Source organism: Anabrus simplex, chromosome 11, assembly GCF_040414725.1.
Source record: "Anabrus simplex isolate iqAnaSimp1 chromosome 11, ASM4041472v1, whole genome shotgun sequence".
Lineage (NCBI taxonomy): Eukaryota > Metazoa > Arthropoda > Insecta > Orthoptera > Tettigoniidae > Anabrus > Anabrus simplex.
Genome location: NC_090275.1, coordinates 122,384,975 through 122,529,153, shown reverse-complemented (window position 1 = coordinate 122,529,153; position 144,179 = coordinate 122,384,975). Strand labels below are relative to the sequence as shown.

Sequence of the window (144,179 nt, the reverse complement as noted above, 5' to 3'; positions counted from 1 at the left end):
TCAATTTTTAGTTCATTTCAGTATGTTTATTCATACATATTTTCTTTTAAAACTATACTTATATGACTTCTTGCAGTAACTTACCCTATAGATGTGAGCGATCCAGTGGAAATTTCGACGGTTCATTTTGATTCCACTAAGTGGGAGCGAGCCTCTATTCCTCCCTTGTTCTTTTTTTGTGAATAGGAAAAACCACACCCAAACACTACACAGGAACAGAGCTCGATAGCTGCAGTCGCTTAGTTGCGGCCAGTATCCAGTATTCGGGAGATAGTGGGTTCGAGCCCCACTGTCGGCAGCCTTGAAGATGGTTTTCCGTGGTTTCCCATTTTCACACCAGGCAAATTCTGGGGCTGTACCTAATTAAGGCCACGGCCGCTTCCTTCCCATTCCTAGCTCCTTCTTGTCCCACCGTCGCCATATGACCTGTCTGTGTCGGTGCGACGTAAAGCAAATAGCATAAAAAACAAAAAACTACATGGGTATTCATCATTCTTCTACACAGTAGTTTTCTGAAAATTTAACGTGAAATGTGTATAGAAACAACATAAAACAACACTGCACATAACACAGTAACATGTATGTTTACAGGGAATTTTTAGCGACATAAGATGGCGGCGGCGGAAGGTTTCCGGCTTCATTAGCACCAATGCAACGGGATACGTCACTGCCTGTCTATTTACTATATGTCTGTATTAAATTCGGAAATGTCCTATATTGTCATTACTGTGTTTGTCTATACACCAACGGGCTAGAAAGAAGACTAGAGTGACTAACGTGGCTGCTATAGCGCTCTGGGTGGTGCCAAGACGAAAGAGCGACGCCATAGTTTAAACGCCAAATATATAGCTTCCTACGCTTACAGTACGGTACTTTTAATAGATTATATCGAACAAATTAACTGCATAAATTATGCTGTCTACGTGTGTAGCAATTGCACAAATTTTAGAGAAAACACAAAGTATGTATCATACTTCAAATAAGTTCAAAAAAGTTCTTCTTTAGTTCAGTAGGCCTACACAGTTGGCGATTGGCAAAATTACGTTGCCTGTGCTTGTAACATAATCTATCATGTGTGCAGCAGGCCTACTTTAATTTTTGTAGGAACTAACCAAACAGTGAAAGACGATAAACGGTTTCCTGCCTAGCCGAGTCGCTCAGACGATAGAGCTGAAGCCATCTTAGCATATTTGGTAATTGAAGGTGCTCAAATACGTCACCCTTATGTCAGTACTACCGGACCGTAAAGGAACACCGGCGGGACAATACTCCGGCACCTCAGCTTCTCATAAAACGGTACAAAGTAGTTGGAAGGACGAAAAATCTATAACAATATTCATTATTAAATTGTATCACACTTAATGACAGGTTTCGTATCAGTTTTCTCTACAGATCATTTGCCAACGTTGCCGACTGCCGTGATTTAAGAATTTCTATTTATTTTGTGTTAAAGACCGAATTCACGGTCCCTCTTCTTATCTTGTTTAATTAGTTACTTGGTTTTGATTCGTTTATTCCCTATTACTTATAGTTTAATAAAGGAGGATAACTCTGTAAATAATCATTGAATAAATAAATAAATAAATAAAGATATCACCTAAAAGATTCCTTCGTGAAATGGAAGAATACCTTCGGGAAAACAAAATACCTGAAGACAAAATGTTGAGTGTTATTGAGAAACAGCTCCATTCATACCCCAATCTGTGGTATCAGGCGTTTAAATATACATTCCACGATTACGAAGAGTTTAAGATTACTTTTGTAAAAATGTTTTGGAACTCAGAATTACAGCTAAATCTGAGAGTAGTGTTATACTCCAAAAAGTACGCATTGACGGCGCAGACACGTTTCAGTGACTATTTCGTTTATCAATTTCACAGATCTCAGAACCTAGGCTCAGCGCCAAGTGAAGTGGAAGTCATCAAGACAATTCATACACAGTTACCACCAGATGTACAGAGGTTACTGCCGGCTGCCAGTGTAGAATTGGCAATTGAAATGGATAATATTTTGAGACAACTTGATATGACCTCGGCACACACTAGGAGGAGGATAATGAGGAGTCCGAATAGTGAAGAAACGATCTATATATTAATTCAGGGAGATAATGGTAGGAACACGCCCAGGAGAACATAGGGGAAGTCCTAGAAAAGCTGGAAGAAAGGAATTGATTGAGAGAGAAGAACGAAGATGCCAGTGCAGGAACAGAAATCGAATAGGCGAGAGATATAGCGGGAACAGCAGATTTGTGCTGTATTATAGACCTAAGAGTCAATTTAGAATGAACAGGAACAGAGTCAATTATAGGAGTAAACCCATATATGTAGGTAGACGGGAAGGAGGTTACAAAGGAAGAGAATACCGAAACAGAAAATACGTAAACGTCTTACGAGAAGCCACTCAAAATAAAGAAAATTGGAAGAATGCAATTAAAGATCGGAATGTCAATGGAGACATTGAAAGAGCCGAAAGTCTCGAGTTGCAATCTTACAAACGCAAAGAACGAGAAGAAAAAATGCTAAATCGAACAGCTCAATCTTTCCACATTAATCCTGAGACGAATAAAAAAGTCAGTTCTAGAATAAATAGGGAGTTAGAAAATGTTATAGGTAAAAAGAAAGACAAAATTTCAAGTTTGCTGACGCGCAAATTGAATTGTGGGAAATAGATCCGGAGACGTTAAGGGAAGATCTCACACCTAACATGAAAAAGCAGCAATTTAATCTACCCATCATTGTCGTGAGAATAAGCGGGATGAAAACGCATTGCTTAATTGATTCTGGGGGTAGCATACGCGTAATATCTCAAGCGTTTTCAATTAAATTAATCACAATAATTCCGATGTCGAAGATCAAAATTCGAGGAATAATTCCAGATAAATCAGTAGAACGTAAAATACAAACAAAATACAAAGATCGGAATGTCAATGGAGACATTGAAAGAGCCGAAAGTCTCGAGTTGCAATCTTACAAACGCAAAGAACGAGAAGAAAAAATGCTAAATCGAACAGCTCAATCTTTCCACATTAATCCTGAGACGAATAAAAAAGTCAGTTCTAGAATAAATAGGGAGTTAGAAAATGTTATAGGTAAAAAGAAAGACAAAATTTCAAGTTTGCTGACGCGCAAATTGAATTGTGGGAGATAGATCCGGAGACGTTAAGGGAAGATCTTACACCTAACATGAAAAAGCAGCAATTTAATCTACCCATCATTGTCGTGAGAATAAGCGGGATGAAAACGCATTGCTTAATTGATTCTGGGGGTAGCATACGCGTAATATCTCAAGCGTTTTCAATTAAATTAATCACAATAATTCCGATGTCGAAGATCAAAATTCGAGGAATAATTCCAGATAAATCAGTAGAACGTAAAATACAAACATATCTGAAGATCTGGGTAAGAAGAATCCATTTCGAACATCCTTTTATGATTATGAGCAGGATTAAAGTTCTTTATGATAGCTACTGGTATGAAAATCGACATGAGGAAACAGGAAATTAGGTTCCCTATTTATGAATATGACGGCAAAGAGATAAAAGAAGGAATTAAGTTGAACCAGAACATATGCAATAACGAGCATATGAGAATAGGACATCAGGTGCATAATAATATCAAGGAAAGCTTAATCAAAGTTAAAGGACAAAGTGATATTGGCATTATAGAGGAAGAGATAATGAATACCATTGGAAAGATTACGCTTGTCGAGAAAGAAGAAAAACGCTCAGATACATGGAGATGTGCCGGGGGAAGAAAATGAAATTGTTCGGAATCTTAAAACAATATTCGGAAATATTCCAAATTAAAGCGGTAAAATCCCAAATTTAATTTAACGACTTGACTCCATATAGGGGAAAATTTTATGAAATCCCAGAGTAACAATTCCAAGAAGTTAGAAAGTTAATACAGAAATGCTAAATGATGGCATAATAATCAAAACAACTGCACCATAACTTAATCCCATTGTAATTGTAAGAAAAAGCAAAGGAAGCTTAAGGATATGGCTAGATGCGAGACAACTGAATGGAAAATTAATCCCTGAGTATGATCAGTGACCGAAGATAAAGAATATTGTAAAGAAATTAGAGGACATGAAGTATTTTACGAGCATGTATTTTACATCTTCATTTCACCACATCACTCTAGAAGAAAAATAAAGGTTACTAACAGGTTTCATGTTCGACAAGCAAACGTACGCATACTGGAGATTGCCGTTCGGATTTAAAAATAGCTGTGCAGTATTAATAAGAGCACGCGATAGAAATTTAACATCAGAAATTAAAGATTTTGTAACCTCTTATGTGGATGACCTAGTGTTTGCAAAGGGATCATTCGACGACCATTGCGAAAAACTAGCGAAATTACTGAAAAGTTTAAAGAACATGGGTTGTAAAATAAACCTAACAAAGTCAAAATTTTGCCATTAACAAACATTATTTTCTAGACATATCATAGACGGATAGGGGATTCGACCGAATCCTGTAAAAATTAAGGCGATTCGTGACTTTCCTCGGCCAAATTAAATTAAAAAGGTGCGACAATTTTTAGGTTTGACACAGTTTTTCGCTGACCACTGTCAGGGGTATACCGATGTAGCAGCACCATTGCATGACTTATTCAAAATAAACAACAAATGGAAATAGAACGATGAAACCGAACCAGCGTTTCTGGCGATGAAAGACCCGACCGTAAATTGCATAAAACTAGGATATCCGGTTTATGAAAAAGAATTTATGATATGAACTGATGTTTCAAATATATGGATTGATGCATGTATGTGCCAAGAAGATAGGAAAACACAAATAAGAGTACATATTTAACATTCACCAGCAAAAATCTGAGGAGTAATGAATCTAATTATACCACGACGGAACAAGACCTTCTAGCTTGCTCTGCAGCAGTGGAGAAAAATTATGTGTAAGAACAGATCATAAGGCCCTAACATCGGACTAAAACCGGCCTTGACGAGCGAAAGAAGTACAAGATATCACGTTCTTTACTCAACAATTCCAAATAAAAGTAGAGCACGCAGTGGGAAAGATAATATCCTAGCGGATGCATTAAGTAGAAACCCCATGGAGGAGGAAGAAATGATCCGGCATATCGAATTAATACAACAGGACAAAGGATTATTAGAGCGATTAGGAAATAAAGCTTATTACAGAGAGCAGTCGAAAAATTAACCCATATTATAAGGGAGTTGGATGAGAGTAACCCTGATGACAGCAGAGAAATAGGTGTGACACGCACATACGTATTAACAGACGGAATGTTAACGAAATACTTAAATAAAGAAAGATGCGTATCGTAATACCTCAGGAACTGCAGAGAGAAATAGTCTGACGTACCCATAGGATTACTGGACAAAGGGGCGTCGATAAGGTAACGAAAACGATCCTCGAAAGACGTACTTGGTAAGGATTAAAAAGGATGGTCAAGGATATTATCAGAAGTTGTGACATTTGTCAAAGAACCAAATGTGATACCTTCTTAACTGAGCACCAGCCAATCGCTATATTGCCAACGAAGTCAAGGGATATATATGCTGTCGATATTTTCGGACAGGTACCCACAGCGAAAAAGGGTTTAAATTCATCGTCGTTGTTATGCATGTAGTTTTCAAGTACATTTCGTTGCAACCGATTCAGAGGGCCACCTCTAAACAGATATTGAGATAACAAAGGGAATATTGCCAAAAATAGGGAAGCCGGAGAACAAATATCTCAGCCCCGTGTCGGTAAATTTACTGTCACGTAAAACTCCTGCGGGACAAAATTCCGGCACCTGGGCGTCTCTGAAGTCGTAAAAGTAGTTAGTGAGACGTAAAATAAATAACATTAAACATTATTATTAGAAAAATCATTCATTTCTTTCCAGAATAGAAGCAATCTGCAAGTTCCTACGGTTCGCTGTCTTCAAATCCCTCCAAGTTCATCCGTATAAAGAATGTTATGCCATTTGCAACAGAATTACTAAATAACTGAAAAGCAAGTCTCACATGGGGTCTATACACCTATGTGCAGACTTAGCTTGTGGCAGTCTTTCTAACCTGCAAATTTATGGCAGTTATCCATTTCAAAAAACTTGTTGATAAAATTTAATGTCTATAACTTCATTGTTGTTACAAACTTGTTTTTTGTCGTGAAAATTATTTATTATGCTGGGGCTGTACCTTAATTACGGCCATGGACGCTTCCTTCCCACTCCTAGCCCTTTCCTGTCCATCGTCGCCGTAAGACCTATCTGAGTCGGTGCGACGTAAAGCAACTTGCAAAAAAGTTTTCACTTTTCTTATCGCAGAAATAGTTCTCAATCTGAAAAGGTCCAAAGTCTCGTACTAGAGTCAAAAGGATTTGAAATAGAGCAGACGACCTTCCCTTCTTTTCCATTATTCCTGAATATTGCCACACGTTTTTATTAAGACTGATTTCCGTCTGAGGTAAAACCTACAATGCTGGCGCCCATTTGCTCCAGTTGTAAGACCACCTGGATTAAAATTCGTGACAAAATATCACCAGGTGTGGAATTTCGGCTTGCATACACAGCAACCGGTTGAACCCAATTATGCAATAGAGGCACAAACATGAACACTAACGCATGATTTGAGAGATTTCCCGTGTTCTTAGGTGTGTTCTCCTAAATTTAAGAATTCTTCAAGTTTCAATGATTTGGTGTTATACTGTTCTCTCAGTTTTACTTCGTCATATATGAGAATTCAAGTGCGATTGTTTTCACTTTGAGTATTCGGGAGATAGTGGTTTCGAAACCCACTGTAGGCTGCCCTGAAGATGATTTTCTGTGGTTTCCCATTTTCACACCAGGCAAATGATGGGGCTGTACCTTAATTAAGGCCACGGACGCTTCCTTCCCACTCCTAGCCCTTTCCTGTCCATCGTCGCCGTAAGACCTATCTGAGTCGGTGCGACGTAAAGCAACTTGCAAAGAAAAGTTTTCACTTTTCTCATCGCAGAAATAGTTCTCAATAGCACTAATGGCGTGGGTGTTCATCTCGTAACTAATTTTTCAGGTGAGCCTCCGTAGGAAGGGGAAGCATGTCATGCCTTAAACAGGGTCTGCAGCCCTTAGGTGATTTAATTTTAAATAAGAGACTCTGCAAACTGAATTCATTATCATATCGCATCCCTTTCTTATTTCTTAGCTGACATTTTTAGCATGGTGTCTTTAATCACCTTTTGTTTTCTGCTTAATGTCGGCTTACTTACTGTGATGTACTTCGGAGAGAATACATGTAATGGTTTAAGCTCAGCCATGAAAGAGAACATGCCAAATGGAATCACAGCTCAGTTGTATGTAACATATTTTTTTTCAAGTTAAAACTCACATTCTTTATACCTAAACTGAAAGGACACGCACGTTTATCGCCTTATTAGTGTAATTTAATCTCTATGCCTGAAAATGCGTGGGAGAGCCCGCCTCATGGCCATGATCGTTAAGTCGTCTGACGCCGTGGTTAGCCAGTTCAAGTCCCGTTGGTCGAAAAACTTTCACCATCAGAATGTTGCCCGGCAGGGTGGTAGAGGTGGTGGTATACAATTTATAATCACTAGATTGCGTGACAAAAGCCTGGATTAAATTCCAAACCTCTCCGCAGTGCTCATACGGAGTGAGGGCGTATGACACTGTTGATGGTGATTCTTCCGTCGGATGGGGAGGTTCAGTCTTGAGCAGATCCCTCTGTGCTATTCGACAGGAGTAGGTTATGTGCCGGCCCCGTCTTCCAGCCTCTCCCTTCATAGTATCATGTACCATGTGATACGTTTCATCTCATTGACTCCTCTGATGAGGTTGACGTCAGGAAGGGCATCCGGTCATAAAAATCGCCACGGAAGATTCATATCATCTCCTACCCGATCCCGTAGACAAACGAGACAAGGACTGGACAAAGAAACAAACCTGAAAATACGTGTGAATCATGCTGTAGGAGAGTTGAATGGAAAAAGATTTGACCAAAGACAGGTCGAAAACAGGTTGGTTATTTTTAAGCATTCGTAAGTTGATATACCAATCTTTCTTTTCTAACAGTAAAATAAAGGACCTCATAGGTCTAATCAATCAATGTTATTGTTATTATTTCGATGTGCTTTTAATTATTTTAATTGCTTCCTGTCCTGGGGGAGTCTCTGCAAACACCTTGAGACTCTGGCAAAAAAATGGGGGTGATATGCGATTATAAGAACTCAGCAAGAGAGTTCTCTTACCCTCTGTCACCTCAATTCTCCAACTTCCTACCTACACGTGGTGCCCCTGTTAAGCCGAGCAACTCAGTGGAAGGTTGGGTAACCAACCCCAGCGGGAAACTGAGCCGGTGAGCAGACATGTTTTGGAGGTCAGTGGAAGGCAACTGGAAACCACCACTGAAATCGTCCCAAGAAGTTCATGGCAATGGACCTCTGTATAAAAAACTCCGGAGGTAAAACTTCCCCTCAATCGGATCTCCGGGAGGGGAATACATCGAGGTTTTCTAATAGAGATGAAGGAAGGATGAGTAAACGCAGTAGAAAAAGTAAACACATTTTGAGGATAGGTACGAACTTTATTACAGCAAGGAAAATTGGAAAATGCTAAACAAGAAATGGCTAAAAACAAACTTGACATACTAGGCATGAGTGAAGTGAGATGGGGAGGTAGTGGAGGATATACACTATATTACTCAGGTGCTGAGCCTAGTGGACAGCATGGAGTAGGAGTACTAATTAAGAAAGATATAAAGCCAAAAGTGTTGAAGGTAGAATATGTAAATGAGAGAATAATTATGCTATGATTGAAAGGCGATCAGAAAGATTTAGTAATAATTCAAGTTTATATGCCAACCAGTCAACACCCAGAAGAGGAGGTAGAGGAATGTTATGACCAAATAGAAGAGATTAGTGCAAGAGAAATTAAGAATGCATGTGTGGTGATAATGGGAGATTGGAATGCCGTTGTTGGAGAAGGACGTGAAGACAAAATAGTTGGGAAATATGGGCTTGGAGTTAGAAATGACAGAGGCCAGGTGTTAGTTGACTTCTGTAAAAGAAACAACATTGTTATTGGCAATACATTGCTTGAAAACAGTAAAAGGCGGAGGTATACTTGGACATCCAGTATTAATAATGAAAGGTACCAAATAGACTATATTATGATACAACAAAGATATAGGAATGGCATAAAAAATGCAAAATGTTAACCAGGAGCAGACATATGTTCTGATCGCAACCTAGTTGTTGCAGAATTGTGCATTAAATTAAAAAGAGTTAGGATAAGTAAAAGCAATGAAGTTATATGCCTTGAAAATTTGGAAGAAAACAAAAATGTTGTAGAGTTAGAAGAGGCTTGTTGAAAGATTACAAACTGAGAATGAGGCTAACTGTGTTAATGAAAAATGGGAGAGATTTAGAACAATCTTAAAGAGACAGCAAAAGAAGTTCTGGGAACAAATCGGAGGAGGAAAATAAGAAAGGAATGGGTAACTGAAGAAATGTTGGACAAAATGGAAGAAAGGAGAAAATGGAAAAATGTAAACACTCAAGAAGGAAGAAAGATGTTCAGAAAATTAAATAATGAATTAAGAAGGGAGACTGAACGAGCTAAAGAAAAGTAGATCAGACAAACCTGCAGTAAAATAGAACGGTTGGAAAGCGAAGGTAAATATGACATAATGTACAAAGAAGCTATGGAATTAACATTCAAGGATAAAAGGAATGGAAGTGGAATGATTGAGATTAAAACGTTGGATGGACAGTTAGTAAGTGAGCCTGAAAAAGTCAAGGAACGATGGAAAGTACATAGAATGGTTATATGATTGGAACAGCAGACCAGACGAGAGTAGTATAAATTTGGAGAAGGAAAATGAAATAAATGAAGGTCAGATTGGGTTCAGTATATTAGAAGAGGAAATTGAGGCAACTATTAGGGAAATGAAGAATGGTAAAGCAGTTGGTGTAGATGAAATACCAGTTGAACTACTCAAAGTACTGCAGGGGAAAGGAAAAGATATATTTGTAAAACTTTGTCAAGAAATATACTTAAAAGGGAAATGACCAAAAGATTTTCTGGAAAATATAATAATACCAATAGAAAAAAGGAAAAATGGTAAGAAATGTGAAGAACACAGGACACTAAGTTTAATTTCTCATGCAGCTAAAATACTGTTAAGAACAATAAACAGAAGGATTTACAGACGAATGGAGAAAATTATATTAGTGAAGAACAATATGCGTTTAGGCATGGAGTAGGCACAAGGGATGCCATTGGTCTACTGAAAATCATAGGTGAAAGGCACATAGGGAAGAATAGAAAAGTATACACAGTTTTCGTAGACTTAGAGAAGGCATTTGACAAAGTGAGGTGGGATAAACTCTTGGAGATACTTAAAAAACATGGGGTGGAATGGAGAGAGAGAAGATCGATCAAGGAATTATATTACAACCAATCAGCAAGAGTGAGAATACGAGGAGAATTAACAGAAGAAATCAGACTGGGAAAAGATGTTAGACAGGGTTGCTGCTTATCACCAACTTTGTTTAATATTTACCTGGAGGAAATTATTTGTGAATGCTTGGATGGTAAAAGAGGTGTCAACGTTGGAGGTACGAGAACTGAATGTATAAGATTTGCTGATAACATGGCAGTAATAGCTGTAAATGTGAAGGACCTCCGCAAATGCTGAGAGAATTAAACAAAAAGTGTGAAGAGTATGGAATGAGCATAAACAAAAAGAAAACCAAATTCATGATACTTGGAGGTAAAGGTGAAAAAGCAACAATCAAGATAGGGGGAGAAATGATTGAACTGGTGAATAAGTTTAAGTATCTTGGAAGTATTTGTGACTGAAGACCTTCACTCTATAACAGACATAAAAGCGCGAACTGCCTTAGCCAAGGAAAGCTTCAACAAGAAGAAAAAACTGCTTTGTGGCCCGCTAGAGAAAGATCTGAGGAAGAGACTTGCAAGGTGTTACGTATGCAGTATAGCTCTATATGGCGCTGAAACATGGATATTAAGGAAGGAAGAACAGAGAAGAATAGAGGCATTTGAGATGTGGATTTGGCGAAGAATTGAAGGAGTAAAGTGGGAAGATAAAATATCAAATGAGGAAGTTCTGAAAAGAGTGGGAGAAGTAAGGAGCATGATATCCGTAATCCAAAATAGGAAGAAAAACTGGATAGGGCATAATCTAAGACACAACACTTTACTACGAATAGCAATTGAAGGGATAATAAAAGGAAAACGAGGAAGGGGAAGTAGACGATACCATTTATTAGACAGCATTAGAAAAAGAAAGGAAGATTATGCAGAAGTGAAGAAAAGGGCACAAGATCAAGAGATATGGAGGTCACAGCCATGACAGGACCTGCCGGATGGCAGAACAACCTATGATGATGATGATGATGATGATGATGATGTCCAATTTTCCCGTTTCGGGTAGTGTAGTATAGCGACGTAAGATGGAGGCGGCACGCTTCCGGATTCAGAATCCTGCTGCTCATTGCCGGTTTAAATCTATATGTCTGTGGGATTTAACCTAGTTAAAATGGGAGGCAATTCGCAAGTTACGCTCGTAGTGGCGTCACCTAATAATCCGCGCTAAATTCAAATATCAATGGAAATTCATAAGCGGAAATAGATAAATAAATTACGTCTAGGAGGAAAGTGTTTTTAAGGTATTGACTTCAAAGTTACACAAGCAAATGTGGATAAATGAAAGGAGAATTATTTAACAGGTCATCATTTAAAGATTGAAATTAGATATATATCCGAGATATGACATGCACTGCTGTGAACGGGCTTGATATTTTATTTATGCATTACTTTTTTTGCTTTAGCATTCTCCCTGCACTTTTGCGGTTAGATTTTTCTATTTTCTCATTTAAAAAGAACGTTGTCTCATCACATGAAGACACATGCCAATAAACAGTTCTTCACAATCCTGTCTTTTTCTCTTGGAAGGACTACCCCCTTTTTTAGGAGATTCTGTGTTGGTACAGGTCCGGGCTTTAATCTGAGAAGAGGGATAAAAGAAAGAGAAGCATGAAAATGGTGTCCATAGTTATGTTTCGAGGAGTATTTACATACAATTAGAGTAAAAATATAACATGCCCTAGGCTGTATAGTCGGGGATTACTGAAGTTGCTGGCCTGGAAATGTTCTGAACAGATCCTATAATAATTACTCAAGCGTAACATCCCTTCTTTCTTGTACACCTTCACCAGATCAGTTCTCTGACATTTCAAAACCCACAGATGACACCTTCAACACATCGGCATTGCGGATTAACTGCTGCACTATACAATAAAATAAGCTTGTTATATTTTGAGCCAGTTAAAATATAGGTCGCGCAGGTTAGAAGTTTAGGAAGTACTACAAAAATCTTTGTCACTGGAAGAATATATATAAACACAATATCTACTTACATTTCCATGTCACGATGGAAACGAAAAAAAAGACCGCGAATCCTTCTGCGCATCATAATTATTGCAGCCAAACACAGCACATATCCTTGCACTCATTTTGAAAGGAGATATAAATGAATGACACACGCTACTTATTTTAACTTACTGCAAACGCATAAACAACACTAAAACTTCACAAACTAATACACGTGCTCTTATGACAGAATCAGTAATTTCAGGTCTCACCGCTAGACAGAACATCAATCGCTATCCTTCGATACCTCGCAGAATGTCCTGTATTATCTTTGCTATGCCAAAGTAAGTAATTATGACACGAATACTCTATAACATTGTAAGGAATTACTTCCGTCACCATAATGTCGGTAAAAACAAGGACTTTTCAAATGGATATTGGATGTGGGGTCTGATAAATTATGAGTGATATACTACAGCAGGCCTAGCCGTCAATTTCTGTCTTTATCCTACTTACTCGTGTAATTACCGCTGCATACAATGCCAGAATGCATATCCTTTATAAGTATGTTACAACTTCTGCGTCAATAACAGACCTCGGTTGAAATGAACGGCCTAGTCCCTTGCTGGCACGTATTTACGGTAAGGAGAAGGTCGTATGTTGGATATTCGAATACTCTGCACAAACAACATTCAGCTTCGTCTACCTGTACGCTTACGACACGCTGCTTGTCACACAATGCGGGGACAAATCTCTCCAGATCTCTCGACATTTCTCGCAAGAAACAGGTTCTTGCGTTAGTCTCGAGAAATCTCGGAACCCCTTATCAGACTGCCCACCACTACTATAAACAACTCACCAAACTGCCTGTAACACCCGTGGACTCGGCAGAAGCAGTTCCACTATGTATAAGAGGTTTTGAATACGTCTTCTTCAAGCATTCATCGAGCTGTGAAACGTTTTCAGAATCATCATTTCTCAATCAATCAATATTCTAAAGGCTAGCATGGACGCTCGCAAGGGAGGGCAAGGGGGGCGCTTGCTCCCCCCCACCGTGGAATTCTAATAAGGTTGATGTTCAATTGTTTAATATCATACCAGATTATACAGTCATCTAAACATCTGTTATAACCGGAAATTTCTGTAAACAATTTAATGTTCCTGACGTTATATTGGTTTTTATATTCAAGAAAAATATTCTAATAATATCATACAATAGGCTACTAATGGAAATATTGCTTCAGTTTCCAATGTGGTTATGCCTACCCTAGTTTTAGGTACCGTATGTTTCCATTACACTAATCATCATCCTGAGTGCCGACTCACTACTTTTGTCACCCCTCGTACGGTACCTTAGGAATTTGTGTTCGGCAGTGACCATAAGGGGAAAGCACGTTCTGGAGATATTTTTATACATTACCACACCTCTATCGAAGTTCAACCCCCTAAACCAAGGTCATGTTTGCTGACTGGTAAGACATTAGTATAGTAAGGTCGTGCTTACAAAGCGGATTATTTATTGTGCTCTCGCCTAATTTTACGCCGTTTCATCTTACCGCAATCTTTGTTCGTGTTGTGAAATTCTGTACATTGTTATTTTTAAGGTGTGCAATAATACGGTGGCTAATTTCTTGTGAATAAAGTGACTATTGCTATAGTTAACGGCAGCCTGCCATTGTTGTATGTTCTTAACTTGTAGTGTTAAATCATCTACAATCTAATTATAGTATAATAGTTCATTGATTCTGGGATGTTTGTGTTTTTATCAAAGCGGCTATTATAGTGAGAAGTGATTTAGTAATTTTTATCTATTTGACTTAACGGTTATAAGTTATTGCGAATACAATCAAACGATTTAGCGACTTTTATGCATTAGAAATGGATATAAGACAGTTTTTCAAAAAGGCTAAACTTAGTAACTTAAGTGAAGCGGCTGGAAGTTCTGAGGAAATAAGTGCGTCAAGTGACAGTATTGAACAGAACAAAGAGTGCAGTGTTCGCGAACTGGAATCTTTACAAGATATAGAACAATGCTGTGATAAAGCGGAACTTCAAAGGGGGTTATTAACGAAGTATTTCTGAAAGATGAAAGTGACAGAAAAGGCATTGGCATGTTCCTAATTCGTGAAAATATATGTGACACTCTTAAGTATGAATTATTGTTAAAACCATGGGTCTCACAAGTAACCTACGATTTTAAAGGTGATTTGCAAGCTGGAACTAGTCGCGCTTTCAGATACCAGTGGTTGAAGGATTATCCTACGTGGCTATGCTGTTCTCGTGAATTGAAGGGTGCTTTATGCCGAACTTGTGTTCAGTTTAAGCCGAGCGTTAAAAGAGGTCTTCAAGGTTCATTCATTACGAAACATTTCACAAAATATAAGGACTTCAATGCCAGCGCCAAAGACCATATAAAATCAAACTGGCATAGAGAATCATCAGAAAAGGCGAAATACTTTGTGGACATCTACGAAGGATGGCAACTCACGGTAGCTGATCAAATAAACAGTAGTCTCCAACATCAGACTGAACAAAATAGAAAGAAGCTGGAACCAATTTTTTCAACTATCATTTTTGTGGCACCCATGATATCTCACATCGAGGGAAAACGTCAGACAGCGGAATTTTCCATGATTTATTGGAATTCCGCCTGGAGGCGGGAGATGCTCAACTACAAGAACACCTCTAAAATTCTGAAAAAAATGCCAAGTACACTTCTCATCGAATTCAAAATGAAATGATAAGATTTTGTGAACAGGAATTACGAGAGATACTGGTTACGGAAGCAAATTCATGCAATGCTTTCTCTGTTATTGCTGACGAGACAGCTGACATATCTGGAACCGAGCAGCTGTCTATTGGAATTCGGTTCGTCAAGAATACATCTAGTTATGATTTGAAAGTATGTGAAGAATTCCTTGGGTTTCAGCCTTTGGAAGAAATGAATGCCAAGTCAATGGCAAATTCAATTTTGAATGTTCTAACAAGCTCTGGTCTGGATTTAACCAAACTATGTGGTCAAGGATACGACGGTTGTGCTACTATGGCAGGTCGTGAAGGTAGAGTTGCAAAATTAATACAAGATAGGTATCAAAAGGTTATTTTCTGTCACTGTCCTAGTCATAAACTTAACCTGGTAATAAACGACCTCAATGAACTCTCTGTTGTGAATAATGCAGCAGGTACCACCAAGGAAATAATTCACTTTTTTCGTGAAAGTCCACTCCGAAGGAAGCAGATCTGTAACTTGCCACTTTTCTGTGAAACAAGATGGTCCTCAAAGTACAAAAGCATTAGTCTCTTTTCAGAAAACTTTTCCAGTATCATGAAGGCTCTGGAAAATATTTCTAACTGCCTAAGTTTCAATTCCAAGACTCGACAACGTGCACTTAATCTTCACTGTTCAGCATCAAACTCGGCCTTTATTGTTGCAATTCACGTAATGGCAAAATACAGTGACATTTTAGAACCCGTAACAAACTCCCTTCAAGCGGAAGGATTAGATCTCTTCAAAGTTAGAGAACATATCTTGTTGCTACTGGACCTTTTTAAAAAGCAACGATCAGACGCAATTACCCACCTTCAAAGAATAATGGTAGATGTTGAGGACACAGCTTCTAATAGTGGATTTGAAATAACGATCCCTCGCTTCGCTGCCAAGCAGCGTCACAGGGCGACCCACAATGAAACTGTGGCTGAGGACTATTACAGAGTTTCAATCTATATTCCCTACATGGACTCACTGATACAGTCTCTAGAGTCGCATTTTGGAGAACAAAACAAAACCATACTGATGCTGTATTCTCTCCATCCTTGTGTTATGAAGACTATCTACAAATTAGACAGGTTAATGGTGGACGCAGAGTTGTGGTATGACGTGTGGGAAACCAAGGACTGTAAACCAGATATGAATTTCCTGGAACTTGTAAAATAAAGTAAGGATTTTTACCCAAGCGTAGGTGTTGCTTTAGAAATTTGTATATCCCTGCCCGCGACAACGTGTACAGCGGAGAGGAGTTTCAGCACGCTTCGCAGGGTGAAATCTTGGCTTAGATCAACAATGACAAACGATCGACTTAGTGGGCTTTGCATGCTGTCTTTGCACCGTGAAAGAATAGCCGAGGACAAACAGAAGTTTAATACAAACGTTCTTACACGATTTTCCAGAGAAGCTCCTAGAAGAATGCAACTTCTCTTACCCGACTCTGTTGTTTAAGGACATATTACTTAAAAAAGTAATTTAAACTATTAATCAGATTTAAGCGTGGTTTACGTCCATTTAAATAAAAATGATGGATAATATTTGTCATGTGATAGATATGTTTTGATTGAATGAATGTGTATGCTGAAAATCGTATTACGAAACTAACCCTTCATATTCCTAATGCTGCTAAATCAGTACAGATTTTTGATTCGTACTTTTTTCTTCTCATTTAAAGTAGACAGAACATTTGCGTAGCTAGTGCTTTTTATCACTGCCGTGAAACTAAGTGTGTGAGGAAATAAAATGAACATTACAAAGTTTGTCATTCCGTACAAGTGTTTCATTATTCTAACAAGAGCACTGCAAGATATTCATGATTGGCTGTGAAGAAGAGGAAAAACGTGATGATCCACTGTAACGGTGAGTACAAAACTAGATTTTTAAAAAACATTTGGGAATATTATTTTTAAGTAACTGACAAATTATCCCATTGTGTGTGCTATTCGAATAATTAGCCAGGTTGAGTTTTAGAGATATTTCTACAGTTGAATTTAACATAGTGACTTGGTGTTATCTCAAAATACATCCATTTGTTTATAAAATCCGCCAACTTAGTTAACATTACCATTTTAAGAATTGCTTGATTTCTAATTTTTGGAAATACAAACTGATCATTATATCATTTGTAACCATTTTAAGAACTCAACCTTTTGATAATGAATCACAGAAGAGGAAACACAAAATTTTGTGGTCAAAATCTCTGAACTAAAGACTAAATATCCATTCATTCCGGCCATAGAGCAGCCGACGGTTTCAGAGCAACGAACGAAAATGGGTGGGGGTGGCGCTGCTTGCGCATCATCGTCATCTAGGTAGGTAATGAAACGAAAGAATTTATCTTCTTTATAACAGAAAAGTTGATCTAGAAAAGTGTTAATGTACCCCCCTGGAAAAGATCCTGCGGGCGCCCATGGTCTAATGCCTTGTCGATGCAACCACTCTCTTCTTTCATTGGCTGTTCGTTTCAGTTCCATGTAATTGACACAACCTAACCTCTTCTTGATGTTGTCTAAATACTTCATCCTAGGTCTTCCTCTGCCTTTCTTTCCCAGCACTTTCCCTTCAAGCATGTTAGTGATGAAAGTATTATTGTCTGATGATATATCCAATAAATCTTAATTTCCTGTTTTCCTTTTCGTTTAAAAATCTTCTCTCTTCTTTAATTTCCCTTAAGACTTCCAGGTTGGTTTTTCTTTCCGTCCAGCTCGTTCTGGTCATTTTCTGCCATATCCACATTTCAGCAGCTTGAAGTCGATTCCTTTCTAATTTACCCAGTGTCCAACTCTCACTTCCATACAAATGATTTTGCAAAGGATTTTCTGACATCTGTATTCATGTGTGTGCTGGTAAAAATGTTTTTCTTGCTCATAAATGCATGTTTTGCCAATGCTATTCTTCTCTTACTTCCAGGAGCATATATTATCCTCTGTTATCATACTACCAAGATAACAGAATTGTTTGACCCGATCAATTCTGACGTCATCAATTTTGATATTGGTTTCAATTTCTTCCATATTTTCCCGTACTACCATTACTTTCGTTTTCCGTTTGTTTACTTTTAATTCCCATAGTTTAAGAGTGCCTGAGAGGACTTTCAGCATTCTATTCATTTCTTTTTCTGAGTCTGCAGTTAATACGATGTCATCTGCAAACCTAACACAATGTATCCTTTCACCATCGATTTTTATTCGCTTTGTCTTCTCCTTCATGATCTGAATTGCTTCCTCAATGAACATATTAAATAAATACGGTGTCTAGCTCCTTTTCTTCTACCTGATTGGTGATTATGTTTGTGCTTTGTTTCAGATACAGTTGATTAATCATTCTTCTATCCTTCCAGTCTAGTCCTATTTTCCTTATAGTCCTAAACAGTAGTTTCCAGTTCACATTGTCGAAAGCTTTTTCTAAGTCAATGAAGGTAAGATAAGTCGTTCTATTAATTTCCATCCTTCTCTCCAATAACATGCGTAAGGCCAGAATTGCTTCTCTTGTTCCTCTGCCTTCTCTAAATCCAAATTGGTCTTCTCCAACATACTTATCTACTTTTCCTTTTATTCTGTTCTTAACTATATTAAGGAGTATCTTGGAGGCATGTGTTAATATTGATAGTGTTCTGTAATTGGTACTGTCAACTGCCCTTCCTATTTTAGGTATGGTAATGGTTCTGCATTGTGTGAAGTCTTCTGGCACGATTCCTCTTTCGTAGCATTCATTTATTACTCTGAATAACTGGTCTTTCATGTTGATACCTACATTTTTCAGTAATTCTGCTGGGATGTCATCTACACCGGTTGCTTTTCCTTCTTTCAGACTCTGAAGGGCATGTTCAAATTCATGTCTCATGATTGGAGGACCTAGAATTTCTCTTCCACACTCATTGATGTCTTCAATTAGCTTATTGTCATTCTCGAAGTCCTTATCATCGTACAGTTCTTCTATGTATTCTTTCCATCGAGCATATACTTATCGTTGTCTATCAGTAACATTACTTCTTTGTTTTTGCTACTGCAGATTTGGTTCTATTTTTGTACTGAAGGGAACTGATTTTCTTATAAACTTGATCCTGTTTTCCCTTTTTATATCTTCTTCTATCTCTTCAGCAATGTTTTTTGTCCATTTCTCTTTTCCTTCTCTGCATTTGGTTGTGATCTGATTTTTAATCCTTTTGTAGTCATCTACAATGTTTTCCTTCCTGAGCTTATTCCTTTCTTGAATTAAGTTTAGTATTTCTTCTGTCATCGAAGGGTTTCTGGGCTCCAATTTACTTTTTCCGAAAAGGTCATTTGTTGCTTCAATTATCCTTATCTTGATGTTATTCCACTGCATTGGCTCATCACTTCCATTATCTACTTTATTGGTTCGTTCTTCAAAAGCCGCTTTTGTTCCTGTTTCTTTCAGTCCTTCTAGTCTCCACTTCTTTTTGATAGATCTTTTGGTTCTTTTAAATCTAATGTTGCACTTGGCTAACACAAGTGTATGGTCACTATCTATATCAGAACCTGGGTAGCTGTGGCATGATTTTACCTGATTCCTATATCTTTGCTTCATTAGTATATAATATAACTGAAATCGTCTTTTGTCTGGCGCCTCCCACGTGTACCTTCTTCTAAGAGGAACTTCAAATAATGTGTTTGGAATAACCACATCATTTTGACTGCAGAAATCTATCAAAGATTCACCTCTTTCATTTGTTTCCCCCAGAACAAAATTTTCTACTGTCTTATTGCCTGCATTGGATCCCACTGCCACAGAAAATATTCTTTGGGCCATCCTAGGTGCTCTTCTGCTTAACAAGTTCGCTTTTTGAGGCTACAAGTGTTGAGGGACCGACATCTTACAGTGGTTGTGGCTCGGAGTATTCTGACGTGCGTCCGCGACGTAGCTGAGAGGAGGGTCAGGAGGATGCTCCAGGAGGCTAATTTGGCCTCTGGAAAAACAGCCGGAGGAGCGGTACTTGCGCAGCAACACTTGAGAGACCGTCTTCATTTCATGAACTTAGGACTGAGCATTCTTATTCTTGAGTGACGAGTACAGATTCAACCAGAGTTCATCTGACAGGACAGACAGAGTGCGTAGACTTTCGCCGACATTACACCATTTGGAGAAGGTTCCATCGTGGTGTATTGTGACCTAACTTCGGATAACCGCACAGCATTACCTGAGAGTAGAGAGCGTGACGCAAGAATTTTTGAAGTTACTGGATTTGATTTTGCTGATCCTCTCTACATCAAGGCCGATTATGGAACCTCGAACAAGGCGTGGGTTTGCTTTTTCAATTGAAGAGTTTACCGTGTGGTATGATTGGAATTGGTGTCCTCGTTATCTATAGGCAGCTTTCTGCAAGAATTCAGACGTTTCTGCCACAAACAAGAAAGACCTGCCATTGTCTACAGTGACCAAGAGACGAGTTTTGTTGGTGTGATAACTCCTGATGCAAACTGGATTGGAATGCAGTCCCACAATACAGCACAGCGCGAAAGATATATTGGCGTGTTAATCCTCCATCGTCGCCATGGTGCGGAGGTTGGTGGGAACGACTAGTAGGAGTGCTCAAAACTCTTCTCCGTCGAGCGATCTGTCGATCGTCTGTCAGCTATTAATAGATGCAGACCTCTGTGACTGCGAAACCGTCATAAATTCTCGTCATTAACCTATTCAACCGACAGCCCATCATATCGGTTGCTCCAACTCCAAAAATAATTCTACACGACGTAGAAGAAGTAGGAGTACCTGAGTGTGACCTGTTTGGAGCCAGTGATCTTCGGGAAAAACTCCAGTATCAACATCGTCGGCTGTAGAGGAATCTTCGAGAAAGATTTCGTACTGAGTATTTAGGTCAGTTGAATTTATTTGCCACCAAGGATAAGCCAAATTATCTCACACTAGGGGAAGTGGTGTTGATTAATAATGCTGACAGTAAAAGAGTAGACTGGCTTTGGGATGAGGTGTTGAGCTGGTTAAGGATGTCAAGTAGTTCGTGCCGTAATTGCTTCAGGTGAGCTTCTAAGGCTAGTTCAAAGAACCTACCTCTCGGAACTTGAGTTTTAACCCCCTGAGGATACCCAGGAAATCCAAACCACCCAAGGGAAGACCTTGTTCCAGGTGAAGTAAATGTCACAGGCAATCACGAGGCAGGAACATGTGTCTCATCTACTACACCTGGAGATGGTCCTCAAGTTTCAGAACAGGTAGTGAAAGTGACTCTTCGAGGAAGCCCAAAAAGTTAAATTTGTGATGTGTGTTAATATATTCCATGCAGTAATTCAAGGAGTTTTCTTAATTTGTGCTCACATTCTTCTTCATGTTGATATGCAATCAGGATATCATTAAGATAGCAAAATACAAAGACCAAATTTCTCAAAATGGAGTCTATGTATCTTTGAAAAGACTGGGCAGCGTTTCAGAGACCAAATGGAATTCTGACAAATTCAAATAAACGAAACGGGATTATAATAACTGTCTTGGCTTCGTCATCTTCTGCAACTGGGATGTGATGGAAACCTCCGATTAGGTCGATCTTCGAGAAAATTGTTTTACCTGATAGTTTAGTGTTGAAGTCTTGGAGATGTCTGGACCTGTGATAGCACTTTAGTCCGCAAAGAGTCGCCATGAACCAATTTTCTTCTGTACCTGATGGGCTGTACTGGATCAAGGACTCTTCGAAGATCTACAGATATCCAAGTTGATCATTTTCTGGAACTCAACCTTCACTTGAGCGAGTTTATCGGGGGGAGGTGTTTAATATTCTAGCTTTAGCTGCGACTGGTGGGCCGATTATAGAGATGGTGTGGAGAAAATGTATGTCGGTTTCAGTAAATGCTGGATTGTCCCAAAGGAGGCCTAGGTACTCCTGGAACAGAACAGAGTGAGGATACTGGTAGTGCGTTGGTTGAGAAATTAGTTGTTTCGTCTATGAGATGTTTGTGTTTTATATCAACTAACAACCCATAGTTATTTAGAAAGTCAGCACAGAGGAGTTTGCTGAACATCAGCTATTGTGAATGGCCACAAAAAAGATCGCCTCAAACCAAAGTCGAGTGGAATCAAGCACTCGCCATACGTTTTGATTAGTGTCCCGTTAGCTGTATATAGTAGGCGTTTGCAAACAAGCTTTTTATCTTGTGTTGTGCGAGGAAGGATGGCCAAATCTGCTCCAGAATAAGTCAGAAATTGCCTGCCAAAGAAGCGGTCTGTAATGAATAAGCGGCCAGAATTTACATGGCCCTCATTACTATGTGCCACCTCTAGCGAGGGGCCTGAGTATTTCCCGGATCAGAAGACGTAAGGGTAAACTGCATGGGGAGTACACTTCTTCGCTTTTTGTCGGTACGAGAAATGGAACCAACCACTTGGTTGATAATGTTGACGGTGAGGTGAACGGGACTTTCAGCGAAAACGATTCTATGGTCGGTTCAGAATACTGTTTATTGATAATGTTAATTGTTCAATCTGTTCTATCGGTGGGTGAAGTTGACGGTTGTATCTGAATAATGGATATGCTAGGGCTCTAGTAATCTAATATCCGGTCTGCTATTTTTGCTAGGTTGTCCAATGTATCACTGGAAGAGGCTAGTACCGACCTTAAGTTTATTAGTAGATTTTGCATGAAAATAGTTCACAAAAATCGTCCTGAACTTGTTTTCCAGCAAGGGTACGAATTTCTTTGAATAACTGAGTAGGGTTCTTATCACCAATTTCGATTTCAGTTAAAAGTTTGGTTAACTTTCATCCTTCCGATTCCTCGAATTCAGTTGTAAACGAGACTTGAGGTCTGTAAAAGGTGTGCTGGATAATGGACCATTCAGAAAGTCTTAAGTTCCGCGACATCAGGCTGGAGCAAGCCTGTTATGTAATTCAATTTTGTCAGTTCTGCTGTTATGCCGGTTGTAGTGAATTGTGCTTCGATTTACATCAGCCATATTTTCACATTTTTCGCCAAATTCGTGGTATTTTTACCGAGACCGTGCGATATGTGCATTGCTGTTCTCGGAAATGCCAGCTGATAGTGTTCTCGGTGTTAGGCATGCCTACAAAAACGCGACAGTCTACGGTTACACCGCAGTACACTTGAATGTCGAGGTCAGCACTGTTAGGGTAGACTAAGTTGATTCGTGCTCTTAAGTTACTATTTAAGAATAAAATCTGAGGTAAAAGCTATTATTTATTAATAGCACAGAACATTAAATTCACTACCAGATATGAATAACGTTCGATAACAATACGCTTCACAAGTAAATTACACAATCTTGGAAAAGCAAAAAGAGAATGTGAAGATTGGTCACTAAGTGTTTGCAGTTGTTTTAAATTAAGTGGACCCGTCACAGTAGGAACAAGAAGAATGTATTGGCTACGGAATCTAAGAGAACGGCATAGACTCGGTCCTAAAATAGTTTTGGAGCACAACAATGGTACAATTAAGAATTACACTCATGATGGCAAGAAGTTCAAGTTAATCGGTCAAAGCGCGGGTGGCTCACCTGTCTGTGAAATCTGCCATTGTGCGCTTTCATGCTTTCAAATATCACGGTCAGTTTTTATATTTACTTTTGTTAGCATGTGCAGATTAATTATAATAGCAATATTCGAAATGTGTTTGGTTAATAATATAATCGTATGGCCTCAGCTACCGTGTGCAGACATTTCAATTTGACCCATCTGGCTGTCTGCTCTTCAATTTCGACGTTCCGTTTTACTCTAGGCCCAATAGATGGCATACCAAGTAAACCAAAACTCTCTTGGGCGTCTGTGGCTGAGAGTTACTGAATTTTGTCGGGTAAACATTAAATGTGTCACCAGAGATATTTTATATGCCGACATAGTACGACATGGATTGTTGAATGGACTTTTTCCGCCCTCAAAAATCAGACTACCTCTGCCGGGTTTGAACCTGCTGTCTTAGGATTCGGAGGTCAGCACTCTACCACTGATCCACAGAGTCACCTGTTTAGTCGATAATTAGGCTGGTTGAATGAAGGGCGAATCCCATACAAAGTTTGGGCCCAATAGAAGATATAATACCTTTCCAATGCAATGAATTATCACATTCTGTATAGCGTCAAAACAATACGGTATCCCCTATACAACCCTCGTTTGCAATCTTAAAATAGAAGGCCAACCCGGTGTAAGCAGAGGGAACATGGTTCAGAACTATCAGAAGACTGACAACAAGCTGGGAAAGGACTGGATCCTGTGGTTTATTGGAAGAAACAGCTAATATAGGGTCAAGGAAGCTGACTTGATATGACTATGACAATATATTTTCTGATGACCAGGGTCAAGTTACTGTCTCATCAAGGGACGAGTTTAACACTGTGAAAGAGTGATTGATTCTCCAGAGAGTAAACAGCTCATGGTGAATTGCTTTCGCCACGCACAGTATGACAGATGGATTAGTGGGCGTATATGTGATATTCTACAGCAAAACCTCCTCTGCTTTCCTAAATGTATAATATTTGTTCAGTTTTCGGAAGAAAATATTTCTTTTCCAAAGAAAAGAATTGAAAAGATAAGGTGTACATCTTTTCCAAAAAATGAAAAGGACATCTATGAGGGTGAGTCATTGAAGCCTGTGGCCTTGAGTTACTACCTAGCCACTAGCAGATCATGTAGCCTGGTTAGTGTTCCCTGGAATATTAATAGGTGTCCGTTGTAACATTGTGTGGTAAATCTTCCCTAAATTCTCACCAGCGCAGGAACCGCTGTTTAATGTTCATTTGTCACTGGGGACGTAAGTAAGATGTTGGCGACTGGTACCAACTGATGTGACGTAATTAGTTCCTGGTGCCAGCTGAACTAATTTCCTAGTTCCTAGCACCAACTTTGGGCGCGCTGTTTAATTCGTTCGTGGTTAGTTGCTACAGTCATAAATAAATTTTTCATTGCTGTGGTAATCAACAAGTTATTGTTAAACATGGATGATGTTCTGTGCGAAGGTTGCCATGTAAACATTACTGATTTTAATGATTTCTAGAGTAAGTGTGAAGAATTTTTGTCATTATTTATTTAGCTTATGGATAATTACAAAATATATCTAAAATAACAGTTTGGGTTATAACAATCTAAAAAGGAAAACAATCAAATGAGCACCTGAAATATTCAAAGTTTCATTTCTAATAATTGTCCAGCCACTCTATAGCCTAGCTAGAGGCTTGAACAAAGTATTCTAGCGAAGACATTCGGTAACAATATGCCGCACCAGAGTGACAGTCAGGTGAATTTCTCGAGCCCCAGTTATACAGCAGCGAGCCACATCTCCCATGGCTGATCCGCAACACACGTTTTTTAAAATTATTATTTTATTATTTATTGGTGACAAAAGGTCCCATGATCCTCTGGCTCGTGATACGGATAATACAATATATACTTTTCTTAGGGCGACACAATAATTACATTTCGTATACAATAGCTTTTTCTGTAAAGTAACAAGTACATTTTTGGATAACTAAGACATTGCTTTTTTACACGTTACGATCATAGTTTTTCAGAAGTATATTCAGACATTGTATGGCTGTAATATGTTAAATATGGATAATATATATATATTATTGTTTTAATTAAAGCAAGTTACATAGAGATTATATTAAGATATCTGTAAAAGAGTAATATTCCTTCAGTTTTTCTTAAAACATATAACCGATTTAGAGTTCTTTATAACAGGAGGCAACACATTATATTCTCTAAACATTGATGATTCCATGCCTTTCACTCCATACTTTACTGAGTGAGAGGGATATATCCTTAATGATCCTCTAGTTTCATATCCACGAATTTCACTAAAATGGAAGAAGTTAATAGTAGAATGGGTTAATTTCTTGTCTAGCTTATACATAAAGACTGCCGATGACAATGCAATTTGTTTATGGAATGGCAGAATATTTGAGTCTGAAAAACTTCATGTGGCGGTTTGAGGAAGGGGAATACATACATGATTCTGATGGCTCTTTTTGTAGGATTTCCAAATTATTAATGTAATCTTTCTTACGTCTTCCCCAAATAAATCGTATGTATGTTAGATGTGGGTGGTTCATTGCATAATATATACGCTTCATTGTTGATGAGAAAAATTACTATATCTTAATCTGTGCATTATTCCTATCAAAGGGGTAATTTTGCTGATTACATAATCAATATGGCTTTTCCAGGAAAGTGTTGAGTCTAATATTATACCAAGACACTTAGCTGAGTTGACTCGCTCTATTACTTGGTCCTTTAGGGTAACAGTGTTAGCCGCTGTGATCTTATGGGCTGTTTTATGAAAGAGTAAGTATTTTGTTTTAGTCACATTTATGATCATTTTTGAGATAAATCCCAGTCCGGTAACATGTTCAAGTCACAATTTATATCTTCCATAATTTGCGTTTCACATAGTCCTCTGTAAGTTATTAAGATATAATCGGCAAATACTTTACATTTTCCCTTTAGTGTTAAAGATTGAATGTCATTAATATAAATAACAATAGAATAGGACCTAGTACTGAGCCCTGTGGTACTCCCGTTTTTGTTTGCTGCTTAGAACTTTTAGTATCATTAATCATTACATAGTATGTTCGGACTGATAAATAATTTTGGAACTATTTGTGTGCTAAAACGCTAATTCCTGCTAATTTTAACTTGTTCAGAAGTATTTTGTGGTCAACCAAGTCAAATGCTTTTTTAAGATCTATGAGTAGCCCTGCTGCTAATTTATCTTCATTTAAGGTCTTTTGAACATCTATTACTTTATCAAATACAGCATTATCAGTTTCTCTATTTAAGAGAAATCCATACTGATTATTGGAAAAGTAATTAGTTTTACACATAATATTTACCAATCTAATTTTACTACCATTTCTATGAGTTTTCTAATTGGAGATAATATACTAATTGGCCTGTAATTGGATGGGTCTCTGTTATCTTCTGATTTAAAGATATACACAATTCTGGCACATTTGAGTAATTGGGGTATTTCTCCACTGAGAACTGAACGGTTAATAAATTCCATAATATGTGGCACTAAACTTTCAACACAGGTTTTTAACTTGACATTGGTTATTTTACCTTCTGTTAAATTATTTTTATTGTTTAAAGAAGTTATAATTTTGCGCACTTCACATTCATCAGTTGGAGACATGAAAATACTATTAGTTTGACTTTCAGCTGTTGTGCTGCCACGAACTTGCTCACCTTCAGGAAGATCTTTTCTTATATTTTCAGCTACGTTAACGTATAGTTCATTTAGATTATTGCATATGTCCTCCGTGTTTGTAATGCTGACATCATTTACCACCAGTCTCCAAGTTATGTATTGGAGTAGCGGCATGGACTTTGGATAGTAGTTTTATATGATGTAGGGTTGTGCTCCACACCCTCAGTACACTCTACTTTCATCCTCGTAGTGTTAGATTTTTTATTTACCATAAAATGTGATATTCGTCTGGTAAGCTACAAATGGCTTGGCCGTGTTAAATCTTTCTACTGCTGGAGCAACCAAACTGTAAGTCAACTTTCTTATTTATTTTGCTATTTTCATCGGCGGTGAACTGCTTCTTTGATTTCTTCAAAGAGACCTTTTAATCACCAAAATAAGTGAGGTGTGCCGTAAAATTGTGTGGACTATTGTTAAGTAAAATTTGAAGTTCCTTTTCAAACAAACAATCGGGTTAATAATGTATTAATTTGGTTTATTTATGCACCTAGTGTGTAATCTTTCACGATATGGAATTTAAATGTTACTAGGGGAAATTATAATAAAAGTAAGAAATGTAAATTTTATACTTATTATTACTACAAGGTAATGATGTTACTGCTGTTTTGAAATAATCTTTGGTTTAAAAGTGGGGTAATACATGGGAGTTCCAGCAAGGAATATTTGTGCGATACCGGTAGTTCTAAATTCTTTCTTATGCGTTTATTTTTGTTTTTTACGTGTATCTAGGGATGGGTTGTTGCTTATTTTCCCCCATTTCTCCTACCATTGTTGGTCCACTAACAGGATTGGTTCCTCCCTGGTTTAACAATTAATGATGTTTGCCTTGGTGATGATGATTGTTTTTTGAAAGAAGTGAGAATGATGATGATTGTTTTTGAAAGAAGTGAGAGTGATGATTGTTTTTTGAAAGAAGTGATGGTGATGATGATTTTATATAGGGAGACAGCCCTGTCGTATGATCGTTCTGTAATTTTATGAAACCGTGTTGAGTGATTGTTTCTTGTGGCCCCCATTTACGCTCATTCCCTTTCCTTTCGGGATTAGTTGTGGTGGTTTTCCTTTCCCTTTGAAAATTTAACTAGAAGCACTTGATATCCTGAGCTGGACCTCCCATTGTATGTTGTTTACCCTATAACTAATGTGAATCGGAAAGAGGGTATCCATCTCGCAAAGTATATCTAAGAAGTAATAAAAGTTGGTATTTTCAATTTCTTACAAAGTGTCATTTTCCTAAATCATGAATTATCTCCTCTGTTAAGAAAAAGGATTGTTTGTTGCGAAGGTAAACTGAAGGTATGATTGTAACTTTTTCTTTTAAATCATTTCCTGCCGACCGGCGATTTCTGATTTAATATTGTTTATTTAAGGTTTTCTGTTCAACTTGAAGGTACCATTTTATTTCCTTTAATTAATTTCTTACCGACCGGCGGTTTTTAAAGTATTATTCCCTTAATTTACCTTTGGTTTTCACTTGAATTTAATTGGAGTTATCCTGTGGTTTTAGTGAGGTCAGGTTACTTTATTTAATCTAAATTGGTTTTTTATTTTAAAGACCTCTTTATTCTTATTCTATGTCAAACTGATTTTATTTAGTTTCTGGTACATATATTTGTTTTGGTAAGACTAACTGCGAGGGTGTCCTGTAATTCGTTCTGTTAATATCTCTTTGAGTTTCATGAATTATATTTATTTTCTTAAAGGAAAGTTTTGTCTTGTTTTCTGCTCAACAATTATTTGCCACACTCTCAGTTGGTAGCTTGATCCACCGTTTTGTTTGTTTTCTACCAGCTGGAGGTAAGTTTACTTGTTTCTATGTACTTTATTTGTGTTCTGGGTTAGTGGTGTTTGTGACGATTCCTGTTTTTTTCTCTGACACTGGACCTTTTGTCCTGTGAGGTACAGTTCTTACTGCCGATCAGCTGGGTTGGCACGGGTTACCTAGCTGGTGGGGCAGTTAGTGGTAGCTTCTAGCGCGTGGTTCCTATGTTTACTAGGCTTGCGCTACTGTTAATAACCTTTAGGTGGTTGTATCCCCCTTTCATTGAAAACTGTTCAGTGTGTCAAATGGTTCATTGGTGGAAAAAAGGCAAAGGTCTTAAAAGTAACTATTATTTTAGTGAAAAGAAGCGCATTTATCGTGATTAATTTCTTGGAATTTTGTTGTATGTACCTCCACGATGGCTCGAGCGGACCTGTTTCCCCGCAAGCTCCGTAAGGCAGAGTTAATTTATGAGCTAGCGATACGTGGAGCTAGTCCTACTGGTTCCGTTGCTGAGTGTGCTAACCTTCTTTCTGAGCTTATTCAGGTGTCTATTAATCCTTCTCGTGTTCGCCCCAGCATTATTGGTGAGTCACTTCATTTTATAACTAACGCTTTGACCGAAATAGAGGAAGAGTTCTTGGAATTGTCACCTACTGAAGCACAAATTGACCGTTTAAAGGCTAGAGTATATCACTACTTGGGAAGGTTCCATGATTTGTTGTTGCTTAAACCTGAACCCGTATTTATCTCTCAGTGCACCAAATTGTTGACTATTGTCTCTAGCATTTCTGCTGAGCTTGACCTGATGATTGCCAGCAGAGATATGGATAACCTAAAAATTAGTCAAAAGAGAAATACATCTGACCCTATTCCTCAGCGTTCCTCAAATGATGTAGTTACCCCTGCTAATAACCCTGGCTTATGTTGTGCTACCTCTCCTGTCCAGGAACGTTTGTTGTCTAAAGTGAGCTTTACTCCCTCTTACAATCCTTTAAAATAACTTTTCCATGGCGTGAAAAATTTCTCTGTAGTTTCTATTGAGGAAAGTATTTGTTTTCTGAGGTTTCTAGTAGAAATGAAGGATTCCGGTACAGTGTATTCAATCGATGATTTGGGCATCCTTCGTGCTCTTTTCTCCCATTGTGAAGGTATTCTGAAAAGGGAAATTTCAGAGGGCATTTTCCTGAAACTTAAAGTTGATGAATTTCATGAATCGTTGTTGCAAAAATTTATTCCTTCTTTGGGGATACTGAGCCTTATACCTCAACACTGTTTTCGGACGCAGTTCCTTCATGAAAATTTGCTTCCGTATATCCTTGACCTCAGATTCTACTGTAAGATTTTCAAAATATCTGTTCCGGAAGAAGAAATGGTGGCAAGGATGTTAAAAGGGATCTCTCCCTCATACAGATCCTACCTTTCCCTGAGTAAATGCCCATCCACTTTTGACGAACTGGAAGTTGCATGTTCCTTTGCTGAAGATGTCAAGCATGGAGATGCCTCCAGACCTGTAAGTTTACCCCTCCTGCCAAACATAATTATCCTGTGCCCTCTCCAATCTATAAGGATGCGAATGCTAAGAAATGTTTTAACTGCGCTTCTAGGGACCACCTGAGGAATGGTGTACTGTAGTTAAGCGCAACTCTATGGGTTGTTGCTATACCTGTGGATCTGCTCAGCATCTTAAGAATAAATGCCCCTTCCCGCCTCCAAATTCTGGTCAACGATTAAATGTTCCCCAAATAAAGAGTAAAAATTCTAATCTTGGGAAGTCTCTGGGCTCTGATAAGGTTATCTGTCCCCAAGAGTGTAATAAGATGACTACTAGTGGTGTTACCCAGTGTACCTTTACTGAAGTTGAAGTAAATAATGAACCTCTATTAGCATTAATTGATTCGGGTAGTATTGTCAATGTGATTAATTTTGCATGGTATTCCAAGCTGAAGAGTGTTTGTAAACTGGATGAATTATTACCTGTTGGTGTGAAGTGTGTGGCTGCTAATGGGAACAAATTGGAAATTGTGGGGGCTGTAAAAGTAAAATTCTAAATCGGAAATTTTACCTGGAAAATCAGTGCCTTGTGGCACCTAACCTGTCTTGCAACATGATTTTAGGGACAGGATTCTTGTCGAAAACGGGACTAGTTTTGGATTTTCAAGCTAGAATGTTTTCCTTTAAATTTTCTCCTGATTCTAATTTTAACTTAAGGGATCTTCCCTCGTGTGCAACGAAGGTTTCCAGTGTAGATGAGTCAGTACCGGAAGAAATTAATGTAATTGATAAATTAGATCTCAGCCGTTTAAGTAAGGAGGAAGCTGGATGTATTCGTGTTCTATGTAATGATTTCCCTGATGTGTTTACTAGCAAGTTAGGAGTTTCTGATGTTCTCGAGTATCAGATTGAGTTATCTGATAACACTCCTATCAGATCCCCTCCTTACCGCCTCTCACCTACGTATCCTCGAGCTTAAAAAGATTATTGACCAAATGTTAGCTGACGGAGTCATCAGACCATCTACCTCTCCCTATGCATCCCCGGCCTTCCTGGTACCTAAACCCTCTGGAGGGTTCAGTGCAGTTATCGACTACAGGGCTTTGAACTGCAAGATCATCTTGCAATCATTTACCCGATTTGCACACTTGTTTTGGGTGGTTCTCGTGTGCCAAGTTTTTCACAGTGTTAGATCTCAAACAGTCATATTACCAAGACCTGTTGTCTAAGTCATCCATTCCATTGACTGCTTTCATTACTGATTGGAACCTTTATGAATTTCTGAGGCTTCCCTGTGGATCTCGTGTGGTTCGGCAGTTCTCATGAGACTGTTAGATTCAATTCTCTCTGATATTAAGTTCAGATTCGTCTTTAATTACCTTGATGACCTCGTTATATTCACAAATTCCTTTGAAGAACATGTCGAACACGTTAGAGAAGTCCTAGATCGCTTGAGGAAAGCCGGACTAACTGTCAAGTTTTCAAAGGTAGCGTTTGCTAAGCCGAGTATATCTTTCTTTGGACATGTGGTTTCCTTCGATGGTATCTCCATCGACCACTCTAGGACTCAGGCTATTAGGGACTTTCGACCCCCTAAAGATGTCAAAGGCATCGCAGGGTTCGTAGGCATGGTAAACTTTTCAGGAAGTTCGTTCCTAATTTTGCAGAGATAGCAGCTCCTCTAAATCATCTCAGACGTAAAGACGTGAAGTTCTTCTGGGGTCGTCCTCAGCAGGAAGCTTTTGAAGCTTTGAAATTCGCTCTGATGAATGCTCCTGTGTTGGCTATTCCAAATTTTAATAAAAGATTCATTTTGCAAACTGACGCTTCTGGCAAAGCGTTTGCTGGTGTTCTCCTACAAGTGTATGAGGATAGACGTAGGCCAGTCTCTTACGTGTCTAGGACTCTTACCAACCTAGAAAATAAATACTCAATTTATGGGTTGGAATGTCTGGCCGTGTTGTTTGCCCTGGAAAAGTTCAGACCATTCATCGAGCTTGTCAATTTTGATCTCGAGACCGAAAATCAAGCTCTCTCTCATGGGTATTGAATCGACCTAAAAAACTGGTCGAATCACTAGATGGGCTCTGAGGTTTCCATCTTTCATTTTCATTGTCAGGCATATCAGGGGTTCTGAAAACGTCATTGCCGACGGCCTAAGCAGAATGTTTGAGGATAATTATGGCACCGATGTAAAATCTGATGATGAAAAATTTGTAACAAATATTCTTGGAGTCAATGCCATTCTTTCGGATCATCCTCTACTATGTCTTGAAATTGGAGATCATCAGAAAACTGATCCAGATTTGAAGGAGATCATTGATAAAATTGACGGTGGATCTGTAATAAAGCCTTACTCTCTGGTTAAGGGTGTTGTTTGTTGTAGAGGTCGAAAGGGCCGTGATTTCAAAATTGTTGTTCCTAGGGTACTTATCCCGGTCATTTTCAAATATATCACTGCTCTCCTATTGGAGGACATTTGGGTATGTTCAAAACAAGGGAAAAGATTACAAAGTTACCCCGAGCTCAGAACATTTTAAGCAAGCCTCGGACCTATGGGAGTAACGGAGTCCCACTCCCATTTGACAGGCGAGGGACTCCTTGGAAACTTGGCGAACGAAATGGAATTCGATGGGGAGCTATCAATTTTAATGGGGCTTGTGGAAGAAAGAAGGTAGAACTGGCTGAGTCAGCAAAGAGGATCGATCTGGATGTGCTAGGATTAAATGATATTCGGGTAAGGGGAGATAACGAGGAAGAGATAGGAGATTATAAAGTGTACTTGACGGGTGTTACAAAGGGAAGGGCAGAGTCTGGGGTAGGGCCCTTTATCAGGAATACCATTGCATGCAACATAGTTTCTGTTAGGCACGTAAATGAGCGAATGTTGTGTGTAGATTTGTCAGTTGGAGGAATTAGGACTAAAATTGTGTCTGTGTATTCACCATGTGAGGGTGCAGATGAGGATGAACTTTACAAGTTTTATGAAGCATTGAGTGACATCGTTGTCAGGGTGAACAGCAAGGATAGAATAGTGCTAATGGGTGATTTCAATGCGAGAGTTGGGAATAGAACTGAAGGATACGAAAGGTTGATTGGTAAATGTGGGGAAGATATGGAAGCTAATGGGAATGGGAAAAATTTGCTGGACTTCTGTGCTAGTATGGGTTTAGCTGTTACGAATACATTCTTCAAGCATAAGGCTATTCACCGCTGCACGTGGGAGGCTAGGGGTACCAGGTCCATAATAGACTATATCTTAACAGACTTCGAATTCAGGAAATCTGTTAGGAATGTACGAGTATTCCGGGGATTTTTCGATGACACAGACCACTATCGGATCCGTAGTGAACTGAGTATCTCTAGGCCTAGGGTAGAGAAAGTTAAATCTGTCTGCAAACGAATAAGGGCAGAAAATCTCCAGGACGAGGAAATTAGACAGAAGTACATGGATATGATTAGTGAGAAGTTTCCAACAGTAGACAGTAAGCAGGTTCAGGATATAGAAAGTGAATGGGTGGCATACAGGGATGCTGTAGTAGAAACAGCAAGGGAATGCCTAGGAACAACTGTATGTAAAGATGGGAAAAGGCGAACAGCTTGGTGGAATGATGAAGTAGAGCAGCTTGTAAACGTAAAAAGAAGGCTTATCGGAAATGGCTCCAAACAAGGGCCGAGGCAGACAGGGATTTGTATATAGATGAAAGAAACAGAGCGAAACAAATAGTTGTTGAATCCAAAAAGAAGTCATGGGAAGATTTTGGTAACAACCTGGAAAAGCTAGGTCAAGCAGCAATGAAACCTTTCTGGACAGTAATAAAGAAACTTAGGAAGGGAGGGAAAAAGGAAATGAACATTGTTTTGAGTAATTCAGGTGAACTCATAATAGATCCCAGGGAATCACTGGAGAGGTGGAGGGAATATTTTGAACATCTTCTCAATGTAAAAGGAAATCATCCTGGTGGTGTTGTGAACAGCCTAGCTCATGGGGAGGAGGAAAATGATGTTGGTGAAATTATGCTTGAGGAAGTGGAAAGGATGGTATATAAACTCCATTGTCATAAGGCAGCAAGAATAGATGAAATTAGACCTGAAATGGTGAAGTATAGTGGGAAGGCAGGGATGAAATGGCTTCATGGAGTAGTAAAATTAGCATGGAGTGTTGGTAAGGTACCTTCAGATTGGGCAAAAGCAGTAATTGCACCTATCTATAAGCAAGTGAACAGGAAGGATTGCAACAACTATTGAGGTATCTCATTGACTGGTATAATAGGCAAAGTATTCACTGGCATCTTGGAAGGGAGGGTGCGATCAGTCGTTGAGAGGAAGTTGGATGAAAACCAGTGTGGCTTCAGATCACAGAGAGGCTGTCAGGATCAGATTTTCAGTATGCGGCAGGTAATTGAAAAATTCTACGAGAGGAATAGGCAGTTGTGTTTATGTTTCGTAGATCTAGAGAAAGCATATGGCAGGGTACCGTGGGAAAAGATGTTCGCCATACTGGGGGACTATGGAATTAAAGGTAGATTATTAAAAGCAATCAAAGGTATTTATGTTGAAAATTGGGCTTCAGTGAGAATTGATGGTAGAATGAGTTCTTGGTTCAGGGTACGTACAGGGGTTAGACAAGGCTGTAATCTTTCACCTCTGCTGTTCGTAGTTTACATGGGTCATCTGGGGAAAGGTATAAAATGGCAGGGAAGGATTCAGTTAGGTGGAAATGTAGTAAGCAGTTTGGCCTATGCTGACGACTTGGTCTTAATGGCAGACTGTGCCGAAAGCCTACAGTCTGATATCTTGGAACTTGAAAATAGGTGCAATGAGTATGGTATGAAAATTAGCCTCTCGAAGACTAAATTGATGTCAGTAGGTAGGAAATTCAACAGAAATGATCGTCAGATTGTAGATACAAAGCTAGAACAGGTCGATAATTTCAAGTATTTAGGTTGTGTGTTCTCCCAGGATGGTAATATAGTAAGTGAGATTGAATCAAGGTGTCGTAAAGCTAATGCAGTGAGCTCGCAGTTGCGATCAACAGTATTCTGTAAGAAGGAAGTGAGCTCCCAGACGAAACTATCTTTACATCCGTCTGTTTTCAGACCAACTTAACTTTACGTGAGCGAAAGCTGGGTGGACGCAGGATATCTTGTTCATAAGTTAGAAGTAACAGACATGAAAGTAGCAAGAATGATTGCTGGTACAAACAGGTGGGAACAATTGCAGGAGGGTACTCGGAATGAGGAGATAAAGGCTAATTTGGGAATGAACTGGATGGATGAATCTGTACGCATTAACCGGCTTCGGTGGTGGGGTCATGTGATGCGAATGGAGGAGGATAGGTTACCTAGGAGAATAATAGACTCTGCTATGGAGGGCAAAAGAAGTAGAGGTAGACCAGGACGACGATGGTTAGACTCGGTTTCTAACGATTTAAAGATAAGAGGTATAGAACTAAATGAGGCCACAACACTAGTTGCAAATCGAGGATTGTAGCGACGTTTAGTAAATTCACAGAGGCTTGCAGACTGAGCGCTGAAAGGCATAACAGTCTATAATGATAATGTATGTATGTATGTATGTATGTATGTATTCATTTGGAAAAAGATGAACAATGATATTAGAACCATGGTGAAATCTTGTCAATCCTGAGCTATTAGTAAACCGGGCTTGAACAACGGTGTGGGATTTTTATCTTCTTCACAAGCCTCTCGCCGTATGGAAAGGCTTCTCATCGATTTCCTGGGTCCGCTCCCCCGATCTGCCTTGGGAAACGCCCATATTTTCGTGTGCATTGATGCGTTTTCTCGGTTCAGCTGGATTATCCCTACGAGATCTACTAACACTCGAACATCTATCAATTGTTTGAACTCAGTCTTTGCATCCTTTGGTCCTCCCAAGTTTTTAGTCTCCGACAACGCCAGTGCTTTCACCAGCCATTCGTTCAGGAAATATTTGTTCCAGTTGAGCATCTCACATGTTACTACCACTCCATACTATCCAAACCCATCTTACGCAGAGAGAATGAACAAGAATCTTGAGTCAGCCTGATTGCGTATCATCACAACAATCAGTCCAAGTGGGACTCTTGCCTGCATTGGTTGGCCCATGTGTTCAATTCCGCTTTACATGAATCTCATGGTAAGACGCCCATGTCTCTCATGTTTGGTTACCCCCGTATTCACCCATGTCCAACCTACTTGGTATTGATCACCTTCCTGACCTGTCTAAGCCCAATGATCTTCAGAAAATTTGGGATGAAGCGAGGAGAAATTTGTCGGTATCGTACGAGAAGGCTAAGAAACGGTACAACAAAGGTAGAAAATCAACAAGGTTGAAGGTTGGAGACCAAGTCTTCATCAAATGTTACGCAAATAGTAAAACTATCAATAAATTTTTCCGCTAAACTGGCTCCTAGGTATCAAGGACCTTGTACCATTTTGCAGTTCTTGTCCCCTGTATCTGTGTTAGTTAGTGATCCCATCGCTAAGAGAATTAGGCGAGTTCATCTGTCTCAGATCAAAACTGGATAAGGTGCGGTTTCCCTTTAAAAATGTTTATTTAGGTGTTAGTGCAACCTTGGGTAGGATGTGGTGTACTGTCTGAAAATGTGCCTAAGAACTACCTTTTAGTGAGCTAACTATTGTTAATTCATGTGTAGTGTGTAATGTAATTATTCTTGTTAAAGAGGGTTTCGCTTAGGAAAACATGGTGTGATGGTTGTCCTACGTTTGAGGAAAACCATGTTTTTTTCTGATTTTAAATGTCTATATTAACTCCCTGGCTTATGCTGGTTTTCTGCGCGAGCTTTTCCTTTGATAACTGTGAATTAATTATCCTGTAAAGGTCTCTTGTTGATATTTCGTGCTGAAGCGGATTTGGCATGTGAAGTTTAATTACCATATGAAGGTCTTTTAGTTCTGTTGTATTGCGAATTACTTGTCAGTCTACTCCTATTTATTTAAATTCTGCTGGTTATAATTGCTCTGCGCGTGTTACTTCTCCGTTCCCTGCGAGAGTCTCTTTTTTGTTACCATCCTATGGTTGGTTTAGTTTGTCTACGACCCTGGACTGTTCTTCCTAAAAATTCTAAATCTGCATAATTTGAAGTTATCGAAGTTGATCATGACTTGAGAAAGCACTGTTAATTATGGCACCCTTTAAGGATGACGTGCATTATGATTACTGTATCTCTGTTTTCATCCCTGTTTTCCTGTCTGAGGCTGTTTGTTTCATTTCTACTGTATGATTGCCCACTCGTGCTGGTAGTGCTGGTAGTAGGACAATAGTGCTCTCATCGCAGGATATGCTTTGCCCTGTAATATCATTTTATTTATTGGTGTAGGTTTGAGAAACCCTTACTAACTGTTAGTGACACCTTCTCTTTGCCAAATCTTTGGCGGCAGTTATTAGTTGTGAAGGAGCGCTGTTGATCGGTGTTGGGAGTGGTAACCTGTTTGCTTTGTGCATGGACTTGTGTCTTTCCGGTTCTCCACTGTCTGACTGTTGGTAATAGGTGCTCCTCTATTGCTAATACTTCTAGTGTCCTATTCTCAACTATACCCATCTCTGTGGGAGTTCCTCTTGGGATTTGCTCGTCTCTACTTTGTCCTACCTAATAGCTTTCGGTATTCATTTTTGATAACTGTTGAAAGTATCTTTTTCATTATTGTGTTCTGTAGCCTCACGTTAAACTGTTAGTTCTGCGCTCCGTTGGAAACTTTATTCGCCAGGTTCCTTATTTCAAATTATTTGTTTTATTTCCTGTTCTATGCCGCCCTACTTGAGTTGTGTGTTGTTGCAGTGTGTAGTGTATCCTACCATATCTACCTGTTGTTGTAGTGTTGTGTTGTCAAAGAAAGGTCCTTAACCTGAGAATTCTACTTCTTTAGCCGCAATAGGTTTGGTGCTGGGCCTGTATCTGGTGATGTTATTTCGGTACCGATGAGTTGTTTTGAGTGTAAATTTTATGGTCGCATGATGACTTCTTAGCATGATGTTGAAGATTGTGCAATCTTATAAACCCTGAAGGGCTGACACGTGTTTCTGGAAGTTATTGTGGTTTTCGATGTTGTGTAGTATTTATTGGGCTGTGATGGCACATGATAGAAGGTTGTATGGCCTTGTGATTTCGCCTGTGTCCTGATAGATTTGGGAATTGTTTATTTTTTTGCACTCGCAACTCTTGTAGAATAGTACGAAGGTGGATTTAGCTAGTTGGTTTCCAGTTGTGTTCTGGTTCTGCCATCTCTTTGATTTCCTGCATAACCTGTTTTTCAGACGTCATCATGTATTCCATTATTGTACTGTAAAGTTCATTTCATATCAACCTGCCGCTCTAGGTGTTTCTTAGTGGATTTTGATGCTTGTTGATATGGTTGTTTTAAATCAAAATCAAATCAAAATCTCTTTATTTGCAAATGAGTTGTCTACCTCGGTGGCAAATGGTACACTAAAATACATTATTGTCAAGCACTAAATTTTAAATTAACAAGAGAAGACATTTTTTTTCTAGAACACAATAATATACAATTTATGCTAACATCTTTAACATCTTATGCTTAATAAATTTATATTGTTTACAAAATTCTACTTATAATATCTCCTATACTTACATAGTCAACTCATATACAGTATGTGGAATTACTTCAAATAATACTATGCAACTGGTATAAGATTAAAATAGACATTGCATTTATTTACTTTTTTACCCATTTTGGTACCTAAGTAGCCGTTCTGTGTTTCATCGAATAAGTATGGGATTATTTTGCTGAAACTCTGGATCGATGCTAGCGTCTTTCCGCTAAACGATCATGGGGTATGTGGGTAGCTTTCCTTCCTTCCTTCTTCTTGGTCTTATGGAAAATTTTCTATCGTCCTGCCTCATTTTCTGCCATTTATTCTTTTATTTACCTCGTCTCCTTGGGAAATGGAAATAGGTACCTATCTGCTGTAGAGCAACAGGGTGATAATGATGTATGTCATTTTTAGTCCGAATTGTGTCGAGGTCCTAACGGGCAACAGGTAGATTATGTTGTGCAGGACATGGTTCCTTATTCCCTGCTGGTCAACTGATCTGAGGCGTATTTCACGTTCCTTTTCATTTGGATTAGGTGTCCGGGTGGGAATTTACTTGTGCTTTGCTGAAATTGGTTGGTCTGTTGACTGTACTTGTGTCTACCCTCATGTGATTTATCTTTTAAAACCTTTCCTGTTCTGTTATTCCCATGGTACTGCTATGGTCTTGTGAAATTTAATTTTGTCCATCCCTGTTACTCGTTGCTTGATGCTGTTGATAGTTCAAATCAAATCAAAATCTCTTTATTTGCAAATGAGGTGTCTACCTCGGTGGCAAATGGTACACTAAAATACATTATTGTCAAGCACTAAATTTTAAATTAACAGGAGACGAAGAAAATTTTCCTAGAATACAATATAATAAATTTACGCTAATAATTTTTTCTATTAAACACACACATCATCCTTAATAAATTTATATTGTTTACAAAATTCTACTTATAATATCTTACAAACATAGTCAACTCATATACAGTACGGTATGTGAAATTTCTTCTAATAATACTATACAACTGGTATAAGATTAAAATTAACATTGAATTTATTTACATATTTATATTTTACCCATTTTGGAACCTAAGTAGCATAACGACCTGCTGCGTCTTAACCAGAGCCCCTTTTGCCACCACTTTTCAGAGTTCCTGAAGGGCCTTCACAGCTACCGTAGCGGTCCCAGGGCCCTCGAAGTCCCCACTGTACTTCACCCCTACAGGCTGTCCAAACAACTTAGACCAGGGGATGGAATTAATTTAATTACACACATTTATTATTTACAATATCCTGCACTGGTCGAATGCCCTCTAACATTTAATTTATTATCTCTGTTGTTTATTCTCTTCTTGAATATCTGTACAGATTTTGGAAAAGGATCAAGTTTGGCCGTGGATGACCAACTTGAACGCGTACCCTCCATCTATTTGAGCTCTAGAAGTCTCCGTCAGTTCTGTCAATTTGCATTTGCTGAGTAAAACTATTACCCTGTAGCCATGGATTTTATTATTGCTAATCTTGTCATTCTGGCGTGCCTACTCTGTTCGCCGATACTGTTTCATATTTTCATTCTACTTGGTCATGTAAATGATTATGTGTGTGGCATTGTAATCCAGGATAATTACTATTTTCCGAAAGATTTCGGTAGTGTATTTGATTAGCTGGGTTTTGTTGGCTCAACTATGGCTGGTTCTATGGCAGTTCTATAGTGGTTCTGTGGCAGTTCTGTGGAATTTTATCAAAATTTTGTCTATAACCTAAACTGTACCTTTCTTTGGTACGTTGCATTTAAACATTGCGAACATGTACCTTTCCTTCTGGACATCTAGTTGAACTTCCTTATGTGAGTAATTGGGGTTCGTTTAGCCTTCCTTTCCTAAGGTTAAGCTGTGTCTGTGCGTAGCGTAACTACTTTTGTAATATTTATTGTGTAATGGCGCTCCGTCGTTGGGTGCATTAATTCTCCTTAATTAATTGGTGTAAATATTCATTTACCTTATTTAATGTCTTTCTCTTGTGTTCTCTGAAACCTTGATTGTGCTCGATAGTGTGCATGTGAATTCTCTAATTCTTGTAAATTTGGAACTTAATATTTAAATGGGAAAATATTCTGTTTGGTAATGTTCTTTCCCTTATCTTTACTTTGTTTATTCTTTTGCTCTTGGGCACTTTTCTGAGTAAGTCCTTTGGGAGTTACGTTGTATCTTACTGTTCCTATTTTGTGTTTGTTCCGTCTTGTTCTGGTCCCTTTCATTTTTTCACTCTTGGTACCTTCTCAAGCCAAAGATATACTCTAGTGCCAACCTTATTCATGATGTGATCTGTACATTTTGGACTTTATCAGTTTATTTATGATCACTCACCAACATTGCATTTTCCTTTCCTCCCTTATCGCGCTTGGTTTTCATTTTATATTGTGGCCCATTTTACTGCAATAGAAACAATCGCGATGGTGCGTTTCTTTGTTAACAACCCGATTTAATAAAAAAAGTTTTAATGGTTGGAAAGGTATTGTAAGAAGTGTTAGGTGGTCTATCCTGAACTGTAGTGGACTTAAATAACTGATCTTTAATGGTCCTTTGAACATCTCTTATAATCAAGAGTGTGTTTGGTGATTGACGTCTGCAAGCGAAAAACATTTGTTCAATTTATTGGAAAAATTTCAAAAAATTTCAAACTCCACATGAACTCGGGGAATGGTAAAGGTACAGGTTCTACTATGAAACTGTATGTGAAAAGTAAATCTAAAGCGAACTTGGTGTAAAACACGTAGGAAAATTGAAACCAGAACTGTTTCGGAAAGGTGGATTTCAAAAGGAAAACTGTATTGGGGCACTGTGTGAGTGGACCTTGAACTGTGTTCTATGAACTTAATGGTATGATTGGTGGTGAGTTATGAACATTGCCTTCACTTCTGTATACTATGGATATCTGAAGATGGACTCGGTACCAGTGACTTTTATTGGTTGTGGACTGAAACACCTAAAAATTAGCTTAATTTCATACACCGGACTACGTCAAGGGGTGAAGAATGAAAATATGAAACCCTTAAAGGGGGGAGGCTGAAACCGAGATTTCGTATTAGTCTCCTCTCCATCTACGCCTGTTACTGCATAGAAATCAGTATTATTATTTTTCTACAGCTTAAACTGTGTTCTCACAATTTTTGATGTTTAATTCTGCGAGGGCATGAAAGGTCTGATTGTTACTGCTATCCTACGGCTACTGTGGGGACTATTTGTCACATTTCCTCTTGGCCTTGCTCCGGCCAATCTGTGCTTGGCGTCGGCCATTTTGGAATAGTCTCCTTCTCCTGTGAGCAAGGGAAGCGAAACCATGCATTCGGTGTCTTCCCAACATGGAACGAAGACGTTGGTGTATCAGTCTCCAAGTTATGTATTGGAGTACGGCATGGACTTTGGATAGTAGTTTTATATGATGTAGGGTTGTGCTCCACACCCTCAGTACACTCTACCTTCATCCTCGTAGTGTTAGATTTTTTATTTACCTGAAAATGTGATCTTCGTCTGGCAAGCTACACGTGGCTTGGCCGTGTTAAATCTTTCTACTGCTGGAGCAACCAAACTGTAAGTCAAACTTCTTATTTATTTTGCTATTTTCATCGGCGGTGAACTGTTTCTGTGATTTCTTCAAAGAGACCTTTTAATCACCAAAATAAGTGAGGTGTGCCGTAAAATTGTGTGGACCATTGTTAAGTAAAATTTGAAGTACCCTTTCAAACAAACAATCGGGTTAAAAATGTATTAATTTGGTTTATTTATGCACCTAGTGTGTAATCTTTCACGATATGGAATTTAAATGTTACTAGGGGAAATTATAATAAAAAGTAAGAAATGTAAATTTTATACTTATTATTACTACAAGGTAATGATGTTACTGCTGTTTTGAAATAATCTTTGGTTTAAAAGTGGGGTAATACATGTGAGTTCCAGCAAGGAATATTGTGCGATACCGGTAGTTCTAAATTCTTTCTTATGCGTTTATTTTTGTTTTTTACGTGTATCTAGGGATGGGTTGTGGCTTATTTTCCTCCATTTCTCCTACCATTGTTGGTCCACTAACGGGATTGGTTCCTCTCTGGTTAAACAATTAATGATGGTTGCCTTGGTGATATGATTGTTTTTGAAAGAAGTGAGAGTGATGATGATTGTTTTTGAAAGAAGTGAGAGTGATGATGATTGTTTTTTGAAAGAAGTGATGGTGATGATGATTTTATATAGGGAGACAGCCCTGTCGTATGATCGTTCTGTAATTTTATGAAACCGTGTTGAGTGTGATTGTTTCCTGTTGCCCCCATTTACGCTCATTCCCTTTCCTTTCGGGATTTGTTGTGGTGGTTTTCCTTTCCCTTTGAAAATTTAACTAGAAGCACTTGATATCCTGAGCTGGACCTCCCATTGTATGTTGTTTACCCTATAACTGATGTGAATCGGAAAGAGAGTATCCATCTCTCAAAGTATATCTGAGAAGTAATGAAAGTTGGTATTTTCAATTTCTTACAAAGTGTCATTTTCCTAAATCATGAATTATTTCCTCTGTTAAGAAAAAGGATTGTTTGTTGCGAAGGTAAACTGAAGGTATGATTGTAACTTTCTTTCTTTTAAATCGTTTCTTGGCGACCGGCGGTTTCTGATTTAATATCGTTTATTTAAGGTTTTCTGTTCAACTTGAAGGTTCCATTTTATTTCCTTTAATTAATTTCTTACCGACCGGCGGTTTTTTAAAGTATTATTCCCTTAATTTACCTTTGGTGTTCACTTGAATTTAATTGGAGTTATCCTGTGGTTTTAGTGATGTCAGGTTACTTTATTTAATCTAAATTGGTTTTTATTTTAAAGACCTCTTTGTTCTTATTCTATGTCAAACTGATTTTATTTAGTTTCTGGTACATATATTTGTTTTGGTAAGACTAACTGCGAGGATGTCCTGTAATTCGTTCTGTTAATATCTCTTTGAGTTTCATGAATTATATTTATTTTTTTAAAGGAAAGTTTTGTCTTGTTTTCTGCTCAACAATTATTTGGCACACTGTCAATTGGTAGCTTGATCCATCGTTTTGTTTCTTTTCTACCACCTGGAGGTAAGTATATTTGTTTCTATATTTTTTTGCGTTCTTGGTGAGTAGTGTTTGTGACGCTTCCTGTTTGTTTCTCTGACACTGGACCTTTTGTCCTGTGAGGTACAGTTCTTACTGCCGATCAGGTGGGATGGCACGGATTACCTATCTGGTGGGGCAATTTATTATAATAAGTGTTTATATCCATTTCCTCACAGTTAAATTTATTTTGTAGGATATGCTGATTTAATTTGTTGTAATTTACAAATTGCTTACCACTATCTTTGATTACTGGTACTACTGGAACTGATTTTTCACTAGAAATTTCACATACCATTAGGTAGTGGTCACTTAAGTTATTTGTTATATTGAATACATGACATTTTTACTACTATTTGTGACAAGTATGTGATCAATTAATGTCGAGGTTGTTTTCGTTACTCTAGTTGGGTATTTGTTATTACATGTTATATAGACGTAAGTTATTAAATTGTCCTACAAAGTTCTGTTTCTGGAGGTTGAAAGCAAGTCTATATTTGTATCTCCAAGTACACTGACTGACAGAGCAAATGCAACACCAAGAAGGAGTGGTCAGAACTTTATGCCAATTGCAGGGTAGACTGACGTCACTGAGGTATGCTCATGATGTGAAATGCGCCGCTGTGCTGCGCACGTAGCGAACGATAAATGGGACACGGCGTTGGCGAATGGCCCACTTCGTACCGTGATTTCTCAGCCGACAGTCATTGTAGAACGTGTTGTCGTGTGCCACAGGACACGTGTATAGCTAAGAATGCCAGGCCGCCGTCAACGGAGGCATTTCCAGCAGACAGACGACTTTACGAGGGGTATGGTGATCGGGCTGAGAAGGGCAGGTTGGTCGCTTCGTCAAATCGCAGCCGATACCCATAGGGATGTGTCCACGGTGCAGCGCCTGTGGCGAAGATGGTTGGCGCAGGGACATGTGGCACGTGCGAGGGGTCCAGGCGCAGCCCGAGTGACGTCAGCACGCGAGGATCGGCGCATCCGCCGCCAAGCGGTGGCAGCCCCGCACGCCACGTCAACCGCCATTCTTCAGCATGTGCAAGACACCCTGGCTGTTCCAATATCGACCAGAACAATTTCCCGTCGATTGGTTGAAGGAGGCCTGCACTCCCGGCGTCCGCTCAGAAGACTACCATTGACTCCACAGCATAGACGTGCACGCCTGGCATAATGCCGGGCTAGAGCGACTTGGATGAGGGAATGGCGGAACGTCGTGTTCTCCGATGAGTCACACTTCTGTTCTGTCAGTGATATTCAGCGCAGACGAGTGTGGCGTCGGCGTGGAGAAAGGTCAAATCCGGCAGTAACTGTGGAGCGCCCTACCGCTAGACAACGCGGCATCATGGTTTGGGGCGCTATTGCGTATGATTCCATGTCACCTCTAGTGCGTATTCAAGGCACGTTAAATGCCCACCGCTACGTGCAGCATGTGCTGCGGCCGATGGCACTCCCGTACCTTCAGGGGCTGCCTAGTGCTCTGTTTCAGCAGGATAATGCCCGCTCACACACTGCTCGCATCTCCCAATAGGCTCTACGAGGTGTACAGATGCTTCCGTGGCCAGCGTACTCTCCGGATCTCTCACCAATCGAACACGTGTGGGATCTCATTGGACGCCGTTTGCAAACTCTGCCCCAGCCTCGTACGGACGACCAACTGTGGCAAATGGTTGACAGAGAATGGAGAACCATCCCTCAGGACACCATCCGCACTCTTATTGACTCTGTACCTCGACGTGTTTCTGCGTGCATCGCCGCTCGCGGTGGTCCTACATCCTACTGAGTCGATGCCCTGCGCATTGTGTAACCTGCATATCGGTTTGAAATAAACATCAATTATTCGTCCGTGCCGTCTCTGTTTTTTCCCCAACTTTCATCCCTTTCGAACCACTCCTCCTTGGTGTTGCATTGTCACTGTCAGTCAGTGTATTATTGAAGTATGCCCTGAACTACTATTTAGGATATTTCCTAGAACAAACCTAAAAATTGGCGAGTTACTTTCCTGTGGGTTATAGGTGGTAATGATTTCATATCTTTGATTTCCTTTTGTAATCATGCGATTTATTTATTTCATTTATGTCATTGCTTTTCCATTTGTTTGAAACGTAAAGCGAAACACCCCCACCTATCTGCTCTCTTACCACATGATGAGAAGTGTAGTTTTTTATTTCAAAAGCGTGGGTTAGTTTTTTGGCTAACCAATTTTAGGAAATTGCAAGAATATCTACTTCTTTAATCTGATCTAAGATAATTTGGATATCATCAAATTTATTTTTATGCTTTGTGCATTTATGTGTAGGCCTTTCAATTCACATGATCTGCTTTCTAAAACTTTAAATATAATATTATTTTTTAGGGTTTCACATTTAAATTCGTCTACTTTAAGACATTTGTTTTCAGGATCCAGGTTTGGTTATGTAAGGACAACAATTTAAAATTAAGAGAAGAAAGCTTGGAATTAAGCGGGTACAACATAAGGAAAGGTACCTCGTTGTTTCCAGATCAGCTGAAGTTCATGCAGAACTTCAGGGTTTGCCACTAACCTCGAAGGACCGTTCTGGAACTTACGGATATACACTTTACAGTCCCTGACCCATGTGCCAAATATTTTCCCCTGTTGCCGTAACTCGCGGCATTTTTTGGCGAAGGTCTCATTCCTAGATGTTAAGTGCTCGTTGATATAGATGTTATTTACCAAACTATATCCAATTTCGTTCGTTTTTAGTGTCTTTTTTGTTGTCTGCTGCTGAAGATTTCTTCTTTCTTCCATCGATTAACAAACTTCACGATGATAGGTTGTGGTCCAGGTTTCGTGGATGGATGTCTGTGTGCAGCGTCAATATATTCGGGCTTTATATCGACTCCCAGCGCATTGCCAACTTCAGTTACTTTCTGGAACACTTTTTCATCCTTTTCAGCAGGAACTCCATACACTAGTAAATTGTATTTTCGTTGATACTGCTTCAATCCTTCTAGCTCGTTCACGGCTGCCGTTGTCGCAATTTCCGCATTTTTCTTATCTTTCCTCAAAGTGTCCAGTTCGTTCTTGAGGTCATCATATTTTTCGGAAAGGAAGTTTGCTAATTTCCGTAATTCTTTGTTTTCTTCCGTTAGTACTTTGAGGGACTCTTCAAGCTGTTTGGAAAAGTTCGCCATAACCTCATTTATGTTAGGTTGTGCAATGCAGTTTTCACGTTTACACGACCATTGGAATTGTTCTTCCTTGCGGAAATTTTGGAGAGTTTCTTTGTTCATTTTTACACATGTTACGTGGAACCAACGTTCGTATTTACCGTCACAGCCTAGAGCCTGTTGATTGTTGTTTTATTTTCTTGCCACACGGGGAGCACACGAACACCATGACGTTGTTTATCTTATTTATTTAGTTGTAGCTGTTTGAGTGCTAATTAGCTTTTGTTTTAATGGTTTCCTGAGTTATTATTGTTACTGATATGCAATATATTCCTGAAGAATTGTGGATGTTACTCACATAAATTTGATTTTTTTCGTCACTTCACTTAATATACCACACACTCACTGCCGTCATGTTTCAAATTACGAATCCTGATGAGTGACTCATTACAGACACGCGACCATTTTGTAACTACTTGATATCACTCATAATTGACACACTTTACCTGCTGGTGGATGTTGGGTATTATTCAGAGACTGCCACATTATTCCATTCCTATCTCCATTTCACTGAAGAGTTAAACCCTCTGTGATCAGTTCTTTCGCTTTGAGTATAGGCGGGGAGCGTGATTTCAGACGGCCAAATCTATGAAACATATCTTCATGTATGGGAAAACCGACGTTCGCTGATACTTTTGTGAACTCACGTATCGGATTATTAAATCTCCTTATCCTTGGAGGTTCGATATGGCTCAAGATGGGTAGCCAGAAAAGAGGAGTAGACTTTACTCTACCACTAATGATGCGCATTGTCTGATACAGAACTGTGTCGATCTGCGTAACATGTGGACTGTTCAGCCTTACAGAAGAACAGTACTCTGCTGTCGAGTAGACTAAACGTATTGCTGATTATTATCGAGGAGTGGGCGCAGTAGCTCCCCATGTTGAATCCGCAAGTTTCTGGATGATGTTATTCCTTGCCCTCACTTTAGCAGCACTCTTAGTCAAGTGTGTCCTAAATGACAATGTTCGGTCGAAAGTAACTCCAAAATACTTTGGGTTGGGGTTGTGTGATAGAGGCAAGCCATTGAGTGAGACGTTCAAGGTAAGATTGGCTTGTATGTTGTCGAGGGGGAAGATGCAGGTTTCTGTTTTGCTGATGCTCGGTATCACACACAACTTTTGGAAGTATGTTAAACATAGCCTGATAACTAGGGAAAGGAATTGTGAGAAATGTGGACATAGCGCCAAACTCAGTGTTCGTCGAGGGAACGAATTATCCTTTAGGTGCTCTTCAATAAGGTATGATAAATTTTGATATAAATCTTCCTTCTTCCTATGTACGGAAGGATATAGTTCGAGTTCGCATTTGTATATTATTTCATAATTTCATAATTTTTCAACATTCGTCTACCCTGGAACATTGGTTTTACTTTGGAAAAAATATGGCTAGCCATGGAACAATCGCATGTTTTCATTCCTCCCGCAAAAAGGATATTATTATTTTCATGATTTCCCTCGTATCAATTATGAGAATGACTTCAGCGCAATCTATAATTTACAGAGGTCAAATTAGATAGTAACAATCACGCTTCCTTTCCGCTGGACAAAATATTATGACAAGTCCTGGAATATTTAAATATTTAAATATTACTCGTCAAAATTCAGTTGGTGTAGCACTTTCACCTGACCAGTGACAAAACCATTCGACTGGATAGATTAGCTCCGGCTAATGACAAAACCATTGGTCTGGATAGGTTAGGTCCGGCTCGTTAAAAACAATAGGTCTGGATTGGTTAGGTCTAGCTAGTGAAAAGAATATTGGTCTGGATTGGTTAGGTCCGGCTAGTAACAAACAATTGGTCTGGGTAGGTTGGGTCAGGCTAGTATCAAAACAATTGGTCTGGATAGGTTAGGTCCGGCTAGTAACAAACCAATTGGTCTGGATAGGTTAAGTACGGCTAGTATCAAACAATTGGTCGGGATTGGTTAGGTCCGGCTAGTAACAAAACATTTGTTCTGAATAGGTTAGGTCCCGCTAGTAACAAACAATTGGTCTGGGTAGGTTAGGTCCCGCTAGTGACAAAACCACTAGTCTAGATTGGTTAGGTCCGGCCAGCGGCAAACCTATTGGACTGTGATCAAGCAAAGTGGGTCACACCTCACTGAGTCCAATTTTACAATTAACTCAAAATATTGGTCCGGATAATTAGGTCCTGCTAGTGACAAAAGCATTGGTCTGGATAGGTTAAGTTCGGCTAGTGACAAAACCATTGGTCTGGATAGGTTAGGTCCGGCTTGTGGAAAACCCATTTGTCTGGATAGCATAGGTCTAGCTACTGACAAAACCACTGGTCTGGATAGGTTAGGTCCGGCTAGTGACAAAACCATTGGTCTGGATAGGTTAGGTCCGGCTAGTAACAAAACAATTGGTCTGGGTAAGTTAGGTCCGGCTAGTAACAAAACAATTGGTCTGGATTGGTTAGGTCCGGCTAGTGGCAAACCCATTGACTGCGATCAAGCAAAGGGGGTCACACGTCACTGTGTCTGGTTTTACAATTAACTCAAAATACTGGTCTGGATGGGTTAGGTCCGGCTAGTGAAATAACGATTGGTCTGGATAGGTTAGGTCCGGCTAGTGACAAAATCATTGTTCTGGATAGGTTAGGTCCAAATAGTGACAAAACCATTGGTCTGGACAGGTTAGGTCTTGCTAGTGACAAACCCATTGGCCTGGATAGGTTAGGTCCGGCTAGTGACAAAACCACTGGTCTGGATGGGTTGGGTCCAAATAGTGACAAAAGCATTGGTATGGATAGGTTAGGTCCTGATACTGCCAAAACCATTGGTCTGGATAGGTTAGGTCCTGCTAGTGACAAAACTATTAGTCTGGATATGTTAGGTCTTGTTCGTGACAAAACCATTGGTCTAAATACGTTAGGTCCTGCTAGTAACAAAACTCCTGGTCTGGATATGTTAGGTCCGACTTGTAACTGTCCCAGTGGGGACACGTTTTTAAGCCTCCCTCCACCACCTTTTTGGCCTGGGTGACTCGCCATTGAAATTGTATCGCTTTGGAATTTTTTCCAACTCGCTTTTAATATTATTTCCCGTGCGACTTATGTCGCTAATTGTAGGTGCATCTTCTCAGTCCCCGGAGTTGTATTCCATCTTGATCTTCTGGTTCGGTGTTGGGTCAGGTGTGGGGCGAATCTCTTACGAGGCTCGCTGACTTTCCTGCCAGCCTGTGCTTCACGTTGCTTGCTGGCGGAGTCTTAGTCGATTGTCGCCGGCCATTAACGTTGGATCGCTTGACCAAGATGGAACGAAGGCATGGTTGGTATCTTCTCTGGGGCTGGAGTTTAGCCCAAACCACGGATGTGAGTTAAATTCCCATTGAAAAGGGTGTCTTCTTATCCTTACAACTTCTGACTTTCTGTAATCGTCCTCTTAATTTGAATTTTATTTGCATCTTTCTGATAACAAACGGCGTGAGTATTGTATTGGGGAGCTAACGCGATCCCAAAAGTTTCCTGGAAAATGTAAGTTCCTTACCATTTATTTTAGAAGTGACCTTCAACATCTGGACTGTTGACTTCGGAAATCATATCATTATGGATTTATGGTGCAAGCTATTTCTCTCAAGCTTCTACTTCAACGTTTCTCGGTATTTACTTTAGTCTGTTGTACTTATCACCACTCTCGGGTTTCATTTGTTATATAATGTTGTTTTCATACTGCGTGTCGTGAACTTTAGAAAATTATTTCTACATTGGTAAAGACAAATTATATTTATTAGTATAATCTTAATTTGTTTACAAGTTAAACGTATCCTATCTGTGGTTTCAAAGAATTAGGCCTGTGTAAGGTTTTAGGCCTATGTGTGTTTTCACCAAGAATTCCGAAGTTACATTTGAACTTTTCTCTTCCCCATGGTTAAATTTTCTTTTTTAATTCTTGGTTTGAGGGTTATGCCTTTTGGTAACGACCTTGGTTTGGTATTATGTAAATTGGTCGTTTGTGGCATTCCTAGTTTGTGTTCGTTGCCATGACAATATCATTGTACTGGTGATGATTATTCTGTGGTTGTTTCCCGTGCTTGTTTGGGATTGATTTGTGCCTTTGTGATTATGCTCCATGCTATCGTGGAATTTCGGTTATTTTGACTCAACCCTTCGTGTTATTTAATTAACATTTCTCCTTTCTCGGGGTTGGTAATTCTGTCCTTGCGACAGTTTTGTTTTCATTTTACGTTCACGTATGTATTTTGCGTCGGACTCCCTTGGGGAAACTCACAGGATTACACCGTAGTAATTTTAACAAAGTTGAAAATAGTTCCTTTTAAGTGACCTAAGTATACCTCTACGGTCATGTTTTCAGAAACGTAGTATTGGTTTATGTTATTTGTATCTTTTATGTGAGCGGCTCACAACTGGTTGATATTTGATCCTTCTGTTTGTTTTTTAAAGATCGTTAAATGATTTAAAGTCTATTTCTGTTACGAGGACGATGTGATAGACTTGCCATTTAATTTTATGAATTAAAATTTTCTTATTTTCTTAAAGCAAAGGTGTTCTTCCTTTCACTCATATTATGTGTTCTGAAATCCGGCACAGTGGTTTGTTTAAATATCCACGGTTTGTCGAGACACCTCTCCACTATTTAAGGTAAGTTATCGTTTATTTGTTGTTTGTGTGGAGTGAATTGTGTCTGTCTGTGCTTCCACTTGTTATTGATGAACTGGGGCAGTAGCGTAACTGATAGTTCGTATTTTTGGGCTGCCGTTATCGTAGTAGTTGTGGTGTTTGACTACGTAACGGGTCAGATAGTGGCAGGCAGATTTCGGTTAATTGATTTGTGTACCGTTTGCTCGTATCTACCAGAAGGTCTGTTGTATCCTTCCTTAATTTTTTTCCGCACTGTATTGTATCAGAGTGTTAACTGGGTGAAAGAAGAACATGGCATTAAAAAGTGTAGAATATATTGTATAAGAAAAGCATTCAACTTGTTTAAACGTGTTCACTTTTGTTTCATGTTAATGTCAACTCGGTGTTCCGTGCTTTTCTCCTCGTGCTGTTGGTGATGGCTTTTGGTTGTATATGTGAGGTTGGTAGTTCTCTACCAGCTGTGTGCTGCGTACCTGCCTCCCTGCTCTCTGGTGTTCTGTATCTTTTCCTTCTATTTCATCATAAATTGGCGAGTCTTGCATATTTTCTATTATTCGGAATTTTACAGTATTTTCGTGAAAAATTGAAATTATGGAAACTATTGATATTTGGGCACGAATCGATTGGCTTTGGACCATGAGCGTACCACTGTTTGCGGTGTGCTCTGTCTACTTCGTGTGGGTTATCTGGTTGGATATTTTTACTACCTATTTGTGTAAACGGCCTACTATTTCGGTGTGAATTAATTTTTATTTCTACGTGGTGAGCTTATTTCATAATTAACTTTTCATGTGAAGCTAATTTGGATTTTTGTTTAATATGTGATTATGTGTGATAGTTTGTGATCTGACAACACGCTATTTTGTTATCTGTCCTGTCCTTATGTTTGGGTTCTCAGACTTAATGTAATTATTATTGTCATTTTCTGGCACGTGTACTTAGGCGGCGTATGTACTGACATATCGTATGGGAACTTACTGTTTCTAATGTTGTTCTTCTGCGTTGTATCTGGCGTGTGAACTGTACCTATATTTAACCTAACCTTAGGCGTGACCATCGTGTGTTTGTTTGTATGTGTGAGCCGTTTGTACTGACATATACGGTGATGTATTTACTCCTGCCATCGTTACTACCTAAAGCCTTATATTTTGACTATTAATGGTTTAATGTGGTTAGCCTGTGCTCATTTTACCTGCACTGTATATGAATATTCAGGGCTGCTACTAACTTACGGCCTAATCGGTATTATTCTCATGCCCGTTCTGGTTCTTCTAAATTTATTAAAACCTAATTGTTGTGAATTATTTAAGCAAGTTCTGGATTGATTGTGGACAGCGATGTCTTAGTAACCTTTGGCTTGTAACTTTCCTGAATTGTTAATGCTTATTAATCCTCCTGCGGTAACTTATGGGTCGGTCACATTATTTATTAGTGTGATACCTTGTCATGGTGGTTGTACTTATATTAATTTGTGGGTGAATTATTCTGGTGATCTATGACCTATTGTTGGTGATGGCTCTTATTTCTGTTGTGAGATTGCTAAACTGTACTAGCTATGAGGCTGGTGTTTGCGAAACTGCAGGAATGGTCTCCCATTTTACACTGTCTTCATGGTTGGTGTGGGTTGGTGAGTTGTTGGGCAGAGGTTCCAGTTATTTCACCCATGCCATCCGTTTATTGTGGATTATTGGGTAGTCTTTGGTTATGGTTGAATACTGTCTGCCGGTATTGGTGCGGATGACCTGTTAGCCTTGTGCTTGGGCTTATGAGCCTTTACTGGTTCTCCGTGTCTATTATTGGTTCTTGGTTTTCTCCATTTATGATGTACCTTGTGCCTTATTATGGATTATATTTTTCACCCGGTTGTAGAGTATCCATCTGGAGTGTGACCTGCTTCAAGTTTCCTAATTATGAATTTTCAGTTGTGAATTTATTAACCTAACTTGCCTCTCCTGAAATATTTTTCCTGCTGTTGTGGATGTTGGTCGAGGAATTAGTTCTTCTTGGGTCTGCCCGTTCTCTGCATTGCTAGTTGTGCGCTGCCGTAGTCTTGATATACCTGGAAGCCTTCGTTTGAAAATTTCTGCTAATTTATTGTTATTTTTTGTATTCCATTTTGAGTTGTGGATTCCATCGGTCCCCCTACCTTATCTACTGTTATTGTGCTTGGGTGTTGTGCAAGAGTGGACCTTAACCGGAGGATCGGAAATCTTTTTAGCCTAGTAGGATTTGGTTATGGTTTTGTGTTGGGTGATGATATTGATACCATGAATTTATTGCAGTGGTTATATTTTGGGGTGGGTATGGTGGTTTCACAGCATGACGTTGAGCGTTGTAAGAGTCCTTTATCCCTATACGGTCTAGCGCATGTTTTTGAAGTTTATCTTGGTGGTATTGTTGTTATTGTATTCTGTAATTGATTTTATACGGCATGTCAGGTATGGGTTGTGCGTTGCCTTTAATTGTACCTTGTGTCTTTGTAGATTTGGGAATAAACTTTCGCATGGGCCCATTGCTCTGATGGAATCATTTTAACTTGTCTAATGTAACTTGTTGATTTTGTGTGTCCTGGTTTCTTCACCTTTTGTCTCCCTGCATTACCTATTGATCTGACGTTGCCTCGTGCTCAATTGTACACCTGGTAAAGCTCAGTTAATGTTTACCTGTCACTCTGTTTTCTTTTCTTCAGTGGATTTTAATTGTCTCTTGACAAGGTTGTTTTGTCATCTTACCGTTCTGTGGGATTACTAGTTAGGTATGGGACTAGCTAGTGATCCCTAGGCCGTACTGAAGTCGCCCAGCTGATGGATTATGGGATCTGTTAGTTGTGTTCCTGTATTCTTCATTATCTATGAGCATTTTCTAACGTACTGCCATCTTTTCTGCCATTTATATTTTATTTACCTGGTCTCCTGGGAGAATGGAGAAGTATCTGTTTTGCTGCGTAGCGACAGGGTGACGTGAATGTCATATTAATAAACCGGTTAATCGCCGAGGCCTTGACAGGCAACCGGTAGATTATGTTGAGTGAGTCAATGCTCTGAATTTCCTGATGGTCATCTGGTTTGAGGTGGATTCTGTCGCCTTTTCTTATTGAATCGGGTGTCCTGTGTGAAGACATACTGTTGCTAATTCTATGAAGTTGGAGGTTGCGTGACTTCGAATTGGTTCTCCCTCCTGAATTTCTTTAATCCATTTTCTATTCAACTTTTCCTACGGTGTTAATGAAGGAGTCATTATATATTTATTCTTCTCCATCCTAAGATTAGTCTTGGCTTGGTATTGTTGCTAGTTCGGTTGTCGATGACAAACCTATCCGGACCTCACCATCTCATTGAATTAGAGGTCTCCAACTGTAGCTGCCAACGTTGTCCTTGTCTTGAGTACCATTACCTCTAACCCTAGGATGTCTTCATTTTACTAAAACTTGTTATTGGGGAGTGTTATCGTTTAATTGAAGTAACTGCTTCTTGTCATTCTTCTTGCTCAATTAGGTGAGGTATTGTGATTTGGAGTGATGAACCAGTAGATGTTTTAAATTTAATGAACGACCTTCGTTGTGTATTTTGAAAACTTTTCAAATTAAGTATTGCTCACCGAGTTGTAGTTCTGAGCCTGTTATGTTCTAAGAATTTGAAATTAAGTCTGCTTTCTGAGTCTGTCAGTGTAACCGGTTCCTGGTCGGTTCTGACCAAGCTTTGAATGTACATGCGATGTAGGCCTTGCCTTTATGTCTTTACCAAAATAAGCTTTCTGCTGGGTGCTGTTATTTAACTCCGTGTTTGTGGTACATTGGAGTAGTGTTTGAAGCTAACTTGCGATGGACTTCAATTGTGTGGCGAATCTGAACTTAATTATTAGATTGTTGATTGAGCTTGGTGCCAAAAATTACCATTTTCTTTAAAACTTTGTAGTTATGCATTCATATTGATGGTTCCCTCTTCCTGTGTTGGTAGTAAACTTATGCGTTACTTATGCTTTTGCACATTGCTCTTATAATTGCATCTTCGGTAAACCTATGTTTTTATGTGGTGTGCTCCGGCCCTGGCTCAATCGATTGCTACTAAAAAAATTAAATTTAAAACTAATACTTGGATCTTTGTTATCCTTTAGGATGATGTTCACCAATTTAGTCTATCTTTTCTTGTTGCTACCGTCTTGCTCTTTTGCGTTCTTATCTTGCGGTTATGCCAATTTAATTTTGAAATGAAACAAGAGGCCGCATTTCTCTCTACATGGAAACCTGATAAAAATGTCTGAGATGAACTTTTGATTTTTAATGTTAAGCGTACGGCCAAGATTATTTAAAAAGGTAAAAAGCATTTGAGGAAACAACTACTGGAGATGCGTTGCGAATTATTTTCAAGGACTTTGATAATTAAGATATCCTTCAGGGAGTAGTAATGATTGTACGTTCTGCAGTAACAGAATTGCAAGGTTAATTTCGGATTTTGGTATACTCCTTGTTGTTGCACGTGCTGAAGAGAAAAGTGTGTCTCTGGTCGTAAATGAACTTTGGTAATTAATGAAGGATGAAAATTATCTGATAAATATTGATTTAGTTTAAATTATATTAAAATAAGTAACTGCTTATTGAAAATAAGTGAGGAGGTGTAACAATTGTATTGGATGGTTTTTGTCATGAACTGCTGTTGTGAAAGTGATGTTCACCGAACATTGATCTGCTCTTGAGAGTAATGACTGATATTAGTGACTGGAAATAAATTGAAACTGGGTGTTCTAGTGGTATATCATGATGGTTTTGGGTGCAGTGATCATTATCCCTTATGGACTTATTATTTTGAAATTGAGTTTGTTTCTGGATCACTGTACATGGAAGGAAAATATCTTGTGCTTTCCGGGGGGAGGCTGTCCCAGTGGTGACACGTTTTTAAGCCTCTCTCCACCACCTTTTTGCCCTGGGTGACTCGCCATTGAAATTGTATAGCTTTGGAATTTTATTCCAACTCGCTTTTAATTTTATTCCCGTGCGACTTATGTCGCTAATTGTAAGTGCATCTTCTCCGTCCCCGGAGCTATATTCATCGTTATCTTCTGGTCCGGTGTTGGGCCAGGCGTGGGGAATCTCTTCCGAGGCTCGCTGACTTTCTTGCCAGCCTGTGCTTCACGTTGCTTGCTGGCGGAGTCTTAGTCGATTGTCGCCGGCCATTAACGTTGGATCGCTTGACCAAGATGGAACGAAGGCATGGTGGGTATCTTCTCTGGGGCTGGAGTTTAGCCCAAACCACGGATGTGAGTTAAATTCCCATTGAAAAGGGTGTCTTCTTATCCTTACAACTTCTGACTTTCTGTAATCGTCCTCTTAATTTGAATTTTATTTGCATCTTTCTGATAACAAACGGCGTGAGTATTGTATTGGGGAGCTAACGCGATCCCAAAAGTTTCCTGGAAAATGTAAGTTCCTTACCATTTATTTTAGAAGTGACCTTCAACATCTGGACTGTTGACTTCGGAAATCATATCATTATGGATTTTGGTGCAAGCTATTTCTCTCAAGTTTCTACTTCAACGTTTCTCGGTATTTACTTTAGTCTGTTGTACTTATCACCACTCTCGGGTTTCATTTGTTATATAATGTTGTTTTCATACTGCGTGTCGTGAACTTTAGAAAATTATTTCTACATTGGTAAAGTCAAATTATATTTATTAGTATAATCTTAATTTGTTTACAAGTTAAACGTATCCTATCTGTGGTTTCAAAGAATTAGGCCTGTGTGGTTTTAGGCCTATGTGTGTTTTCACCAAGAATTCCGAAGTTACATTTGAACTTTTCTCTTTCCCATGGTTAAATTTTCTTTTTTTTATATTCTTGTTTTGAGGGTTGTGCCTTTTGGTAACGACCTTGGTTTGGTATTATGTAAATTGGTCGTTTGTGGCATTCCTAGTTTGTGTTCGTTGCCATGACAATATCATTGTACTGGTGATGATTATTCTGTGGTTGTTTCCCGTGCTTGCTTGGGATTGATTTGTGCCTTTGTAATTATGCTCCTTGCTATCGTGGAAATTCGGTTATTTTGACTCAACCCTTTATGTTATTTAATTAACATTTCTCCTTTCTCAGGGTTGGTAATTCTGTCCTTGCGACAGTTTTGTTTTCATTTTACGTTCACGTATGTATTTTGCGTCGGACTCCCTTGGGAAAACTCACAGGATTACACCGTAGTAATTTTAACAAAGTTGAAAATTGTTCCTTTTAAGTGACCTAAGTAAATGCTAGTCGGTTATACCTCTACGGTCATGTTATCAGAAACGTAGTATTGGTTTATGTTATTTGTATCTTTTAGTGAGCGGCTCACAACTAGTTGATATTTGATCTTTCTGTTTGTTTTTTTAAAGATCGTTAAATGATTTAAAGTCTATTTCTGTTACGAGGACGATGTCATAGATTTATCATTTCATTTCATGAATTAAAATTTTCTTATTTTCTTAAAGGGGCTGTCTGGCCAAGGCGGTAAAGGCGTGCTCGGTCCGCCTAGTAGGACGTGGGTTCGAATCCCCGTCAGGATGTCGTAAAAGTTAAGAAACGATATTTTCACTTCCGGAGGTGCATATGGCCCTGAGGTTAACTCAGCCTACACCAAAAATGAGTACCAGGTTAATTCCTGGGGGCAAAGGCGGCCGGGCGTAGGGATAACCACTTTGCCCCATCACGTGCCGCGGTTAACAATGGTGGAAGCCCTTGCCTTCCACTCCTTCAAGGGCCTTCATGGCTTGTATGGAGGTGGCTTTGTCTTTATTTTGTTAAAGTAAAGGTGTTATTTCCTTCACTCACATTACGTGTTCTGATATCCGGCACAGTGGTTTGTTTAAATATCCACGGTTTGTCGTGACACCTCTCCATTAATTAAGGTAAGTTCTTGTTTATTTGTTGTTTGTGTGGAGTGAATTTTGTCTGTTTGGGCTCCCACTTGTTATTGATGAACTGGGGCTGTAGCTAACTGCTAGCTCGTATTTTTGGGCTGCCATTATCGTAGTAGTTGTGGTGTTTGACTACGTAACTGCTCAGTAACAAAACCACTGGTCTGGATAGGTTAGGCCCGGCTAGTGACAAAACAATTGGTCTGGGTAGGTTAGGGCCGGCTAGTAACAAAAGCGTTGGTCTGGATACGTTGGGTCCGGCTGTGAAAAAAACCATTGGTCTGGATTGGTTAGGTCCGGCTAGTAACTAAACAGTTGGTCTGGGTAGGTTACGTCCGGCTAGTAAAAATCTATTGGTCTGGATTGGTTAGGTCCGGCTAGTGGAAAACCCACTGGTTGCGATCAAGAAAGGGGGCCACACGTCACTGTGTCCAGTTTCTCAAGTAACTCAAACTATTGGTCTGGATAGGTTACGTCCTGCTAGTGACAAAACCATTGGTCTGGATTGGTTAGGTCCGGTTAGGTTCGTATAGTGACAAAACTATTTGTCTGGATTCGTTATGTCCGGCTAGTGACAAAACCATTGGTCTGGATAGGTTGGGTCCGGCTATTGACAGAATCACTGGTCTGGATAGGTTAGGTGCAGCTAGTAACATAACAATTGGTCTGGGTGGGTTAGGTCCGACTAGTAAGAAAATAATTGGTCGGGATTTGTTAGGTCCGGCTGGTGACAAACCCATTGGACTGTGATCAAGCAAAGGGGGTCACACGTCACTGTGTCCAGTTTTTCAATTAACTCAAAAAATTGGTCTGGCTAGGTTAGGTCCTGGTAGTGACAAAAACGATTGGTCTGGATAGGTTAGGTTCGGCTAGTGACAAAACCATTGGTCAGGATACGTTAGGTCCGGCTTGTGAAAAAACCATTGGTCTGGTTGGCTTAGGTCCAGCTAGTGACAAAATCACTGGTCTGGATAGGTTAGGTCCGGCTAGTGACAAAAGGATTGGTCCGGATAGGTTAGGTCGGCTAGTGAAAAAGCCATTGGTCTGGATACGTTTGGTCCGGCTAGTAACAAAACAATTGGTCTGGATAGGTTAAGCCCGGCTAGTGACAAAACCACTGGTCTGGATTGGTTAGGTCCGGCTAGTGCCAAACCCATTGGACTGGACTGTGATCAAGCAAAGCGGGTCACGCCTCACTGTGTTCAGTTTTGTAATTAACTCAAAATACTGGCCTGGATAGTGTAGGTCCTGCTAGTGACAAAACCATTGATCTGGATAGGTTATGTCCGGCTAGTAACAAAACAATTGGTCTGCATAGGTTAGGTCCGGCTAGTAACAAAACATTTGGTCAGGATAGGTTAGGTCCGACTAGTGAAAAAAACCATTGGTCTGGGTAGGTTGGGTCCGGCTATTGACAAAATCACTGGTCTGGATAGATTAGGTGCAGCTAGTAACATAACAATTGGTCTGGGTGGGTTAGGTCCGGCTAGTAAGAAAATAATTGGTCGGGATTTGTTAGATCCGGCTGGTGACAAACCCATTGGACTGTGATCAAGCAAAGGGGCTCACACGTCACTGTGTCCAGTTTTTCAATTAACTCAAAAAATTGGTCTGGATAGGTTAGGTCCTGCTAATGACAAAAACATTGGTCTGGATAGGTTAGGTCCGGCAAGTGAAAAAACCATTGGTCTGCATAGGTTAGTTCCGGCTATTGACAAAATCACTGATCTGGATCGGTTAGGTCCAGCTAATTACACAACAATTGGCCTGGGTAGGTTAGGTCCGGCTAGTAACAAAACAATTGGTCTGGATTGGTTAGGTCCGGCTAATGGCAAACCCACTGGACTGTGATCAAGCAAAGGGGGTCACACGTCATTGTGTCCAGTTTTACAGTTAACTCAAAATATTGGTCTGGATAGGTTAGGTCCGGCTAGTGATTAAACCATTGGTCTGGATGGGTTATGTTCGGCTATTGACAAAACCACTGGACAGGATAGGTTAGGTCTGGCTGGTGACAGAACCATTGGACTGCAAACGGGCTTCGTTTCCTCTGGACCAAACGTAATGTTTTGCACTGTACCACTTACAAGGGTTATTACTCCTCCTGTAAAGAATTCTATTTGTATAATATCTGTTCCATGGGTTAGAGGAGTGCCATCAGCGCAATCTATGCTTTACAGTCACGAGTTTGGAAGTTGCTGTATGGCTAGGCCTGAAACATTCAACAATGTAATATGTTCTCCTTCTCATTGATATTATTAATCATGGCTGGCGGTGACACGAATGGACTCTGCCATTGGCAGAATATTTGCCCAATGAAGCGTCACTCCCATAATTCAAGACAGCTAGACCTTTATTTTTGATGGTGAATATAAAATTTGTTGAAGATAAAAAAAATTCTGACACTACCTGCGAACCGTGTGTTACAGGGATGTTCAAAATATCCTTCCACTCGGACACAGCCGACGGCTTATGCACATCGTATATAGTCTTAGGTGGAGGCATCCTTGTGTTACAGGGGTGCTCGGAACCTTCTGTACGGGGTGAGGTGCTTGTTCAAGGCTGTAGATCTCACAGCTTGTGATAATTAACGAGGTGTACGGTATCGTTCAGCAATTAACCACTAAAGCGGACGACAGAACCTACCACATTGACATCAATATTATCTCGTCAACAGCTCATTTTCACTTCTCCTTTTGCAATGCATCACAAACTTCTACAGCTCCACCTTTGTCAGAAATACTTCTACTTGAGGATAATGTACAAAAATGAGAGGTTTCAAAATTCACAGGCCGGTGAACTAGCTGATATTGCCTTCAAGCATCACAATAGCAGAGTAACATATACGAAACAAGAACTTAGGTCCATATACATATATTCAACATACACTAAATAATAGTATTCATCATCATATGGTCTCAGCTACTGCTGCTATCTAGTGACGAAAACAGACACAAAAAGTACTCTACAGTAGGAAAGCTCAAGATGACAGTCGCCCACTGCTCAACTCATCTACCCACCTGTGCAGCCATCTGGAATTTACAGAGTATGAAAGCCTCTCAAGATGACAGTCGCACACTGTTGAACTGACGTACCCCACTTGTGAAGCCATCTGGAACTTCCAGAGTACTAAAGCCTCTCAAGATGACAGTCGCACACTGCTGAACTCATCTACCCCATTTGTGCAGCCATCCGGAACATCCAGAGTAGGAAAGCTTCTCAAGGTGTCAGTCACTGCTGAACTGACATACCCCACTTGTGCAACCATCTGGAACTTCCTTAGTAGGAAAGCTTCTCAAGATGACAGTCGCACACTGTTGAACTGACGTACCCCACTTGTGAAGCCATCTGGAACTTCCAGAGTACTAAAGCCTCTCAAGATGACAGTCGCACACTGCTGAACTCATCTACTCCACTTGTGCAGCCATCTGGAACTTCCAGAGTAGGAAAGCTTCTCAAGATGACAGTCGCACACTGTTGAACTGACATACCCCCCTTGTGCAGCCATCTGGAACTTCCAGAGTATGAAAACTTCTCAAGATGACAGTCACACACACACACACACACACTGCTGAACTGACATACCCCACTTGTGCAGCCATCTGCAACTTCCAGAGTAGGAAATCTTCTCAAGGTGACAGTCGCACACTGCTGAACTCACCTAGCCCACTTGCACGAAATTAATTATTTCCACTGCCAATATTCTTTTAACAATTTGCTTTTAAGAATGGAACCTATGGTTCAGAACGTAGACACGTCGGGAGAAAGAAACAGGAAGTGACCCCCAGTGCGGGAAGCACGTCCATTTCTGATACACCGGGCTACAAGTCATCAGGAAATATGATGGGACTCGGAGCACTCATAGTTTCTTCGTCTGAGCCCTGGTGGTAAATCCTTTCTGTGAATTCTGAGGGCAAGAGGCCCAGCTCCTTCTCTAACTTCAGTGCTTGAAGCTTTCGGAAGTAAATCTCAGTCTTGAGCAATTCGACTTTTAGCGCGTCATATTCACTACACATCTGTTTTCTCCTCGTCGCACATTCACACACTACTTTCCTCTTCCTGGGACGTGAGGGGCAATTGTTCTTGGAAGGTGGCCTCTCCCTTTCAGCGAGCCGTGAAGGCAGCGGGGGCACCAACACCGGCGTTGGCGCTACGCTGCCGTATCGTTTCTGTAGGAAGGAATCGTCCACTCGTCCGGATTTGTCGGCACCATCTTGCTTAGCCTGCAAATAGTAAAACATACACTCAGTACCAAAAGAAAGCTACAACCTACATTATTAACCAGTTGCTGCAGATTACCCTGTTATATCTGTTCGGATCATCTCTAGTATTCGAAAGGAGATAATTTCTGCCAACGAATCTTCACCAAAAACTGGAGAACGTAAGTTCCATTGTGATGATTTTGACAGACGTGCGAGACAAGACATTATAAGGGACTTCTTACTGCCATTCAGAAAAACATATTAACTGAGCATCCGACTATTGTCAATTGGTGAGCCAAATACTTAAGGAGCCTCAGAAATGTCCGTAATCAGTGCCGAGAAACTCCAAGTACATGTTCGATTCGCCTCGTGCAGCCCATAGGCAATCTGCACATGGTGATAATGGAATCCGGTGCCGGCACATAGGTTACTCCTGTCAAACCTTATGTCCCCATCCGACGGACGAATCACCATCTACAGCGTCATATTCCCTCAGTCCATATGAGCACTGCAGAGAGGTTGGGAATATAATCTAGGCTTTTGGCACGCAATCTAGTGATTATAAATTGTATACCACCACCTCTCCTACCCTACCGGCCAACATTCTGATGGTAAAATTGTTTCCGACCAAGAGGACTCGAACCGGCTAACCAGGATGGACTTCAAGGCCTTAACGATCATGACCACCGGGCGGGCTATAGGCCAGGGGTGAATGAATACTGAGAAGAGAGGTGTAATAAACAGCACCCAAGGAAGTGAATCTCTCAGTGCTGTCAAACGAGGCAAAATATTTAATTTTCTGAATATATGAAAACAGATTTCTAAACTTATTCAAAAGTTCAAACATGTATCACATTGACGCGCTGTTAAGGCTCCCTGTGTGCGAGTCTGTTTGGGTAAAAATGAAGAGAACTGCAAGGCAGCATGTGGACTTGTCACTGACAGCAAATGACGCGAGATGCTGTCTCATATGTAACACATCACATCATGAAACTGGAAAATGACTTCTGGGAGAAGGATGTTCAAATGGAGAACACTGTTGTAAACTCAAGTCAAATGGACCAGTTACAAATTGAATTCTTCTTGCAGTATTTTATATGGTGTCTTGAGCGGATACAAAATGTTTATTTCAAAAGCACTTGAAATTAAGCAAATGATTTGCCAGTAGCACAAAACAACAACTTTTTAAATCGTAGTAATGGCAGTTCGGAAGTCATGATTAAACACACTCAGGACATTTCATTGGATGTTCTGATTAATTCCAAATTAGTTGTTTCTATAAAACAGTTTTATGATTATAGAAGCATTAAAGAGATATTTAAGCATGGATACATTGATGATTTGTATTGAAATCGTCACACGATACATTTGAATATTCAACCTCAACAAATGAAAAATTAAGAATGAAACAGTCTACATAAATGCTATGGTCGAGATCCGCGATTCCTATTGGGGTATAACAAACAAATAACATACCCATGGCAATCCTGAGATCTCAGTGAATTCAGGTATTGGAGGATAGTGCTTCTAAACAGAAATATATTCTTTATTTTTAAACCATGATAATTCAATTTAAAATAACAACAATTGACCCGGTTCCAGTTCTGAAGTTAGAAGAGAAACAGATGTGTGCGCTCTGTGAGTGATGACGTTGGTCATCCTAGCATCTGTCTAGCATACAGCTTTATTGCGTGTTTCTACAAACAGATTTTGTTCTACCTTCAAAAATTATACATTTTTATCAATGAACTACCTGCTCTTGAAGCACGATTTAATTTTTCCTTAGATTTTTTGTTGGCAAACATGCGGGCACGTAAGAAAGGGTTAAGAAACATCGTACGCACCTAGAACTTCGCCAGCCAGAGAAATCCGCCATGTATACATAATGAACATGAAATCATTTTTGAAGAAACATCACCTCTAACTTGTAGGAGAAACGTTTTACGTCACGGGTCGGCGGCGGCCTCCGCCTCACGGAAGGTGCTTAACCTCACATGACCTCACTTGAAAAGTAGGGTGGTTGGCTAAGAGTACGCTCTTAACCTCACATGGCCTTACGCTGTCTACGTATCTAGGCTTAACCTTACAGACCCCGGGTTCAACCCCAGGCCTAAGGGCGTTAACCATACAGACCCTCGTTCGAAGCCTAAGTGTACAAGCTTAACCTAAGAGACTCATAGTTCAACACACGGGGGCTAACCTCATAAGAGGGTAAGGTTAAACTAACACACTTCAAGTTCGGTACCCGAACTAACTGCATAAAGGGGCAGACTTAACGTTACGCTGACCACGCGTTAACCTAACCGGTTGCCCTTCCCTACACTCTTGCTAAGAGTGCAGGCTTACTCTTACGCTGACCAGGCTTTAATCAAACCGACTGCATTTCCCTACACCAGCTCGGACAGTTCGGACATTACCTTACACCCTGCCTAATTGTGCAGGCTTAACCTGCCGCTGACCAGGCGTTAACCTCACCGGCTGCCCTTCCCTAGCTTAGTGGCTACATGTTGTACTAATAGGTCTCGGGAGATGGTGTAAGACTTAATACATATGCTTTATTCATAGGGGCGTAACGTTGGAATCTGAACTCGGCAAAATGGTGCTACGGGACTAGGAAGATGGTGTAAGGTTGAATACATGTGCTTTATTCATAGGGACATGACTTTAGGAATCTTCTTCAAGGTGCTGAAGCTGAGCGGCTTCAGAGTTAAAGACACTAGCGTGTGAAAGGTGGTGGTGGTGATTTTTGTTTTAAGAGGAAGTACAACGAGGTAATCAGCTGATGTGCAACGCGCTGTTAGTTTTTAGTGTTAGGAACACTGAATTTTAGTTTTAACATTTCGAGCTAATAGAAGTGAACTTTAGATACTTATACTAGCTTACAATATTGTTTATATCACTTAGAGATTAATTTTTTTTATTCAGAAACAAAACGTTTAGCGTTGCACACGACGGGAAATGGAATACTGAGTTCTTCCCTTTGGACTGGTGAGTATCCTGCTAATAAACGACAGTTCATTGAAAGCGTGCGTTTAATCCTGTGGGAAACATTACACTCCTGACTTGCCAGCTACAGTAAACACAACATTTGAATAGAACTGCCTGTTTATTCTGTACGGAATTCTACATTGTCGTTTTCTACAATGCCGCCCATAGATGACAATATGTAGAAAGGCACTCGATGTATTTGTTTACTATATCGTGTTTCAATAATGCTGCCAAGGAAATCACAAAGAAGACGGGCGGTCTACACGATTTCACTGGCGTTGGCTAGTGTGACGAGGTCCAGCTGCTGCCCTCTAGGCTCCTGTGGCGGAGGGATGACGAAGTTTCGCCACAATTCTAAACAACTAATGTTTGAGCTGTGAGAAAATAAAAACCCTGCTCGACAGGGAATCGAACTCGGGGCTCTCTCGTTTGGAATGCTGACTATCACAGTAATTAAATAATTGTGCGTTACATTCAAAACACAGTCTTGCCTAAGCCACGGACGAAGGAGGTCGCATTGAGCTGTGGGTCCTGGGAGGGGGAGTGGAGTTCGAGAGTGTGGAGTGCTGGAAGGTCGCCGAGAAGTGGGCCGACAATGATTGGTATAGAGCAGTACAGAGTGACGATAGGAAGATGGCAGAGGAAAATGAAGAAAGAAGAAAAGAAGCCAGGTGGGTGTGAAATAGATATGGAGAGGAAAGGAGAACTATTGTTATCGGCAGCAGTGATAATAATTTTACTATGTACTGGGGGGGGGGGGGGGTCGAGTTGAACCCGGGCCCGTCATATAGTAGAAGTGAGGAAGGGGAAAATATGGACGCAATCAAAAGAGCTGTAAGAGAGGTGTTGACAGAAGTTTGCCCTTTCGGGCAAATAAAAGAGATGATTGAAGAACAAACCAGTAAGATTGAAAAAATGGAAGTATGGATAAGAGAAAAAACGGACGACATAGCTGCACAGGCGAGAAATAACACCGAGGAAGTGGTAGCATTAAGGGAAAAAGTAGGACGACTTGAAGAGGAGAATTGCAAGCTGAAAGCAGAAGTGGAAGCAAATACTTTATATAGAAGGAAGAAGAGCTTGTTTATTTATGGAGTGCCTGAGGAGCCGAGAGAAGGCAAAGTACTTACAACTTATAAAGTAGTGGACCTAATACAGGGAAAAATGAAAATAAACTTTAGTGAAGTAGATATTGACGATGTGCAGAGAGTGGGGAGAACTAGGGGCAACAGGCCTATAAAGGTACAATTGTTTTCAACGTTGATGGCGGATGTTGTGTTAACAAATGCGGGAAACGTCCAGAGGGAGAAAATATGGATAAAGAGAGACGTAGGAAGTGACGCGATCAGAAATGAGAGGCTACTCAGAAAACACAAGATACTGGCTGTAAAACAGGGGCTGAGGGCAACTATTAGAGGTCAAAACCTAGTGGTGTCAGACAGAAGCTGGAGGAGGATCTGGTCTGTGGATAGATTGATGGATTTAGAATCGAAGTTAAAACAAGATGAGGAAAAGGAGAGTAGTGAAATAAACTGTAGGCAAGTGAGGCGAAATACAAATAACAGTGTGCTGAGGATGGACTTAGGGATGAAGTCAAAGCATATCGGAAGTATTACTGAAAAGGGTCAAGAGAGACAGAGAGAAGTGCTAAGTGGAAGTAGGAATAACGGCAAGGAAAGAGCAGTGGACGGACAGTGCAGTGGAGAGGCTGAAGAACAAATGGGTGATGGGGGCAAGGAGAGTGAGCAGCAAGAAGTTGAGAGAGCCGAGTGTAGTGGTGTAGTAAGGCAAGATCAGGGTAAAGAAGTAAGGTCAGTGTTAACCCGTGAGATTTTCGAGCAGAATCAGAGTCGTAGCGGAGAGAGAAATAGAAACTTAACGGACATGTGGAGAGTTGCGAAAAGTAATGAGGGTATTGTAACAAGAAGCAAAAAACAATAATATAGCGAGTAAGTAAGTAATTAAGGGCATGATTGTAGAAGAGGTAAGAGATGGAGGTGGTGTTAGTTGAGTTGAAAGTTGAAATGTTGTGATGGAGAAGTGGTATATAAGTTATGATATGTTATAGGGTTGAAATGTGGTGTTGGAGAAGTGGTGGTATAAGATGGTGGATGATGTATGAGTGTGTGATATTTGTAGATGGAGATTTATTTGATGGTAGACGAATGTGTGCTAGGGCTGAAATGTGGTGTTGGAAGTAGAGGTGGTATATGTTGAAATGTGGTGTTGGAAAGGTATGGAGAAGGGGTGGTGTACTCATGAGTAAGTTGTATTTAATGTGATGGTATGTATTTGTAGAAGAAGTAGAGGTGGTATATGAGGTAGGGTTGGTGTGGTATTGCTGATGTTGAAATGTGGTGTTGGAAAGGTATGGAGAAGTGGTGGTGTACTCATGAGTAAGTTGCATTTAATGTGATGGTATATGAGTGGGTGGTATTTGTAGATGTTGAAATGTGGTGTTGGAAAAGTATGAAGATGTAGTAATGTAATTTGGCTATTTGTAAATTTTGGTTTGGTGGAAGATGGAGTTTTCGGTAGGTAATTGTGATGGGTAATAGGATGAGTATGAGTGTATGGTAAATTGAGTAAGTTATGATATGTTATAGGGTTGAAATGTGGTGTCGGAGAAGTGGTGGTATAAGATGGTGGATGGCAGAAGGTGAGTGTATTTGTAGAAGAAGTGGAGGTGGTATATGAGGTAGGGTTGGTGTGGTATTGATGAAATGTGGTGTTGGAGTATTGCTGGCCGAAATTTTTGGAGATGGAGAGGTAATTTTATTATGGAGAAGACGAAGAAATGTGATGGTGGAGAGGGGTTGGTATGTGCGTGATTGGTATTTGTTATTCATTGCCGAAATTTTTGGAGATGAGAGGTAATTTTATTATGGAGTGTTATGACGGAATGAAATGAAATGAAGCAATGTTAACGCGGATTGGTAAAAGTTGCGGTATGGTTGATATGGGGGAGAGGGGTGGCTTAGGTTGGACTACGTTTATTAATTTTATTAGTTATTGATGTTTTAAGTGTGAATTTAGAATTAGACAGGGGAGTAGCTGGACGTGGCATGAAGAGACGGAGGATGACTACCGTGGTGACCTAACTTTTGAGGTCACGTTTCCGGAGTATCTGACAGGCTTCATGGCACGGCCAAGGTGTACAGTAGCAGTATTTAGTACTTATTTATTTATTATTATTGTGAACATGTACTCGGGGCTGAACGCCTGTTATGTTCATTAATAAATACATACATACATTCAAAACACCCAACCTTCGAGCTACAATAAATTTAAAAAACCGCCGACCCGACTAGGAGTGAACCCGTGGCTCTTCTCCTTGGGCGGCAAGTACTAAGTAACTGTACATTAACAGCGTATGTGGTTTATTGAAACACCTGGCTTTAACACTACAAGAAAAGTTAAAACTAAGTCCGAAAATTCAAACATCTTACCCTGAGCAAGGAAATAATTGCCGACTCTGGGTTTCGAACCTGGAGCTCACTTCGACTCAAAACTAAAGAGCTTAAGTGCATAAGAAGAAAAATCCTGAACCCGACCTGTATCGATGAGGAGCCTTTTTTTCACTGTTAGCTCAAAGTACATTAACTGAATACGGAGAGGCAGTAAATGTACAAACTGCGGTCGTGACAGAACGTGCATCTCAGCAAAAAATGTACTGTACGAGCAAGTTGATTAGACTTGGAAGTATTTGCTGAGTAGAAGTGAGTTCCAGGCGCGAAACCCCGAGTCGGCGATTTTTTCCTTTGCTCAGGGTTAGATGTTTGAATTTTTGGGAGTTAGTTTAACTTTTCTTTCTTGCAGCGCTGAAGTCAGGTGTTTCAATTAACCACATAAGCTGTTGGTATACTGTTATTTTGTTATCATGCTTGTTTACTGCCCTAGTAGAGGAGCAACGGGTTCGATTCCTATTCGGGGTGGGGAGTTTTTAATTTCTTGTAGCTCGAAGGTTGGGCGTTTTGAATTTAACGCACAATCATTTAGTTGCTTTGATAGTCGGCAGACCAAGGGAAAGAGTGCTGAGTCCGAATCCCAGTCCGGGTGGGGATTTTTTAATTAATCGCAGCTCAAATATTAGGTGTTTTAAATTAAACGCACGCTTTCAATGCACAGTTATTTACTTAGCAAGATACTCAACAGTCCAAAGGGAACAGCCGTCCGTTCCATTCCCCGTCAAGTGTAGCGCTAACTTATTTCGGTTCTGAACACAAAGTTTTAATCTCTAAGTGTTGTAAAAAATATTGTAAGCTAGTATAAGTCTCCTCCCCTGCGAACCATGTGACCTTGCCGCGGTGGGGAGGCTTGCGCGTCCCAATGAAGCAGATAGCCGAACCGCAGGTCCAACCATATCGGATGGGTGCCTGTCGAGAGATCAGACTAACGAATGGTTCACCGAAAGGGGGGTAGCAGCCTTTCCCAAGTTACAAGGGCAGTAGTCTAGATGATGGCCTTGTAATAATACTCAATATGCTTAGCTGTGTTGATACTGCTGCCGGGCTGAAAGCAACGGGAAACTACTGCCGTAATTAACTCCCGAGAATACGCAGCTCTCTGTATGAACGATGTACTGATGATGGCTTCCTCCCGGGTATAATATCCCGGAGGTAAAACAGTCCCCCATTCGGATCTCCGGGTGGAGACTACACGAGAGGAGACAATCATCAGGAAGGTTGATACTAACACTTTGCGAGTCGGAGCGTGGAATGTTAGAAGTTTGAATCGTTGTAGTAGGTTAGAGAATCTGAAAAGGGAGATGGATAAGCTAAAGTTAGATGTAGTTGGTATAAGTGAAGTACGTTGGCAGGAGGAGCAGGATGTTTGGTCAGGCGGCTACAGAATTATTAACACAAAATCAAACAGGGGAAATGCAGGGATTGGTTTAATAATGAATACGAAAACAGGGCAGCGGTTAAGCTACTACGACCAGCATAGTGAAGGAATTATTGTCGTCAAGATGCCGATCACAATAGTGCAGGTCTATATGCCTACCAGTTCAGCGGATGACGAGGAAATCGAAAGAATATATGAAGACAGAAGATTTAATACAATGTGTAAAAGGTGACGATAATCTAATTGTGATGGGAGACTGGAATGCAGTGATAAGCCAAGGAAGAGAAGGTAATACAGTAGGAGTATTCGGATTGGGACAAATGAACGAGGCTGGTTGAATTCTGCACTAACCACAATTTAGTCCTTGCCAATACGTGGTTCAAACACCACAAATAAAAGCTGTATACGTGGACGAGACCTGGAGACACTGGAAGGCATCAAATAGACTTCATTATGATTAGGCAGAGATGCAAAACCCAGGCATTGGATTGCAATACTTTATCAGGAGCAGACGAGGACTCTGACCACAACTTGTTGGTTATGAAATGAAAACTAAAGTTGAAGAAATTGAAGAAGGGAAGCATTCCAGGGAGATGGGATCTGGACAAGTTGAAAGAAAGGAATGTGAAGGATTGTTTCAAGGAACATGTTGTACAAGGACTAAATGGAAAGGCTGAAGGAAACACAGTAGAAGAAGAATGGACAGTCATGAGGAATAAGGTCAGTAGGGCTGCTGAAGAGATGTTAGAAAGAAAGGAAGGATTAACAAAGAATCAATGGATAACTCAAGAGATACTAGAACTGATCGATGAAGACGAAAATACAAGAATGAAAAAAATGAAGAGGCAGAAAAGAATGCAGGCGATTAAAGAATGAAGTGGATAGGAAGTTTAGGGCAGTTAAGGAAGCATAGCTGAAGGACAAGTGCAAGGACGTGGAAAGTAGTATGGTCCTAGGAAAGGTAGATGCTGCATACAGGAAAATCAAGCAAACCTTCGGAGAAATGAAAACTAGGTGTATGAATATTAAGAGCTCAGATGGAAAACCACTTCTAGGAAAAGAAGACAAGGCAGAAATATGGCAAGAACATATCCAGCAGTTGTATCAAGGTAAGGACATAGATGATATGGTTCTGGAACAAGAAGAGGCTGTTGATGCTGATGAAATGGGTGACCCAATTTTGAAGTAAGAATTCGACAGAGCTTTGAGAGACCTAAATAGGAACAAAGCACGTGGAACTGATGACATTCCCTCTGAATTACTGACTGCTTTAGGAGAAACCAACAAGGCGAGGTTATTCCACTTAGTGTGCAAGATGTATGAGACAGGAGAAGTGCATCCGATTTTCGGCAGAATGTTGTTATACCTATTCCAAAGAAAGCTGGTGCTGACAAGTGAGAAAACCATCGCACCATTAGTTTAGTATCTCACGCCTGCAAAATTATAACACGTATTATTTACATAAGAATGGAAAGACAAGTTGAAACTGAGTTGGGAGAAGATCAATTTCGTTTTAGAAGAAATGCACGAATACGTTAAGCAATCCTGAGTTTACGTCTGATCTTAGAGGACCGTAGATCTAGAAAAGGCATTTGATAATGCTGATTGGACCAAGCTATTTGAGATTCTGAAGGTGATGGGAATCAGGTACCGAGAAAGAAGAATTATCTACAATCTATATAAAAATCAGTCTGCAGTGATAAGGATCGAGGGCTATGAAAAAGAAGCAGCAATCCAGAAAATGGTGAGGCAAGGCTGCAGTTTGTAACCCCTCGTTTTCAATGTTTATACAGAATAGGCAGTAAAGGAAATCAAAGAGAGATTTGGAAAGGGAATCACAATCCAAGGAGAGGAATCTAAACCTTGAGATTTGCCGATGATATTGTTATTTTATCTGAGACTGCAGAAGATGTCGAGAAGTTGCTGAAATGTATGGACGAAAATTTCGAGGAGTACAAGATGAAAATAAATAAGTCCAAAACAAAAGTAATGGAGTGTAGTCGTACTAAGTCCGCTGATGCAGGAAATGTTAAGATTAGGAAATGAAGTCTTAAAGGAAGTAGATGAATATTGTTACTTGGTTAGTAAAATAACTAACGATGGCAGAAGTAAGGAGGACATAAAATGCAGACTAGCACAAGCAAGGGACGCCTTTCTTAAGAAAAGAAATTTGCTCACTTCGAACATTGATACAGGAATTGGAAATTCTTTTTGAAGACTTTCGTTGGAGCGTGGTAATGTACGGAAGCGAAACATGGACGATAAATCGGTCAGAAAGAAAGAGAATAGGAGCTTTTGAAATGTGGTGTTACAGAAGAATGCTTGATGATGATTGTTGTTGTTTAAAGGGGCCTAGCATTCATACATTTCAGCTACTTCTTCTGCAGCCTCAGATAAAATAACAAAATCGTCGGCAAATCTCAAGGTTTAGATTTCCTCTCCTTGGATTGCGATTCCCTTTCTAAATTCATCTTTGATTTCCTTCACTGCCCAATATCGGCTCGATAGGAGAATGCTGAATGTGAGATGGAGAAATCGAATCACGAATGAAGAGATACTGAATCGGATTGGTGAGAGGAGATTGTTGCGGTTAAATTTGTCGAGGAGAACAGATAGAATTACAGGACACGTCTTAAGACACCCAGGACTTGTGCGGTTGGTTTTTCAGGGAAGTTTACGGGGTAAGAATAGTAGGAGTAGACCAAGCAGAATAGAGCAGATGTAGGATGCAGCAGTTATGTAGAAATGAAAATTTGGCACACGATAGGGTGGCATGGACAGCTGCATCAAATAAGTCTATGGACTAATGGCTCAAACAACAACAGTATACGTCTCTAAAGTTCAAATCGATACGCTTGAAATGTTAAAAGCATAAAATTCAGTGTTCCAAACACTAAAAACCAAGAGTGCGTTACGCATCAGCTCACACGCTAGCATCTTTAACACTGCAGCCGCTCAGCTTCAACACCTTGAAGTAGCTTTCTAAAGTTATGTCCCTATGAATAAAGCAGATGTATTAATCCTCACACCATCTTCATAGTCCCGTACCACCCTCTTGCCGAGTTCAGCTTCCAATGTTACGACCCTTATGGATCAAGCACATGTATTAAGCCTTACGCCAACTTCCCTCGTAACATCAGTACAATGTGTAGCCACCATTTTGTTTCAAGTTCAGCTTTCACCAAGCTCAGAATCAAAGCCCCCTGAAGTTACCCAGGACCACGTCTCATCTGGTCTAGTTAGATTAGGCCAGGAATTAAATCTCAAATTGGAGTGTGTAACGCCCTTTTAAGGTCAAGCCTGGCGTCAAATCCGTGCCTGTTAGGTTAAGGTAGCACTCTCGTCCATACTCACAATGGCAATTAGGTTAAGCTAGCACACTTGGGTATCACACTTGAGTCTGGAAAGCGAACACCCTTGTAAGGTTAAGCCTACGGCCGAATCCGTGCCTGTTAGTTTAAGATTGCACTCAGAAGGAGGAGGAAGCAGTCATACGCTACTAGGTCTATGAGGAGGCGGATGAGGAGGAAGTCTATGAGGAGTAGTGATGTGACGAGTCGAATATTTTAACTCGTTTAACTCGAGTCAAGCATGTATTCGAGTCAACTCGAGTGACTTCCTGTTGTAACTCGAGTAAAGAAATCGACGGATGTCCACATGAACCATGGCCGACTGTGATAAGACCTCACTCGTTGACTCGCTCCCGAGTCAGAGACACGAACTCGCCCGAATCAACCCGAGTGAGATCGAGTGCTTTCTGTTCCTGACTGATCGATTTCTAATATATGCCGGGAAGAATACTCGAATTCAATTTCGAGTAATCATTCAATTATAATCGTAATGGTTGTTTACTTTTATTTGTTGATGTGTTGGTGTGTTTATAGTTGAAAGTTTTTACGTCATGCCTCGAGAAAATAAGAAATCTGTTGTGTGGGATTTTTACAAAAAGACGGGGGATAATAGAGTGAAGTGTGACTTGTGTTCGTGTTCCTATAAGCATTTCGGAAATACAACTAACTTAATATCACATTTGAAAAGGAAGCATCCAGTCCAGTTTTTAGAAAGTTCAGATCCTGTAGTGTCTAATACTATCAGTACAAATACAGCAGTGCAGCCTAGACTAGACGAACAATCCAGAATCGCAGGAAGTAGGCCTACTAGTACTTGCACTACCACTGGGATTCAGTTAAATGAAGACTTATTTTCCACATCGCAAGAGGAAAATACATCGCGGCAAGATAATGCAGAACCTCGTCCAAAACGTCAGAGACAAATGCGATTAATTCCTCCTGCAAAAGTGAATCAAAAGGTTATTGACGAAGCGTTGTTAGACATGATAGTTTTAGATTATCAGCCTCTACAAATTGTAGAAAATGTGGGTTTCAAAAGGTACACGCAGAAACTCAACCCTGACTATACGCTACCCACTCGAAAAGTATTATCAGATAAAATGCTCGATGACAGATACAATGTATGTTCAGAAGCTCTGAGACAAAAACTACAAATGGTGGAAAATGTAGCAGTAACAACTGATATTTGGACGTCTGATAGCAACAAATGCTATATATCCCTAACAGCTCATTTCATCCACGACTGTAAGTTGAACTCGTCGGTTCTGTCTACTACGGAATTGCCTTCACAACACACGTCTCTTAACATAGCCGACACTATACAAACAATTGCAGGCGAGTGGCAAATATACGGTAAAATTGTAGCTATTGTTACAGATAATGCCAGCAGCATGAAAAAGGCAGTAAATGACTACTTGCGCAAACGTAACCATTATTGTGTTGCCCATACGTTGAATCTCGCTGTTAAAGATTGCATAACAAAAGACAGTGACGAAAATAATCATTTAAAAAATGATCAGTTGATTGAACTTATCACCAAATGTCGGTGTATAGTTTCACATTTCAAGCACAGCAGTAAATCATCTTACAAATTAAAAGAGATTCAAAAGCAAATGGGCCTTGAAGAACTTAAACTGAAACAGGACGTGCCCACAAGATGGAACGCAACTTTATATATGTTGGAAAGATTGTTAAAAGTAAAGGTTCCTTTGTCAGCAACATTACCACTCATACAGTCACCAGTGTCTAACTTAGATTCTTCCGAATGGCTTATACTCGAAGACATAACTGATCTCTTAAGTCCTGTGGAAAAGATGACTGTAATCCTAGGTGGAGAATCTTATCCGACTTTATCTTGTGTGATCCCACTAATAAGGGGACTGCAAAACGCAGTAAACAAAAAGAAACCTCGAACAAATGCAGGAAGACATTTACAAAAATCGTTAGTTGAGGTGTTCGACAAACAGCTAAATGTCTACGAAAACAACAGAACGGCGTCGAAATCAACCTTCCTTGATCCTCGCTTCAAGAAAAAAGGCTTTGGCTTGGAGTCGAACGCAGATAACGCTCAGAAGTGGGTGATCGAAGAACTTGTGGCAGATAATCAACTGACAGTCACGCACACACAGCAGGTGCAATCTATATCAACAGAATCTACACCAACAGAAAACGACGAAGATGACCTTTGGGAAACATTGGACAAAAAGATTAAGGAAATGACAACTCAACAAACTCCGGCTTCTTCAGCTACAATAATAGTGAAACAATACTTGGAATTACCATATTTAGACAGGAAAGAAAATCCTTTACAGTTTTGGGAGGACAGAAAAAACATTTTTCCTTCCCTTTACAAATTGGCCAATAAGTACTTGTGTATACCTGCGACATCGGTCCCATCCGAAAGGTTATTTTCCAAGGCTGATATGCTCACAAATGAGCGACGAAACAGACTGTCACCAAAGAAGTTGGACAAAATTTTATTTCTCAATAGCTGGTGTGCTGCAGCCTACAAATCATAAGTAGGAGAACATTTTGTGATTACAAGAAAAATATTATGCTTGATTTTTTAGGGAGTGTGCGTAATGATATCAAATTTCTTCATTTTTTGCATAATTATTTATAGTTTTCCTGTAGTTTTAGTATTATTAGTGTTATCAATTAGTTTTTCAATCAGAGGGTTGAGACTATATTTTGTCTATATTTTAAGAATAATTCAAAGCTTTTCTCCTTGACTTTATCAAATATTTTTATTCAGCTACTGACCAGTGTTAGTCTAACATGTATATGATCTCTGGTGTAAAATTCGTTATTACTATTTGAATAAGTTACTACGAGTGCGATTTCTTTAATTTTTCGTACCTCAATTGAGCATCCTATAATCTATATTCAGAGTCATAGCATGGACTCGAGTAAACTCTGTGAATACAAAAAGTATTCGTGTTCCCTTACACGCCTTGCCTATTTGGAATATCTGTAGCACATCCCATCTCATTCACAAGACATAGCGATTGTCACGAACTCGAGTTGGCAGTGTTTTCGAATACGAGTTACTTCAGTTGACGAGTAGGTATTCAACTCGTCATTTGCTACACGAGGTCAAAGATACCACATGTTCCAAATAACCCCGAGTTCGGCCGAGTGCTTTCTGTTCTTTGATCGATTCCTAACCTAAGCATGAAACCAGATACAGTATTAACGTTATTTTTACACATGATTAAGCCTTTTTTCCTTTAGCGTTAGTATAATGTGTTATAGAATTAGTTTTCTTCACAAAGGGTTGAGACTATTATTTGGTTTACATTTGAGAAGAACTCGGTATTTCTGTTTCCGTATTTATTAAACATTATTTTCTGTAGCTGCCAGACAGTGTTAATTTAACAAGTATGTGCTTTCTGGTAGGAAATGCATTACTCGATTGCTATACTATTACGAATACAATTCTCTTCGTTTTCATGCCTGAAATGTGCAACCTGTATATTCACAGTCATAACATACACTCGAGTTAACTCAGCGCACACAAAAAGCCTCGCCGTCTTGACTCGCTCTCCCTGCCCGACTCGTCAACTCGAGTTCCCTTACTCGCTTCTTTCAGGAGACATTACGATTGTCTCGCTCTCCCTGTCCTATCCGGTCGACTCGTCAACTCGAGTCCAAACTCGAGTCGGCAGTGTTTCCGAATACGAGTGACTCGAGTTGACGAAGTATTCGACTCGTCACATCGCTAATGAGGAGGCGGAGGAGAAAGAGGAAGAGGACGAATGACTGCAGTCGCTCAGCTTCGAGCAATAAAGATGCTACCCAACGTTATACCCCTATGAATAAAGCATATGTATTACGCCTAACACCAGTTCCCTAGTCCCATTAATGAAATGTGTGTAGTCGCAATCTTTTTCCAAGCTCTGCTCCAAGACCTTAAGGTTGCCTTCCAACATTACGCACTTATGAATAAATCATATGTATTAAGTCTTACACCATCTCCCTAGTCCTACTGGTACAACGTGTAGCCGTTAAGCTGGTGTAGGGAAGGGCAGGCGGTTAGGTGAACGCCTGGTCAGCGTCAGGTTAAGCCTGCACAATTAGCTAGGACGTAAAGGTATGTCCGAGCTGGTGTAGGGAAGTGCAGTCGGTTAGGTTAAAGCCTGGTCAGCGTAAGGTTAAGCCTGCACTTTTAGCGAGGGTGTAGGGAAGGGCAACCGATTAGGTTAACGCCTGGTCAGCGTAACGCTAGGCCTTCACCTTTATCCAGGGTGTTGGTAAGGACAACCGGTTAGGTTAGCACACGGTCAGCGAAACGTTAGGCCTGCACTTCTATGTACTGTATATAGCCCGTGTACCGAACTTGAAGTGTGTTAGTTTAAGCTTACACTCTTATGTGGTTAGCTCCAGGGTGTTGAACTTTGAGTCTATTAAGTTAAGCTTGTACTCTTAGGTTTCGAACTAGGGTCTGTACGGAGGACGCCCTTAGGCCTGGGGTTGAACCCGCGGTCTGTAAGGTTAAACCTAGACACGTAGACAGCGTAACGTCATGTGAGGTTAAGAGCGTGCTCTTAGCCAACCGCCCTACTTTTCAAGTGATGTAATATGAGGTTAAGCATGCACTCCTAGTCAGCATATTCCGTGAGGCGGAGGCTTCTGCCAGGGGCCTGAGAAGGGGCGGCCGCCAAACCCGTCAATACTGCCCTCTATAGCGTGGTCTTCAACATCTTTCTCCTTGATTCTGGAGGCCCTGGAGAGTGTTTACTATCTTGCTACTACTCTGAATTGATCCTGACTGCACAATTAACATGCGTCACATACAAACTAATATCCCTAATATGCCATGTCGTGATCATGAAAGATGTCTTTAATTCACTTCTAAAAATGGAAATAATCGTTCTAGTAATGCAGAAGGTGAAGGCGGACTGTACATACAAGCGATACATTGTCGTTCACAGCGGAAGTCCAACTTCGCGGTAATGTAACCGATCTGCGACTGTTGTCTGATTCACTTGATGAACATTCTGTATAGTCTGATATGCACCAAGAGATGTCAGGCCCCTGCTCCAAGAATAACAGCAATGGTCATTACGTCGTATTGTTACGGTCGCTCGGCAAGGCCTTAGTGCATGTGACAGTGTTGGCAACAACGCAGACTGTCCTTTAGCAAGCTGACCACTGCTAATCACATGTCATGTTATCTCGGAATAATATAATACGATTATAGACGATATATTTCAACATTTTAAAATAAGAATTTAGCCTTTTAAATGTTAGTATGTTATGACTGAAGCAGTATTTTCAGATGGGGAATTTAATCAAGTGTTCTAGATTTAAATTCATGACGAGAACTGTGAACATTATTCAATACAGTAAATTGATGCATTTAGAAAACAACGCAAAATATAAAATATTGCCCTCTAGACGAAAGTTGAGACAGAGTCCTGTTAGAGACCTAGTAGTGAGCTCAAGAACAGTACTTGACGACGCGTGCATGATCACTGCCACCATCTCCTCAACATCCACTGCTGTTTTGCTGAAGCTGGCGGCTTGTCTAGCAGTCTTTTCTGGTGAAATGAAATGGCGTATGGCTTTTAGTGCCGGGAGTGTCCGAGTAAGATGCAGGTCTTTTGATTTGACACCCATAGGCGACCTGCGCGTCGTGATGAGGATGAAATGATGACGAAGACGACACATACACCCAGCCCCCGTGTCAGCGGAATTAACCAATTATGGTTAAAATTCCCGACCCCGCCGGGAATCGAACTCGGGACTACTGTGACCAAAGGCCAGCACGCTAACTATTAGCCATGAACCCGGACTCTTTTCTGGTAACGGTGTCCTAGTGCGATGAATCCGAACAATACGTCTGATATCATAACGAGTTCTTAATTATCACTTGCGTCACGCCTGACGTAATTGCAGTTGTGTTTTCTGAGGGCACAAGTTGTTTGCAAGTATTTGTACAATAATATTGTAGAGTTACCAATATACACTGAGTAGCCAAAAGACACGGGAAGGGGTGTCCCATTATAAAATGTGCTGTGTAAGGCCCCTGAGTGTTGCAGCTACCCGTGACGTAGCTGACACCAGTGTCGTGAAGATGGCAACACGTCGCGAGTTAACTGACTTTGAACGTGAGATGATCATTGGCGCACGGCGCATGGGTCATAGCATTGAGGAGATTACATGCGAATTCGTGTTTTCGAGGTCAACAGTGTCGAGGTTGGCTCTTCAATATCGCAGAGAGAATGTTACCACCCGCATAAACCGCCACACGGGAAGGCTATACTGGACGGTGACGGGCTAGTTTGAGTAAGAACACCGCCCAGTTGAATGTTGAGTGTCAGCAACCCATTTCTACCAGGACTGTAAGGAGGCAACTGCACCAGCCGGCGACCATCTCGTGTCCCTTTGCTAACACCTCGACACAGAGCTCAACGACGTGTATGGAACAGTGGCGGCGAGTCCTTTGTGCAGTTACATCTAGCTGATGGGCGCGTGAGAGTGTGGCGTATGCCCCATGAAGCTATGGATCCTCCGTGTCAACAGGTGGCAGGTGGCTCAGTTCTTGTCTCAGCGGCGTTCTTACGGTCACCATTAGGCCCATTATCCGGTTGCACGGAGCGCTGACAGGTGAACGTTATGTGGACATTCTTTTAGACTATCTGCATCCCTTTCTTGCCCTAGAGTACTCTGATGGAGATTCCATGTTTCAACAGGACAGTGCACCATGTCGCCGCACTTAGGTGGCTGGAGGACCACTCCAGTGAAGTTACAGCCATAGATTGGCCCTCCAGATTCCCAATGTTAATCCAATCGACCATTTGTGGGATGCTGTCGATGCTGGTGTACGCACCAACTACACAAGACCAACTGTGGGTAGCAGTGCAAGATGCTTGGGTCCAGATCCCTCCAGAACCATTCCAACACATTGTAGAGTCGATGCCTCGCCGTACTGCCGCCTTTTTGAGGGCTCGCGGACGAGCATCTCGTTATGAAAATCACATTCAGTGTTTTCAAGCGACGTTTGGCCACTCAGTGTATATGTGTGTTCTAATGCTCGTGGCGATGTGTGGTTGGTCAAGGGTGTACACTGTGACGACTGCATGTTATTTATAGATGAATCACCTGCCCTCACTCTATATGAGGACTGGAGATGAACAAAGGCTTTTGACAAGCAATCTAATGATTGTGTTGTTGTTTGAGTCATCAGTCCATAGACTGGTTTGATGCAGCCCTCCATGCCACCCTATCCTGTGCTAACCTTTTCATTTCTACGTAACTATTGCATCCTACATCTGCTCTAATCTGTTTGTCATATTCATACCTTGGTCTACCCCTACCGTTCTTGCCACCTACACTTCCTTCAAAAACCAACTGAACAAGTCCTGGGTGTCTTAAGATGTGTCCTATCATTCTATCTCTTCTTCTCGTCAAATTTAGCCAAATCGATCTCCTCTCACCAATTCGATTCAGTATCTCTTCATTCGTGATTCGATCTATCCATCTCACCTTCAGCATTCTTCTATAACACCACATTTCAAAAGCTTCTATTCTCTTTCTTTCTGAGCTAGTTATCGTCCATGTTTCACTTCCATACAATGCCACGCTCCACACGAAAGTCTTCAAAAACATCTTTCTAATTCCGATATCAATGTTTGAAGTGAGCAAATTTCTTTTCTTAAGAAAGCTCTTCCTTGCTTGTGCTAGTCTGCATTTTATGTCCTCCTTACTTCTGCCATCGTTGGTTATTTTACTACCCAAGTAACAATATTCATCTACTTCCTTTAAGACTTCGTTTCCTAATCTAATATTTCCTATATCACCTGCCTTCGTTCGACTGCACTCCATTACTTTTGTTTTGGACTTATTTATTTTCATCTTGTACTCCTTACCTAAGACTTCATCCATACCATTCAGCAACTTCTCGAGATCTTCTGCAGTCTCAGATAAAATAACAATATCATCGGCAAATCTCAAGGTTTTGATTTCCTCTCCTTGGACTGTGATTCCATTTCCAAATTTCTCTTTGATTTCCTTTACTGCCTGTTCTATGTAAACATTGAAAAGGAGAGGGGACAAACTGCAGCCTTGCCTCACTCCTTTCTGGATTGCTGCTTCTTTTTCAAAGCCCTCGATTCTTATCACTGCAGACTGATTTTTATACAGGTTGTAGATAATTCTTCGTTCTCGGTATCTGATCCCTATCATCTTCAGAATCATAAATAGCCTGGTCCAATCAACATTATCGAATGCCTTTTCTAGATCTACGAATGCCATGTACGTGGGCTTGTCCTTCTTGATTCGATCCTCTAAGATCAGACGTAAAGTCAGGATTGCTTCACGTGTTCCTACATTTCTTCTGAAGCCAAATTGATCTTCCCCCAACTCAGCTTCAACTTGTTTTTCCATTCTTCTGTAAATAATACGTGTTAAAATTTTGCGGGCATGAGATACTAAACTAATAGTGCGGTAGTTTTCACACCTGTCAGCACCGGCTTTCTTGGGAATAGGTATAACAACATTCTGCCGAAAATCGGATGGGACTTCTCCTGTCTCATACATCTTGCACACTAAATGAAATAACCTTACCATGCTGGTTTCTCCTAAGGCAGTCAGTAATTCAGAGGGAATATCATCAATTCCAGGTGCCTTGTTCCTATTTAGGTCACTCACAGCTCTGTCAAACTCTGACCTCAAAATTGGGTCTCCCATTTCATCAGCATCAACAGCCTCTTCATGTTCCAGAACGAAATTATCTACATCGTTACCTTGATACAACTGTTGGATATGCTCCTGCCATCTTTCTGCTTTGTCTTCTTTCCCTAGAAGTGGCTTTCCATCTGAGCTCTTAATATTCATGCACCTAGATTTCCTTTCTCCAAAGGTTTCCTTGATTTTCCTGTATGCAGCATCTACCTTTCCCAGGACCATACAGCCTTCGACATCCTTGCACTTCTCCTTCAGCCATTCTTCCTTAGCTACCTTGCACTTTCTATCCACTTGATTCTTTAATCGCCTGTATTCTTTTCTGCCCACTTCATTTCTAGCATTCTTGTATTTTCGTCGTTCATCAATCAGGTCTAGTATCTCCTGAGTTATCCACTGATTCTTAGTTGATCTTTTCTTCCTTCCTAACATTTCTTCAGCAGCCCTACTGACTTCATTTTTCATGACTCTCCACTCTTCCTCTACTGTGTTTCTTTCAGCCTTTTCATTTAGTCCTTGTGCAACATGTTCCTTGAAACGATCCATCACACTCTTTTCTTTCAACTTGTCTAGATCCCATCTTTTTGCATTCTTTCCTTTCTTCAATTTCTTCAACTTCAGATGGCATTTCATGACCAACAAGTTGTGGTCAGAGTCCACGTCTGCTCCTGGGAAAGTTTTGCAATCCAACACCTGGTTTCTGAATCTCTGCCTAATCATAATGAAGTCTATTTGATACCTTCCAGTGTCTCCAGGTCTCGTCCACGTATACAGCCGTCGTTTGTGGTGTTTGAACCAAGTATTGGCGAGGACTAAATTATGGTCAGTGCAGAATTCAACCAGCCGACTTCCTCTTTCGTTCCTTTGTCCCAATCCAAATTCTCCTACTGTGCTACCTTCTCTTCCTTGGCCTACCACTGCGTTCCAGTCTCCCATCACAATTAGATTCTCGTCACCTTTGACATATTGTATTAAATCTTCTATCTCCTCATATATTCTTTCAATTTCTTCATCATCCGCTGAACTAGTAGGCATATAGACCTGCACTATTGTGGTCGGCATTGGTTTGGTGTCTATCTTGGCGACAATAATTCTTTCACTATGCTGGTCGTAGTAGCTAATCCGCTGCCCTATTTTCTTATTCATTATTAAACCAACTCCTGCATTACCCCTGTTTGATTTCGTGTTGATAATTCGGTAGTCGCCTGACCAAAAATCCTGTTCTTCCTGCCAACGTACTTCACTTATACCAACTACATCTAACTTTAGCCTATCCATCTCCCTTTTCAGATTCTCTAACCTACCACAACGATTCAAACTCCTAACATTCCACGCTCCGACTCGCAGAATGTCAGTATCCATCTTCCTGATGATCGCCCCCTCTCGTGTAGTCCCCACCCGGAGATCCGAATGGGGGACTAGTTTACCTCCGGAATATTTTACCCGGGAGGAAGCCATCATCAGTACATCTTTCATACAGAGAGAGCTGCATGTCCTCGGGAGGTGGTTACGGCTGTAGTTTCCCGTTGCTTTCAGCCGTGTAGCAGTATCAACACAGCTAAGCCATGTTGAGTATTATTACAAGGCCGTATCAGTCAATCATCTAGACTGCCGCCCTTGCAACAACCGAAAGGCTGCTACCCCCCTTTCGATGAACCATTCGTTAGTCTGGTCTCTCAACAGATACCCATCCGATATGGTTGCACCTGCGGCTCGGCTATCTGCATCATTGGGACACGCAAGCCTCCCCACCGCGGCAAGGTCACATGGTTCGCAGAGGAGGATCTAATGATTAAGAATTGTATATTGTACCAAGAGGAACTCTCCTTCGCCATGTACTTTTAAATTTACAATTCATACAGATCGATCTGCATATATTATATCCTTGTAACATGTGTGTTTTCTCTTCCTATCTTAATAAAGTACAAATGTTGTCCCGTTCCCTTATGGCCCCAGGGAAATGCGAAATTATTTCCGCCCTGGTGGCACCCTCCAAATTGTGTTGGCAAGCCTTCCTCCGACCTGCGCACTTGTCGTGTTCTCTCTCCACCTTACCCCTCCTCGCCTCTGCCGAGGGATGGCACGGTGCTCGCAGAAAACTTCGTTCAGTTCGCTTGGAGCGAGCAAGCAGCTTGGTCATCTAGCCGCGAGCGTGGAGGTAGGAAAGCTTACCAACCAACGTTAGGCTTAGGGGGGGAGTTGCCTTACATTGAGAATGTAACGTATTTGTTCTCTTGTTAATAGAGGCTAAGGGCCTCAGTAAATAGCAAGAGGGTTTACTTCTGTAAAGGTTAATGTGTTAACGGGGTTTCTTTTAATTCAACATGTTGTCACTAAAAGGAGTTTGTTAAGAATTGAGAATTGAGAGTTGTAATATTTGAATTGTTGGAGGGCAGGTCCCCCAATGAATACGGACTTTATTTGTGCGCACTTATTATTGTAATAAATGTTCAGCATTACAACGACTCGGTTTTCGCTGACTGCGTTATGGCTCCCCTTGCTCGTCACTGGTACTCAGCCTTCGGTCTTGAAGCCCGCACCTTCCTTATTTCCATATCACTGCCAATTTTACTTGGTGCAGCAGTCTGGTAGCAGAGCGTTTATTTGTGCTCCTACCAGTGCTTTCGGGCAATTTTGAGCGTGCGTGGTCTCTCTCTCTTTCGGTTACGGTGTTTCCCGTTCAGCTTGGTGGCCGGCGATATCTTTACCATGGCTACTCGAGACGTGGCATATCCTGGGTCTCTTAGAAAAGAAGAGTTGTTATACGAACTGTCAATTCGTTATGTAGAGTCTAAAGGGACAGTTAAAGCGGATGAGTTATTATTACGAACTAATTTAGATAAAATTGTTGTGGTACCCAAGGTCTCTGACGGTGAGGCTGCGAGTGTGGCGTCCCTTATTCAGGCCAATTTGACTGAAATATCCCCAGTTATGGATTTTTTAGAGAACGATGTAGCGTCTCTCCATCAGTTAAAACGAGTACAAGGGCGTCTAACCCATTATGTTTATCGGACGGAAGATTTACTCTCCTTAGAATTAAAGGAGGAACTAGTAAGTCAAATTGGAGCTTTGAAGGACAAGGCGGTCCAACTTTTAGGAAAGGTTGAGGCTTGGTTGGCCGCACTCTCCATTAAATCTAAACCTGTCACTCCTTCTGTTAATCGGGTTGACGAGGAACCCAATAAGGTTATTGGTAATCCTGAGTTGGATGGTGTGCAAGGCTTGCTGGAATCGCAGCAAGGTTCTTTACCTAGGATTCTCCCCCAGGCTAATCTTCCAGTTCAGCAATCGATCTTGCCTTCTGTGAATTTGCCCTTTTCTAGTATCCCTCACCCGTTAAGTAGTATGTTGAAAAACGTTCCTCGTTATTCGGTAAATTCTGCCGATGATGTAGTTACCTTTTTGCGATTTTTTGTGGAATTTCAGGATCATGCTCTTGTGTTCGGGCTAACTCACGTTCAAATATTGCAAATTCTTTATCCGTATACTACAGGAGTGCTTTCCAATAAAATAGTTAGTGCTATTTCTGATCAGTTGTCACTTCAGCAGTTTCATGCTTATTTGCTTACTCATTTTATTCCGGCTAGGGCTCTCAGCTCTCTAGTGCTGAAGTTTTATTTCAGGGTTCAACGCTCGGACGAGCCTTTAACAGAATATGTTGCTGATGTTAAATTTTACGCTAGGGTGTTTGCGTTACATTATACAGAAGAGGAGATCGTTCTCACGATCGTAGAGGGCATTTCCCCGTTATACCGCTCCTGTCTTTGTTTTGCTGCTCAACCTCACAGTTTTGCGGAGCTCGAAGCGATAGTGGTATCGGCTGAAGGTGTTCGCCATGCGGACTCACTTCGTATTACTAGCTTGCCCCCGGTTGGTTCTAATGACAGGGAGTCTGTGGTGGTTCGTAAGCCTAACTTATTAAGAAAGTGTTATAATTGCGGTGCTTCTAATCATTTGCGTAATAAATGCCCCTCTCGGTCTCGTAACAACAGTCAGGGTGCTAGTGCTGGTTCTAGGGTAGAGGTTCCGCCCAGAACCAGTAATATTGTATGCTTTCGGTGTGGGGTCGCAGGTCATCTTGCGCGACATTGTACCACCCATTCAAATAGCTCTTGACTACAGCGGGAGGTGGTGCAGGACAATGGTACCGCCTTGCCTTCCCCTGTTATTAATCAAACATCTTGTTCGTTTGGTGAACCGTCTATTTGCCCTGTGGGCTGTTTAGAGATATCTACGGAAATTAAAGGTTTGAGTCCGTTGGTTGAGATCGAAATAAACAATGAGCCCGTTTCGGCCCTTCTTGATTCTGGTAGTGTAGTGTCATTTATTAGTGAAAGATGGTTTGCTTTACATAAAGCTGTCTGTAAATTTCCTCATTTATCTCCGGTTTTGCATTCGTTTGTATCAGCCAATTCCTCCAGAATTGAAGTCCTGGGACTGGTAAAATGTAAAATTCGTCTTTCCAATTTTACTTGGAAATTTCCCTTGTATGTTGCGAGTAATTTACCGTATCCTGTCATTCTTGGTTCAAATTTTTTCGATCATTCTGGTTTAGTCTTAGATATTCAGGAGCGTTCATGTTGGTTTAAGTTTTCACAAATGAATAAAATACCTTTGCACATTAGTAATTCTGCTTCAGCGTCGTCGGTATCGCCGCCTCAGGACGAAGTGGTGTCAGATCTTAGCCATTTGACTGAGGATGAGGCGCAGCGTATTAGGGAGTTGTGCGAGGCCTACCCGGATGTGTTTACTGAGAAATTGGGGATGACGAATATCTTAGAGTATAAAATAGAGGTCACGGATTCGGTCCCCGTCAGATTTCCGCCCTACCGTTTATCTCCTCCTAAGATGCAGGCATTAAAGGAGATCATTAACAACATGCTTGAGGAAGGGATCATCCGACCCTCTACTTCGGCTTACTCTTCCCCCATTTTCCTGGTGCCCAAGCCCCAGGGTGGTTATAGGCCTGTTTTGGATTACAGGGCTCTTAATCGTAAAGTGGTCTTGCAGTCTGTCCCGCTCCCGGATTTACATACGTGTTTTTCATGGTTCAAGAGGGCGAGGTACTTCACTGTCCTGGACCTCAATCAAGCTTATTACCAGATTCCGCTCGCGGAGGAGTCTCGTCATCTGACGGCCTTCGCGACGGACTGGAACCTTTATGAACTTTGCCGGCTGCCTTTTGGGATCTCGACAGGCGCCGCCGTTCTCACGAGACTCCTTGATCAGTTTTTTCCGACATTAAATTTGACTTTCTTTATCACTATCTTGATGACGTAGTTTTGTATTCGGAGACGTTCGAGGATCATCTCCAGCACCTCGATGAAGTATTGTCACGCCTGAGGAAGGCTGGCTTGACAGTCAAATTGTCCAAGGTCTCGTTCGCCAAACCTCAGATGTCCTTTTTGGGGCATATTGTATCCTCTAACGGTGTCTCGGTCGATCACTCCCGCACTCAGGTCATTCAGGATTTTCCTCCTCCGCAGGATGTGAAAGGTGTGTCCCGCTTTGTCGGAATGGTTAACTTCTTCCGAAAATTCGTCCCGAATTTTGCCAGTCGTGCGGCCCCTCTTAATGCACTCCGGCGTAAGGGAGTAAGGTTTCAGTGGGGAGCTTCTCAGCAGGCTGCTTTTGACGATCTCAAGCTGGCCATTTCTAACGCTCCGGTGTTAGCTATGCCGGATTTCACTAAGGTCTTCATAGTGCAAACCGACGCTTCTTCGTCAGCTGTCGCAGCCGTTTTGCTCCAGGAATCTGAGTTAGGGAGACGCCCCATTGCTTATGCTTCACGGGCTCTTACCCCTTTAGAGGCTAAGTACTCCGTGTACGAGCTTGAAGGCTTGGCTGTTCTTTTTGCTCTAGAACGCTTTCGTGTGTACCTAGAGCATGTTAAGTTTGAGCTTGAAACTAACAACCAGGCGTTAAGTTGGGTGCTTGGGAAACCACGGAAAACTGGTCGCTTGGCTCGTTGGGCCATTAGAATTTCCGCCTTTCAATTCAATGTCCGTCATATTCGGGGCTCTGAGAACGTTGTAGCGGATACTCTCAGCAGGATGTTTTCTGAACAACCTATTCTTGATGACGAACCAGGTCCTTCTGAGTCCTCTCTAGCAATATCTTTGGTTGGAGCGATTTTATCTGATACCCCTCTCTTGTATCACGATATAGGTAAATTTCAATTGGAAGATCCGCTCTTGGCTCCTATCGTCCAAGACTTGAAGGATGGGAAAATTGTCGATCCGTACGTATTGAGGAACGGAGTTCTTTGTTGCCCCTCCCGTCATGATCGTAAGATGAAGGTTGTAATTCCATCTGTGTTGGTCCCTATGATCTTTAAGTATTTTCATGAAACTCCCCTCGCAGGTCATCAGGGAGTATTTAAAACAAGGGAGAAGATCAGGGAAAATTTCATCTGGAAGGGAATGGACGGAGACGTTCGCGAACTTGTCAAGGCTTGTAAGATTTGTAGGATTAGTAAGCCATGTGTTAATTCTCGGGTTGGGTTGTTATCCTCTACCCAAGCTACCCGTCCTATGCAACGTCTATATATCGATTTCGTAGGACCTCTCCCGAGATCGAAATCTGAATCAAATAGGTTTATTTTGGTCTGCGTGGATGGCTTCACTCGTTTTACATGGTTATTTCCGACGAGGATGGCCAACGCTGAAACAACCATTAGATGTTTAAAAACCATATTTTCATCATTTGGTCCTAGTCAGTGTTTGGTTTCAGACAATGCTAAAGCCTTTACATCCAATCTATTTAAGAACTTCTGTTTTAGCCTGTCGATTACTCACGTCACGACTTCCCCTTACTACCCCCAGCCTTCGTACGCGGAGAGAGTTAATAGGAATTTACGCTCGGCCCTCATTGCTTTCCACTACCACGATGTTCAGAGGTGGGACACCACCTTGCCGTGGCTGGCTTATGCTTTTAATACTGCGGTGCATGAGGCGCACCAGTTTTCCCCTTTCTCTCTCATGTTTTCGTTTCTTCCGAACTTGCCGCTTTCCAATTTGTGGCATATTGATGATTTGTTGCCTGAGAGGGTGGATCCTCTTAATATTCGCGCGAACTGGAAGAAAGCTAAAGAGAATCTTCAGGTTTCCTACCAGAGGAAGAAGGAGCGCTACGATAAGGGGCGTCAGCCTACCAGCCTGGCTGTCGGGGATGAGGTATTCATTAAGAATTTTGTTCCCTCTGGGAAGTTGGCACCCAGGTTCCGTGGTCTTTCCGGATTATTGATTTTCTTACCCCGGTCACCCTGTTGGTGAGAGACCCCGTGACCGAGGGAGTTTTTCGTGTTCATCTTTCTCAGCTTCAATCTGCTCAATGAAGTTTTTGCTTTAATTGGTTGGCGAGAACCGATACGTCTGTGGTGTTCATGTTTGCGGGGTTTGTTCCCCTGTTGCTTTACTAACTTCTGTATTTTATGAGTTGTATTTTACTTAGTCTGTAAGAGTTCTTAAATTTGGTATGTGAGCCCTCCTGTAGCCCTACCTAGCCTCCTACCTCCACGCCCGGCGCGCTGACCCGGGATTGTCTCCCTCCACCTTGACTCTTACATCTTATCGGCTCTTCTGAAGACAAAACTGCTGGCCTTAAACTTGTATGTTTCAGCATTATGGAGGTTCCATCTTCGCCGTCGCTCCGTGAGAAGGGCCCCTCATGTGGGCGTGTTTTGGCATGCGCTGACTCCATCGGCCGTCCTTCCGGGCCGTTTTTCTGCATGTTGTATGTTTTGCGCTGGCTAGCATTCGCCGCCAGTTGTGGCACGCATCGTCCATCTGGCTTATTGCATCTTGGTGTGCCTGGTTGCCGCGTGTTCGGCATTCGTCATTCATTTTGAGCCATGCCAGTTTCGTCGTCACTTGGACTTGCAAGCCGGTAGCTCGCCCGGCGATTCTGCTCCAACTTATTCTAATCTTGTTATTGAGATGTGCATCTTGAAATATGGTTTCTCACGGACTGGCTTTTATTGCCTTTCGCCAAGCCAAAAGGTGTTTACCTAATGAAATGTTAGGCCAGTTGTTGGTGTATCCTAAGCAAAGACTCTTTCTCCAAGTGTTTTTAATTGCTTAAGCAAACTGTTATTTATTTGTTTGAAAAAAGAACCTTTTATCAAGAGCTCTTGTGGTGTCTAAAGTAAAAGAAGAAAGACTTTTTCCAACCTGGTTGGAAACTTAGGGAGGGAGGTCTGTACCAAGAGGAACTCTCCTTCGCCATGTACTTTTAAATTTACAATTCATACAGATCGATCTGCATATATTATATCCTTGTAACATGTGTGTTTTCTCTTCCTATCTTAATAAAGTACAAATGTTGTCCCGTTCCCTTATGGCCCCAGGGAAATGCGAAATTATTTCCGCCCTGGTGGCACCCTCCAAATTGTGTTGGCAAGCCTTCCTCCGACCTGCGCACTTGTCGTGTTCTCTCTCCACCTTGCCCCTCCTCGCCTCTGCCGAGGGATGGCACGGTGCTCGCAGAAAACTTCGTTCAGTTCGCTTGGAGCGAGCAAGCAGCTTGGTCATCTAGCCGCGAGCGTGGAGGTAGGAAAGCTTACCAACCAACGTTAGGCTTAGGGAGGGAGTTGCCTTACATTGAGAATGTAACGTATTTGTTCTCTTGTTAATAGAGGCTAAGGGCCTCAGTAAATAGCAAGAGGGTTTACTTCTGTAAAGGTTAATGTGTTAACGGGGTTTCTTTTAATTCAACATGTTGTCACTAAAAGGAGTTTGTTAAGAATTGAGAATTGAGAGTTGTAATATTTGAATTGTTGGAGGGCAGGTCCCCCAATGAATACGGACTTTATTTGTGCGCACTTATTATTGTAATAAATGTTCAGCATTACAACGACTCGGTTTTCGCTGACTGCGTTATGGCTCCCCTTGCTCGTCACTGGTACTCAGCCTTCGGTCTTGAAGCCCGCACCTTCCTTATTTCCATATCACTGCCAATTTTACTTGGTGCATATATCACCATTGTTTTAACCTGCCAGCCAATATTCTTACGGTGCAATGGGATTTGAGCCGGCTAAAAACATTGGACTGGAGAATTTTCTTTCAACCTCTGTCCCCCATGGACAAGCACTTCATACTCCTCAATTGTTTTTCAATGCTGAGGCCAGAGGTTGGTGCACTGGACACATTCTTTCTGATTTAATCTTAGAAGGTTATTTGAAATGTGATGTTTTTATTTATATAACAGTATGTAAAATTAAGTTTCCCTGTTTCATTGCTCACAAACAAGAAAATAGATTTCACGTCAAGTTATGTATCTGATAGTTGGTAGTCTCATCGAGGGGTACAAGAGTTAGTAAATTGCACCCATGGTGCAGTTAAAATATTGTATTTATTGTGAACAAAAACACGGAACATTGTGTCTGTAAAGAGAAAAATGTGACGGCTGTCTAACAAGTGCAGAAATGGTGCGGAGGTAAAGAACATTCCTTAATTTACTAATGAACTGATACAGGAGGGCAGACGGGTTGAAACAACAGGATCACACTTTCTATAGGAGACACTAATTTTATACTGTGGAAAATAAGTTTGGTGATTATGTGAGTATTACCCTTTGTTAGTGACGAGATACCTCATGGATACAGGGGTCATACTTTGTAGTTAAGTTTCAATTAAATCCACATACCGTGTACAGAAGGGTTGACCACATCACAGACAATTTGTGCATATTTCCTACGTATTAAGTTACAAATCACTCCAGCAATCGCAATACAAAGCTTCTCATGGATTTTTGAACTTACCCATCTTACACAGGTTTACCACTCCTGTCATGTTACGGTATATGACTAGATGTAGTAGTACATTCAGCATTCAGTACAAGATACACTGTAAATGTGGCATCTCTCTGTCACGTTCTTGAGCACAGGCTGGTAGATTTCCAGACTTTAAAACTAAGCTTGTTATATTGTATATTAGTTCTGTTCTATCGCTACAATATCTCAATATTAGAATTGAATGTGCAATATATTACGTCTGACCTACCTGTTCAGCGGCCTCCTCCTCGGGTAACCAAACAGCTTCGAACTTGATCGTCGACTGTCGCTCCATATCATCTGAGACACGACGACGGACATTCAGCACACTGCAAGTAAACCATTTTAGAGTTATGTGTCGGTTGGTGTGTTACTGCTCAACACAGAGCTGGAAGAGCAATAGACCTCGCATAAACCCAATACCAATGGGTCAGAAAACAAGAACAGTTGACGAAGGGAGATAAAGTGAGAGCAGAGCCAGACTCCACTTGTTCTGTTGGACCTTCAACTGATTCCTAATTAATTTTCCTCACATATATTATTATAGATATGGACAGATCCCACAAATGACACCTTCGAGCAGCGAACTCTAATGAGTTCATCGCGCACAGCTACGCCATCTGACCTTCAAAGCTTCCCACCTTCAGTTATACGAGGGTGGGAGCAAAACTCGTTGCAACCATTTTCTTACTTGCAAATACCAGCCCGGTTGGAAAATGCGACATACACAGATGAAAGGGCGAGGTGGGAACTGCGTGTGTGGACACTGAAGAACACGCGAACATTGTGCCTCACTCTACAACATGGTGCAAAATAATTACCTCCTATAATATAGCACAGCACGGTTGACATTACAAAACTGGGTCGAAAGGCCCTCGACGTAGTCCCCTGCAACGTTCACCACACGCTACCAACGATGTGGGAGACAGTGAATACCATCTTCGTCACAATTTACCGTACCATGTGTGAATCGGGTCATCTGTTATCACAGAGTATTGGCAATGTCATCTCGTGTCGCAAACCGCCTACCGCGCAGTAGTTCCTTTACATTTCGTATGATGAAAGTCGGAAGAGTACGGCGGGTGCTCCAATTCTTCCCGTCCCCAGGGCACACTTGCCGCCGTACACACTCTGCCTTGTCGCGCAGTATGGTTGCACTGTCCACAAGATCCAGACGTTTCTTCCGAACACCGCATCGTAACAGTTGCAACAGGAAGTCCCTGTAGTACTCTGCACGCACTGTTCGGCCATGTGGAACAAGTAGCACACAATGACACCCCTGAAGTCATAAGCGACGATCACCATCAATTTCACAGGGGAAGAATTCTGACGCAACTTCTGCCGCCTTGGTCAACCAGCATGTCGCCACTCCACGGCTGACGCTTGAGTTCGACTTGGTGTGCCCTGGCCCAAAATTCAATGACGGCGATTATTCGTGACAGGAAGTGGTCGCCGTCCTGTTGCCAGAGTACTAGGTGGTTGGAGCATATTGCATATCGCATTCATCGTTGAGTGCATGCGTTGTCCGGCACCATGGCTAAATGCTTAGCGTACTGGCTTTTAGTAAGAGGGGTCTCGGGTTCGATTACCGATAGGGTCGGGCATTTTAACCATAATTGGTTAATTTCGCCGGCACGGGGCTGGATATATGTGTCGTCTTAATCCTCACCACGACGCGCGGGTCGCCTACGGGCGTCCAGGAACTCGCAAGCCGAGCTTGTCCTCGTACACTCCCATCAGTAAAAGCCACACGCCATTTCAATTCAGTGCATGCGGTACCCACCGTGGTGCGATTTTGCACAGTTGCAGTTCTGTCCGCAATATCGTGTGGATGGTGCCTTTGTCCATGCCACTTGCCCTCTCTGACTCCAAGAGTTGTTCGATGGCGGCACGTGCCATCTCGGTCCGCACACTGACAGGTTGTCCCGAGCGTTGCTGTTCGCCGGATACCTTACATCTTTGCTGAAACTTTCCTACCCTTCCATGGGAGGGCATTATCCCCAAGGGCTTCCACCAATTCACTATGACATTCTGCCCGGAACAACAGCGCGCTGCTCAACACGGGTTACTTCCTTCTCGCACGACGCTCAGCATACAACTCATTTCACAGCAATCACAGAGCCATCTCTCGTTGTGAACACACACTACACACGCGACAAATAGGAGTTAGTTATCCGCTCGCATTTCTGCAAGAAAAAATAGTTGCAATGACAATGGCCCTAATGCCCATATTTTTTATAGTTTTGAAATTATTCAATGAAGTCTGGTGTACATCTTTTGTAAAACACTGAGGCATCCACAACTGGAACGAAATTATGCCAAAAAAGATGCCATTGTGTCTGTCCCTTTGCTTCTCACTAGAAACTGTTAATATCTTTACATTTGCAAGTTATTTTCTAAGTTCAGTTATTTTTTGAACCAGCCCCTATTTAACGATTTACAAATGATAGTTTTCTTCATTTTGACAATTACATATCGCTCTGCAGCGACTGTATAGAGTATTTGGTGCAACTGTTAAGAATATTACCAGCTGCCTATCGCTCCTACTTCATAGTAGGAGAACCACAATTCCAAGTTCACTAGATGCCACAGTTATACTGTTATGCGGGATGAACGCCTATCACATTCTCTTTAAAGGGGACCGAGCTGAACATTAACAGAGCGGCAGACCCTGAACAGAGAAAGGACACGAAAGTGATGCGATTCCACCTGGGGGAAGCCAGAAAAGAGAGCATTTCGGCTTTCATACGGAGCAAGAGAATGATCAACATGTGGAATGGTTGGCGAAAGAGATGATGACATTGGTTCGGCAAGACAGCGCACTGACACTGCCGCAAGCCGGAGAGGAGCACGTGCCAACGCGCTTGTCACATTGTGTGGGAACGGAAGCCAAACCCGACAGCAGTAAACTAGAGGATTCAAAGAAAAAGAAACAAGGACAGAATACGAAATACATTTTAGCCAAGAAGAGTAATCCCGCAGATGCAAACGGAAACAAACGGGAAGGAAAGGTTGCAAGGGGATATATAAATCTTCTCCTGGAAGTATAGTTCAATTTGAGAAGCCTATACATACAAGGTTAACAAGATATATGACAGATAAAAAGGTTTATTAAGGAACAAAGAAATGAGGGTGTATCAGAGATTGTTGATAATGTTCATATATTTGCCATTTTAGAAGCATCGGTACGCGAAGGGAGGACGGTATAGTGGAAGGAGTGCGCTGCGATAAGTGCAATAAAAAAATGAAATGGCGTATGGCTTTTAGTGCCGGGAGTGTCCGAGGACAAGTTCGGCTCGCCAGATGCAGGTCTTTCGATTTGACACCCGTAGGTGACCTGCGCCTCGTGATGAGGATGAAATGATGATGAAGACGACACATACACCCAGCCCCCGTGCCAGCGAAATTAACCAATTAAGGTTAAAATTCCCGACCCTGCCGGGAATCGAACCCGGGACCCCTGTGATCAAAGGCCAGCACGCTAAACATTTAGCCATGGAGCCGGACAGTGCAATGAAAAGAATAGCTATACGAAACAGAATCCCTGGAGGAATATGACTTCTAATAAAGCAGGAGATTAGAAATCACACCGAAGGGAGTAGTATAATTGGATGGTTCGGGCCCACCGCCACCGTGGTGGTGGGGGGGGGGGCTCCCAGGGGCCTCCTTCACCGCCGCCGCACTGAGAGGCCTCCCAAGGGCCCGCTCCACCTCCCGCGGGAAATTTGAATTGGTAAACAAATCCACGTGCTTTTTGACAGCTATCATCGACAACAACGCATCGCTAACCTCAGTACTGCCATCTTGACAGGCCTAAACCTTAGTGGTACCAACTTGACCTAACTAGCGCGAGATTTGAATCGGTAAACAAATCCACATGCTTTTTGAAAGCCACCTGCTTTTTGACAGACAACAACGTATCGCAAACCTCAGTGCTACCATCTTGACGGGCCTAAACCTTAGTGCTGCCAACTTTAACTCACTAGCGCGAGATTTGTATCGGTAAACAAAACCACGAGCTTTTTTTGACAGCCAAGTGCTTTTTGACAGCTATCATCGACAACAACGTATCGCTAACCTCAGTGCTGCTATCTTAACGGGCCTAAACCTCAGTGCTGCCAACTTAACGTTACTAGAGCGAGATTTGAATCGGTAAACAAATCCACGTGCTTTTTTGACAGCTGTCATCCGCCATCTTTAATCAACAGAGCACTGTGCTGCCCTCTTTAGCTACATAACTTTAAAATGTGGTGGCGGATAATTTGAAAAATGCTCTTTGACAGCAGCCATCTTTAATCGACAGAGCACCGTGCTGCACTCTTTAGTTGAAATATGGTGGCAGGCAATTCCACGTGACAGCAGCCATCTTTACTTAAGAAAGCACCGTGCTGCCCTCTTTAGTAGAAATGTGGTGGCGGCAATTTGGAAATTTCCATGTGTTCTTGTTTAGAAACAAACACACGTGCTTTTTTGACAGCTGTCATCCCCCATCTTGCATCACAAACCTCAGTGCTGCACTCTTTAGCTACAAACCTTTGAAATGTGGTGGCGTCAATTTGAAAAATTCAACGTGCTCTTGTTTGGAAACAAACCCACGTGCTTTTTTGACAGCTGTCATCCACCATCTTTAATCAACAGAGCACCATGCTACTATCTTGCGAGCAATTTCGTCAGCTGTCAGCCGCCATCTTTAATCAACAGAACATCGTGCTGCCCTCTTTATGGCACGTAGTAGCGGCCAATTTGAAAAGTTCGTTAGCTGTCATCCGCCATCTTCAATCAAGATAGCACCGTGCTGCCCTCTTTACCTACATACGTTTGAAATGTGGTGGCGGCAATTTGAAAAATTCCACGTGCTCTTGTTTAGAACCAAACTCACGTGCTTTTTTGACAGCTGTCATCCGCCATCTTGCATCACAAACCTCAGTGCTGCACTCTTTAGCTACATACGTTTGAAATGTGATGGCGGGAATTTGAAAAATTCCACGTGTTCTTGTTTGGAAACAAACCCACGTGCTTTTTTGACAGTTGTCATCCGCCATCTTTAATCAACAGAGCACCATGCTACTATCTTGCGGGCAATTTCGTCAGCTGTCAGCCGCCATCTATAATCAACAGAACATCGTGCTGCCCTCTTTATGGCACGCAGTAGCGGGCAATTTGAAAAGTTCCGTTAACTGTCACCCGCCATCTTTAATCAAGAGAGCACCGTGCTGCCCCCTTTTGCTACATAGCTTTGAAAAGTGGTGGCGGCAACTTGAAAAATTCCACGTGCTCTTGTTTAGAACCAAACTCACGTGCTTTTTTGACAGCTGTCATCCGCCATCTTGCATCACAAACCTCAGTGCTGCACTCTTTAGCTACATACCTTTCAAATATGGTGGCGGTGCTTGCGCAAGATGGCGGATGCTCTTATAAGACGGCTTAAGGGTGCTTGCACAAGATGGCTTGAGACCCCCTAAAGATGCTTGCGCAAGATGAAGGCTATACACGGCTCCTTATGAGGCGCCTTAAGGGCGCTTGTACAAGATGTCCGCTGCTCTTATGAAGAAAACTAGCCTAGAGGCTAACGTGCCATGCTAGTTCGATTCATTAAATTTGGGGCTTAAATGCACAATGTTAAATATCTCGAAAACGGTGCATCGAAGCGCAAAACGGACAAAATCTTTCCGCCCAACACTTCGGTTCACAGTATGAGAAACATGATAGCATAAGAAAAACATAGTCTAATGATGAGATCAACCGTTCGGTTCCTATTTAAGCCCTTTGGCATTTGCTCTGTTTCAGCTTATACTGAAGCAAGTTTCTGTAACATGATCAGGTCTAGCTACGGTAGAGTATAACGTGCCGTGTCAGTTCGATTTATTAAATTTGGGGCTTAAATGCAAATTGTTAAATATCTCGAAAACGATGCATCGTAGAGCAAAACAGACAAATTTTTTCTGCCAAATACCTCGGGTCGCAGTATCAGGAACATGATAGCATAAGAAAAACATAGTCTAATGATGAGATCAACGGTTCGGTTCCTAGTTAGGCCCTTTGACATTTGCTCTGTTTTAGCTTGTATTGAAGCACGTTTTTGTAACATGATCAGGTATAGCTATGGCAGAGAGTGTAACGTGCCGTGCTAATTCGATTCATTAAATTTGGGCCTTAAATGCAAAATGTTAAATATCTCGAAAACGGTGCATCGTAGAGCAAAACGGACAAAATTTTTCTGCCCAATACCTAGGTTCGCAGTATTTGAAACATGATAGCATAAGAAAAAAGGAGTTTAATGAAATCAACGGTTCGGTTCCTACTTAGACCCCTTGACATTGACGGCTATCTAACTCTACAAGATGGCGGCTATACATAGCTTCTTATGAGACAGCCTAGGGGTATTCGAACAAGATAGCGGCTACTCTTATGAAGAAAGTTAGCTTAGAGGCTACTGCGCAAGACGGCGGTTGCTGTTATGCATACGGTGGAGAGCAATTTGAAATTCCATATGCTCTTGTTTGTAAAATTCCACGTGCTATTTACAGCCCTCATCTTTAATCAACTGAGCTTCGTGCAGGTATCTTTACAGCATTAAACCTCATACCTTTGAAATGTGGTGGTGGGTAATTTGAAAAATTCTACGTGCTTTCTTCTTGACAGCAACTATCTTTAAACAATAGCAGCTATACATAAGCTTGTTAAGGCCTCCTCTTATGTCAAGGCACAGCTCTATCGAACAAGTTTAAACCTGCATCACGAAAGCAAGACTGTGCGGCGATAACATTATTATGCATGTTTAGACTTGCAAATCACAAAAGAAGTGATTGAAACATAACAAGACTAGAATCGAACACTGCACTCGATGTCGTTAACTTCATCATGTGATCGGAACACTGATTGAAGTGTTCAGAACACTAAGTAAGTGATCAAGACTAAAATAGAACACTGTACTCGATACACGTGTTTAGAACATGTCAGGGGATACCTTTGTTCTAAGAAGATTAGATTACCGCACATTCCTTGTAGGGATAAAGGGCTAATAGGCTAATGGGCAAAAGGGCTAAAGGGTTAATGGGCAAAAGGGCTAATGGGCTAGGGTGCCTCTCCTCTCTTTTTCCGGGCTTGAGACCGGCTCTACAACTAGAGGCGGAGTTAACACCCTAAGGAAGGGAGCTACTCGATCGACTGTATACTACAGAAGGATGACTTAGGTGAGGGTAAGAGCTGGGATTGTAGGAAGGCGTTTAAGCTGTTGCATTGTCGAGAGAGACCTATTACTTAATAATACCTGCACGACGTAATTCATGCTCTATTTCAAAAATATCTGCTTTGTACTGTATGTAGCCAGCATCAGGATAGGCTCTTAGCAGTTGTAAACGTTTTACGAGTACGTTGGGGTCTTTACAGTATCTTATATCTACATAGGGTAACAGAGGCTTGTTGTGATCTTTGAGTCTATATGCAGACAGTTGATGTGTAGTGACTTGTTTGGATGTAATACGTGCTTCGGCAGTAGCGTTTCTAGGTACAAACTTAACTTGTTTCGATAGCAATAAAGCGTTGACATTTTCTTCTTCTTTATCTTACATCTCTTCTTGAGATGTTTGCACTGCGACAGAACGTGTAGTAGACTTAGTAAATGAAGTAAAATCATCAAGCTGTAATGGCAATGAAACATTAAGATTTCCTTCTTCTTCTACTTTCCCTTTACATCTGTTTTGATCAACATCATTATCCTTATTATCATAATCATGACCTTGCCTCTCTTTATCTTGAAGTTTGTGCTTAGTAACAGAACTTGTAGCAGACCTAGACAACAAGGGAGAATTAAAAATCTCTCGCAGAAGTGTACTTTTTAAAAAATAAATCAGTGTTCGCTTGAATACGGTTGAGCTCTTTGTATTTTGTTCTCGATGAAGCTACATTACACGCGGCTTCATGACGTTGAGCGTTGTGTGCGTTCTTGAACTCTCTTATATAATGTTTGCATTGAAAAATTGTCCTACATGATATCTCATGACGTCTCTTGAGATAGCTACGGGAAAATGCTTTTCCACACTCTTTGCAAATATACCTAGAAATAGGTTTTTCCATGACAGACTTTTATCTTCTGCTAACAGATTTTTCTTGTTACTCTCTAGTTCGATGAAGCGAACAGCTTAGCGATTAACAGTAAACTAACACAAACGCGTATAACCAAGGTAGCAACAGTAAAGTTTAAGCCCGTCAATATAGCAGCAGTGAGGTTAGCGATGTTCTGTTGTTGAATTTTAAATTCCGCGCTACGGCATGCATAAGGTGGCAGCCTTGAGGTTTAGCGCCTTAAAGATGGCAACAGTGAGGTTAGCTATGTTCTGTTGCTGGATTTTAAATTCCGCGCTACGACATGCATAAGGTGGCAGCCTTGAGGTTTAGTGCCGTAAAGATGGTAACAGTGAGGTTAGCGACGCTCTATTGTCCTTCAAAGTGAGGTTAGGGTCCGTCAAGATGACAGCTGTCAAGAAATCACGTGGCTTTGTTTACCAAAAAGTGCACGTGGTCGTGACGTGACGGTCACGTGGTATGCTACGTCAGCACACGTAGTTAAAACTTTGCTATGTTCGCAAGATTTTTACACATAGTTATTCTTGGAAGGGTTGAAGTGGTTGATAGGAATTTGGATGAAAACTAGTGTGGTTTCAGACCACAGATGGGCTGTCAAGATCAGATTTTCAGCATGCGCCATGTAACTGAAAAATGCTAGGAGAGAAATAGACAGATGTGTTTATGTTTCGTAGATCTAGAGAAAGCATATGACAGGGTACCGAAGAAAAAGATGTTCACCATATTGGGGGACTATGGGATCAAGGGTAGATTATTAAAATCAATCAAATACATTTATATTGACAATTGGGATGCAGTGAGAATTGATGGTAGAATGAGTTCTTGGTTCAGGGTACTTACAGGGGTTGGACAAGGCTGTAATATTTCACCTTTGCTGTTCGCAGTTTACATGGATCATCTGCTGAAAGGTATAAAGTGGCAGGGAGGGATTCAGTTAGGTGTAATTGTATTTAGCAGTCTAGCCTCTCTTGACGTCTTGGCCTTAATGGCAGACTGTTCCGAAAGTGCAACTTGAAAATAGGTGCAGTGAGTATGGTATTAAAATTAGCCTTTCGAAGACTAAATTGGTGTCAGTAGATAAGAAGTTCAACATAATTGAATGTCAGGCTGGTGATACAAAGCTGGAGCAGGTAGATAATTTCTAGTATTTAGGATGTGTGTTCTTCCAGGATGGTAATATAGTAAGTGAAATTGAATCAAGGTGTAGTAAAACTAATGCAGTGAGCTCGCAGTTGCGATCAACAGTGCTCTGTAAGAAAGAAGTGAGCTCCCGGACGGAACTATCCTTACATCGGTCTGTTTTCAGACCAACTTTGCTTTACAGGAGCGAAAGCTGGGTGGACTCAGGATATCTTATTCATAAGTTAGAAGTAACAGACATGAAAGTAGCGAGAATGATTGCTGGTACAAGCAGGTAGGAAGAATGGCAGGAGGGTACTTGTTATGAGGAGATAAAATCTAAGTTAGGAATGAACTCGATGGATGAAGCTGTACGCATAAACCGGCTTCGGTGGTGGGGTCATGTGCGGCGAATGGAGGAGAGGTTACCTAGAAGAATAATGGACTCTGTTATGGAGGAGAAGGGAAATAGAGGGAGACCAGTTTCTAACGAGTTAAAGATAAGAGGTATAGAACTAAATGAGGCCACAGCACTAGTTGCAAATAGAGGTTTGTGGCGATATTTAGTAAATTCACAGAGGGTTGCAGACTGAACGCTGAAAGGCATAACGGTCTATAATGACGATGTATGTATGAAACGGAGTGGTAGGCTTCCTATATACTCACCACATAGGAACAGAATTATTTTGAGGATCTAACAGAACTGTGTGTGTCGTACGGTAACGCTCGGTAAGGATGTACCGGCACCTGTCTCTCCACTTAGGTTCTGTCTCCCTTCTTCTCCAGTTCATTGGGTCTTTTGAAAATGTGGCCCAAGTACTGAGCTGTTGTTCTTTTATACGTGTTTGATGCCGAGCAGACTCGTTCATTCGCTGCGCCGTCCAATTTCCAAATTACCCCTATTACCTTTGAACTGGGAAAATAACACCACAAGGGCCAGGCTGCGACAAGATATTTCTTCGGAATAAATCTATGAGGAGAGAAGCTTGTCAACTATACGAAAAACAATGGATGACGATGGGTACATTGAATGTCAACAATGATGTTTCAATACAAGTCGATATTCCAGGGAGTAATAATGATCGCACTCATTACAAGGTCACAATTATGAGATTGCGAGTAAAACTGATGAAGAAGGATACAGAACTTAAAGAAATGCAGAGAAAATCCAAAGTTAAGCCAAATTGATCAACTGAAGAAAGTAAAGGAAACAGCTAAAGATAATGGATCAAAAGGCCGTTTATGTTGTTGATGAAATAAATAATATTTGCAAGACAAAATCCGCGTGGTCAGAACAAACCACGCAGTACCGTATAGCGTGGCGAATAGTATCCCCCAAAGGTTACGAATATGGGAGAAGCAGAAGAAAGTAGGCTTTTGTCATTTGAATACTTTCAAGATTACCGCAGATTCGTGCCTATGAATAGTATAGATTGGTTCTGCAACTATTTCTCTGCATTGTAGAGTACCGAAACTGCATTCCTAATATGGGACTGTATTTCTATAACTGCAGATAATTACATAGAATAGTGCATTTATTCAACAGGATGGATAAGTGCACAGACTCAACGGCGAAACCCGACAAGGTTACATTTGCTTACTGTTGGTGTTTGAGTTTTATTATTTTCTTTTGTGCCTGTTCCTTTCCGCGCACACATTTCTCAGAGGAATATGGCCGGAGTATCACTTGCAGAACCAATGAGTGCCGCTTCAAACATTACCTACGCCTTATCCAGGTTTCTCCCTCTCGGCCGACGGAGAAAAGGCCTGTGCAATAGAGACACTTCGCATCTTCAATTTCGTTTCCCCAATCACCCTTTTCTTTGAGGCGGTGGTGGCATTCATCGATTTCTGCATCATGAGCTTAGTTTTGTGATATCGCAAGATGTTCCAGCTCTGGACGAACTTGTCTCTCCCACCGTACTCGGCTGCTCATGTATCGTTGGTGTATAAATGTTGAAATGTGAAACATGCTCGTTTAGCATGTTCATAATATGTAACCTTTACCGTAACTGCTAAGAGTTTGTACCCTGCTCTGAACGCAGATGGTCCTTCTTTCGGCGAGTCTTTGACTTTATCTCCTTGACTTGCTATATATTTGTTGTGGTGATGACGTGAGGAATACAAAGATGGAGTCATCTCTGATCGGTGTGGCATTTCTCAATTACAAATGGGTATTCATTAGGTTTAAACCCTGCCTGTACCCCCGTTCGGGTTTTTAATTTACCAGCTTATACTGCAGGTACTGTGAGCTGTGTTTTCACTTTTATTTTATCTTTATCTCGTGGCTATTTCTTGTGCCTAAAATCGTAACTGATTGGTACACGCCTTTTTGCTCCGTGATATGAATGGGCTGTGTGCTTGATGACATTATTGTGATGGTGGTGATGTGGTAACTGGGTCTCTGCGAAAAATTCTGATTATGTGCACGGTATTGTGATGTATTTTGCCATCAAATGCAAGTATGCTCTGGGTGTCGACACGGAGGTCCATTCGAGTCGTACCCAATGCGTGAGTTCGGGGGCTTATACGTGAACCATGGGGCAATATCATCCTGCTTATGAAACATTTGCGTTGTGCACTTTACTCCGTCGGTATATGAGACCTTTACTTATGACCAGGTGAGTCTGTTTACATGTGTTTGGGATCTGTTTTTGAATGAGTTTATTGACCCTATTGTTGCCCGATACCGGTAATGGCTGAATGTTTGTGTGTGTGTGTGTGTGTGTGAACGCGAGCGAGGAGTAAAAAGATGTATTGGTCAGTTAATTAATATGTCTTTTCTTTAATCCTTCCGTACTTGGTTTTCGCTTCGAGTACGATGTTTATTAATTTCCCTTGGTCTATATATTGATTGTTTTTGTTTGTTCCCGTGGCCGCCATTATTGTTTATTTTAAATACGGATGATGCGCACACCTGATTCTCTTTGCCTTTGGTGCAGAGATGTTCCATTCTCGGCCATGCCGATATCTGTATACTTCCTTTATATCTGGATTTGCTCTATTCCATGATGCTTTGTAATCCTTTATCTTAGTAATGGCTATTGTTGTCCTGATGATGGTGGAGGCTTGATTAATGCTTGGAAATAAAAATGTAATTTACCTCGTAGAAAGAAACGACCGAACAAAATCCGTGTGGTTTGTTTTCTTTTCAAGATATTTAAATATGTTATGAAACTATCATTCAAATGGTGAGCACGTCGTAAGGTATTATTTATATCGATGTTTGAGATATGCTGTGCTCGCAGACATGCATTACTACCTCTCACAAACCTGAAAGACAAAAGTATGTATGCTTTTACTGTTTATGTTACGGAGTTACCCGTGGACCAGCAGAGGTGAAAGGAGGTGCCGGGGTGAATGGGTCTAACTACTATGCCACGAACTGATTTAAAACTTTAACAAAGGTTAAATTTCTTTAGAATTTCAAAAATCAACAAACAACAATGTAACAGGTACCAGTAGCAATAAACAAGTCTAGGAAAGACAAGATTGGTGGTATAAACAGATCTTGGGCTTCAAGCCCTCACTTTACAGTTCCTGAGCTCCTAGCTCAAATTTACAAATGACACAAATTTACACAAGGGCAGAAATCCCTCATTACCTGGAGCGCTTGCTCCCAAAATACAATATCCAGCCTTCAAAAGGCATTCAGTAATCTTACTTTGAAAAAGAGCTAACAGGCTCTCAGCTTTCATGCATACTCAAGGCAACACCAAAAATATCTTACATGTTTGGGCCTTCCATGGCCCAGCTTACAAATTGAAACAGGGGTATCTCGTACCCAATCTATAGGGCCTTCGTATAAAAAGAAATAGCAGTTTGAAAAATGGCCCGAACACAAAATGAAAGCAGGCGAATGCTTGCACTCCTAGATATGAATTCTTAAAACCTAAAGGGCACTAGGCCGATGAAACAGGGACTATTCCCAAACTATGGAGGTGACTCGTATATGAATAAATTGAGACTTTACGGAAAGGAAAAACCAGTTACAAAACGTAGTCACCTCAAACCAATATGAAGGGGAGCTCGAGAGGGTACATCACTCTCTATCCCTGATTCACAGTTAAAGATTTTATAAAGTTATTACATCAGCCGGCAGAAGTTACATTTCAGAAAAGTAGGTTACATAGTTAAAGTTTCGGACCTCTCCCTCGGATTAAACTGCAGAGCTAGCAAGAAATAAAGATGTTAATTGGCCATTACCTTGTCGCTGTACTGCTGTCTGATGAAAGAGGCGCCGCTCGCCTCCTGCTTGACACACACGCTAGTTCAGATGACGATCAATTGGCCAAGAGACGTGAAAATCCGCAGTTTATAAACCCTCGGCGAAAGTTCGAGACCTTTCACGAATAATCAAGACACACCCTTAGGATTTTATTGGTTAACTTCAAAAGTGACACTCAGAATCGAGGAAGAAGCCTGTGATAGGCGGAAAATTAATTACAGAAATTCGTGATTGCCTAAATTCAAAACTGGCGGAAAGAAAATATAAATATTGCCAACCCAAAAATGAATGAACATAATTTAGTAAACAAAAAATATGAATACAAAACTTCTTCAAATCAAAGGTTCTTTCACTTCGCACCAGGGTGCATGATCATAGAGTTTCAGCAGAGACGTCTATGGAAGAATGTCCAAACTTCTTGATGAAGGGTAAACAAATCAAGTAGAAATTCACACTGTACTGGAAACTTCACAATAACAAAATTACGTCAAATTACAGTAGTGACATCTTCTGAGTAAATTTATAAGTAGGTCCAGTTTCAATTTCACGGCTTCTACAGTAGAGGAGTTCTTTTTATAGGCGCAAGATATAAATGCGTGGCGTTGGGGTGTACCTCCCGGTACAGTTTAATTTTCATTGCTGGCTTCGTTTTATTTTTTCTGATACGTTAATATAAATAAACCCTCATTCAATTGTTTTCGTATTTCATTTCTATTAGTTAGTTACTTTCTTGTCATGCATTATTAATGAGGGACATCTCCAGTTCGGGGTCGTTATCTGCCTTTCCTGTTCGGGATCCACTCCCTCGAATCTCCCGTCGTGTTTATGTATTCCGTCGTATATCATTAGCGAGGGAGGGGTATGTTTCAAATGGTAGCAAAAGCGTGCTCGACCAGGATGTCTCCTCTGTAATAGACTCGGACGAGATAGAACTGGAGATGGTGATTTATGCTTGTTTTATTATGTGAAGCCTTAATTTCTCTTAAGCCGCTATTATTCTGACCTTAATTTTGAGTCATATTTTCTATTTATCTGTATTGTTGTGCCAACCGGCGTGTATGCATCGTGTTTATCTGGGTTGAAAAGCATTGTGCTGATAATGGAGGATCAGAAAACGGAGGTGAGGAAATATACCGAAGTTTTGTCTAAGGTAATGACCAATACTGAGAGAGGTAAAGGGGAGGATACTGATGAAGTTAATGCTTCGCTCGCGTCTGATAACGATAGTGCTAGATGCCCTGACCGTGGAAATGCTATGGCGTGTGGAAATTGTGCCCTCGACCAGAACCGTGTGGAGTCCATTTCCCCTATTCCTAGACCTGCTTGTGATCCAAATGTGAATGCTAATGTGAATCCTGTCTTTGATGTCGCCCGTAAATGGAAATTAAATTTTTCAGTAGAAGGCAATAGTTCTAGAGTCAATGAATTCTTAGAGCGGGTGAAAGATATCGCCGAATGCAGCTCGCTACCCCTTGATCTATTTGTACCCGTCATCCCCGGAATGCTAGAAGGGCCAGCATTGAGATGGTTCAGATTGGTGAAAGTCAGCATTCAGTCATGGGACGATTTTCCGCCCGCATTAAACAGCGATTTGGGTCATCAGACATGGATTATTGTTTGAAACAAGACATTTTTAGGACTCAGGGAGTAGATGAAGGAATCGACGATTACGCTACTGGCATTCTAACCCTATTCAATCGTTTGTGCGTTAAGGTACCTGAATTTGAAATCTTCGACCAATTTATCGAAATCTGGCCCCTGATTATAAATTATATATAAAAAGGTCTCAAGTTGACTGTGCTGAAGACATTATAAATTTAGGTCGTGAGTTCGAATCGACAGTCAGTCAGAACAAATTGTACCGTCCGCCTCCTGCTCCGTCCGATTGCTCATTTTCCGATGTTGCCTGTCGTGCGCCCGTCAAATCGGTTTCCTTCGGTGCAACACCTTCTTTATCTTGCCACTGCGGCAGTCCCGATCGCAAGTCCGGCTTTGTATCCGCTGGAGCTGAATTGAAGTACTCAATTTATGAGAAAGAATGTCTGGCCGTGATCTTAGGGGTTGAAAAATTCCGATCTTACTTGGAGCATCGTCATTTCTTCGTCCATACGGACAATCAAGCCCTATCGTGGATGAGCGCAAATGTCAAGCGTCTTGGTCGCACGGCTAGGTGGATCCTCCGGCTGTCAGCCTACCAATTTACTGTTGTACATGTACGTGGTAAAGAAAATGTCGTGGCCGATTGTCTGTCGCGTATGTTTGACGGGGTAAAGAAGAGCGAGGTCGAGTCAGAGGAAGACCGTCAGCAAACAGACAGTGTTGAGAGTGTCAATATCCTACAAAATTATCCCTGGTCTTTCACTGATATTTCGGAACATCAAAAAGATGACAGCGAGTGTCTGGACTTGTTAAAAGGAGCCGCTGATGGGTCTCTTCGAGACAAGTCGTTCAGTGTCAAACGTGGATTGTTTGTTCATCGCAACCGTAAGAACGGGAAGGACAAGATTTACGTTCCAGTGAAATTAAGGTCCATGATGTTGCATTATTATCACGATTCTTATCTGGGCGCTCATCTCGGTCAGTATAAAACCTTGCACCGGATCTCTCGTGATTTCTTTTGGCCGAATCTCAGAAAGGACGTACTCGAATATGTGAGGAGCTGCGACATATGCCAACGGTGCAAACCTGCGCAATCTTGTCAAACTGGTCTTCATTCTGCTGATGTTGCAACGTACCCAGGGGAAAAGTTATTTATGGATTATTTCGGTCCTCTCACAACATTCAAAAATGGCAACATCGGAATTCTGTCGGTAGTTGGCGCTTCTTCTAAATTCGTATAGTTATTCCCGGTTCGTAAAATTAACTCTATCAGCGCCATTCGCCTTCTGTATCGGCATATCTTTGGAGTATATGGCCCCCCGAAAGTCTTTTAGTCACTGACAATGCGTCGCCCTTCAACGGCAGTAAATTGCGTCACATATGTTTCGGATGGGGAGTGAAGCATGTTTGTCTGAGCCCCCACTATCCCAAGCCTTCACACGTCGAGAGATTACATCGCAATCTTAAGGCCTGTCTGAGTGTTTAACATAGCGCTGATCAGCGGACCTGGGATGATAATTTAGACTTTTTGTTTTAGCCTTCAACAGTGCAGTCCACGAGTCCCATCGCCGCAGCTCGGCAGAATTATTCATTGGTAGAAATCTGGCTGACCCGCTGGAGTTGAAATGGAATATCGAGTATCTGTGTGAGCCGTCGATGAACATGGAGATTGAACAGAACTGGAAGGAAGCCGTTGCTCACTTAGTCCGGGCGCGAGACCGGATGGCAGAGAGATTCAACCGGAGGAGGAAAGAATTCACCCTACAAGTTGGAGACTTGGTGGTGGTGAAAATGTTTCCTATAAGTTCAACAGCCAACCAGGTCGGCGTCAAACTGTGTCACAAATGGTCAGGCCCCAAAAAGATTGTAAGGTTCCTGGGACCTGTCACCGTTGAATTACAGGATCTGACAAGTAACAAATTCAGTAAGGCTCACATATCTTTGTCTATCATCGACGGAGCTAATAATACTTCATCTATTTGTCATTATATTTTAATACTTGTACATATTCTCTTTGCTTGTAGCAAAATTGGCAATCTTCTAATATTCGTTTTCTTTCAGGGGTAATAATATTGAGGGAAAGGAGAGACCGGAAAGAAAATCGAATGTCGTTCATTGGAGATGAGAGGAAATGAGAGGAAATTCCTTGGAGAAGAGAGGACTCTTAATCTCATTTTCCCTCTGCTACATGACGCTCACTCGTGAAGACGTTAAATAAATTGCGTAAAGAGAAAAAAGGAGAGACTGATTAATTCAGCGTGTCGTTATTATTCAAGAAAGTACTGAACCTCAAACTGAGTTGAAGTGAGTTTCATAATACGTTGCTGTGTACATTTCTTGTAATTATACATGTCTTGTGTACTTCCTTTAGTTTTAGCTAGATTTTAAGTTTCTTTAGTGTTTAGATGTGTGCACACATTAATCATAAGCTATAGGTCTCATTTTAAAATGTGTCTCTTGCCTTATAACCAAGAGAAGACACATTTTAAAGGAGGCTGTGTGATGATGAAATATGCTCGTTTAGCATGTTTATAAGATGTAACATTTCCCGTAATTGCTAAGTTTGTATCAGCTCTAGATTGACTGACTTAACTATTTCCAAAGCTGTACCGCAGAGGGCAGCACCATGCTCTGAACACGGATGGTCTTTCGTTCGGCGAGTCTTTGACTTTATCTCCTTGACTTGCTATATTTGTTGTGGTGATGTCATGAGGAATACAAAGATGGAGTCATCTCTGATCGGTGTGGCATTTCTCAATTACAAATGAGTATTCATTATGTTTAAACTCTGTCTGTAACCCTATTCGGGTTTTTAATTTATCAGCTTATACTGCAGGTACTGTGAGCTGTGTTTTCACTTTTATTTTATCTTTATCTCGTGGCTATTTCTTGTGCCTAAAATCGTAACTGATTGGTACACGCCTTTTTGCTCCGTGATATGAATGGGCTGTGTGCTTGATGACATTATTGTGATGGTGGTGATGTGGTAACTGGGTCTCTGCGAAAAATTCTGATTATGTGCACGGTATTGTGATGCATTTTGCCATCAAATGCAAGTATGCCCTGGGTGTCGACACGGAGGTCCATTCGAGTCGTACCCAATGCGTGAGTTCGGGGGCTTATACGTGAACCATGGGGCAATATCATCCTGCTTATGAAACATTTGCGTTGTGCACTTTACTCCGTCGGTATATGAGACCTTTACTTATGACCAGGTGAGTCTGTTTACATGTGTTTGGGATCTGTTTTTGAATGAGTTTATTGACCCTATTGTTGCCTGATACCGGTAATGGCTGAATGTTTGTGTGTGTGTGTGTGTGTGTGTGTGTGAACGCGAGCGAGGAGTAAAAAGATGTATTGGTCAGTTAATTAATATGTCTTTTCTTTAATCCTTCCGTACTTGGTTTTCGCTTCGAGTACGATGTTTATTAATTTCCCTTGGTCTATATATTGATTGTTTTTGTTTGTTCCCGTGGCCGCCATTATTGTTTATTTTAAATACGGATGATGCGCACACCTGATTCTCTTTGCCTTTGGTGCAGAGATGTTCCATTCTCGGCCATGCCGATATCTGTATACTTCCTTTATATCTGGATTTGCTCTATTCCATGATGCTTTGTAATCCTTTATCTTAGTAATGGCTATTGTTGTCCTGATGATGGTGGAGGCTTGATTAATGCTTGGAAATAAAAATGTAATTTACCTCGTAGAAAGAAACGACCGAACAAAATCCGTGTGGTTTGTTTTCTTTTCAAGATATTTAAATATGTTGTGCAACTATCATTCAAATGGTGAGCACGTCGTAAGGTATTATTTATATCGATGTTTGAGATATGCTGTGCTGGCAGACTTACATTACTACATCTCACAAACCTGAAGGACAAAAGTATATATGCTTTCATTGTTTAATTTTCATTGGTGGCTTCGTTTTATTTTTTCTGATATGTTAAATAAATAAACCCTCAATCAATTTTATTCGTATATCGTTGCTGTTAGTTACTTTCTTGTCATGCATTATTAATGAGGGACATCTCCAGTTCGGGGCCGTTATCTGCCTTTCCTGGTCGGAATCCACGCCCTCGAATCTCCCGTCCTGTATTATGTATTCCATCGTATATCATTAGCGAGGGAGAGGTATGGTTCAAATGTCAATATTATAATTATTTTATATAAACTTCATCATGATCCGTATTGACAAACAATCACGTTAACTTCTTATAAATGTGATTCAGCTAGTAGTAAGTTATTTTTCACAGTGAAGTAATAATATTCATACCAAAAGAAACAACGCGAGCTTCCTTATATGGGACACCCCATAATAGGAAACTTACTATATTGGGTTACTCAAGCTTTCAACTAAAGTAGAACTGCACTTAGAACAGCATCTAGAGCAGCAACTGCTAGCTTCATATTGTCAGCTAAAAAGAAGTTTGTTGCGAACAAATATTACCTTCCTATGGGTGTAGGCAAAAAAGTCGATATCAGCAAATTATCTTGAGGAGCGAATTCATACATACATACATACATACATACATACATACATTATAATTATAGAGTGTTATGCCTTTCAACGTTCAGTCTGCAAGCCTCTGTGGATTTACTAAACGTCGCCATAATCCTCGGTTTGAAACTAGTGTTGTGACCTCATTTAGTTCTATACCTCTTATCTTTAAATCGTTAGAAACTGAGTCTAATCATCGTCGTCTTGGTCAACCTCTACTTCTCTTACCCTCCATTATTCTCCTAGGTAACCTATCCTCCTCCATTCGCCTCACATGACCCCAACACCGAAGCCGGTTTATGCGTACAACTTCATCCATCGAGTTCATTCCTAAATTAGCCTTTATCTTCTCATTCCGAGCACCCTCCTGCCATTGTTTCCACCTGTTTTTACCAGCAATCATTCTTGCTGCATTCATGTCTGTTTCTTCTAACTTATGAATAAGATATCCTGAGTCCACCCAGCTTTCCCTCCCGTAAAGCAAAGTTGGTCTGAAAACAGACCGATGTAAAGATAGTTTCGCCTGGGAACTGACTTCCTTCTTACAGAATACTGTTGATCGTAACTGCGAGCTCACTGCATTAGCTTTACGACACCTAGATTCAATCTCACTTACTATATTACCATCCTGGAAGAACACACAACCTAAATACTTGAAATTATCGACCTGTTCTAGCTTTGTATCACCAGCCTGACATTCAATTCCGTTTAATTTCTTACCTACTGAAATCAATTTAGTCTTCGAGAGGCTAATTTTCATACCATACTCATTGCACCTATTTTCAAGTTCCAAGATATTAGACTGCAGGCTTTCGGGACAATCTGCCACTAAGACCAAGTCGTGAGCATAGGCCAAACTGCTTACTACATTTCCACCTAACTGAATACCTCCCTGCCATTTTATACCTTTTACCAGATGATCCATGTAAACTACGAACAGCACAGGTGAAAGATTACAGCCTTGTCCAACCCCTGAAAAACCCTGAACCAAGAACTCATTCTACCATCAATTCTCACTCCAGCCCAATTGTCAACAGAAATGCGTTTGATTGATTTTAATAATCTACTTTTAATTCCATAGTCCCCCAGTATGGCGAACATCTTTTCCCTCGGTACCCTGCCATATGCTTTCTCTAGATCTACGAAACATAAACACAACTGCCTATTCCTCTCATAGCATTTTTCAATTACCTGGCGCATACTGAAAATCTGATCCCGACAGCCTCTCTGTGGTCTGAAACCACACTGGTTTTCATCCAACTTCCTCTCAACCACTGATCGCACCCTCCCTTCCAAGATGCCAGTGAATATTTTGCCTGGTATACTAATCAATGAGATACCTCGATAGTTGTTGCAATCCTTCCTGTTCCCTTGCTTATAGATAGGTGCAATTACTGCTTTTGTCCAATCTGAAGGTACCTTACCAACACTCCATGCTAATCTTACTATTCTATGAAGCCATTCCATCCCTGCCTTCCCACTATACTTCACCATTTCAGGTCTAATTTCATCTATTCTTGCTGGTTTATGACAATGGAGTTTTTTTACCATCCTTTTCACTTCCTCAAGCATAATTTCACCAACATCATTTTCCTCCTCCCCATGAGCTTGGCTGTTCGCAACACCACAAGGATGATTTCCTTTTACATTGAGAAGATGTTCAAAATATTCCCTCCACCTCTCCAGTGATTCCCTGGGATCTATTATGAGTTCACCTGAATTACTCGAAACACTGTTCATTTCTTTTTTCCCTCCCTTCCTAAGATTCTTTATTACTGTCCAGAAAGGTTTCCCTGCTGCTTGACCTAGCCTTTCCAGGTTATTACCAAAATCTTCCCATGACTTCTTATTGGATTCAACAACTATTTGTTTTGCTCTGTTTCTTTCATCTACGTACAAATCCCTGTCTGCCTCGGCCCTTGTTTGGAGCCATTTCTGATAAGCCTTCTTTTTACGATTACAAGCTGCTCTCACTTCATCATTCCACCAAGATGTTCTCCTTTTCCCATCTTTACACACAGTTGTTCTTAGGCATTCCCTTGTTTTTTCTACTACAGCATCCCTGTATGCCACTCATTCACTTTCTATATCCTGAACCTGTTTACTGTCTACTGTTCGAAACTTCTCACTAATCATATCCATGTACTTCTCAATTCATTTATTTCTTTAATTCCCTATACTGTAGTGGTCTCTCACGCAAGAATGCGGGAGTGAACTGGCAGAATGCGTTTCATCATACGCTTTCATGAAACGCTTTCATAGTTCGTTAAGTCCCAGTACCTCTCGGCGGAGATATTTAAGTACCCCATAATAGGAACCACCCCATCGCGAAGTACTGTGTACAATGTTGAGTGTGATGTCGGGACTTCTTAATTTGTGAAGGACAGGCTTCAAGCTAAATGTGAAACTCTCCAACCAACAGAGAGGATTCCAACTGATTAAGGAACGGCTCCTCTACAGCCAAACCAGTCACAAGTTCGTAGGCGTAGTCACTGCCGAGTCACATATGTTGGAAAATCTCCTGCTCGTGTTTTGTTAAACGGTTTTTCCATATAAGTTAGTTTATTATTCCTTTTGCCTACTTCCTCGTTAAAGGCTTATGAGCCTCCGTTCTATTCCGTATGGTCCAGAAAGTGATTAATGCCGTTGAACAAACAGGGTTTCCTGTGCATAAAATAGTGAGTGACAATCATAGAACCAGTATTTCTGTGTTTAAACATTTTGGAGAGAGAAAACTGAGAATCTGTGTGACTCATCCATGTGATCCCAGTCTTAATCCCTTTTTTTCTCTCCAATTTTTGAAGCAAATTGTGCAGTGGAACGTGTGTCTTATCTGTTACAGATTGGGTTCGTTTATGTTCTCATTAGGAGATTTTCTGGAGACGCAGTAGAAGTTGTATTTAGTGCAGCGGATCTTAATGACACGGCAGCACGTGCTATAAAACGTATCCTGAAATCTGGACTTACGATACCTTCTCACAGTGCGAATGTTGTTGCGAAGATATTATTTTGTAGTGTCTGCGAAGACGCCTTGCAGACTGAATTCTTCACTCGTCATGAGAAACAAATCAAACTCAATGCAGAAGTTTCTCTTCCCCGTCCTTCTGGAAACAATTCGCGTACCGGCTGCGACGATGTAAATAAATATAGGAACAGCTCTCCAAGCTTTGTTTGTAGATATTTAGTGTGTGCGGTTGAAGGAAGACTAGGATGCGACATGTGCGCAAGCAATATATCCACGCCCGTCTCATCATCAGCGCTAATGCAGGTCATTAGAAGTCAACACAGGGGAGGCCTTCGATACTTTAAACAGTGTTTTGTGGGACTTGTGTTTGCAAGCTGCTGTTCCGTATTTTAAAAATCAAACCCTGTTTTGAAAACTATACACGGTATTGTGATAGCTTCCCTCTCACAGTGCGTCTTGCTGAAGCGTGATGTTCTAATGCTCCAGGTCTTGAGCAAATGGTCAGCGAAATATTGATACAAACATTTGTGCGTCCACAGCTGGTAACTATCGGTAAGGAAAGAATCGAAAAGGCACTCCCTTACTCCTGTTACCCCAAACCCCTGTCGGGAAAAATTCTGACATGCCGAGGAAAATTCTTATATGCCTATTGTAACTGGTGATACTTTGCATAATTTATGTTTCTAAATCTTAAATCAGGGCCAAATGTGAAATGTTAGTATGTGCATCATCTCCTCAATGCTAAGGATTATTTCTCATTTTATATTGGTTTTACGGACGAACCCTCATTTAACTAACGTATGTTTTAGGTGCTGTAAGTGCTGGCATCTGTAATGTCGCTGCAAACGCAATTCTCGCGATACAGAGCATGCAGGAACTGAGATGGCAGTGCATCCAAGTCGGTTCGATTTCTGATTGGGTGCGCGATCTGCCATATTCATCCCTAGCACTGTATTGTAAACATGGTTTCAATGGTCGTAGTTCGCAGAGTTGGTGAAAATGCCGGGTTGCGCATTCGGCTGTACCAACAGACCGGAGAAAGGATGCATCATGAAAGTATTTCCCAGGGACAATTCGAAGGAAGCAAGCGAAGGCTATTCCCTATTTATGTGAATGCATTTTTATTTCACTAGGCACATATCGAGCCGCATATATGCGGGAAAAAGTACGAGAGGGTGGAAAAGAATTCTAAAATGTAATGTTCCCACAGTTTTCTTTCACCGAGAGCCTCTGAAAAGAAGGAAACCATGCAGTGCGATGCCCAGCCAAATCCACGGCATGCAGAGATCTGAAATTTTTAACGTAGGCGTATTCTTATATGAATCCTTATACAGGTAAATACTGATTTCATTAATTATTTATATTATTTCAATCGTTTGATTTATTTATTTATTTATTTATTTATTTATTTATTTATTTATTTAATATTTATCCGATATTCATTTTGTTCACTTAACATTTTAGGGAATGCGAGGGTTTCACTATAAGTACCAGCAATAATACGTGAACCGTATTTTCTTTCAAATATTTTATTCATAGGAATCATATAGTACATAAGACAGATAATAAACGAGGAAGTACAACTAGGCCTTTTGAGTTCATTACATAAGAAGCTATTTTCCTTCAGTCCGTGATATCCAGAAGGGTTTGTCTGTGTTCCTGTGTGCGATGCCCAGCCAAATCTTCGGCACGCAGAGATCTCATAGGTGGGTACAGAATTTCACCGATCACGCTTGGCTCCGTCAAAGAGCAATATTCTTCCTCCAAGAAATGACGATGTGAACGTCAGCAACATGCATCTTTTACAAGAATTACCCGGTGTCCTTCAAATGTAAAAGCCTATCGACACAACATGTAATACAGATGAGGCTGTCAGCTACATGACAAGAGCTTTTGAACAACTTGGAGTCACCTGGAGTAAAAACACTTCCGGATATTACGGATTGAATATGGCTCGTCGTGTCAGGGACCGAAAATGGCTTTCTACGCCATGGACTTAAAATTGCTCCCTGACTTGTATCCCTCAGTGGGTGGGGGCGGTAGAATAAGATCCAAGGTATCCCTTGCCTGTCATGAGGCGACTAAAAGGTGCCCCAGGTGCTATGAAATTTGGAGCGTGGGTTGGTGACCACGGGACCCGTAGCTGAGTCCTAGCATTGCCTCAACTTATTTGTGCCAGTCTCCTCACTTTTATCTATCCTATCCGACCTCCCTTGGTCAACCTTGATCTTTTCCGACACCACCGGTATTAGAGCACTCGAGGCCTAGGGAGTTTTTCATGTTCACGCCCTTCGTGGCCCTTGTCTTTCTTTGGCCGATATCTTCATCTTTCAAAGTATCGGATCACTTCCCTTTTATCCCTCTGATTAGTGGATGGTTGCCTAGTTGTACTTCGTCTTAAAACAATAAGCCCCACCACCATCACCTTGTCTTGTAATACCTACCCACTGATCTCTATACATGGATCGCTGATGGCGGTTCTCCGCTGCAGGAGAAAGTACGCCAAGTTGAGCGCGCGGTTCGCCATGTTGGCGTACCCAACCTAGAGCTCTTCTTATGGGGAAGCAATGATAATATAATCAAATTTAAATTGCAATTAATGGCGCATTGGAATAATTAAAACTAGAGGGACATGTTTACTCAAAGCATAAGGACATTGGGAACACTGACACGTCATTCCGTGGTCAGTAAATCTCCGGGATAGCAATAAAAAAGGGTGTACAATAACGGCCGACAAATATTAACTTAGATGCTAAATACATGCAATTAGCCATCGGTAACACAATACGAGTGAAAAACAGTTTCTGGAAAGATTGCTGTAAATTGTATATATGTATGCCACGAAATTATGCATTCTTAAGGGGATGTGTGACTGAATTTTTCGTATTTTGAGCCAAAAACTTGGTTTTCTTCTTATTCGTACAAAAATAGCCCAATTCTTCCTCTTTCAGAAAATGTTTTTATTTTAGACATTACGGCTTATTTAAAGCTTGTAGAAGCCATTTATATGAGTCCGCAGGACATTTAAAAGCCCAGAACCTCACCCACTTCTCCTGTAATGGCATAAAGATAGTTTACTATGTGTCTTTCGCTGGATATTCAAGTATTTCTCGGCTTATTTGCCGTAGAAGTACACCTGGGCATGCTGACAGTCACTTGTTTACTATGTGATCAATACAATTACGTTATGTTAGGAAATACTTAAATTTGAATTGACGGAGAGAACTTTGTACATCTTCCAAGTAGTACTCAATTTATTTCTGTCACACATGTATACCTTGACAGTTTAAATACAATAAATATATTACGTACCGTATTTGTATTATTTACATTTAGGAATTCGTATTTGTGTTAATCGTAGTAGTACAAGCATGGCTCCCTTGTTTGTTTATATTTTATTAACACGCAGAAGTAACATGTGGTTTCAATTCAGCGAGTGAAATATCTAAACTAGTGATTTTTCATTGATGTGTTTCATCTTAATTCCTTTGTAAATGTGGGATTTATAGCGTAGAGTTCATAGTGCGTCGTTCTAGTGTATAGAAAAGTGGTAATTATAGTGTTTAGGTTAGGCTTATACCAGTAGTGATAGCCTAAGTCATGGAAAATCAAAAGGGTCCTAGGTGTACCTATAGGCCAGTGAAGAAACGTCCTTCAAAAAAAGTAAGGCTGCCAAATTAGCATTTGCTAAAATAAATTGTCAGAAACCTGGACCAAACATTAGTTCAGTTAGGTCTAATGAAGATGTGATCAACAATTCTAGTACCTCACTAGATGCAAATATGTCTGCATTTGAGAGGAAGATAAATGTATTTTCTGTTCCTGCCAGTGGAGAACTCAGTGTTGGGTCTGTGACTTATACCTTGGTCCATAAGGTTGTTTTTCAAGAACTTGTGAAGGAACTACTGTGTGGTGAGTGCAAGAACAAATCTATTTTTATTGAATTTAGGGAAACGGCATGTTAATACAACGTAGGATGTTTCTTCATTCAGATTTTACATAAACACATACCGGTACACATTGAAATTGAATCTTGTAATTTACAACCATACTACAAGGCAACGAACCTAAATTCGTAAAACACACTACTATTTCCCTTGCAATAACACAGCACAGAACACCTGTGGAACTACAATCAGGAGGCCTGGCGTCACTGAACTAAGCATAAACAAAGCAAGCGCGCTCCTCGTTGTCTACTGCACCATGCGCTCGCTGCCATCTTACTACGCCAGTCATCTTCTATTCGGCTTACTGCTACCCAAGCTACCAGCCATCCATGTAGAGACATCAGTGTACCTTCCTCATGTACGTAGCCTAGCGACAGTGAATCTACATATTTAATTCTGGTGAAAGCGCGCTGGATTGTCATATCCCACTACAAGTTTTCCGTCGGTTTTTCATTCGTAACACGCCAACCAACGCGAAAATTTAAGAACCGGCTTCGAGGTGCATTTTGACCCTCGTCCATCTACCTATGTTTATCATTTCAGACCTCTGCGTGGCGCAGATTTGGCTGGGTATCACACACACACACACACACACACACACACACACACACACCTGCTACTAATGTTATTGTTGATAGTATTTTAGAACACATCCATGAAAATATTTTAAAATGGCAGTAAGTCAACAAAAGGTTAAAAAGAAACGTTTCTCTTTGCGAAGAGCTAATGATCAAAATCTTTGGCGACCAAGGTCTCTGGTAATGACTAATGTTACACAAGCAAGAAGACATATTCATGTTGAGGAACCCCTGGAAAATCCGTCTAAAATTATTTACAATGGGCTTACTAGCAATGCAGTTGGAAGTCTAACAATTCATAACAAGCATAGAACCAGAAAAACTAGCTTGCTTGTGCAATGAAATACGTACCAGACACACTTATCAAGTTGCAATGATTAATTTCTTTTATTTGAATGACAAAGAAACTCACTTGTAAAAGTAATTTGGCTATTTTGCGTACAGTAATCCAGAAGGACGGTATTTTAAAGTGCTTTCCACAGTTGTTCTGCCAGTCTTTTAACACATATATTGTTGATGTTATAAATAATATTTACATTCCGTAAATAGTTTCTTTCCTACCGGATGTATTCATGCACAAGAAATTATTCGAATCGCACATGGAAGTGAAGCTCATGCAGTTTTTGAGGAAGCTGTTTATACAAGGCCTACGGCAGTTGTAAGATCAATTCTGGCCAATCGTGGTGGAGGAAGCTGTAATATTGCGGCTAACCACCTAAATTTAAAACAACAAGAGCGTCTGATATCAGACATCTTTGAAGCTGGTATTTTTAATTTATTCCTTCTGTCTTCCAATGAGGTAGTAAACAGTCTAATTGAAGTATTGGCACAATTTTGCTTAGTGATTATGTGCTGGGGACTTACTCACATTATTATTATTATTATTATTATTATTGTACCGGGCGGTACACCTCAACGCCGCGCAATCTAAATTAGCGCCTAAATGAACTCCTCTATCAATCAAAAGTGGAACTAATAACACAATAAATTGGGACATTAAGCAGATGATGTCACCACCGAAATATTATGTAATTTTGTTATTGTGCAGTTTCCTAAACTGAGTGAATTTCTCCTTGTTTTGTTTGCCTTTCATCAAGAAGTTTGGACATTCTTCCATAGATGACACTGCCAAAAACTATGATCATGCACCCTCGTGCGAGGTGTAAGAACTTATAATTTAAAGAAGTTTTGTATTTCTAGGTTTTTGTAACTGATTGATGTTCATTTATTTTTTGGTTGGAAATGTTTCCTTTTTATTTCCGCCAGTTTTGAATCTAGCCAATCACTAATTTCTGTAATTAATTTTCAACCTATCACAGGCTTCTTGTTCGATTCTGAGTGTTACTTTTGAACTCAACCAATAAAATTGGGTGTGGCTAGTTTCGTCTTGAATTATTCAAACCTTCCCTGAGGGTTTATGAACTGCGGCTTTTCACGTTTCTTGGACAATTGGTCGTCATCTTTCTGAGTGCGTGTGTTAAGCAGGAGGGAAAGGTCCGCATCATTAACTATGTAACCTATTTTTCTAAAATGTAAATCATCTTTCGTCTAATGTGAAAACTTCGTAAACCCTTTAAGTGTAAATCGGAGATAGAGAGTGAATTACCCTCTCGAGCTCCCCTTCATCTCGGTTTGAGGTAACTGCGTTTTATAACTGTTTTTCATTCTGTAATGTGGTAAAGTAATTTCTGTACGAGTCCCCTCAGTAGTTTGGGAATAGCCCCTGTTTCGTCGGCCTAGAGCCCTTTAGGTTTTTAGGTTTTCATAGTCTTGGAGCGCAGTGTATTTCTCCATTTCTTTTGTGTTTGGGCCAGTTATTTAACCTGTTCTTTTCCACGAAGGCCCTGTAGGTTGGGTATTAAATACCCCCGTAGAAAATCACTTTTCAAATTGTAAGTTGTGCCTTGAGAGGCCAGCGATTGCCTTGAGTAGGCTTGGAAAACTGAGAGCCTGTTAGCTCGTTTTCAAGTTTTTGTAAGATTAACGAATGCCTCCAGAAGGCGAGAAATTGTAGTTTGGGAGCAAGTGGCTCCATGAATTAGGGGATTTCTGCCCTTAAATAAACTTGTGCTCTTTTGTAAATTTGAACTGGGAGCTCAGAAATTGTAAAGCGAGGGGCTTGAAGCCCAGGATCTGTAAAGTTCACTAATCTCGGATTTTCCTAGACTTGTTTCAAGATTAATCTTGGATTTTCCTAGACTTGTTTCAAGATTGTCATTGTACCTGATGTTTCATTGTTATGAAAAATTGTTAAGTTTGAAGTTCTAAATGAAATATAACCTTTGTTAAAGTTTTAAATCAATCCTCGATATCGTAGTTAGACCCATTCATGCCCGCACATGCTTTAACCTCTTTCTGCTCCACGGGTATGCCCGTAACAAATGGTAGCAGAGCGTGGTTGAATGGGCATCACTTAAGCATCACTTGACGGCTAAACATAGGATTTGATTCGAACTCTAAGAATTTTCTCAGTCGCTGGAATTTTTTTCTAAATTTGCAAATTTTCTATCATCATGTCTAGCCCTCGTGAAGTACTTGGGCAAGGAGGAATTAATTTATGAATTACTTATTGGGAATGTTCAATCTGGAGGCACGGTTGCGGCAGATACCACCAAACTTAAAGAGTCATTAGAATTACCTATTTGTATCCCAAATTTAGGGGGAAAAGAAATTGATGAGGCTCTATCCACTATCACTGACAATACCACTGAACTAGCATCGGTAGTAAGCTTTTTCTTGTAGTGAGTGAGCCATCTCCTAATCAGCTTAAGAGAGTACAGGCTAGACTGTTCCATTTTTATAACAGGGTTAGTTAAGTTAAAGGAAGATCATGCTAAGGAGGCTAGTAATCTTGTTGAACACCTTTCAAAAATGTCTAATAGAGTTAATCAATTGTTGACTGGGGCAGCTGCTCCTAAAACCGACCAAGTCCCTGTGATAAACACTGTGAGTGAGGAAGATTCTACCAAGAATGTAGAAAGTAGAAAATCTGTAGCAACTCAACAAACATCAACCCCATTGGAAACTGAGTCGGGTCATTCAAAACAAATTCCACCTTTCTTTTTAAATAATGCTGTGTCTGAAGCCTCTCAACCCTCTAGGCTATCACCAATAATGTCACCCTGTTTTAGTAGTCTTCCCCATCCACTGGCTATGTTGCTTAGGGGAATTCCTAAATTTTCTGTAAACCCCATCAATTATGTCATTTCATTTCTAAGATTTTAGTTGAATTTCAGGATCACGCACTAGTGTTTTCCCTCTTTCACTCACAAATTCTTCAAATCATGTATCCATATTCAGTAGGCGTACTCTCGGACAAAATAGTTAAAGCTATAGCTGATAAATCATCCATAGAAGACTTCCATGCTCACCTTCTGGCAGATTTCATTCCGGCTAGGGTAATGTCTTCTCTAATAGAGAAGTAATATTTCAGAGTGCAGCGATTGGAAGAAAATCTTGCGGATTACATCCGAGATACCAAGTTTTATACCCGAGTGTCCACCCTGCATTTTTCCGAAGACCAGATTGTGAAAACTATTGTTGAAGGTATCTCTCCACCTTATAGATCTTACTTACATTTTGAGTCTCGTCCCCAAACCTTGTCCCAGCCGAAGGAGTGCGGTATGCCGACACCTTAAGAGTTGCGAAGGAACCCCCTCCGTCTTCTAATAATTTTCGGCCTTCACCTCGCCGAACTTTCACCACCCGTAAATGCTATGCTTGTGGGTCTACGGAACATCTCCGTAACAAGTGTTCTTTGATCAAACCCAGTCGGACAAAGAATTGGACAGGGTCATCTCAAGGATGTGTCAAATGTAGTTCGTTTACCCACCTCGCCAAAAATTGCCCTAATGCCAATAGCACCCCCTCCTGCTCAACTTCTGGTGCAACCTCCGCGAACTCTAATAATGGAAAATGACTAGTATCATCGGCTGAGTCGGCATGTTCATCTTCCCAAGACTCAGCCCCTGTTAAACCCAGCGAAAGCTCTGGTAAGGATAAAGGGTTTTCTAATCCATCATTTGAATGTCCTAAAGAATGCCTCAGGAATCCATCATTTGAATGCCCTAAAGAATGCCTCAGGATTGCGGCGGAGACCCACGCACTTGTACTTTTTCTTAAAATTGAGTTGAACAATGAACCGGTCACGGCTCTATTAGACTCTGGGAGCGTGTGTTCGATAATTTCGGCTGATTGGTATTCTAAATTAAAGACGGTTTGTAAGTTTTCTGATTATTGTTCGTCTTCAGTCCAATGCATTTCGGCTAATTCCTATCAATTAGAAATGTTAGGTTTCGTCTGTACCAAAATTCGTATTTCTAAATTCACTTGGAAAATAAAATTGTTTGCGGCTAAGCACTTGTCTTGCCCCCTAATATTACGAGCGGATTTCATGTCTCCTACCGGTTTCTAAATGAAATATAACCTTTGTTAAAGTTTTAAATCAATCCCTGATATCGTAGTTAGATCCATTCAAGCCCGCACATGCTTTAACCTCTTTCTGCTCTACGGGTATGCCCGTAACAATTATTATTATTATTATTATTATTTAGAAATTGCTTTACGTCGCACCGACGTCTTATAGCAATTAAGGCATAGGAAAGGTCTAGGAGTGGGAAGGAACCGGCCGTGGCCTTAATTAAGGTACAGCCCGAACATATGCTTTGTGTGAAAATAGGAAACCACGGAAAACCTTCTTGAGGGCTGCCGACAGTAGGGTTCGAACCCACTATCTCCTGGATGCAGGCTCACCCCTATCCGCACGGCGATCTCGCCCGGTCATACGTCTAACAACACGGTTACCATATTGGGCCCAGTTTTACGATCAGATGTCCTGGAGGAGTCTAACTACACAGTGCCTAGTTTTAATGACAGATGACCCTCCTATCGACATTTTGGAGGAGCCTAACTACACACTCGCCATCTTGGGCCCAGTTTTACGGTCAGATGCCCCTCCAGCCGCCATTTTAGAGGAGGCCTAACTACATAGTCGCCATCCTGGACCTAGTTTTACGGACAGATACCCCTCCCGTCGCCATTTTTTTAAGAACCTAACTACACAGGACCTAGTTTCACGGAAACAAGCTCCTCCTGTCTGCATTTTGAAGGGCCTAACTACACAGGACCTAGTTTTACGGACACATGCTCCTCCTGTCGGCAATTTGAAGGGCCTAACTACACAAGACCTAGTTTTACGGACAGATGTTCCTCCTGTCGCCATTTTGAAGGGCCTAATTACACAGGACCTAGTTTTACGGACGGATGCCCCTCCTGTCGCCATTTTGAAGGGCCTAACTACACAGGACCTAGTTTTGCGGACGGATGCCCCTCCTGTCGCCATTTTGAAGGGCCTAACTACACAGGAGCTAGTTTTACGGACAGATGCCCCTCCCGTCACCATTTTTACCACAACGCTGTTCACTCTTCCCCTTATAGACTTTGTAGTTCTATAAGGAAATGTGTTATTACTTATATTCACATGACAAACAGTTCTACTTATAACAGATCGACATATATTATTTATTTATTTATTTATTTATTTATTGACTAAGTTAGGGCTCGAGGCCCTCTCTTCCACTTAATCACATATTAATCAAAATCTTAAATAAAATACTGAGATATTTAAAATAGTTAAAACTACAAAAATTAGAGAATAAATTTAAATATATTACTAAGTTAATACTAAAATTAATTAATATTAAAAACTCTTAATAATGACTAATCCACAGGCGCGCACACATTCATACTGCAACCATTCAGTCAGTTGTCCTCAGCAGGTAGTTTGGGCAGGTGACCTTAAGTCTTTGTAAAGAGCTGGTTTCTCTGACCAGAGCTCGCAGGGAATTCATAATCTGGCGCCGGTCACTACAAACGATCTATTTTAATTTATGCGGTGCACTGGAATAGAAAGTGAGGATCTGGAACGTGTATATAAGTTGTGAAATGACGATAAAAAGGTGAATTTAGAAGAAATATACAGTGGCTGACTTTCAGCTAACACTCTAAACACCATCGTTAAAATGTGTAGCTACAAACGTTTACCATCAGCCATGAGAAAGCCTTATAGTATGGGGTGATATGAACATCAGATCCGATATTGTAAATGCAAGCAAGATGCTTTACGTCGCACCGACACAGAGGGGTCTTATGGCGACGATGGAACAGGAAGGAGCTAGGAGTGGGAAGGAAACGGCCGTGGCCTTAATTAGGTACAGCCTGGTGTGAAACTGGGGAAACCACGGAAAACCATCTTCAGGGCTGCCGATAATGGGGCTGGATAGTGGTCGCAATTAAGCGACTGCAGCTATCGAGCTCGGTGGTATTGTAAATAAATAGCAGGCAGGAATTCAGTGCTCGTTGAAGTTTAAGTGTTTCTTCTCTCGTGATATCAACTAGAACAACGCCACAATAATCAACAATAAGGAGAACCAGTGTCTATATTAGTTTGGCCTTAAGCTCAAATGGAAACACATCTCTTTGCCGTTTAAGAGGGTGAAGCGTTCCAAAAATCTTTTTACAGACTTTTTCGTGTGATCAGACCAATCAAGTGTTTCATTCATAATTACGCCCAGATTATTAACTGGTTTACTGTAGGGAATAATGTTACCATTCAGTAGGATAGGCGAGATTGCAACATTGTTTGAGCAGTTCAGTAATTTTCGTGATCCAATTACGATTGCCTGATATTTTGTGGAGAATTTCGTTGTGCATATATACTGAGTTGTCGGAGGTCATTGTTAATATATTGTACTCTTTCATCCAAGTCTGAAGTCTCGCACTGTCGATAAATCTGAAGATCGTCAGCATAGAGGTGGTGTGCGTTATTTCCTGTCACAGATGGTATGTCAGTGATATAAATACAGAAAAGTAAGGGCCCTAGAATACTGTGCTATGGGGCACCACTTTCATTTTCCATTTAGAGGCCTTGTCGTTTACTGTTACACGCTGTTGACGGTTACTCAAATAAGAACTAAAAAACGTAAGCGCAGCCAGGTCAAAATTTAGCAGTTCCATTTTCTTTATCATGGTCTGAATGTCAATAGTGTCAAAGGTGCTACTGAAGTCAAGAAGGATAAGTATAGTGAGCAGTCTTTTGTCCATAGCGTTTCTAATGTCTTCAGTAACCTTCAAAAGTGCTGTCGGGGTACTGTGACTCTTCTTAAATCCAAATTGCAAAGGGTCCAAAAGAGCATTTTTATTTAGGTACACCAGAACTTGCTCGTATACTAAACGTTCAAAGGCTTTAGAAAGCGCAGGGAGTATGGACACCGGACGATAGTCAGAGGGTGATTGTGGGTCTAAACTCTTAGGTACCGATATAATAATGGCTGTTTTCCAGACAGTTGGGACATTTCCGTTTAGTAAATAGTAGTTCAGTATGTGCGTCAGTATAGGCAGGACAGCACCCATAATGTTATGTATAAAACTAATAGGCATTCGATTTAATCGAGTACAAAGCCTTTTTAACCTGATTTTCTGTGACACTGTGAAATGTGAATGGTGGATTGGCTGGAGGGAAGGGCGGTGAGTCGGTGCAGTTAATTGGGATAGGTTGAATATTTATTCTACTAAAGTAATCGTTCAGTTCGTCAAGTGGAATGCCAGGAGTTGTCTGTCTCTGTTGATGTTTTCCTATTCCCAGAGCTCTAAGTTGGTCCCATGCACGATTAGAGGTAGCTAAATTCCGGAAATATGTATATTTTATTTCTGATTAAATGCTTTATGCGATGTGGTAAGATTCGAAGTCTGTGTCATCTAGGGTTTGTTTATAATGTCGAAATAACGAGTCACAGTGGGCCATCATTCTCTTGGTTTCATCATCTAGCCTTGGACAACAAGGGCGAGAAACCTTTATTCGACGTTTAGGGACATGTATGTCATATAAGTTCTTTACCATCGTATTAAACAGGTCAACTTTAGTGTCGGTATCATTTAGACTCAGTATATCGTCCCACGGTAGTTTATAAGCGTCATCATTCAAGTAATCCAAGTTTATGTCCTTCGTATTTCTGACAGTTATGTACTTGGGTTTCTATTTAGGCACTTTGAGGGAATACAATAAATATATAAGGTCGTGGGTCGAAATGGATGATACAGGGATTTGCCCATGGGTTATTACTTTACCTGGGTTGTTCGTTATAATGAGATCTATGAGTGTGTGAGAGGAACGGTTTGTTGCATGCACGTGGTTCGTGGGTTGTAGCGGGAGAATAGTCATGTTACAAGTAGTAAACAAATCTACTAATAGATTACTGTCATGAGTCGTATTAAGTAGGTTACAGTTAAAGTCTCCCATAATGATTATGTGTTCATAAACAGCCTGGAAGTCTAGTAAATACGTTTCGAATTCGGTCATATCTGTTACACCAGGCGGTTTGTATATGACATAAATCATCACTTTTTGTCTGTTGATATTTACTTCAACGAACATGAATTCCGGCCGTGTTCGAACACCCTGGAAAGATGTACATATCACTCGGCCCTTTAGATCATTTCTACAGTAAATCCCTGTCCCGCCTCCACGCCTTCCATCCGACCGATCGAAACGTATTAAATCATATCGATCGATATCAACCATGGACGAAGGAATGCTAGGAGTCAGTCAGGTTTCAGAGATGCAAAGTATATGTAAATTATGTTCCGTTAGTGTTACTTGAATTTCGTCTTAATGCGCTGGAAGAGAAAGAGCATTTACATGGCAACACTGTAGGCTGTAAGAAGAGGACGACAATGCTTGTTTCAACAGAGTACCTGCTGAGAAGGGAGAGCCCGGGAGGGAGGGATTATTGATACCGTCACTGCAAAGTTCAGGTCCAGATGCATAATAACTGTCTAGCTGAATACTAAGAATTCCAACAAGTAGATCATAAGATAACAATACAGGCTATTTAAAAGAAGGAAACTCACCTCAACTTCCTGGAGAATGAGACAGCTAACAATTACTTGCCGGCACTTACACACACATTCACACATTCTTAAGAACACTATAATAATAACAACAATAATAATTACAAGAAACATAGTTGATATCGTTTATCCCACTAAAAATTTAAAGATTTCAAATCCGCATTCGTGGTAAAAAATCTTCTTAGTGCCCTCTGGAAGCAGAACTACAATACGACCATCTAGTGTCCACACATTTCTCGTGCCGAATCTGTCTCGTGCAGAATTTAAAATTGCCTTACGTGTTCTTGTCAGCGATTCAATGATCAGGATTGACGTGCCTTTTAGCTTGGGCTCAGTACCCCACACGCGTTCACGTTCTCAGTAGCGAACGAACTTGACGATAATCGGCCACTTACCCGCTGTTAGTACCTCTGCTGCTGTCCTCGGAGACTTTCCAATTCGGTGGATATTATCGATCTCTTCCATGGGCACTTCCAACTCTAGATGTTTGGAGAATACGTCCTTCACTTTTCTATAAATGTCTTCACTTGGCTTCTCGGCGATACCATGTATCAGCAAGCAGTTTCTTCTACTGTACTGCTCTGCCTCATCCAGTAGTTCGTCTTGTTCCTCCAGTCTATGTTCAAGACCGTATAGTTCATTTCTAAGCAACTTGAGTTCACTGGTTATCGCAGACCTAAATTCCACGAGTTCCTGCCTCAAGGAAGTTAGGAAGTTACCAGCAGGGTTGGTTGTGCTGGAGCCTTGGGAGCCATCAACAAGTTCTAGGCGTGCCTCGAACCTGTTCATAGCCGATTCAAATTTATCCAGTCTTTCGTGTGCACCTTTGACTGAAGGCATCTTCCAACGTACACTAGTTACTACTTAACACCGCTTTTCACACAACCCACGGACTAGCGCGGGATAAACACGGAGCACACTCACAGCGTCACCTCAAAGTCCGCCATCTCATTATCTTATTGTCGGCTGCAGTGTAAAATGATACATCATATCTACCTAAGTGTGCAAGTTAATATTAAAAATATCTATTATGTTTATGTGTGATCTATGTAGTGTGATATTTTCAAGACGACACAATTTTCAACGACATAAAGCTGTAAAGCATAACTTCGGAATATTTGCATGCAAACAATGTACTGCTACGTACAACAGGTCTGATGATCTCACACGACATGTGAATTCTAAACACATTTGTTTAAGTAATCTACCAGTAGGACGCTTAGAAACTTTAACTAAATGTAGAAAGCGCAATATAAAGAAGCATGACCCAAACGATGCGACATCATCTCAGCCTACAACAAGTTCTGTTACTAACCTCACACCACCAGATAAACAGAAGCAAGAAGAGGAGATGCATAAGGAGAAGAAGAAGAACTCAACGTTTCTTTACCATCGAAGCTTTTTCATTCTGCTTTATTTTCTAAGCCGACTACACGTTCTGTCGCTGTGTAAATATCTCAAGAATAGGAGAGGGATGTGGTAGTAGAAGATAAAGAAGATCTTTACCGCTTCTTCACAATCAACCCGTGTTAAGTTTTATCTACAGAAGACATTGCAGAAGCACATACTACCTCAAAACAAGTTCTTCCGTTTCCTATGCATCAACTAACTACACGTATTCTTAATGTTAACAGCAAAACTCTGTTACCCTATGCAGGTGTAAGATACTGTAAAGACCTTAACTTACTCGTTGAACGATTACAACTCCTAAGAACTTATCAAGATGCTGGTTACACAGTGAATGAACGACAGATTCAAGAAATTGCCCCACCAGCTAGGTAACCCGGTACCAACTTAGCTGATTGGAAGCAAAACTACATTACACAGGACAAGGTTCAGTGCAAAAGAAACAAACAGGAAGCGTCACATACACTACACACCCAGAACACAAATAAAGAAAATAGGAAAAAGTGAACTTACCTCCAGGTGGTAGAAAACAAAGTGGGTGGATCAAGCTACCAACTGACAGTGTGCCAAATAAATGTTGAGTAGAAAACAAGACAAGTCTTTCTTTTAAAAATAAATATAATTCATGAAACTCAAAAATTAACAGTTTAAATAACAGGCCATCCTCGCAGTTAGTTTTACTAAAACAAAATAGGTACCAGAACTAAATATAAACCCCACAGACATAGGATAAGGCTAAAGAGGTCTTTAAATTCAAATTAAATTAAATTAGATAAAATAATCAGACCTCACTAAAACAACAGGAAAATTCCAATTAAATTCAAGAAACACAAAAATAAATTAAGGGAATATTATTTAAAACCGCCGGTCGGTAAGAAATTAACTAAGGTAAATAAAATGGTACCTTCAAGTTGAACAAAACCTAAAATAACGAAACTAAATCACAAACCGCCGGTGGGCAAGAAAATATATTAAGGAAGGAAATGTTACAATCATCACTTCAGTTTACTTTCGCAACAACCACCAAATCTTTTTCTTAAGAGAGGAAATAAATCATTTTTGGGAAATGGCAACTTATAAGAAATAGAAAAGAATACCAACTTTCTTTGCTTCACAGATATCCTTTGAGAGATGGATACTCTCTTTCCGATTCACATCAGGTATCGGGTAACTAAAATACAGTGGGAGATCCAGCACAGGATGTCAAGTGCTTCACGTTAAATTTTCAAAGGGAAAAGTTAACCACCACAACAAATCCCGAAGAGAAAGGGCAAGAGCGCAAAAGAAACAGTTAACACGCAACACGGTTTCATAAAATTACAGAAAAATCATACAACAGGATAGTCTCCCAACATAAAAATAATCACAACCATCACTTCTTTAAAAAAACATCGTCCCCAAGGCAACCATAATTAATTGTTAAACCAGGAAGGGACCAATCCCGTTAGTGGACCAACAATGGTAATAATAATAATCGTATGGCCTCAGCTACCGTGTGCAGACATTTCAATTTGACGCCATCTGGCTGTCTGCTCGTCAATTTCGACGTTCCGTTTTACTCTAGGCCACCACTAGATGGCAGACCGAGTAAACTGAAACTCTCTTGGGCGTCTATGGCTGAGATTTAATGAATTTTGTCGGGTAAACACCAAATGTGTCACCAGAGATTTTTTACATGCCGACATCGTACGACATGGAGTGTCGAATGGACTTTTTTTCCGCCCTTCAAAAATCCGACTACCTCTGCCGGGTTTGAACCCGCTATCTTGGGATCCGGAGGCCGACACTCTACCAACAATGGTACCAAAAATGGAGGAAAAGTAAGGCAACAAACTATCCCAAAGTGCACGTAAAAACCCAAAAATAAACGATATTAAATTAAAACCAGAAGGAATATAGAACAACCGGAATTGCAGAAATAATCCTTACTGGAACTCCCAAGTATTACCCCACCTTTAAAACAAAATTTCAGAACAGCAGTAACATCATTACCGGTTAATAATAATAATTATTATTATTATTAATAATAATAATCAATATTCAATAATAATAATATTTTACATTTCTACTTTTCTTTGAAATTTCCCCTAGTAACATTTAAATTCCATATCGTGAAACATTACACACTAGGTGCATTAAATAAACAACTTAAAACCTTTTTCAACCCGATACGTTTGTTTTGAAAGGGTAGTACAATTTTACTTAACAATGAATGGTCCACAAAATTTTCCGGCACGCATCACTTATATTGGTGATTGAAAGGTTTCTTCAAAAAAATCACAGAAGCAGTTCACCGCCGATGAAAATAGCAAATAAATAAGAAGGTTGACTTACAGGTTGGTTGGTTGCTCCAGCAGTAGAAAAATTTAAACACGGGCAAGCCATGTGCACCTTACCAGTTGAAAATCATACTTGCATGTAAATTAAAAATCACACACTACGAGGATGTTTGAAAAATACACTAAGGGTGTGGAGCACAACCCTACATCCTTTAAAACCACTATCCACAGTCCATGTTGCTACTCCAAAGCATTACTTGGAGACCGATGCACCAACGTCTTCTAGCCATGATGGAAAGCCAGCAAATGCCTCGTTCGCTTCCCTCTCTCTCACTGGAGACAGTCTATTTCAAAATGGCCGACACCAAGCGCTGATTGGCCGGAGCAATGCCAAGGAGAAAGGTAACAAATAGTTCCTACTATAGCCGTAAGATAGCAGTATCAATCAGAGCTTACATGCCCTCGCAGAATTAAACATAAAAAATTGTGAGAACACCGTTTAAGCTGTAGAAAATAAGGATACAGATTTCTATGCCGTAACAGGCTATCCCAAAACGTAGATGGAGAGAAGACAAATACGAAACCTCGGTTTAAGCCTCCCCCCTTTAAGGGTTTCATATTTTCATTCGTCTCCCTTAGACGTAGTACAGTGTATGAAATTAAGCTAGTTTTTAAGTGTCTCAGTCGACAACAAATAAATGTCACTGGTACCGAAGGCAACTTAGGTTTTCATAGCATAGATAAAGGACTTTTAACTTGAGAGCGTGGGTTAGCGACGACGAGGTCCTTAGCTGAGTTCTGGCATTGTTTCCATTTACTTGTGCAAGGCTCTCACTTTCTTATATCCTGTCTCACCTCCTTTGGTTAGTACTTCCTCTTAAAATAATAATCACTACCATTACCCTTAACCATGACTGTATTCGCACTGCCTGACAAAAGGTTGAAGCACCCTAAAGAAACCGTCGGATGTCAATGTAGCGTCGTGCGGGTATTCTGTGACAGGTAGAGCGGCCACCGGCGTCTGATGTTGAGAGATCACTGAGAAGACACGGAGATGCCGCGTACTGGTGTGAGACAGCACCTGGCAGAGTTTGAAAGGAGCCTCCAAGTGTATTTTCATTTGACCGGCTGCTCGAATCGTGAGGTACTAGCATGTGATAGTGGCCCGATGGTGGACTGCAGGTATACTATACTCATCCTGGTGAACCACAAGGGTCCGTGCCTGCCATCCGAGACTCCCTGCAGCATTCCGTGTCATCCCGCACCATTGGTAGAAGACTAGCAGAACCCGGACTAGGAAATTACAGTCATCAGCTGCTGTGGGCAGAAGTCCCATTCCGTAGTTAACACCACAACACAAACGGCTGCGTTTGGGGCGGTGCCGAGACCGGGAAGCACGGCCTGCTTATGAATGGCCTCGTATTGTGTTCTGCACTACCCCGGATGACCATCGTCTGCGAGTATGACGGCGACCTGGGCAGAAATCCCATTCTTCCAATGTTTTGGGGAGGTAGAGCTGTGTTACTGCTGGCGTCATGCTGTGGGGAAACATCTGGTATCACTTCATGTCACGACTGGTAGTGATTGAGGGAACTCTGACGATACAACGGTACTTCACGGACATCCTGCGTCCCCTCACGCGACAGTATTGTGGTGCCATTTTTCAACAGGACAATGCTCGTCCTCACACGGCATGTGTACTCCTACGGGCAGTAGAACATGTGAGACCAGCTCGGATATCAACTCAGTTCCGAGTGCCAGTATCCAGGATATCAAGGACCGGTTACAACAGCTGTGGGCCAGCTTGCCTCAGGAGCGGATATGATGGGTTTAAGACACCCTTTCAAACCAAATCAGTATATGCATTCAGGCCAGAGGTGGTACAACACCATGTTGATAAGTGGCCTCATACTACCAGAGTTATTTGTACATTTGATTCAATTTTATAATCATTGAAATAACGTCACATGCTTCAATGTTTTATCAGGCAGTATAGATTCAGTCAATTTGAATTCAACTAACTGCATAACAATTTTTAAAAATTCTGAACTTTTAGTCCGGTGTGTCCTATATGAAAATGGATAGCAAAAATACTTTGTAGGTAACTTCTTGCTATGCCTTGCATACAGCAGCTATTTTTCCACCTAAACCGTATTTTCAGTACGCTGACCTTCATATGTCAGGACCAATAAGACCTACAGAATTTTAGCAGCCTTCTCCTTGTCACAGCAGCTGATCACAGACCAAAATTTAAAACGATTTTTTTGTTCAAAAGCCTATTTTTGAACCCCATTTACTATGAGAAGGGCAGTACTCTACCTCCACTGTTTGGGGCGTCACTGCACCTTATCACTCTTACCACCTACAGTTCCGTCAAATCTGTCATAAGAAGTGGCCTATCGTTCCATCTCTTCTTCAGGCCAAATTTAGCCAAATCGCTCTATTATCACCAATTTGATTCCCTATTAAATTTTCTTCGTCCGCGATTCGCTCCACTCACCTCAGTTATTGCCTTTGCGTACCGCTAACTACTTTTACGGTTTTCCGAGACGCCGAGGTGCCGGAAATTTGTACCCCCGCAGGTGTTCTTTTACGTGCCAGTAAATCTACTGACACGAGGCTGACGTGAGCACTTTCAAATACTAACGGACTGTGTCAGGATAGAACCTGCCAAGTTAGGGTCAGAAGGCCATCTCCTCAACTGGCTGAGCCAGGCAAAACCTGTCCCGACTCCACTTTATCCAGTAAAAATCTCACAAGGAATAACCGGGATTTGAACTACGTAACCCATTTGTGAGAGGCCGGCATGCTGCACCTGAGCCATGGAGGCTCGTCCATCTCACTTTCAGCATTCTTATGCAACACCACATTTCAAAACTTCCTATTATATTTCTTTTTGAGCCAGTTAATGCCCATGTTCCACTCCATTATAATGCCATGCTCCAGACAAAAGTCTTCAAAAACATCTTTCTAATTTGTATACTTGAAGCGAGCAATTTTTAAAGCCTTCCTTTGCATCATCATATGTCTGCATCTTCCCTCCTTACTTCTGCCATCATTAATATGCATCTATTATCTTTAAGACTTCATTTCCTGCATCACCTGACTGTTTGACTGCTCTTGTTTTGGATATCTTTATACTCCTTCTCTAAGAATGCATCTATACCACTGTCTTCTGCAGACACAGGCAACATAATAATATCACTGGTAAATCTCAGAGTTTTTATTGTGATTTCTTTTCCAAATTTACATTTTTATTCTTTATTACCTGTTCCATATAAACACTGCCTCACTTCTTTCTTGGATTGCTGATTCTTTTTCAGAGACCTTAATTGTTATCTCTGCAAACCAATTTTTGTACAGATTATAGAAAATCCTTCCTTTTTGAAATGTGAACACATCAATCACCTTCAGAATCACAATAGCTTGGTCCAACCAATCTTTCAAATGACATTTCTAGATCTACAAATGCCACGTACATGGGCTTGTCCTTCTAAAGTTGATCTTCTATGATCAGCTTTGTGAATTCCTACATTTGTTCTGAAGCCAAATTGATCTCCCTCCAGCTTAAACAAGTATCTCTATTCTAGTGTAAATAATACATGTTAAAATTATGCAAACATGGGATTCTTAACTAATGGTGCACTGGTTCTCACATTTGTAAGCACCTACTTTACTAGGAATAGGTATAATGCTCTTTCCTAAATTGGATGGCACTTGTCCTAAATCATACATCTTACACACTAAATGAAATAATATCACCATGCTGGTTTTCCTAAGGCAGTCAGTAATTCTGACCCTCACTGTATGTAAGTAGATAATAATCTTCTTAAGTGTTGATCTCTTTGCATGGGGTCAAAATGCTCACTGTTGTCAAAAGTTCTAATATTTGGGCCCTAATAACTCTGGTGTGGGATATGATAATCGTATTAAACTCACAGGAATATAAGCCCTATATGATCCCTATGCACAGTAAAAATGTCAAGTATTAGATTTTACTGATTTAACAGTTACAGAATTTCAAAGTAGAGCCAAAATGTGTCAAATATACATACTACCACTGCAAGTAACAAAGAGCATTACTGTCTTTTAGTTTAGACTACATGGATGTGAATAGATTTTCAAAAATGCTGAAAGAAGAAATAGGAACTGTGGGTCAGCAATTACTGCTCACGCCTAATACACAGTTGACTGAGGATTTTATTGAGACACTTGTTGACAAAACTTGCTCTTAAAACAAACCATTATATCTCTCAAATTCAATCTGCTTCATTGGGAAAGAAGTAAGAAACCCTGAATGCAGACTCTTCACTGATTTTGCAGAGAACAATTTATTCATGGTCCAGCGATTTCATTGGACATTCCTCTATTAGGAATATGGTACATTGAAATCCACAGTGTCTGTATGATTAGTACTTATTTAGACTTTACTACTGTTGCCATTCATACATTTCAAAAGCATCTGATAAAAATATAACAGAACACCCACCCAAGGTGGAGACATTAATGTACTTCAGAGATAAGCCTTCCAGTCAGTGTAAGAACAGGAAGAATTTTGCAATTATTTGTAACCGCAAGTTCAATGTTGGTCTTATTCACCTACTTCAGTGTCCGGCTCCATAGCTAAATGGTTAGCGTGCTGGCCTTTGGTCACAGCGGTACCAGGTTCTAATCCCAGCAGGGTCAGCATTTTAAACATTCTTTGTTAAATCCACTGGCACGGGGGCTGGGTGTATGTGTCATCTTAATCATCAATTCATCCTCATCACGATGCGCAGGTCACCTACGGGAGTCAAATCAGAAGACCTGCACCTGGCGAGCCAAACATGTCCTCGGATACTCCCGGCACTAAAAGCCATACACCATTTCACTGTAAAGTGAGCACACAGACAGAATTCTTTTGGTGGCATAGGAGGCATAACAAAAAGGGAAGCAGCAGAGGGCATACAGAGACCACATTCTCTGACCATAGACAGAATTCTTGTGGTAGTATAGGAGGGATAACCAAAAGGGAAGCTGCAGAGGACATACAGAGACACATTCTCTGGCCATAGACAGAATTCTTGTGATGGTATAGGAGACATAACAGAAAGGGAAGCAGCAGAGGACATACAGAGACCACATTCTCTCTCCATAGACAGAATTCTTGCAGTGGTATAGGAGGGATGACCAAAAGGGAAGCTGCAGAGGACATGTAGAGAGCACATTCTCTGCCCATAGACAGAATTCTTGTGGTGGTATAGGAGGCATAACAGAAAGGGAAGCAGCAGAGGACATACAGAGACTACATTCTCTCTCCATAGACAGAATTCTTGTGGTAGTATAGGAGGCATAACAGAAAGGGAAGCTGCAGAGGACAGGCAGAGACCATATTTTCTGCTGATAGACAGAAGTTTTGTGGTGGTATAGGAGAAATAACCAAAAGGAAAGCTGCAGAGGACATACAGAGACCATATTCTCTGCTGATAGACAGAAGTTTTGTGGTAGTATAGGAGGTATAACAGAAAGGGAAGCTGCAGAGGACATACAGAGACCATATTCTCTGCTGATAGACAGAAGTTTTGTGGTGGTATAGGAGAAATAACCAAAAGGAAAGCTGCAGAGGACATACAGAGACCATATTCTCTGCTGATAGACAGAAGTTTTGTGGTAGTATAGGAGGTATAATAGAAAGAGAAGCTGCAGAGGACATACAGAGACAATATTCTCTGCTGATAGACAGAATTTTTGTGGTAGTATAGGAGGTATAACAGAAAGGAAAGCAGCAGAGGGCATACAGAGACCACATTCTCTGCCCATAGACAGAATTCTTGTGGTGGTATAGGAGAAATAACCAAAAGGAAAGCTGCAGAGGACATACAGAGACACATTCTCTGGCCATAGACAGAATTCTTGTGGTGGTATAGGAGGCATAACAGAAAGGGAAGCAGAAGATGACATACAGAGACCATACAGAGTTTCCTTGGAGAACTCTACACAATGACGTAGAGTATTGTGCCTCAGGCAGTTTCCTTCGAGAATTCTGCACACGGATGTAGGGTATCAGACACATGTGGTGGTATAGGAGGCATAGCAAAAACAAAAGCTGCAGAGGGCACACAGAGACCATATTCAAACTCCTAAAGAGCTATATTACTCCTATGTTGATAATGTTAAAAATTAAAGGTGTCACCTTCTTAGGCTATATATATATATATATACACGAGGATGAAATTTATACGAAGAAAATATTTCAAATGTATGAAGCTATTCTTAAAGAAGGGAAACACAGGCACTGATACTCCCAGGTGCTATAAAATCTCCAGCTCTTCAGCTTTTCTGTTGAAAAGTATTGCCAGAGACTCTTCTGATAGTTAATGACAGCAACGCTTGCATATACAATAATAAGTGGTATCCAGCTCGGGTCAATTAAGTAAGTGGAGAATATCAAGATGTTCGTGTTATGTTTAACCTGCCACTAGGTCCACAAACATCCTTTCATAAATCAATGAGAGAACATTGGGCCCCACTGTCAAATGTGCTGAGAAAGATGATGCCACCAGAGCTTAAATGTCAATCTGAAAGAAAATGAAATAACATTTTGGGCAAAGTATGTAATGAAATTCCAGTTTGGTACAACAAGCACTTAAGCACACCTCTTTAAGTTAATGTTAAGTGTGAGTAGCATTAATCTTTAATGTTATTCTAAATTTCATTGATCTACACTGAATATGTATTTACTTTAATTGTTATATAACAGATATATGTGTAAATGTCTTTCTGCTAAATAATTATAAGGTACTGATAATAGTTACTCCACTTGTATTATTTCCATCCATATTAACGACAGTATCTTTGCCATTTTTCAACCCCACATTGAAATTCCATGAATAATACACCAGTAAATTCTAGTAGGAACTTTGAATTTTTACTATTCATAGGGTTTGATTGATTGATTGATTGGTTGATTGATTGACAAACAGACCCTCAATTCCAATAAGTTTCATATTTTTATCTTCACCCACACTAGAATTATTTGGATGCAAATATTGGAACTTTGGATGAAACTGAACATTTTAACCATATGCACAAAAAAAAAAAAAAAAAAAAAAAAAAAAAAAAAAAAAAAAAAAAAAAAAAGCACCTCTAGAGCATGATTTTCTATTTACATACAGTGAGAGTAGAGGAATACTTGTGATAAATACTTGTGATAAAAGTTTGAAGTCCTAGATGACTGTCCTTCTACCAAAAATATGATTTTGAACAAAAATATGGCTAAAGTTTTGGTCTATGTTTAGCTGCTGTGACCAGAAAAAGGGACTGCTTTACTAAAGTACAAGCAAGCTACTTGTTTCTGCTACAAATAGTTTTCTGTTTCAAGTCTTGGCACCATTTTCTGATCCTGCATATTAGCTACTTGAAAATGCCAACATTATGAAAATCCCATGTTAGAAAAATGGCTCCTATATGAAAGGCAAAACAAGACAACAAAATTACAAACTATTTTTGTTATCCATTTTCATGCAGGAACAAGTCAGTAAAATTGTAGATTTAAAAAAATCACACAATCAACACTGAATTATTCCATGTGGAATGGCCCAGGCCTGGTCATGTAATATTAAGAAACAATACAGACACAAAGAACAATTAATAAAGGACATTAGATAATGGCTGGTGTAGGCAGTGTTGCAGAGGCAATTTGAATGTAACGCAGGAGCCTATTCAGACACATAATGTGTTTCTTGAGAGCCAATCTGGGTGCTACATTTTATACTAGAAACCAAAACGTTGGTAGTAGCCTATAGTATATACAACCTGTGGGCAAGGGTAGTAGAATACATGCATGGTAGCCCCAGACTATCATAAGAGGTGACCTGAAGGGCGACCAAGTAGCATGGATTGGAGTCGATGGCTCTTCCAGACGAATCTGGTATTGCTTCCACCTACTTGTGCCAGTCAGTCTAACCTAGTTAGCGTTCGGTGACAGACGTGCTGAGTGAGGTGCCGGTAGAGCCGGTGTGGAGTGTGACCGGTGAGTGGAAAAGTAAGACAGGAGGGAAGAGGAAGATGATTGGTGTGGATCAATATCGTGCAGCTATTGGAAGATGGCAGGGGAGATGGAAAAAGGAAACAGAAATAAAGGAGGTAAAGTGGAAACAAGAATGATGGGCGAGATGATACTGGTGGCAGCGGTGATTATGGTAGTTAGCCATGGGAGGTGTGGAGGTGAACCCCGGCCCGACTTCCAGTGGCAACATGAACTGGGAAGACATAGAGGTCATAAGAAGAGTGGTGAAAGAAGTGGTGGAAGAAGTATGCCCGTTTGAGCAGATTAAAAATATGATGAAAGAACAAATGAAGGAATTTGAACATATGAGGCGTTGGATACAGGGAAAAACAGATGAGACAATGAACAAAGTGGAAAACAGCGAGAGAGAAATATCAATAAAGGAGATGGAGGAAGAGGTGGTGAAGCTGAAAGCAGAAATTGAAGACAGCAACCGAGAATGCAGGAAGAAATGCTTATTTATATATGGAGTGCCGGAAGACAAAGGGGAAGACAAAGTGCTGACAACCTACAAAGTTGTGTAAGTTATTCAGAAAATGATGAAAATGATGAAGCTGATATTGATGATGTGGAAAGGATAGGTAAAAAACAGGGTGATAGGCCGATAAGTTGTTTTCCACCCTGATGGCAGAAGTACTGATAAGAGGCGCAGATAATATACGTAGTACAAAAATTTGGATTAAAAGGGACATGGGAAGAGAAGGGGCAAAGAACATAAACACCCTGAAAAAACATTTAGTTAGGGCTAAAATACAAGGGTTAAGAGCCTACATTAAGGGGCAACAGCTAGTAGTATCCAATGGACTATGGACCAGAGTGTGGACAGCGAAGAAATTACAGGAAATGGAAGAGAATAGGAAGAACGAAGGGGTAGTGAGGAAGAGAGTGGAAGAAAGGCAAGTCAGAGACAGTAAAGTGGGTGAAGACGGACCTGGAGATAAAGAAAGAACCAAATAAAATAAGACACTGGACCAAAGCTCACAGCAAGAAGAAATTAACTTGATAGAAGCCATTTACAAATCAATCAAAGAAGGAGCCAGAGAGGTAACAGCTGAGATGAGGAGGGAAATAAGGAAGGAAACCAGCGAGACCAGGGCATTATTTAAGGAGCAGAGGACGAAGGCCTGTGGGAGAGAAGAAAGGAAGATACAGGAAGTGATTGTGGGAGCAGAAACACGAGTTGCGACAAGAGCACACAAAGGAAGTGAAATTACAGCTGGGAGACAGGAAGAAGAAGCAAGGGGTACCCTGGCGAAAGGGAGAAGTTTGAGCCTAAGAGAGATATGGGGTAAGAAGAACAAATTGGACGAAGGCATAGTGACAAGAAGCAAAAAAAGCAATTTGCAGTAGAAAGTAAATTGGTGTGCACATGAGAATTGCGGAGTTTGTGTGTTATTCGTAACTATGACAAGAGTGATTAAATAGTTAAATTCGTAGGCAGTAAAGTGTGCAGTGAATGAGGAAGAGAGTGATTATAAATTGGATAGGTGTTAAGGATAAAGCTAATATGTGGAGATGGTTGGTATATGAGCTGAGGGTCCAAGTTAATGGTGAGCGAATATAGTTTCAGTTAAGGTAGTGATTTGTCTGGATTCTAAAGATAATAAATATAGTGAGACAATAGAGTTCAAATAGTGGTCAACAGTAACGAAGCATAAGGTGAAAAATTGCACACCGGCACTACAGTGGAGGAAATACGAAGCCAGGTTTGCAACTTAAGTAGAGAACCAGAGAGGTCAGTGTTCAAGAAAGTATGCTTAGTGCGAACCTGGCCGGAAGTGATATACTCTTTGTTTAAAGTGCAGATGCAAATCTGACACAACATCGTACTCTTCATAGCAATATGTTACCAGTTTAGCTTCTCATTGCCATACTGTCATACTGTCTTGTTTAAAGTGCAGATGCAAATCTGACACAACATCGTACTCTACATAGCAATATGTTACCAGTTAGTTTTTCATTGCCATACTGTCATACTGTCTTATACTAGGGACAACAGACCATTCTGCCTCGTTGCCATTTGATTATTATTATTATTATTATTATTTATATCAATATGGCTTTTTTTCCTTGCTTTGGTGTCAGATATGTTTATTTTACAGGAATTATTATATGTGTATGTTAGATTAAGCTGCCTAGGTTGGGCATTATTATATTTCTCCTTAGTAGATCAATAAGGCTTCAATGCTGTAGATCGGAGGAAAATAAAGTCATTTACCTTTACCTTTACTTGTGCCTGTGTGCTCTCTGACTTCCCTTAGGCCTCTTTGTGGCCTTTCCCTTTCATTTGCTGATACCTTCCTTCTTTGAAGTGTTGGGCTCTTCCACTTTTTCTCTCTTTAGTGTTAAATAGAAGATGTTTGCCCACTTTTACTTCCTGTTAAAACGAAAATCACCACCACAACCATTAGGCTTACAGTATAAGCTGGAACCAATCTTTTATAAAAAAAATATTATCATTCCATATCTTCATAATCAACACCAACAGCATTCTTTCCTCGTGTTCAATTTCTACTTTGAGTAATATGTGTACTGCCTATTCTATCATTATTTCACAACTTGTTCTTCTGCTTGTACTGGTAGACATGTCATCTCATAACGTCGTGAAATGTGATCTTGGTCACAAAACACAAGATATTAAAAATAGCCAGTTATGAGTTACTTGTAGGCCTACTTGTTTCCGAGAAACTCTAAAGCTATGACAAATACTGTCACGATCACATATATAGTATAATAGAGGAGAACAACAAGTGAAGTTCGTCCAGTTCGACAAGAAACCGTGCAAGAGCACGTTGTTCCTATTGATGGTATAAAAGATATATGAATACGATCAACCATCTAAAAATAACGAGACACTGACAGTTGAGACAAAATCATAAGGTACTCACCAGACATGTAAATATCAGTGTACTGTGGTGTAGTAGACGGCCTCTGCTAACAGCGTTATATTCCTAAGTCCACATCAGACGCTGTAAAGAGAAATGTCATTACTAATTGCTTGATCAGTGAGTATCCAAACACCATGGTATAAGTCTCTACTTGCTTCTACTTTCCGAACAAGCAACATAATATTATTATTATTATTATTCCGCCATCAAAACAAACGTTGAGTTCAGCCAAAGAATCAGCACAGAATGTTTGTTTACTTCTAACGTAAACAAAGAAAAGAATACAATATGACAGTCATGGATATTTATCACATCATATTTCTCTGGTGTGAATGACGCTGAATGTTTATTAAGTAGCAATTCGTACAATGTGCATAAGTGGAAATAATTTCACATTAGTCTTGGGTGCAAAAATTCAGTATCAGGGGACAATTATCTTTTGTCACATAATATGTTTGTTGCACAGTTCACATTCGGGTCGTGGCGCTTCTTGTTACTGCAGCATCTGAAGTGAAATAACAACTATCCCATATGCCCTGTTACATTCTCTTGCAAATATAACTAATCTTTAGACGCACACCCATTAGAATAAACTACAACTACGGTACTAATATAGTCGTCAGCTGTCCTTAGCAAGTAGTCTTGGCAGGTGACGTACGAGGTTGACATTTCACGTGATTGTTGCTCCTATGTCTCTTATATTTTAAATAAAAAGTGGTTTTAATACGACACACCCTGAAAGGTTTTGACTGGCTGCGGGGGGGGGGGGGGGTGAGACTTGGGAAAATTTGTTTGACATACGAGGTTTAAATTTCACTTTATGTCTTAGATTTTAAATAGAAAGTGGTCTTAA

The 144,179-nt window shown here is 40.7% G+C and overlaps 1 protein-coding gene across 2 annotated transcripts; it reads right to left on the bottom strand.

Moving 5' to 3' along the window:
• Positions 1–61,746: 61,746 nt before the first annotated feature.
• On the bottom strand, positions 61,747–143,579 carry LOC136883224 (uncharacterized). 2 transcript variants are annotated; one of them, XM_067155423.2, is made up of 4 exons: positions 143,482–143,579; positions 143,327–143,407; positions 93,006–93,105; positions 61,747–63,154 (listed from the first exon to the last, which is right to left on the bottom strand). In XM_067155423.2, exons 3-4 carry the CDS (start codon positions 93,069–93,071, stop codon positions 62,753–62,755), a joined length of 468 nt encoding a protein of 155 aa, XP_067011524.1. In that variant the 5' UTR covers positions 93,072–93,105; positions 143,327–143,407; positions 143,482–143,579; the 3' UTR covers positions 61,747–62,752. The 2 variants fall into 2 exon arrangements, with proteins under 2 accessions (XP_067011524.1, XP_067011525.1); XM_067155424.2 differs by lacking the exons at positions 143,327–143,407; positions 143,482–143,579 and adding an exon at positions 142,657–142,677.
• Between the last annotated feature and the right edge of the window lie 600 nt (positions 143,580–144,179).

Excerpts from the sequence above, each read along its gene's own strand:
- LOC136883224 (XM_067155423.2), bottom strand. The coding sequence starts at position 93,071 with ATGGAGCGACAGTCGACGATCAAGTTCGAAGCTGTTTGGTTACCCGAG. Across the intron at positions 63,155-93,005 it reads AGGAGGAGGCCGCTGAACAG|GCTAAGCAAGATGGTGCCGA; the intron begins GTAGGTCAGACG and ends TACTATTTGCAG.